This window comes from Sebastes umbrosus, chromosome 21, assembly GCF_015220745.1.
Source record: "Sebastes umbrosus isolate fSebUmb1 chromosome 21, fSebUmb1.pri, whole genome shotgun sequence".
Lineage (NCBI taxonomy): Eukaryota > Metazoa > Chordata > Actinopteri > Perciformes > Sebastidae > Sebastes > Sebastes umbrosus.
In genome coordinates, this window is record NC_051289.1 from 19039502 (window position 1) to 19183680 (window position 144179).

At 40.4% G+C, this 144179-nt stretch overlaps 2 protein-coding genes across 3 annotated transcripts; both read left to right on the forward strand.

Moving 5' to 3' along the window:
• The first annotated feature begins 213 nt into the window (after positions 1 to 213).
• Positions 214 to 63531, forward strand: si:dkey-225n22.4 (collagen alpha-1(XXI) chain). The gene is made up of 31 exons (XM_037756916.1): positions 214 to 321; positions 532 to 668; positions 922 to 1041; positions 2058 to 2174; positions 2458 to 2644; positions 2960 to 3125; positions 3242 to 3464; positions 6014 to 6187; positions 7392 to 7469; positions 7620 to 7631; positions 8788 to 8877; positions 10705 to 10758; positions 10877 to 10930; positions 11607 to 11660; positions 11752 to 11805; positions 13412 to 13465; positions 13799 to 13852; positions 28490 to 28534; positions 33941 to 33985; positions 34071 to 34124; positions 38648 to 38710; positions 42402 to 42455; positions 44563 to 44634; positions 45134 to 45169; positions 47879 to 47923; positions 53883 to 53915; positions 55324 to 55479; positions 55774 to 55828; positions 58362 to 58556; positions 60822 to 60899; positions 62698 to 63531. Exons 1-31 carry the CDS (start codon positions 246 to 248, stop codon positions 62883 to 62885), a joined length of 2823 nt encoding a protein of 940 aa, XP_037612844.1. The 5' UTR covers positions 214 to 245; the 3' UTR covers positions 62886 to 63531.
• A 17135-nt stretch (positions 63532 to 80666) lies between these two features.
• LOC119480541 (C-C chemokine receptor type 3-like) lies at positions 80667 to 87831 on the forward strand. 2 transcript variants are annotated; one of them, XM_037756914.1, is made up of 3 exons: positions 80667 to 80874; positions 80962 to 81155; positions 85242 to 87831. In XM_037756914.1, the coding sequence occupies exons 2-3, from the start codon at positions 80986 to 80988 to the stop codon at positions 86089 to 86091; spliced, it is 1020 nt and encodes a 339-aa protein (XP_037612842.1). In that variant the 5' UTR covers positions 80667 to 80874; positions 80962 to 80985; the 3' UTR covers positions 86092 to 87831. The 2 variants fall into 2 exon arrangements, with proteins under 2 accessions (XP_037612842.1, XP_037612841.1); XM_037756913.1 differs by having other exon boundaries at positions 80669 to 80820.
• The last annotated feature ends 56348 nt before the right edge of the window (positions 87832 to 144179 follow it).

The window sequence follows — 144179 nt, forward strand, 5'->3', positions numbered from 1 at the left end:
TAGGACCGTGATGACTGAAGGCACCGTGAGCTGATTTAAAATGTATTCAAGGAGAGAGGGGGACCTTTACTTGATGATCTAAGGGATCTGTCCGGTGTGTATTCAGTGAGCATGTCAACAACGTAGGACGGTTGGCCAGTTGGAAACGTTGGGGGCTAGACAAAAGGTCAAGAGGTCATTTTTTGAAATCCTTGTTGTTTTCATCACTAATTTAGCCAGGTTGGACTGGACCGAGGTAGACCGCCATGTTGCTGTGGTCATTATGGAGTGTATTGCTACTGACCCCCCTGGAGGCTGCAGAGGAGGACGATGTCCGAGCAGGTAGGGATGACTCCGTTATAGATAGAGCCCAACAGAGTAGCAACACTAACATACCTGTCTCAGTTGATTTGGGATGATAGATTTACACCATTTGAATTAGATCATTGTTAAATACTGACCTCATGAGTCTGAAATGTAGATTTGTGTTTCATTTGTAGGATATTTGTCTTTGATTACTGTGTGTGTGTGTGTGTGTATCTATGTGTGTAGGCTGCAGCACAGCTGTAAATGACCTGGTCTATATCGTTGATGGCTCATGGAGTGTTGGCTTCTCTGACTTTGAAACGGCCAAGCAGTGGCTTATCAACATCACCAGCCAATTTGACATCAGTTCCCACTACACACAGGTAATATAAACCACATTATAGGATTGTGCTGAGCATGAAATGACTTTCTGAGAGTGTGATTTCTATTCGCATTTAGAAGCAATTTTTCCATTAAACTTGTTAGAGTTTGTTCACGGCCAGTCTCATTACTATCATGCCTTCTGTATCAGTTGCCTGCTTTGAAAAACATATTATTCTTTAATTTTTGGCCCATTCCAAAGTGCCACAGAGCTTCAGTGAATGTGCACTTTTTTTATGTTTGTACCTGCTGTAGGTGGCTGTGATCCAGTACAGCGACACTCCTCGTCTGGAGATCTCTCTGGGGAAACACCAGGGTGGAACGGAGCTCATCCAGGCCATACAGAACATCGAATACCTGGGAGGAAACACACAGGCATGTTTTCTCTTTACAAGAGACAGATGTGACACACAATGCATCAATCAAAATAATAAAAAAATCACATTAAAAAACACACTGTGGAAATTAAAAAATAAGGAGAAAACACAATTTGGCAGTGTTCATGGGTTGGAAGCCAATCCAATGAAGGTTCATGACCATGGAATCTAAAGGGTTCAATATTAAATACATAAATAATTATAAAATAAATAATCACATGAATAAATTGTGTCAAATATATAAATGAAACAATAATCTGTGAAACTATTTAAGAAATGATCTTCAAATGATTTTCAAAAATCTGTTTTTATTTCATGATGGCATTTTCCCCAAGAAAAATGCTAGTAAGAAATAAAAACAGCCTTAAAATAAAAATAATATAAACATGATATTCCAATAAAATTGTATTAACATTAAATAACATTTCATAATAATGACTTGAGTTTTAATAATTTCTTCAATTACGCATTTTATTTCTATTAATATTTTACACAATCTTTTTTATATGATTATTTATATAATATTTTTGTATTTATTCAACACTTTGGGGTTCCATATGTGACCTGGTTGCGGCACTAGTGACTCTTACTGGTTGATCAGGGTACCTGCATGCAGAAGAATGAAACGGACCTAAATATCAAATCTTCACAACCTCTAGTACTCAATCCAAAAAAAAGAAACTAATAAAGTGGAGCAGGCCGGTTATGGAGAGGCAGACTACACTTATGCCGGCCCAAGGATGCCAACAGTTAGTCACCACAGGTGCATCTGCAGCAACATGACCACGCAGCAACACCACAAGCACAGACTTACACCATTTACTTTGCCCATGGTGATTTTAAAAAGCTTTTTTATGTGTTTAAATAGAATTTAATTTGTGCTCTGATGTGCTGCAGCTGTCAGTGGCTGCAATCTTGTGTATATACCAGTTCACACACACCATCTCTCACAGCATTGTGACGTGTTTTTGGTCAACTCCACCAGGTCATCACTGTTTTCTGACTGTCTTGCAGACTGGCAGGGCCATCAAGTTTGCTGTGGACCACGTTTTCGCCGCCTCCCAAAGAGCCAGCCATGTCAAGAACCGCATCGCTGTGGTGGTTACTGATGGCAAATCTCAGGATGACGTGGTAAATATCTCTATGTCGGGTGATCCTTAATCAGAGTCAGGGGGGGCTTCAGCTGTATCACAGAGTGAAACAAGAATGATAGGAGCTCCCCCATCCAACCTCAACAAGGAAACACTATCCGGAATGGGGTATCCACGCTATGGTGTTTATGTAAAAGCTGTTGGCTGTAATACTGTTTATTGTATTTTTGTAATACTGTTCTTCCATCATAAACTCAAGGATCTAAATGGAAAGCCTCTTAACCACGGGGGGCTCATTTTCACCACAGCCTATGTTTGTTTAGGTGGATGCCAGTGTGGAGGCACGAGCTCAGGGCATTACAGTATTTGCTGTTGGAGTCGGCAGTGAGATCACCACCTCGGAGCTGGTGTCCATCGCCAATAGACCATCGTCCGACTATGTCCTGTACGCCGAAGATTACACCACCATCGACCGGATCCGAGACTCCATGGAGCAAAAGCTCTGCGAAGGTGGGGATGACTAGTTTATCTATGTTCTTGGCATGTTTATCAGTTATTTTTCCTCAATCCTCCTGGCTGTGGAATAGAGTTGCAAAGTGGTTCCAGACAATGAAACACAAAGTTCCATTAGCGTTCCATTAGCTAATAACTAAAGTGGTTTCGTTGCCTGATCCTAAAGTGACGCCAAGGGGCGTGACAAAGCGGCTGATGAGTTGGGATATATTGTATTGTCGTATGCAGATCCAATGAATTCTGCTTACTTTTTTGCATATCTATTTAGAGGTTTAGCTTAACTGTCTGAATAAATGACCCTTTTCTTTCTAGAGTCTGTGTGTCCAACACGAATCCCGGTGGCATCTCGTGATGAGAAAGGCTTTGAGCTGATGGTGGGCATGAACATCCAGAAGAAGGCCAAGAAGATCCCCGGCTCTCTGACGTCTGAGGCTGCCTATACTCTGACTGCCTCCACAGACATTACTGAGAATACCAGGTAGGAGTGTTGTCTAAAGAATGTTTTAAAAATACATCACTTTTCACTTTTTTTTTTCCATTTCATTTGATCAACTTTTGTTTAAATTGAGTTATTTGACTTCGTCCTTGCACTAGGGATATTTTCCCAGAGGGCCTCCCTCCATCGTATGTGTTCGTAGCCACCCTGCGCCTAAAGGGCCCCTCTAGCAAGCTGACCTTTGACCTTTGGAGGGTGCTGTCTAAGGATAAGGAGATCCAGGCTGCAGTGACACTTAGTGGGAAGGACAAAACTGTCGTCTTCACCACCACCAGTAGGACAGAAAATGAGCAGAGACTCACCTTTAAAGCCGGCTTTCAGGTTGGTAGCCTATTAGGATTGAGTGTTCATGTCCATTCCAGATCAATATGGCTTTTGGCTGCATGGGCTTTGATTTCCAAGTAATGACTAATGCTCTTTTCCCTGTGAACACGCCTGATATCTCAGTTGGTCAGTCCAGTTTAGTTCAAGGAAAATGAGTCTACCTTTGCCTGTGGACACAGCTGCAAAGGCTTTATCTTATAAAAGCTATTACATCACTTTAGGTTCAGCTCTGTTGGTCAGCCTCGGTTCGCTGCCCAGATTCTCGAGTGACTCACAGTTCATTACAAATGATCGGTAAATCGGTTTATTTCAAACATGTGGAACAGGTTAAGAAAAAGGGTTAAATCAAACCATTACCAGTATAAATAAAATAGAAGTAAACTGAATGATATGGAATAAAGGAGAGGTAAGGCTAGTCTTACACAGCTGGATGTTTTTTCTACGGAGACCCAAAGTGATCAAAACTGAATAAATAAATAACACATAATGAAAATTAGTAACAAGAATAAATAGACAATAGGCCCGATACGTCGTCAGTTTTCTATTAAATGCTAAGATGATCAAAAATTTGAATGTGTTGAAGTTTTGTCTCAAACTCCTGCAAAAGAAGGCAAGTTGGACTTATTGAATTCATATTTATAATGTTTTCTCTGGTATTATACAGTCCATGTTTTGTTCAGTGATTTCCAAATTTTGTTGTAGACACAAAAGACTGAAAATCGGATTTTCAAAATTACTCAAATTAGTTGTGTTTACTTTGGGGCATGTTCTAGTCTTGTTTGAAAAAGATTCATTCTGGATCTAGCATATGTGAATTTGTAGCATCTTGTAAAGCTAGGTATCCTAACCAGGGCTGTCAAAGTTAATGTGATAATAACGTGTTAATGGAAATATGTGTTTAACGCCACTCAATTTTTAACGAATACAGTGAAGACTCTGTTATCATATGAAACTAGAAAAACCTAAAGAATCCATTGGTACCAACCATGTCATACTAGCTTGTTGTGAAGGAGGCTAAATAACGCTCCAAACTCGCGCTAAATGTTGGCTAGGAAAAACTGTCATGGCCATTTTTAAAGGGGTCCCTTGACCTCTGACCTCAAGATATGTGAATGAAAATGGGTTCTATGGGTACCCACGAGCCTCCCCTTTACAGACATGCCCACTTTATGATAATCACATGCAGTTTGGGGCAAGTCATAGTCAAGTCAGCACACTGACACACTGACAGCTGTTGTTGCCTGTTGGGCTGCAGTTTGCCATGTTATGATTTGGGCATATTGTTTTATGCTAAATGCAGTACCTGTGAGGGTTTCTGGACAATATCTGTCATTGTTCTGTGTTGGTAATTGATTTTCCAATAATAAATATATACATACATTTGCATAAAGCAGCATATTTGTTCACTCCCATGTTGTTGGATTAAATACTTGACAAATCTCCCTCTAAGGTACATTTTGAACTAAAAAAATTGCTATTAATCACGATTAACTATGGACAATCAAGCGATTTTTTCGCAATTAAATATTTTAATCGATTGACAGCCCTAATTCTAACATGTCAATAACATATATTATGTATCAGCTTAATGCAGTAATAATTTAACTTAGTTAATGGAGCTGTTTAAACTTGCAACGTTAATAATTTCTTCCCAATGGTAAGAAAGTAGATTCATAAAGTACATGAATATAAAAGTTTATATTGGTTAATATAAAGAGTGCACTGTGCTGCGTTATTTTCCTGCCCCTGAAAGAACATCTTGTGTTATTAAGAGTGTACTCTGTCACTTCCAATCTCCATGTTGGGTATCTGTGAATGAAACCTGACTGGGATGACTTGCAGAGAGCCAAACTAGCAGTTATTTAAACATCATCCCCTGTTCACTTCAATTCACAGCTGAACCAATGAGGATGTAATGTGATGGAAGCCAGGAGGCTCAAAGAAAACGTTTCCTACTCTAAACCACTGGATTTCCCCAGTGGAAACTAGCTGGTGGATGTGTAGTTCTTGGACACTCCGGGCTGTTTTTTTCCCAAAAGGCACACACCGCCCTACCTTATAACACACCTAGCGCAGAGCGTTGAACAGGGTTGTAATTATGTCTGCACATGTTTGATTTGATGTGGTTCGTTGTGGCACAAGGTAGCAGCCTGTGATTTGTCATTTGGAAATGACGGCTGTGGCTCGCTCCCAATGAAACAATAGCTGCTCTGTTTCTCTTGCTGCCTCTGGATGGTGAAGAAAAAAAGATTGTGATGGAAAAAGGAAGGAGTCTTAATACCTTGCTGGATATAACTATTTCTGGAGCCTTCAGGGAACACACATTTTTGGCCTTACTGACAAAATTAGATTAGATGAAACACATGCACACATAAGACTGCCAACAGAAATGGAAGGCTGAGTGAAAGAAGGTCTGACAAGTTAATAATTGTTTTCACATTCAACTTTGCTTGATATGTTTCAGTCTCATGAATGAACAGACTCTCTGTAAATGCATCTTTTATGTTTGACCTTGAACAACTAATCAAATTTGTGCCTTCTCTCAGACTCTGTATGATGGAAAGTGGCACCAGCTCAAAGTCCTGGTGAGACCACGCCAGGTCACCAGTTTCCTTGACGATGAACCGATCCAGGAAATAATGCTGGAACCGGGAGAGCCCATTTACATCAATGGGGAGACACAGGTGGCTAAGAGGCGAGGAACAGACATCACTGTGCCTGTGAGTAAAAACACCGCAACTGAGAGGAGAAGAGAAAATAAACTCTTTTAATGTATTTTGACGATGCATTCTCATTCCCAACTTGTCAAATACCGCCGCTTGGCCAGTGGTCCTACGCTTCAAACTATGAAGCTCTAGTGTGCAATTTGGACGTGTCAGGGACAGCATGTTTCTGCTCATTACATGCATAGTGTATTTTCAAACTAAACTTCCGTGTTCACAGGAAACGTACAGTTTTTGCTTGTTACATGCAGTGTCTTTTCAAAATAATCTTCCGTTTACACGGGAAACGTACAGTTTCCGCTCATTACATGCATAGTGTCTTTTCAAAATAAACTTCAATGTTCACTGGAAACATACAGTTTCTGCTCGTTACATTCATAGTGTCTTTTCAAAATAAACTTTTGTGCTCACAGGAAACGTACTGTTTCTGCTTGTTACATGCAGTGTCTTTTCAAAATAAACTTCCGTGTACACAACGTATAGTTTCCGCTTGTTACATGCATACAGCCTTTTCAAAATAAACTTCTGTTTTCACAAGAAACGTACAGTTTCCGCTAGTTAGATGCATACAGTCTTTTCAAAATAAACTTCTGTGTTCATAGGAAATGTATAGTTCCCGCTCGTTACATGCAGAGTCTTTTCAAAACACATTTATGTGTACACAGGAAACATACAGTTTCCGCTCGTTACATGCCTACAGTATCTTTTCAAAATAAACTTCCATGTTCACATAAAACGTAGTTTCCACTCATTATATGCAGTGTCTTTTCTAAATAAACTTCCATGTTCACAGGAAACATACAGTCTCTGCTCTTTACATGCTGTGTCTTTTCAAAATAAACTTCCGTGTATACAGGAAATGTACAGTTGCTCTGACCGTCTAATAATGATGCGAATGGGTTTACATTGGAGTTAGTTGAAAGCCATACAAACGCTAAAGGGTGCCTTGGAATAAATAAAATAAAAGTATAAAGCTTTTCTTATATTAATAAACAGTTTCAAAAATAATAGTAATGATATATTCCAGCATCTGTCCAAAACCTCATAATCTATCCTTCAGTAGCTTATCATTTTATTTTTTCAACTTTTTAATTTTCCTATTTTTTGGGGTCTTGGCACAATCTATTAGCCTACCTTTTACCCAAACAACATTTCCCATTTTCCTCACCACATTTCCATTTTTCATTGTCTTTTTATTCAGACGGAGATTCAGAAGCTGCGTCTGTACTGTGATCCTCATCAGAGTGAGAGAGAAACAGCTTGTGAGATTTACTCTGTGGTAAGATTACTGTCTGTCGCCTGTATCTACTGTAATCTCTACTGCATAGGTCACATTTTTTTTTACTTCTGTATAATGGCTGCATGTATGAGGCCACAGTAATGATAACCATTATTTTTTCTCTTGTCCTCTCTCTCTTATGCTACACAGGATGATGAAAGGGTAAGTGCCGTTTCTATTCTGTTATTTACACACTTAAAAAGTACTGCTTAAAAGTATTTACTGATGTAGTGCCAAAGGTACGATTGTATATTAAAGCCATTGTAGGTACAAAAAAACAAAAAACATGCCAGGTAGGGGGGTAATATTCCAAGAAAAATCTCAGAGTTTACGGGATTAAAGTCTTAAATTTACCAGAAAAACTCAGATATTCTCTGAGATTAAAATGATAAATTGACAAGAAATAACTCTTCTAATTTATAAAAAGAAATCTGAAATTTCCTGAGATTAAAGTCACAAATAAAAAAAAACTTGACTTTATAAGATATATACATCACTGTTTTCTTTCATGTTCTTGTGTTATTTTATGAACATAATGCTGACATTGGTATGCATTGTACTTTATCCTCATGTTAGACCGGTTGTACGTTTTATTTTGCCAGGGGGTTATCAGATAAATCCTAAATATTGTTGTTTCCGATGTTCTCTCTGACAGACGACCTCTGAGTGAGGCGAAGGTCCTGAAAGATACAGACACTGTACACATTTTCTTCCATGTTCTTTATGTGTTTTTTTATGAACACATAAATACTCATATAATATATTTTGCACAAGGCGGTTCATATTACAGAAGTGTTCGACAGTGGCGTCAAAGAAAAGTGAAGCAATGTGGTTCCTTGAGAAACTGTTTTTTGAGTTTTTTCTTTGTAAATTTGTGACTTTAATCTCCATCAAGCACAAATATCTGACTATTCAATATTCAAGTTTTTTTATCGTAAATTTACCATTTTAATCTCAGAGAATATCCAAGTTTTTTCTCTAAATATTATTCCCCTCCCCTAGCTCCGTAATCATTTATTTTTAACCTGTGGCCCTAATATGCCGTGGTAGCAAAGGTAATGATATCACACTTAATTAGATTTTGCATAGTGGAAATCATTGGAAACATTCAAAATAGTAGGGAATAAAATTTTACCTTTCGGAAAAAAAACTTTTTATTATACAGCAACAAAACCTTAATGTAAAAATTAAGTTTTTAAATTCCTAAACCTGACACTTGTTGGTATCCCCTATGTTAATGTGTTTTATCTACCTAATTAGGAATCCGCTTTGAGTGTGTTTTGTATTTCACACATTTCGTGTGTTTGTGTTTCCTCAGTGTCCTCTGAATCGAACAGCCACATCGGAGGAAGAAGACTGCAACTGTGTAGTCGGACCACAGGGGCAGCGTGGCCTGCCGGGACCCATGGTAACACACGCACACGTGCACACATTGCTTCCTCCTATAAGACTCAAAGGACATTTGATATATGACTTTTCTCTTGCCTCTCTAGTGGCTTTAGCACCAGGGCCGTTCAATCCACTGAACAGTTGGTGTACAGCACCCCGTTGCCCAACTATGATATAACGGACTGTACGGATGTGTCTGTGTGAGATCAATCGTAATACAACCCCAGCTATTATTACTTTGTAATTATACCCCCGCGACAACGTTGTCAGGGGTATATAACGTTCCGCGTGTCCGTCCTTCCGTCCGTCCGAAACTTCAAATTTGGTATGATGGTTGACAGTGTGGTGTAGTTGTGCCTGTTGGGGTGTTAAAAGTCCAGGGTACCCAAATTATTTGAAATTTCGGCCAAAAACTCTGATTTCTTTTACTTCAATTTCGTTTCCGGAGCAGAACTCGGGAACTATTTGACTTAGGAACTTCAAATTTGGTATAATGGTTGACAGTGTGGTCTAGTTGTGCCTTTTGGGGTTAGAAGTCTAGGGGGCCCAAAATTGCAAACATTTTGGCCACCCTGGACTTGAGGAAGGTTAACTAATAATAAGCTAGATTGTGCTCAATAGACTAATTCCATTAGTTCCAAAAGGGCAAAACCTTTGGCCCTACTTTAATACGGGTCAAGCGGTGAGCGGGGGTATGTGAGCCATGCTCACTTTTGCCTTGTTATTTAAGAAGTTCAAAAACAAACTTGGTATATGCTAGTGTATATGGAAAGGGTGGAGAGACCACACAACAGGCAAATTGGAAACTAGAAAACTAATTTGTGTGTATTTGATGTGGAATTGGCGCATTATACCAGAAATATACATTTCCAGACCTCAACTTCTGTCCTCTAATGACCTCTAATGACTTCTAGTTGCAGTGACTCACTTCTAATGAGTCACAGTAGTATTTGTTTACCCAGAGAGGTTTTGGGAATCTCCAAGTTTTCTTTTTGGACAGCTGATTAAATATGCTGTACTTAAAGGGGACATATCATGCTCATTTTCAGGTTCATACTTATATTTTGGGTTTACATGGTTTAATGTTGAAAAAGCATAATTTTTCTCACACAGTCTGTCTGAATATACCTGTATACTGCTTGCGAGACAAATACAGAAATAAAATAGTTCTCAAACCGTGGGAGGTATATTGTAATGAGCCTGAATGTAACATAGGATATGGAGGACCACAAGAGTTACGTAAAAAGTAATAAAGCATTTAATTGATTAATAACCAATTGTACAATAAAAATAGGCATTAATAAATGTGTTTACAAATTAATTTATTAATCTATGAATAAAGGGGAGACAAATCTGAATGGCTTGTTGAATCACGTGTTTTCTGATCTAGGCAGCCCACAAAAAACTGACTGGGTCGTCTTATTTCACAGTTTGCGGGTTGGTAGGAACTCCATATACCCAAATGTATGTGAACAGGCACTGAAAGATTTAGTCATGATATGTCCCCTTTAAGGGGGTAGACTTCTAATACTTAGTGGTATCTTCTACAGATTTGTTTGGCTTTGAATGAATAAGCCGACGTCCATCTGAATGTTTTAGCATATGCTATGTTGAGTGATAATCTACAGTGTAAGCAAGAGTCTAGGCACAGCAGTGCTTTGAGCTAAATGATGACATTAGCATGGTAACATGCTCATGATGACAATGCTGATTTTTAATAGGTTTACATGTTTACTGTGTTCACCATCTTAGTTTAGCATGCTAGCATTTGCTAATTAGCAGTAAACAGAAAGTGCAGCAGAGGCCGATCAAAATGGCATCATGATGGGGTGTTTTAATGCTACAGGGTTTCCGAGGGGAGAAAGGGAGGGAAGGACCACCAGGACCTGATGGTAAGCCTGTAAGTGCTAATCATTTTCTTTCATCACTTTCTTTCTGTTCACCACTACATATTGTTGTCACCAGTCTTTATGTTGTCTGCGCATGATAGAATCATCTTATGCTGTCTCTGTCACCAGGGTAAAGAAGGGAAACCTGGGGAAACTGGCGCTCTTGGATTACCAGGGTTGAAGGTAAAAAAAATCGGTTACATTATAACACCTTTGAATCGCCACAATGCAAGACACAATTTTTATTTTTTACTGCCCTCCATTACTGTGCTCCTCTGACCCTGTGGAGTTCCTTTGAACTGTCTTATTCTCCCTTTATATGCTTTCTTTAAGGCATATTATCCCTCAGTTTGGCTGTGTCTCTCACTATGCTGACGATACCCAGCTTTATGTTTTGGTGGAACCCGGGGGAACTTTTGAAACTGGCTTCTTTTACAAAATTGGAGAGAAGAGATGGATGTCTCATAGTTTCTTGCAGTGGATACACGACATAACTGAAGTTCTTGTCGGTTTCCAGAAACCTTGGAGTTATTAGATTCCTAGTTAAGCTTTAAAAATGTATATATGTATCAGTGGCTTGCTAATCTCATATATCTACTAACTAGGCCTCTCAGCTCATCAGAACAAGATCTCTAATTTGTACCCTTTTCAAAGTTCATGACTTGTACGTGGTCACCAAACTTTTGCCTACCTTTGGTTATAGAGAGGTCTCCCTCTTGGAGTTTGTTCAACAAATAAAAATGATCTATTTATGTTGTAATCAACTTTTAAAATGCGTGATACTATTCATTCATTTTATTGAATGAGTTTCAGACTTTGATTGCATGCTCTTACCTACTGTCATCCCTTGGCTGGGCAGGGTGAAGATGGTCCAGCAGGACTAAGAGGGGAGCCCGGTCTCCAAGGCATCAAGGTATGTCTTTAAAGAAGCAGTTATATCAGTGTTGTGGCTTTTTTCTAATCGGCTGCCAGTACTGATAGAACCTTCTGCTGATACTGTCCAGGGAGACAGAGGGGAACCAGGCTTACCAGGAGAACTAGGAACCCCAGGACCCAAGGTGAGACTCTCTTAATACAGCCATGGTTAAAACAGAAATTGAGCGAATTTTGAGCACTTTACTCTTTGTAAAACACAGCCAGTACTATCCAGACTAACACACTGACACTTTTCTCTGTAGCGTACTATTTTTTGGCAAGACACAGCTTTGGTTTGAGGGAGCAGATGTCTCAGGTTAGCCCCGGTTGGCCCTGCTACCAAGCAGAATCATAAAAACGTGTGCCAGCATAGTCATAGGCCTTGATTTGTTTTAATCCATCATGCCCAACTCAGTGGCTGCGAGTTGTCTCTTTTATTGGATCTGATGATGGTCTTGTCTTACTCATGAATTTTGGACCGCATTGTAAGTCTTCTGAGATAAAAAAAAAAGCCTATATATGTTTAGTATATCTTCATGTTTTTATTAATATATACTCATGTGAAGTATGTAAAAGTGGTAATAAACCGGTCCTGGCTACCACACCTAACCAGCCCCAATGTCAGGGGCATTACTCATATACACATAGGGACCAAACTTTTTTTAGTACCAGTATTTGTGGCTAGAACTAGTAGCCTAATCAGTAAGCTTATTTTACCACACAGCATTCACTATAATCATCTTGTTCCAATGATTTCTGATGATTTGTATTCCTGTTGGTACAACCCATTTACTCCCAAATCTTCATATATGGACACTTTGTCAGTGCCCCTCTGCATCTGATACCAATGCACCAAGGCACATTTAGAATCTGTATTAGGCAGACCAGGCTTTCAACTGACTCCAAAGAAAACCCATCTGCATCATTATTAGATGGTCAGAGCATGTGACGTAGTATTAAGAGTGAGAAAGTCTGCGTAGGGTAGGTAGGGTTGAGGTTGGACGGGTCAAACAAACACAGGGCTTTCTCCCAGGAGACAGCTGTTCATGTCCCGCATGAAACAAAGTCAATGTTAACTTGTTTTACGTTAGTTTTCTTACATAACTTACATATACAACTATGTAACAAACATTATTTAAATCCAACCCATGATCTTGTTTTAAGACTAACCAAGTACTTTTGTTGCCTCAACCTAACCTAGTAGTTTTATTGCGCAAGCAAACCTCAGTAAACCTACATTTGGCAGAAACAGTACATTTCCCGTGAACGTTGAAGTTTATTTGGAAAAGACACTATGCATGTAACGACCTTAAACTGACATGCCGTCCATGATACGACAAAAACTGACACTAGAGGGGTAACGAGAGCGTCATAGTTCGAAGCTTAGGGCAAATGACCAAGCATTGGTATTTGGCAAGTTGGGAGTGAGAATGTGTTGGTTGGTAATAAATCTGCCTATGGAGGATGAGACTTTTTTGGCATCACACCAGCCAACTGGACATTAGCGTGAGGAGTGGTCCTTCAAAAAGCATTTTCTATATGTTGCTCCAATAGAATTCCATATTGACGAATAGACCAGTATATGAGGCCAGAATTTCTCTTTTATTTAAAATTTGGTATAATGCAGTCATTATTTTCCATCTCATATGATCTAATTTGACTAACTACATTTTGATTTAAAGTTAAGCAATGCCACAGTGGATATATTATATGTCACGACAAAATATTAGCAGATTTCTTTGTATACAGGGCATTCCTGGTGAGAGAGGTGAGTTGGGAATGCCAGGTGAAGCTGGACCAATGGTAAGATCCAGTTCTAATAAACAGTATCTATTCATTAAGCCAGTGTGCATGTAACTGACATAAGCATGAAATCTAAGGTGTCAGTTCATGAAAATAAAATATTATGCCAGATGTAACAACATAACTACGTCAAGCCAGATGCATTAAATAATCCTACTATAAATATAAGTAAAGAGAACTTATTCTGGAAGTTTCTGTCTGCATGTGATTGGAATTTCCTCCTGTCACAGCAGTCTTACATGCCGTGTTTGAAGTGGGACAGATAATTACTATAATAGTGTTGAATTTGGCTGATCCAGTTTGCCTCTCAGAGTGTGCTTATTGTCCATCCAGGGGGAGCCAGGACTACCGGGGCCCAGTGGACTGGTTGGGATAACAGGACCAAAGGTCAGTGCAGACTGGAGCTACTGTAGCACCGCATGGCCCAAAAATATGTGGACATCCAGACATTACACTCCTTGGTTTTTGAACATTTCATTCCAAATCTGTAGAGATTAATACTGTATGCTGCTATAACAGCCGCCACTATTCTGGGAAAAACCTTCAACCAGATGTTGGAACCTGTCTGCAGGGATTCAGCCACAAGAGCATTAGTGAGGTCCCGCACTGATGTTGGGTGATAAGGCCTGGCTGACAAAGTTGTAAACATATTCATGTCTAAAGGTGTGTTCAGACAGACAGTGAAGTTAATTTCCGCCTCTCGGTACTTGCACAAATTTGACTACTGGACTGTTTATGAAGTTTATTCACCACTGACTGTGTGACCCGAGATAAGTGTGCATTTTTCACTCAACTTGAAACGTGTGGACACATGCCTTGTGCCTTGAGCAAATTTGCGTCTTATTACTTGCATCTTTCCATTGACTCTGTATGCAGTCACGCCACGTAAAGAATTTGCTTCATCTTCTGTCTGAGCACACCTTTAAACAGCATTGTATGTTTCGCCTTAATTTGAACCATGTACATGTCCACATACCTTTGGCCATATAATGTACTTTATTTTCCCCTCATCCCAGGATACCATTGATTTCTATTCATTTTGCCACAGTAAAAGACACAGTAGTAGAAAATATACTGTCTACCTCACTAAAATAACATAATTTAGATCAAATTTAAAGCAAATAAACATTCAAAGCAGACATGACTGTTACTTATTACTACTTTATAAAATAAAGTTTTGTTTTAGCAGCTAGAAATGAATTAATCTGTACAAAAATAGATACCAATGGCAGTTTGGAATGCACGTAAATCACAATTCTAAAATCTTACAAAGTAACTGGATTGTGGTCCACTATTTGATGATATCCGGCTTTTTCACGGCAGACGTTTTGACTTGTCACAGCAGGAAAAGAGAAAACAAATTGTGTTAAAAATGGCTCAGTTCTATCAAATGTCCCTGTAAGCCATGGCAATGAGCCAGCATGCACAATACCAGGACCCAGGACCTCACTAATGGAATGCTGTCGTTTTAGATGTTTTCAATTACACCGGTGCGTCTCCTGCTATGACGAGCCAGCTGTGAAAACTATCTATTGGCCTTTATAAATTAAGCTTTTTGTCATGTGCAAGAGTCTAAATTTGTGCACTCGAGACAATGAAACACCACTAATAAATCAAAATGAGAGAACAAGTTGTGGCCTTGATGCACAACAACCTCTCACTGCCTGACTGTACCGTATACTGTGGCTTTCAAACCTTTTCTGTAGCCACACTGAGGATTCTTAAAGCCATGATGATGCCAAGTACAAACTGTAGCACACTGAGATATCCAACTTGTTTTCTTTTTTTTTAACACTGGTACCCCAAAGGGAAAGTGCTTCCTTTGTGAAAGTGAAACAAACAATCTCTCAGTCACATTTTTCCCCATGTTGGGCTTAACAACAGAGAGATGATCACACAGACTTACATGCATCAATGAAAAGCCATAGTAAGTCTGAAATCACTCTCTGTCAGTAAAATATATTAACACCACTGCAGGGAGCTCATTGGTATCATACATGGGATGTTCCCTCGTGGAAAAGAACAAGTGGCTAAATGACAGAGCACATGCACACATCTGCGAGCATGTGAGCACGCCCACCAGCTACGAGTGTGCGATGCTATTTCGAGTCTTCTCTGAACTCCTTTGAGTGTTCTACCAGTTTGACTCGCAGCCACCCTGCTCAGTAATTTAGGACTCTTCCTGTTATCATAATAAACTACTTTCCCCCAAAGAATCTGGAAGTGCTCTGCACCAACCGGAGGGTGGTGGTACACAGGGAGCTGGAACAGCACACATCTGGGGGTGGGGTTGGGGGTGTGTGGTAAATGTGTTTAGGGAAGACAGTCAGCGGCTAACTGTTGAGTTACCTTTGAAGTACACAAACTCCATCCAGCTGCTAACAAGTGTGCTCTCTGTTTACCCATCCAACCAATCCTCCTTTGATAAATACATTTTAAGAAGTGGCGCCCACATTATTTTACATTTATTTTTTAAATCAGCATATCTACAAAACATTATATTTTGAACATATCTGCGGTTGTTACGTATAACGCTGTCTTCAAAGCCACCAGACTTCATTGACAAAAACAGTAATTTTTACCTCTCACAACACGGGAGTCGCTGGTCTACCGCTGCCTCGATCGGTTAGTTTGTGTTATTGTGTGACTTTCTGATTGTGGTGTCCACAGCAGTACATTGCTTAGCTTCCGTAATCTAAGTTACTGTAAGTACTATACACTGAATATATGGCTGTATATACACTATACACGTAGCGGTGTCATCATGCAGAAACCTACATCAGGTCCCGTGGGAAAATGTGAAGCATTTTGACCTTAAAACATCAAAATGTGAATGTTCGGATTTGATTATTTAGGAACACCACAGAATGATATAAAAACCTAAAAAAAAATAAAATAATGGACCCGCCCTTTAAAGGGTGGAGCTCTCCCTCCCAGCATATTGGAAAAAAATGCTGTTTGCATTGCTGTGGGAGGCGTGTGTGCATGTTGTGTGACATGTGGAAGAGACTGACTGACCACATGGACTGTGACGTATAGAGCTGGTAGTCAGAGCTAACCAGCCATGAGCAGCTACTGCCAGACTCTCTGCTGGAAAGACAGGGAGGCTGGTGGAGCTTTCGCAGCCACCAGAAGCACATTTATGCCGCCTCGAGAGAGTCGTTGTGTGGGCACATGTGTTGTAGCTCAGTTAGCGGCTCTACTATGGGTCTGTTGTTCATCTCCTGAGAAAAATATGTCTCTTTAGCTGCTAAATGCTCCACTATGTTCACCAGCTAGTCTCTAACTTTATCTCTTAGCTGCTGGGCAGGTATATCACTGAAAACAGCTGCCTGCTGCTGGGAACAGTAGACTAATGATGAGAGAGATAGTGAACCAAAACAGTGAAGTTGTGGGCGGTAAAAACCAAAACAACTAGCTGAAAGATGCTTCAACAATCTGTAGAGCTGTACTGTAGAGTTGGTGATAATTCTCTGTTGGTTTGTTTCTATATGACACACGGAATTTGACCCATTGTTGGTATAGAAATGTTGATTAGGCCAGCTTTAAACATTTACGTCATTTGTGACAAAGAAGAAGCCACCATGACACTGTCAAAGGAAATGTTTTTCTATTGGACCTTAAGGTATAGCGATCGTATTTACACCGTATATACTGTAGTATGGGCCCTCAGACTAGAAAAAGTCAACTAGAACAAATGTGTACAAGTACAAAAGGTTTGGTTCAGTGTTGATATCTTGTTCAGTATCGAGGCCGTTTGTTTACAGATCATAATAAACAGCTGCTATTGCATCTTCTTTAATGAATGCATTATGTTAACATTCATTACATTAGACTACATAAGCCTGCATGGCTAAACTGCCAGATGGTTATCTTATCTCAAATTCCTGGAACAAATCTGGTGTTGACCTGACCTCGGTTGCATCCCAGATGCTGCAAGACCAACAAACAGACAACAAATTTCTTCCTGCAACGTCAGGGAACACTGAACGTCCTAATGATTAACAGGAAAAACAGCCCGCCTTTGACAGAACATGGCGGCGTGTGCTGTAAGGAAGACTAATTGCTCGTTGAGTGTAATGTTGCGGTGAAAAGGTCACAGTTTAAATGCAGATTTTTGCCTGCATTGTCTTCAGACTGAAGGCTTTAAAGGGAGAGTTTGGATGTTTTGAAGTGAGGTTGTATGAGGTACTGTTAACTCCCTCCACCACTGACCCAAATAAACCACAGAAGGCGCCTTTAAAAACCCTCAAAATCTATGGGATTTATTAACAAAGACACGCGAACAAGACAACACAGAATCCTAGGCTGAGAGGCAGCTGGACCAGCAGTCTCCACACCAGAGGCCTCTCCCTTCTGCTGCTCGCACAGGAGCTTTTAAGCACTTCCTTCCCAGGCCAGGCTCACCCCGTTGAGCAGTGCAGCACACCTGGGGGGCTACTGGAGCCTTCAAAGGAATCTCGTTAGCTCGTGTTTACAACAAGGGAAGTCGTGTACACGATATGCTTGCCGTTCAAGTGTTTAAGTCGTGAGAACGACGCTGCTAAGCAACGACAATATTAACGTTGCCGTCGACGTCTAGAGGCCACAGAGGCTGACAGTTTAGCAAGGTAGCAAGTGGATAACATAATGCAGGAAATGCAAAGGCATAATGACAGAGGAAAAACATTAGCCCATTGGGAATATCGACATTTTCCTCAGACATATTATACAATTACGAAAAAAAAACAATATACGACTAAAATTACAATATATTAACTTATTATGCACCAAAAAATTAACTTCCAAGGCCTCCACCATTTCTGACAACGTCAACAAACACGTCACAACTCGTAAACTCTGAGCTTTCAGATATTTCCACTTTGAATACCACAAGAGGGGGGCGTTCATATGGACTCAACTCGAGAACACAATAGACACGACCCCATTTGAATGGGCAGAATGGAGAAATCCAGGATAACAGAAAAAAGCGAGGCTTGACCTAGTCTAGTGTGTGCATCCTGGTTTAATACGTTTCACGTATAAGGCAAAGCCAGGCTGAGGAGGTGCGACTAGGTTGAGCCAAGTTTAAGTAATTCGGATAGATGTGTGTTCACGGCTTTTGTTGTTGACATAAATTTAGTTTTAGATTCACAGGAGACACTTCATATTCTGTTGGATGAGACATTTTAATTAATAAGATATTTATTCTCATACGAATCTCCCTCATGCATTTCCTGTTATGACACAATGCAAATCATATTCCACTGTTTTGGCCAAACTTGCCAGTTGTGAATCACTGAAGCGAACATATAAAGTGTTTTGGCTGCTCTTATTTGAAGTATTTCCAGTGCTGGATGTTAGCTCTTCTCTAATATTTGTTGAGGACTGGCAAAGACATTTATTTTGGAGCATATAAATACACCACAGGTGGGCTGAGAGCGTCACAGGTTTAACAAGGTTTCAATTCAGCTCCAGCACAAGAAATCAGTTCAGCTGAGCGGTTACATCTCTCTGATGTGACAGTGAGGTACATTTTGGTGTATTTTAGGCTGATTTCACAGAGGCAGAGATGCATCATCACACGTCCCGATTAAAAGAGGAACATGTCAAACAATTAGCTGCGGTAAAAGACTTCCATTTCAGCTCATAACAGCAGTAGCAGTACAGTAATTAGGTCATTGGTTTCCTGTTTTTCTGAAGTTTAGAGGCACTCAAAGAAGCTTTTTCTTATGAATACAAATCCAAAACATCTAGATACTACTAGGCCCATTCTTTCATATTTATCAAACTGTTCAATTACATTTTCTATAAACTGTAAACACTATTTCTAAAGTGTGACAAATGGTCACATGCGCGAGCGCGCAAATGCGAGCGCGCATGGATCACCGACCCGGGTGATTTATACGTGTAAAAAGTTACAAACAGTCCCTTTAAGCCATTTGTAATTGTATACCAGGAATACCGCTAACATGACCTCAGTGTCTTCAGCCTACATTTTCTTCCCCATGAAGCCTATGATGACGACGTATGTAACCTGTGAGTAAGACCACAGTTACATTACCATCGAGGCCTATGAGGTCATGTCCTCAGTATTGTTTCTGGGAATTCAGGGATTTTAATGACCTGAGGAGGAGTTTACTTTCTACAGTTACCACATGGTGGACCTTTTTTCTTTAAGGCTGAGACTTTGAAACAGCATGTAGACCACCATGCAGGGAGGAAGATATATGGAGAATATAACTGGAACATTTTATGAATTAATTAGTCAGAGAAAAGTCAAACATTTAGGGAGGCTTTGGACTCCCTACAGCCTAGCTATTAGTGTGTTATTTTTAAAATCACAGATGTTTTGTAACAGTGTTGTGAATATTCAGAATAAAAATCTGAATATGGCCGATGAATACTGCTGTGTAAGCCCAGCATTGTGCCAGTCACCATACAGCTGCCAGGGAGAGAACACCCAATCATAGTAAAAAAAAAAAAAAAAATCCAGATGTTATCCGTGGAGAACCAAATTAGCTCACAGTGTGGTCACCGCCTGAGGAAACATCTTCCATCGACTGTAAATAATTCCTGTCCACCCATCCATGACAGCTCCATTGAATGTTAATGAGGCCTAAACTTAGATATACAGTGTAAGGCTTAAGGCTGTCAGCATGGCCTGTAATCACACTCTCCCACACACATAAAACTGCTCTCTTCCAGCAACATACTGTACATCAACGTTCAATTTGAATTTAGGATTTGATGTTTCACACTGAAGTCAAACAAATTCAAAATGATCAGCCCTGTGGTGGGTGTAGGTCTCTTATTATCAGGCACTAGAGTTTTCTACACCCAACTTTATGGATTTTCAGATCAGAGCTGTGTGAGGTTTCCACGTCACAGAGAGATAAGGATACTGTATATCACACATCCCTATAATTACTAGAAGTGTAACTGTTACCTGTAAGAGGACATTATGTTTTAGTGTGTAAAATGGGAATTTTATACAAATCAGAGGGAAGCCACTGGGTTTATTTTTAACCCCTGTGCTTGTAATTTAGTAGTAAGTTCAGAGACCTCCTAACTATATATGGAAGTTCCAGCCTTTCCAGCAAATCATCAGTTGTTCACCACAAGTATATGTACAGAGCCCCCCGGGGTCACACACAGGGTCGAAGAAAATATGCTGATGATTAATAAACTGAACGCTCACTTTGGCAATAGATAAGAAAATTGTGAGGGTAAAACATATTTATTTGGAAGCAAGGAGCTCTTAGTCAATATGTGTTTTTTTTTTTAAACTATAGGACTCTGTCTGTTTGACCACCAGAATTATTTAAAGGTGCAGAATCAAAACGTCCTTTTACAAACTCTCTTTACTCTCCTTTAATAGGCTACTCTATCTAAAAGTATGCACAACTACAAGCCAGGTATACCTTTCTGTAGGCAAGAACACTTAAATATACTTTTCTTAAGTATATCTCGATCAAAAGATTAAGTACAAGTAGCGTAGGCCTGAGCCAAATATACTTAGAATTTTCTGTATACTTGTCAGTATAAGGCAAATATACTTAGACTTTTCTGTATACTTGTCAGTATAAGGCAAATATACTTAGACTTTTCTGTATACTTGTCAGTATAAGACAAATATACTTAGACTTTTCTGTATACTTGTCAGTATAAGGCAAATATACTTAGAATTTTCTGTATACTTGTCAGTGTAAGCCAAGTATACGTACACTTTCCCGTTAACTTGTCAGTATAAGCCAAATATACTTTGACTTTTCTGTATCCGTGTCAGTATGAGCCAAATATACTTAGACTTTTCCGTATACTTGTCAGTATAAGCCAAATATACTTTGACTTTTCTTTATAGGCCTACTTGTCAGTATGAGCCAAGTATACTTAAGTATACTTTTGTTAAGTATATCTCTGATAAGTACATAAAAAGTAAACTGAAAGTATACTGTCTTATTTTAAGTTTAAAAGAAGTATACTAGTAGCACACTCGTATAAACTTCTTTTTGGTATGTGTGTGTAGGACGACATCTAGCGGTTAGGCTGCAGATTGCAACCACCTGAAACTTCTGGTGGTGGCCTTTCTTGCTTTTTATTCTACGTCATTAACTCTGACCATCGCATATTTATGCAGTCAGTACAGGTACGGACTACAGGGCGTACAAATGACACCTTCATACCCCTTTTCCAGCGAGCCTGTAGAAAGACACTATTTTGATACAGCCAATCAGATCTTGCATAAAGCAGTAACGTCGGTGTTCTATCATAGGCAGACAAATGATCACACTAAGCCAGACAGCAGCCTGCTACACAGGAGCCACAGACTTTGAACAACAACCAACATTAACTTTCTTGCTAAGCCTTCTTGTTATCTAACTTGCAAACATGAACTTACATTTTGTCCTGCACTATAGCTTGTTGAACGAGCGACCACAAACGTTCAACATGGGAAAGTGCACCGCTAACGGCTAACATTAGCCAATTAGCTGCTCAGCTGCGGCACATTAAACAGCATGTAAACATACCTGCACATGCCACTTGGGCCCAGTTAGATGCTGGTGTGGTCCTTACTCTACAATACCACTAACAACACGTTGTCTGATCCATGACATGTAGGCTACATCGCAAGTTTGTTTAATTCATTCCCCTGCTGGAGCTCAGCCTGCCAGCTGCTGTCAATTAAACATAGACCGGAACATGCCTTGTATTTATGATATCTCCCCAAAAGACCTTTTTTCTTTCTTTAAATAATAAAAGACTAATAACAATACATTAAACAAAAAGTAGACATTGTTTTTGACTACAAAACTAAATGTGATTTCAGTTGGACTTGCTCCAACTGTCAAGTCTAAGGTTGTCTATGCAGAAAATAAACAGGCCTTTTACTTTAAGAACCCCGGATGGCCAACACTAAATTTATTTCCAGAACAATAGATTATACTGAAGACATGTAATAGCTGGACCATCACTCATTAAGCTATTTAATGAGGTGATTCATTATGGATATTACGGAGGTGCTGTTTTACTCATGTAAATGCTCAGAGTGAGGCAAATGAGGCACATCCCTCAACAGATACTGACCCCCCTAAACACATGTAGGATATGCTATTTATAATGGCAGAGTGCACAGACCTGCTTTCTGGGGTAGTGACATAATTTGAGGTTAGAATTAATCAGCCTTGCTGTCAGTCTGCTTTTTTTCTTCTATTTTCCCTCCTTATGTATAGACGGGTTTCTTGTATACAAACATGACTGGGTGCGTGCGATTCAGGGGGGCAAAACCGCTGTGGCAGCCAGTCAGAAGATTATAGTCAACCGTTGTAATCAACGTAGATTTCGCATTGTTTGTACATTCTTTTTGACTATACTAGACCCCTGCAGAGTCCGACCACCAGATACGATTATCACATGATGTGATAGTATGAGATTTGTTTATTATATCATTATGAAATGGGTAATGTTAGATCAGACATAAGTGTGATTTGACTTGGGGCATCTGTGTGTCTTTGTTTGACCGGTAGACTACCAGACGTCTTCCCTTCAAAATGTAACGTTACGGCATACCGGAGTGAGCGTTCCTCCGCCGTGGTCGCGTAACGTTACAACAATTTAGAGCCGTAACAAAGTGTTGCATCACTTTTTAAGTTTTAAGGCATAGTCGCTAAATATATATACATATTTCCTTAGAGTGTGGGTCGATCCCCCTGTGATTGATCAGTTCATTTTTATCAATCTGTGGAGCATGACAGCTCGTCATGACCACCCGCTGCTTTGCTATCGCTGTGTGACTAGAATACTTTTGCCCATCAGGCCTGGATCCATAATCTCCTTCTGTTTTTAGCAAAAGGCATGTGATGCCCTCAGAATATTACACATTTTCAATCCATCTTTTCTGCGGTTGGTGCAGTTTACTGCACAACAACTCCTCGTCGTCTCTGCTTCAGAGCTTGGCTCTGCTAGACATGCCGGGCTTTCTGCCCCCTCGTTGGGCGCGCAACTCTGCGATGACGTTGCACAGAAACCCGTCTATGAAGAAAGGCCCATTTCTCAGAAACAACTCCCAAGCCACATCTTCCACCTCCTCCAGAGGGGATGTTTCCAGGTCAGATGGGATAAGTATGCTGAGCATGTTCTGGGTCTGCCCTGGGGTCTCCTTCTAGTTGGACGTGCATGGAAAACCTCCAAAGGAAGGTGTCTTGGAGGAATTCTTGTCAGATGCACGAACTACCTAAATTGGATCCTTTGTCTCTCTATCTCTTCTTGATTCCTTTCTGTCTCTACTATTTCTGCTATCGCTGCACCAATTTGCCTATCGATCTCGAACAAGCCCCTGGCATCCTTCACTTGGGGCAGCAGCTGAGCGGTAGACACTGTTTAGTTTGATCCTCTGTTATAAAAGGATCTGGTCAGACTCCGACTCTATTTCGTTATTGCATTGTCCTGCTATAGCTGTCTTTAACTTTTATTGATGTTTCTTTTAGATCCCCTACCAGAATTCATTTAAGTGTAGTTAGGCTCAGAGACGTCAGCAGTCACACTCTCTTCGGTCTTTAACAACGTGTGGCAGGATGAAGTCTGTTCACAGGTTGGACCGGCCTCTGTGCACTTGTCTATTTTCTCTTGTTCCAGGCATCCAGAAATTTATGTCATCTTGTCATTTATTGCGCCGTGGTGGGCGTCTCGGCCGTGTAATTATGAGCTCTGCTGCTCTTATGGGTTTATGTGCGTAGTGCGGCGAGACACTTCAAAAGAAAACAGACACAGCAGAGAGCTAATTCAGCTGTTTCCTCACTGCCCAGCTCTGCAATTCAAATACGTGTCGGTGGGATCTGGTGTCTGCAGAGAGCTCTAACAGAAAGAAAGTGCCATAAACCTCGTGGTGTCATTCTTGAAGCCCTGCAGAGCACTGAACCATGGACTATAGTTAGACCATAGATTAATCCAGGTTAAGAGGAAGACAGGGGTTCAAAAAGGGTGAACGCCAAATCAAGAGCTTGTCAACTTCAATTACCTCACTGGATTGTGCTTTAGATTAACCAATTAAAAGACATTTTAGGACCATACACACAGACACAGACGGGCCTTATAGTTAAGTTGCATACTAAAAATGCTGGGACATGATTATGTTTTATCCACAGTGAGAATTCACAGAGTCGCTTTTATTTAATCATGTAAAGTTATTTCAAGTGGGCCATGTGGAGAAAGCATGTCTGTCATAATGGTTAAGCAAATTAACATCTGGGGCTCAATTTTCTGAACCCAGCATAGAACCCAGCGGTCAAGTGCACCCTGCTTAATTTGTTTTGGTCATTTCGTGACCAGGCACACTTTGATACGGGGTGGGAACAGAGAGAATACATTATACATGGCCGTGCTAGAGGCTGTGACAATCATGTCCAATCACATTCACTACTTTCATCCCCTTTAAACAAAAAAGGGCTCTCTCTCCGTCATGACACTCAGACAGTTTAGGAATCCTGTGAAGAGTTTTCCCCAGAGGAAACTTATTGTTGTCTAGGACCTGCTGAGTTTCGCATATAAACGCATGCTGTATGAATATACAAAACTCTTTTAAAGTTGAATTCAAGTTGCTGGGCATGTTGAAGATCTGAAAGTCACCATGTTTTCTGTGTGTAATAATATTTCACTTCATCACAATCCACACAATGGGGTACAGGTACAGAGGTACAGCCACATTACACTAATCCTGACTGACCTTCACAGTTTGCCTCTGAGTTTTAGATTTGATTTTAAGATTTAAAGGTCCAGTGTGTAGGATCTGGCGGTATGCAGCCGTGCGGTGAGGAGATTACAACCAACTGAAGCCTCTCCCATGTGCCGAGTGTGTAGGAGAGCTACGGTGGCTGCTGCGAAAACGCAAATGGCCCTCTCTTGAGCCATTTTTTGTAAGAGTAGTGAAGGTCATTTGGAGCAGAGGCAGTGCTTAGAGAGTGTGTGAGTACGTGGGAAGTGAGTGGTGAAGCAAGAGAGAGACAGAGAGCGACGGCAACAGGAGCGAGTAACGTTATCGACTCCGGCACAAGCAGGAAAAGTTAACAGAGTTTGGTTTGTCCGTTCTGGGCTACTGTACATGGCGGTGCAACATGGTGGACTCCATGAAGAGGACTCGCTCCCTATGTAGATATAAACGGCTCATTTTAAGATAAGAAAAACTTGCACTGGGAGATACTGTACGTTCCTTCATTACCATGAACACACACACTGTAGTTTATCTTGACTCAGTCCCACATACACCGTCCTGCTGCAAGAAAAACTTACTAGAGCACAAAATGTGTATTAATCCGCCACTGAAAATAGTCTTCAACAAATGCACTATTTTTCGCCTGTTTGAGTAACGTTAACTAAAAACTAGTGTCCAACTGTTTTTTTTTGGAAATTATTGAGATGTGTATTTTTTATAAGTAAAAGTATATATTTGCGACCTATTTATGAAAAATGTATGCCTTCAGTAGGAACCAGTGTGACTTGGGGGGTTGAGAGCCACAGACAAAGTAGGGTAGTCGAAGATAATTGAGAGATTGGTAAACACATTGTCAGTTTTGTTTTTTTCATGGATTTACTGAAAAAATATAGTGTCCTTTAACCACTAGGCCACTGGACACCCCAAGATTTAACTTTTTAATGTTTGATTTATTTATGGATCTACAAAACACATTGAATCCAAAAGATGACATGTTAGAGTGAGAACACTTATTAAACATGAACCCAAGATGTTAAAAAGCACAAAACATGGGACATAATTGACGCAGTACAAAGATGAATATGTACAACAAAACAATTCAAAACTGCAACAAAAAAGCTAGGGTTTAAAGCTAGGGTAGGTAACGCATTTTAGAAACATATTTTGTTATATTTTTAGAAATTCTCATTGCATCCCGACAGTAATCGATAAATCAAATGCTCTGACAAAAAAAAACCAGCTGTCGCAGCACTGTAACACAAACACCGGTCTCTTAGGTGAAAGTCCTGTGTTTTTTGACCCACCCGTCCATCCCGACGTCCTCCCTATGTGGCGCTCGCTGCTCTTTGATTTTGTGCTGACAATCACAAAAAAAAGTGAAATTTTTGTCTATATACGCAAATCAAAACATACAATTTTGTGACTATTTCAAGAGCCGCTGTGTGACTGGGCTGGACTGTCAATGTTGCCGACTTGGCGACTTTCTCGCTATATGTAGCGACTTTTGGAGCTACTTTCATTGGAAAAGAGGTGGCAACACTGTGCTGGGTTTTTGGTTGTATAATTTGTAAATCCAGTTTACTCTTGCTGGTTTCTCCAATATTACCAACCCCAGCTTTAATTGATGACTCAGATATATCATTAAGTAAAGTTGGTGTTTATGGTCATTTCGATGTCACAACATCCAGAGAAAATGTGAAGTGGTGTGTATGTTGGGACACTACAACATCAACTTTGATATATGCATGTATCTTAACAAATGAAGGGCTTGCAGTACCAGAATATATTTTACAGCTTGTTTCACATGTTCATTGCCAGTGGCAGTGTGTTACCGCGGTACACACTGGAACACGTTCACATACCGCTTACGTCGTAATACATCCAACACACGCAGTTAAACGGTATAGAGAGGTCTGAGAGGGAAACCAAACAGTGGATTTTGATGTCTTGCGGGCGGTTAAAACTTTATTTGCATGTAGTGTTGTGGCTTGTGTAGTGTGTTTGTTTGCTGCTGTTCATTTTTGTTTTAACAAGCTCACGCCTCAATGCAAATTCTCTGACCACAGGACTCGTCTGGTGTTCGTGCGTCAGTATCACTACCTCAGATAAACTCACACGAGGCCATATCCAAACTATTCCCTTAGATGCAAGTAGCACAGATTAATGACTACGTCTTGTGTGTGACGTACACATAACACAAGAATACACTTTTACAGGGAAACGAGCAGAAGTAGCACACTAATGTGCATGAATCTAAACCACCGCAATCCACTACAGAGGTATATTTTATTGCAAATTGTACTCTTTTGTTAAAACCACTGCCTTTAACAATAGTAAGGAAAATGTTGCATTTTGCTTTAAATTGAAATGAGTCTATTTCTGTTGAACAATGCACACAATTAAAGACTGCAGACTCCACTTACTAGCTTAAAAAAAAAAGCTATTAAGTGCACCTTGAGTTCAGATGTTTTGTCATGCAGCCTATCCCAGGTTAAAAATGCCCCCCACATGATCTTTACTGACCCGGTGCCTGTAGACAATTGTTGTACATATTTCAATGTTGTTAATGCTAAATAATCAGATTAACAATTATGTTCTCTCATTGCAACTGGCTGACTTTTCTTCAGATTAGATATACTAGATATAAAGATAGATCTAAATAACTTACATTAAATGTAGCAAAAATAATATAAAAAATAAATGTTGCCATTAATGAATTGATAAAATGTGACATTCTATTAATTCCCTTATTTATACACGCTTTTTCTTTATTTTCCTTTTTATTTATTTATGTATTTATTTTCATTAATTTTTTATTTATTTTTTTTCAAATTCTGCATTTATTTTTTATTAATTCATTTTTTTGCATTTATTATTTATTCATTTATTTTTAAATGTATGTATTTACTTATGTATTTATGAACAATTCTTTTTACAATTTTGTATGCATTTCTGCCTCATTATGCATTTTATATACTGTATATATAAAATGCATAATATATATATTTATACAGTATATATACAGTATATATATATATATATATTTGAATTAATACATATGAGAGTGCAAGTATACACAATAATACACTGTATGAGTGCAAATAAGTAAATGTATGTGCAGTAAAAATGTATTCTTTCACACGCCAGAAAGGCTCAGAACATGCTGAATTATATAAGTACATGTACTGAAGGTTCACCATATTTTACATGTGTATTCTTCGTATCTTATCCTGTATTCAGTTCGGTCGTCTTACACAGGAATATGTGAATAAATGATCAGTCACTGTAAGACTAATGCTATCTTGTGAAAGGTACTGACATGTCTGTTGTGTCCTCAGGGAGTGAGGGGAGTCAGTGGTGCTGCTGGAGATCAAGGCGCCCCGGTGAGTTGACACTGATTATATATTGTATTATATATTGCAGAATGCTGCATGAAGTAATTTTACAATGTTAATATGTGATATCTGTCAATTGTTGAAGTGTTCAGTTATTTGATATTGAAGCTAAAACACGATTCTGTAATGAATTAGAGCATCATTCACAGAGTGCTCAGTGTAATAGCTGCTGATGAATGCGGAGACTGCTCACAACACATCATTCCCGTTAACTCAGCATTCTGTAGATGTAACGAGCAATACGTTTTTAAATGGTCCAATAAAGATTTGAAGGAAAGTGTAATCAGGACATAAATACAAGAGAGCTCGGATTCATTGCAGCTTTTACGCAGTGCTCTGCGCTAGTAAACTCACTGCCCACACACTACACTAGGACGCGTAGGATGGGCAAAGCTGCCCTTAGCCTTTGTGTCTGCACATGGGCAATGAGCAGTCAGGCTTGATTAAATCTGGAGTAGGTAGTTTATTTTTGGCGTGCCTTTTTGGTGAAAGCCTGATTCAACTGTGGAATATCCTGCAGGAAAAGTTGCTATTCCAGCATTGGCAATGAGCGCCTACACTGCAAAGACGCATCTGAATATCCTGTGATGTTTGTTTTAAAAAACACATTTATCATAACTGTTGAAGGCCACTGGAAACGCCATCATATTAAAGGGGCTGTACGACCATTTTAAATGTCAAAGTCAATTTAAAATGTCAACAACATAACTGTTGGATGTTATGCCATGTTTATGTGCTCTAAATGTTCACACTTTTACGTCCTGCATCTGTGAGAGTCAGCCTGGTTAACTCATCACTGTCGCACCCCCTAACCACACGCTCACACTTTATAGGAGGCAGTGTGGAAAGCAAAGCAGACACACAGATCTGCACAAACTTATATATACACACACAAACCTGGGGGCCTGTTTTTCTTGTCCTTTCTAATTACACAGCTGATATCCAGACACCCACTATGTCTGGACGTAGGTTGCACACGCTGTACAAAATACAGTGGACACCCATGTTTACATGTGGCACAGACCCTCATGGGTCCACAGTAGTAGGCGGGCGGCATTGCGTGCAGAGCAGCTCCCCACTGCGTCCCAAAACCAAACCCACCCTTCCTAATCAGGCTGATGTTTACATGGACCGCTGGGAAACAAAAGTGTTAATGCAGCATTTATGACTGTAAATAGTTTTACTTTACTGCGTTGTCCCACTTGTTATGGTCTTGTAACAGAGGCTGTATTAAACTGTCTCCATGTTCATTTCACTTCAGTTAATTTCAGTTCATTTGATTATCACACACACAGGCAAACAATGCTGCTTACATGTATGTAGTAGGGCTGTCAATCAATTAATGTCTTTAATCGTAATTAATCGCATGATTTGCCATAGTTAATCGTGATTAATTGCAAAATGAATCGCACATTTTTTCTCTGTTCAAAATGTACTTAAAGGGAGATGGGAGTGGGCAAATATGCTAAATGCAAATGTATGTATATATATATTATTAGAAATCAATTAACAACACAAAACAATGACAAATATTGTCCAGAAACTACTAAAAGGTACTGCATTTAGCATAAAAAAACATATGCTCAAATCATAACATGTCAGTGTGCTGACTTGACTATGACTTGCCCCAAACTGCATGTGATTATCATAAAGTACGGCCTGCATGCCTGTAAAGGGGAAACTCGTGGGTTCACCAATCTTGAGGTCAGAGGTCAAGGGACACCTTTGAAAATGGCCACGCCAGTTTTTCCTCACCAAAATTTAGCGCAGGTTTGGAGCGTTATTTTACCTCCTTCTCGACAAGCTACTATGACACGGTTGATACTGATGGATTCCTTAGGTTTTAATAGCATCTTCACTCTAGCTTTAAAACCGAGCCCGCTACAACCTCCGAAAGATCGAATTAATTGTGTGTTAAAGAAATTAGTGGCGTTAAAACAAAGGCCTGTAAAGGCCCGCTGTGGACGACATGCTCGACTCAGTCTGCAGAGACCTGAAGCAAATAGGTTTTTAGCACAGTGAAATGTTTTTGAAAGGCTAAACACCAACACATGCTGTATAGATTACATTATAGATTATAGATTGTATAGTTACAACACTCTGGCGTTACTGGAATGTTTGGATAACACGAGTCACAAATAAACCTACGCAGACACCACCGGAATTCTACAAATTATTATAATACTAATAATATTAGTGTAGCCTGATCTTTATCTGTGCAAAATACCAGGACTTTTCCTGTGCCACTTTATATAGTAAGCTTGTTTCCAGTTCAATAAATAACATGGTAGCAATCTTAGCCACATCTAACACTGGTGTGCTGAATTGATCTTTGCTAGAAACTGGAACTGAAGACACTTGTAAGCAGCAAAGGATGAGAAGCATGTACAGCTTGTTAGACTGACGTTACAACATATTGGACTAAATGCTAAATTGGGCTTGGTTGAGTTCTGTTGTGTGAATTCTTTTAAACTTCTACAGTGCCTCGATATCCGGGATCTGCTACAGACAGATCATATATCCTCATCAATCCACACACTTGCGGGTATGCTGATGAGAGATGGATTAGAGTAAGACGGATGTTGCGATGCAGGGCCCGCTTCACTCTAATGTGTTTGTGAATTATTTGTTATCACCCTGATCGGTGCTCACGTCTCCGTCAGAAATAAAAAAACAAAACGATGCATCTCATATTTCAAGTGTCACCTGGAGACACAGAATCAGTGTTGATAGTTTACTTTTAATCCCAGTGAATCCACACTGAAATCTGATATTAATTCCACATCACCTTCCTCCTCGATCTGACGGACCGTTTGGATTAAATTAGAGTTGGCTGTTCTGACATTGAAATGTGACATCTTTTACAAAACACACAGAGTACACAGGAAGTCTTCTTGATGTAAGAGAAAAAAGCCCTGATGTTGTTACTGAAGTAAAGCCACCATGTCAGACACCCACTGATATCCGGATCTATCAGACTCATTTAAACCCAGAGGATTACACTTAGTTTACTTTATCACACACACACACTACACGCTTATCTGTAGTGGAATCATCAGTGCAGGTTCACATAGTCTGAATCCAAAACACTTTGATCCTCCAGTATATGATCCGTTTGTATTTGCATGACAGGCAGGGAGTCTTCAACAGAGCCACTTTTCCAAAGCCTTTAACCATTCCTAGATCATAGTCTGACATCTGTTACAGGATGCATTACATGACAGGACATCGCTTAATGTGACCCCTATTCATATTTACTTAATGGACTTATATCAGTACCATCTCTTGTGTTTACAAGACAGTTTCCAAGTTGTGGGGATCTACTTGCCAAGACACAAAAATAGTACTTCTCTTATATTGCTGCATATAATTGGATATTTTCCATCAATCAGGATTTTGAATTTGAAAAGAAAGAAATTAATAGAAATATTAGAAATTTGGAAAAAAAAAACATTTTTATAGATATTGGAAAAGAAAAAAGGGGGATTTATCAGTAAAAATCTCATGCAATATAGGAGTGACAGACTCTTTTTTTTTAAATAAATGATAATATTGTGGAACTTGCTTTGCATCCATTGCATACCCTGCAGCAGAAAGCACAAAAACCAGTACTGCCATTCAACGCCACACTGTTTGGTTGCATGCAGACAGTGCCTTGTCTGTCTAGCAGCCTTGTTTTACAGCCCACTCAGTTACCTTCAGAAGTGTGTAACCTCTGAAAGCATGTCTTGAAATGGGGCATGTGCATATCACTCCTTTGGTTAGACAATGGCAACTGGAAGACAATGGACCTTAAACTGACATTAAGTGATTCTTTGGCCACGTGGGGACACGCAACAAGTTCTAAACTATAGACTGTAAGAAGTGGACGTAGTCACCGTGACGTCACCCATTGGTTTGTGGACTACTGTTTTGGAGCCTTGTGTTTGGCATTTGTCCGTCGCCGTCTTGTTTTTTTGCAACCAGAAGTGACACAAGAGGGCGGAGTACAACCGAACGCTAAATAAAACAACCGAAGTACAACCGAACGCTGAATAAGACATTTTTAGGCGACCAAAATGTTACAATTAACTTTGATGAACTGAAAACACACTGTGAAAGGGTTAAAGTTCTAATCCAAAAACACGGACAACTCTCAGACCGGACAACGCCGAGGTAGCGACCTATTAATCACAAGGTAGCCACGTCCTAAAGCATCCCCTGCTTTATGGTTTATTTGTCTCTAAATGGGACCAGAATTTACTAAATGAACATCACGCTGTATTGAAGAAGACTTGAAACTAGCGATTGAGACCATAAACTCATGTTTACAATGTTTACTGAGGTAATAAATCAAGTGAGAAGTAGGGTCATTTTCTCATAGACTTCTATACAATCACACTTCTTTTTGCAACCAGAGGAGTCGCCCCCTGCTGGCTGTTAGAAAGAATGCAGGTTTAAGGCATTTTTGCATTGGCTTCCCTTTTTGCCACCTGTTCTAAACGTTACATTAACGTTGATGTGCTGAATGTGTTAGCAAACAGTTGCTTATTCACACATCCAGCAGACACAGAGCACCATTAGCACTCATATGGAGTCATGTTTCTGGCCACCTGGCGTATATAATGGCCAACAAGTCCAATATTCACCCTCCTGTTTCTTGGTTTTGGGGTCCACCAGCTCCTGAAGGAAATATCTGTCTCTTTAGTGGCTAAATGCTCCATTATGTTCACCAGCTAGTCTCTAACTGTGTCTGTCTGCTGTTTGCTGCTGGACAGGTAGTGTACGGCAGCTTTATCAGGGATTTTTCACTGAAAACAGCTGCAGTGGGAAAAGACTATTCAGAGGATGACAGCTTATTCTTTACCTCAGTAACAACAGTTTACAAAGCAATCTCTATTCAAGGTCCATACTCGTTTGTTCTGGAGCTTTCAACCATATCGCACCATGTCGTAGCAGGTTAAGTGAACCTTGAGGTGAGATTGTTTTGTCAACTGCTGTTTCCTAGATAAAGAATTAGCTGCCAAGCTCAACTTTAAGGCCAAACTTTAAGACCAGAAAGAGCTCAGAATAATGGAAAGTCTGAACATCTACAGTTCACTTCCATGGCAACCGTGCAAACATGATCATGAAGGCTGTGTGCAGAACAATTGAGTAGGTGGACCTTGGGCGAGATGGAAATCATAGCTATATGAATGGCCTTGAACACACATGGTCACAGAGACAACTGGATGTTTACATATTGTATATGTATATCATGTTTGCATTTGAATGACAAATGTTGCATGTTGAAGCATTTTACAACATATTACAGTGCATTTAAAAGTTCAGATTAAAGATAATATACATCAACTTGGAAGAAAACTTGACTTGACATCATGTAATCTTGTCAAACCGTCACTGTGTCGTCCACAGGGTGATCCGGGGACTCCTGGCGAAGCGGGCCTAAGGGGACCTCAGGTAAAGTGTGGCCTAACTTGTCAGAATCGTTGGTGAATTAAAATCATTCCCATCAGCTGTATATTTTCTGTGTTCTGTGTTTTAGGGAGAAGGAGGCTCGCCTGGGCCACGAGGACCACCTGGACTCAACGGAACACTGGTTGGTATAACATCATCCCATTTTCAGTTGTCTTCAACACGCTGAAATGATTCAGAAATGATTAACAGTGTTGGTACCTCAGTTGTTTTAGGCAAACACAACTGCTGCAGAAATCACATCCCAAGTTGCTACAGTTTGTCGGGCAACACAATTCTCACTCCCCCAACAAATACTGACACTCGGTTAGTGGTCCTATGCTTCAAACTATGACGCTCTAGGTACCCCTCTAGTGTCAGTTTTGGATGTGTCAGGGTCAGCTTGTCAGTTTGCACTCGTTACATGCATACAGTCTCTTTTCAAAATAAACTTCCAAAGTAGGTTTACTTAGTTTTTAGGTTTACTTATGCAACAAAAGTACTAAGTTAGGCTTAGGAAAAGATCTTGGTTTGAACAAAAGTACTAAGTTAGGCTTAGGAAAAGATCTTGGTTTGGTTTGTTACGTAACTGGCGTTAATTAAGTAGGGAAGTTACGTAACAAATCTACGGTAAAATAAGTCACCTTTGATTTGGTTTCACGCGGTCTCCTGAATGAAAGTCCTGTGTTTGTTGGACCTGCACATGTCCACCCGCCCTACGCAGACTTGCTCTTTATACTACATCTGTTGCTCTGACCGTCTGAAACAGAATCTGATTCAGACAATCACGCCCATTTAACGCAGCAATTGGCTGCGTTAAATAGGCTGTCAATCAATTAAAATATTTAATTGGGATTAGTCACACATTTTTTTATCTGTTCAAAATGCACCTTAAAGGGAGATTTGTCAAGTATTTAATACTCTTATCAACATGGGAGTGGACAAATATGCTTGCTTTTAGCAAATGTATGTATATATTTATTATTGGAAATCAATAACCAACACAAAACAATGACAAATATTGTCCAGAAACCCTCACAGGTAGGTTAGGTTTTTCTAGTTTCATATGATACCAGTATCTTCAATCTAGCTTTCAAACTGAGAAGGCTACAACCTAAAAATTTCAAAATGCGTTAATGGCGTTAAAAAGAATTTGCGTTAACGTTAACTTTGACACCCCTTGTATAAACACGTTGCCGGTAGGCATGGGCAGACATCCTACGACCCAGTTTGTTGGAAGCATACCGAGGCCTATACTTTCTGCACTGTGAAGCTCTTTGCTGGAAGGTCGTTTCTCAGCACCCTCCCCAGCCAACAGTAGAGTTAGCAATGACATGGACTGCAGTACATGGGGAATTTGGCATTTGGCAAATTGGGTGTAGTCAGGAAAAAAGTCCCCTGCCCGAAAAAATATTGAACAATTAAAGGCTATTGACTATTGTCCCAATTGGCAGTGGAGGAAGGACATTTTGGCCCTTACAGACAGCCCACATGGCTTTGCCATGAGGGATTATGACACTGATCCTTCTTCCATTCCATACTTGGCCACATTTAATCTTTATGGGATACACACATTTTAAAGCATATTCCCCAATTGTAACCTACAAGTGAGGAGTAACAGGGTCCACCTGTTTCCCCATTTGTCTTTGAGCAATGCGCTCTTGTCTCCTAGACTACAATTCACATTACCGTCTCAGCAGTGGGCTCATAATGAGATCATTAATTCAGCCCATGCACCGTATGAGTCCATTTGATTTACTTAGCAATGCCATTAAGGCGCTGAGTGGCTGTTAATTTAGAGCCAAAGTCGGATGAGTGTGTGCGGGTTTACGGTCGTACACACAAGTCAGGGCACCCCCCTCTGGTAAACAAGATTACACACGGACAGATGCAATTACAGCAGAGCATTGTGAATACGCAGACCTCCATGGCGAGCATTGGGAAGCATGTCAGTAGCTCTGCCGCTCTCTTGTGGCCAAAGTGAGACTGTGCAGATGGATGAGTGAAGAGTTAGTACACTGAATGGAAAGGCATTAAATACACTTCAAGGGACATATTTGCATTGTGGAAACCTGTTTAGATGAATTGGTGGATGGTCATGGATTAACATATAAAACAGAAAATGATTCAGTATATTGTCTGTATCTGGATCCAACATCAATATGGAACTTAAATGGATTAAATAGAGATTCAATCAATTGAAATGTGTTTTTTCTTAGACTGCAATTGGCTCTCTGTGGCACATAAAGCCTTGGTTAAAAAAAGGTCCACAACCACAAGCTGCATCCCCCTCTTTCTATTCCTGTCAGTGGAACTGCTATGACGTTATGCCTGCAGTGGGTCTCTGACTTATCTGACACACACACACACACACACACACACACACACACACACACACACACACACACATATATAGAGTCAGAAGGAGGAAGAAGAAGAAGAATGAGCCACCCCTTGTATCTAGGCAACCACATAAAATAACTAAACATAGATGTCAAACTAATTGTCAGTTGACCCAGCCAACACCAATCAAATTTGGCATTTGGAATGAGCACAGTCCTGGTTTGGCTCCTTATTAATCAATACACATTAAATTGTTCTGTTTTTTTTAATGGCTTGAAGTGGTGTATTTCATTTTCCTTTATTGTACACGATCAGTGTGTTTCCGCAGCAAACCATCAAATCTACTATTGGATTGTGTTAACATCTGATACTTTGGCAAACTGAAAGGGCTTCAAATGTTCAGACGCAAATGTCAACACGAATCATTCAAACCCTTAAGCTTTGAAACCTTTCGTTTCTTTGTGAAACAGTGTCATAATCCGAACAATGTCAAGAAAATAGGCTCCCACACACTGAAGAAATGATTCCAAAATATGTAATCCTCAACATGAGACCAAGAAGGTCTATATACTGATACCTGATTCACACCAAGCTTTCAACTAACTCCAATGTAAACCCATCCACGTCATTATTAGACAGTCAGAGCAACTGATGTAGTATAAAGAGCGGGGAAATCCACTTAGGGAGGAGGTCATGGTGGATGGTTGGGTCAAACAAATATGTGAAACAAAGTCAATGTTGAATTTTTTTACCATAGTTTTGTTAACTTATGTAACATAGGTTTACTCGGTTAGGCTTCGGAAAAGATTGTGGTTTGGGTTAAATTAAATACGTTTGTTACTAGGGCTGTCAATCTATTAAAATATTTAATCGCAAATTAATCACAATTTCTTTTTGCTCTGTTCCAAATGTACCTTAAAGGGAGATTTGTCAAGTATTTAATACTCTTATCAACATGGGAGTGGGAAAATATGCTTGCTTTATGCAAATGTATGTATATATGTATTATTGGAAATCAATTACCAACACAAAACAATGACAAATATTGTCCAGAAACCCTCACAGGTACTGCATTTACGTTTGTAGTGTTATTTAGCCTCTTTAGCATCATACTAGTTTGACATGGTTGGTAACAATGGATTCCTCAGGTTTTCTTGTTTCATATGATGCCAGTATCTTCACTCTAGCTTTAAAACTGAACCCAAACTAAGAAATGAGTTAAAACTAATTTGTGTTAACATGCTATTATTGCGTTAACTTTGACAGCCCTATTCGTTCCCTATGTGGCGTTAGTCAAGTACGTAAGTTATGTAACAAAAGTACAGTAAAATAAGTCAACGTTGACTTTCCTAAACCTAACCGAGTAAACCTATATTGGAAGTTTATTTTGAAAAGACACTATGTTTAGCAACTCTGCATGTAACAAGCTGAAACCGTACGTTTCCTGTGAACACGGACGTTTATTTTGAAAAGACACTGTATGCATGTAACAAGCGGAATCTGTACATTTCCCGTGAACATGGAAGTTGTTTTTGAAAAGACACTATACATGTAACGAGCGGAGACTGACACATCCAAAACTGATGCTAGAGGAGTACCTAGAGTGTCATAAATTAAAGCATATACTGACCAAGCATCGGTATTTGATGAGTTGGGAGTAAAAATGTTGATATTGGGATGTGAATACGCTACTCCATGGCATTAGAGTAACCAATATTTTTGGATATTAAATTTAGATTGATTGGTATTCATATTAGGAGCATTCTAGGACCCAAATCAAGAAATATACCTATTGTGCAATAACATTACATTTATGATGAGTATCCATATTTTTTATGACTGGGCTCTTTATTGAAAAGAGGCTCATATTACCTGTTTGTCCCCTACAGTCAATCCGATTACTGGACAGTAGATTTATTTGTGTGTGTGTCTCTCTGATGACGGCATGTGGGGAGATAGAGCCGGGCTCTTGATACAGCAGAATGCTTTGTTGAACATGCAAACCGGCGTGTGTTTGCGCGCGCAAAGCGTGAAAGTGTGGACGTGCATGAGTTTGTAGTGAACGTGTGTGTGTGTGTGTGTGTGTGTGTATGTGTGTGTGGACCTGAGCCATCTCATTTCTCCCTCAGTACCTCCTGACTAAGCCGTCACGCACTCTGTCATATTCAGCCCAAAGCACTGCGCCTGTCTCTTTCATCTCATTCTCTCTCTCTCTCTCCCTCTCATTCCCTTCCTCTCTTGGCCCTCCCCTCCACTCCCCCCCCTCTCCTCTTCCTTCTCTCTCCCCCAATATCTCTCTCTCTCTCTCTATCTCTCTCCGTCCAGGGAACCCAGGGAATCCAGGGGCCCCCGGGGCCGCCCGGAGAGATCGGCCGAGATGGTCCCAAGGTCTGTGCGTTGAACGTTATAATTAGTTATTATGCTAATGGCCTGCTGCTCCCCAGCCGCTGGGCTATTCTCAGCCTCTTCTAATGCTGTACCCTCCCTCCCTGTTCTTCTTGATGTGCCCGGAGAGAAAAATGCATTTTGCTGAGAGGGAGGCAACTTGTTTTGCAATCAAATTGTAGGTGTTTCTGAATATGTGATAAACGCTGTTCTGCCAAGGACGGTTCATATTTGGACTGTCGGTGTGTGCTCACTTGCATTTCTCTCCTTCAGAGAAAAAGTTTTACTCCTTTATACATTTATGCAAAGTGAGCTTTTACCATATTTTTCTCAATTAGGGACCTAGTTACAGATTGAAGGGGGTATCAAAGAGTATAGAAGCAACGAGGTGAAACTCTTTTGCAGCTAGATGGCGCTGTGGTAGCGCTGCCACCATTTTGGACTGAAAACACCAATGATTCCATTCGAATGGATGTATAAAAAGACGTCTGTAAATCAGAGGATAATTTTTTTTTAGGTAAATCAACTTCCCAGTACGAACACTTAAATAGCCCTCATTTAAATTGTGTTATAAAATGAACTACTAGCTGAATCCAGAGTTATTTTTCTCGCCATAATGAACGTGCATCAGACCCACGGGACCGCACCGACCTGCACGCTCATGGGACATATCCGGTTCTGCCAGCTTCCTGCTAGCTGTATGCGACTGTAATAATGGATATATTGGCTGTAATGCATTACTTTAATTATCTTATAATACACCCAGGGGCTGTAAACTGTAAGCCTGTATCGTGGTGGATGTATTAACGTCTCTGCTCCCAAACAACCGGCTATCGGCCAGTAGCTAGTAGTGCTAGAAGCACAACATAAATAGAATTTAATGGAGTTGTAGGCTATTTACTAACACGCAGGGCAAAAGCACAGGACACAACCTCTTATACATCCATGGTCTGTGGTCTGTTGGACTCCATTTTGGATCTTTGACATGAAAAAGTTTGAGACAAATTATGACAACAGAATAGAAATCATTTTGTTTTACTTTTGTACGGCACTTTGTAGGCGGACGTTTTACCGGTGTCCGGTAGTTGCTTTCAGTCCAAAATGGCGGAAGCGTCGCTCTGCTGCTGGGCGCTGAAATTGCAATGGAACGATCAATTCGCTTTCACTTTTTTAGCAACATACGTTCTTTGGGGGAACTCCACTGATTTTTTTATTGCACTTTGGTAAAGTTGGGGGATTTGCGAGAGGCAACTGAGACTGTGATATCCTGACCTGCAGCCACAAAAAGCTGCAGAAATGACAAGTTAACTAACCTTTATCTGTGAAATCAGAAAGACTAGCACAAGGGGGCATTTTCATATTTCTCTGACCTTGAAATGCACATTTCCCGTCCCCTTTGGAATTTGTATACTCGGCACAGCGTGCAAGACACAAAGATGGAAGGAGAATGAGTGAATGATGCGTTTCCATGCATGTGAAGGTAAACATGTGCTGAGAAAGAGGACCAGCCAAATGGCACCTGATCATTTGGTGATTTAATCAGTCAGTCACATAAATAGATAAACACAACACATAAATAAACACTGCTAATTATACACACCCCTTACACCTGTATGGGAACTTCCCTGTCAGCTGATTAAATCCCCACAGAAGGCTGCGTTCCATCTGTAGCAGATAATTGCAGATGGAACACACACAACATATGAAGAGAACAGCACTATTACACACCGCGGTTACCTTGATTAAATCATGCATAACCAACATCAGGCTGCGGCAAAAATAACTACACAAACCACTGTAGTTGTGCACACAGTTGACTGGTAGTCTTTCTTAGACAGTGGACACATTGGTCACACAGTTCTGTTTAACTCCTACACACAAACACCACAGTACAGGGAGCAACATCTGCACTCCTCATGGCTTTCTTTCCAGCAAGTGTGGCAAGAGTTTAAATCTGTGATAAAAATCACGGAAATATTTATCTGTGACATGAAATAACGTAACACAAGTAAAGCCACAACACAAGCCTGTAACATTGATGTAACTTACCAGTACAAAAACGTTGGTAGAAAGTACTCAAGTGCTGTTGTTAAGTACAATCTCCAGGTACTTGTACTACCTTTTTATGCTACTTTATACTTCTACTGCAATGTACGGAAGCCATGAGAGGCAAAGTAAGAACAAAAAATTATGATGATCCATTTTCTAAGTCTGTTCTGAATTGTTTTCTCTCCTCATGACTTAAGAACAAGAGAAAAATAGAAAGATGATCCTGGGAAAACCTAAGTTTCTTTTTTTTTTTTTTCTTCCGTGAAAACAGGTGAAAAAATATTTTGGCAGGGGAAAATATGTGTGTGGGTTTCGCTCACCACAGGCTGAAGTGCACCACTACCCTATGTTCTAAGTAATTTATAATGTACCTCAAGTTACTGCGGGTTTATTTCACAACAATGACCCACTAGCTGTACATTATCCCGCTTATTACACAGCTACTTACTTAAAAAATCAATAATTTGACACAAAAATGGTCCTCCAGAGTCCGAGATCAGATCTGCGCCCGTAGCAACGGTCTGTTATACATAGCAACGGTCTGTTATAAAGAAATAACAAACCATAGAATGCTGTAATTGACCAATCAGAATCGAGTATTCAACAAAGCCGTGTAATAAATAGGACTAAAAGCATTCAAGTTTTCTTCCACGTGAGTTTGAATTTCTGCACTTTATATTGTGTGTTGGCAAGTTACGTAACATTACTGTTATGTCTTCTTTTTTTTTGACTAGAAAAGTATTTTAATCTGTAGTAATCTGCCGTTAGGGAAAACATGAATGTATTGTTATATTTAGAACATATAGGGTAGCTTCTTGTTGTCGTAATGACAACAACAAACACTTTTTTCCCCAACCTGTTTCAGAGATGAAAAAAAATTAAGGAACTTAGAAAGATTATCCTGGCAAAACCTTTTGCTCACCTGTTCTTGAATCATAAACACAGGAGAGAAAACAATTTAGATCCGATTTAGAAAATGGATCACCACAATCTTTTGTTTCTTACTTGCCTCTCAGGGCTTCCGTAGAGTGCTTACAAGTGTCAATGATAATATCCAACAATATGAATATAATAATATATTGCTCCGATTTTTCTCAGTTATTGTAATGGTTTCATTGTAACCTACTATAGACTCACTAACTGGACATCACAACGATTGTGTGCATAATTTAGTTAAAATGTACTCAGAAAACACGACACAACCAGACTCCACCAATGTAAATCCGGCTTTTGGCAGCACAGTATTTGTTCAGCTAGGAATTTGCATGTGACCCCTTCAGATCCTCTCCGTCTGAATCGACACAGCGGTGTAATTTTTGTACTTAGAAAAGCCGTCTCTCTTCTAAATCCATTGAGCCATTTCCATGACGCACCGCTGTCATACCTCGCGTGATTGGCACAGCTGTTTAACAGGGAATAGAGAAGTAGTGTGACTGGCTGAGAGTAGAGTGATTAATCACCACACACTGTGATTTATATGCCACGCAGACAACCCGTTTGTGAATGCTGTGCTGCTGGTCGTCGTGATGGTTAAAATACAACCCTACGCTTTGTTAAGGATGAGATTTAGTCATGAGTGTAATCAACAGAAGGCCCCCAGTATTGTCAGATAAATATGGTGTGTGTGTGTGTGTGTTTTTTTTAGGGGAAGTGTGGATATCCGGGGTTCACTGGTCCTCTTGGTCCACCAGGCCAGAAGGTGAGTGGAGCCGCGGATTATCTACCAGATTACATTGTTTCCTTTAACCTCTGTCTTCACTGCTTTCCAACACTGCATCCTCCTCTATTTTTTTTTTTTTTTTTGTCAATCTGTCTGCCTCCGTATTCTTTTTTCTGCAATGCCAATTTTATTTATTCTTACAATTAGATAATTACAGGCATTTACATCCTGCCAATTGCTAGATGATTGCTTTTAGACCCATGTGTCTGCTGCCATTTTGGACTGAAAACGCCAATGAGTCCATTGCCATGAATGTATAAAGAGATAAATCAACTTCCCAGTACGAACATCTAAATAGCCCTCATTTAAATCATTATGTCCTAAAAGTTGTAAAATTCACTAATAGCTCAATCCAGAGTTATTTTCCTCATCATAATGAACGTGCATCAGACCCACGGGACTGCATCGCCCTGCACGCTCATATGACATATCCGGTTCTGCCAGCTTCCTGCTAGCTGTATGCGGCTGTAATAATGGATATATTTGCTGTAATTCATCACTTTTATTATCTTATAATACACCCATGGGCTGTATGCTGTAAGCCTATACCTGCCGGTGGATGTATTAACGTCTCTGTTCACAAACAACCGGCTATCGGCCAGTAGCTAGTAGTGCTAGAAGCGCGACATAAACAGATTTTAATGTAGCTGTAGGCTATTTACTAACACGCGGGACAAAAGCACAAGACACAACCTATTCTACATCCATGGTCTGTGGTCTATTGGACTCTATTTTGGATCCTTGACATGAACAAGTTTGAGATTGCTCTCAAAATCTGTGTGCTGGATTTTTCTAACTACCATTTATGTCCATCGATTACTTAATGCTCCTCTGGGAAGCGGCCACGCAAAAAAGTTTAAATTAAAAAACAACGGCTGGTGTTGCAATGGAACGAACAATTGACTTTCACTTCTTATCAATATACGTTCTTTGATAACGTCATCCCAACCGATGGAGTCATTGCGGAAGCGTAGCACCCACCCTCCGGTTCCCTCCCCCCAGGTTAACACTGTTAGCTCTGTCAGCACTGTCGCACTGTTCGTGCCGTTAGCTCTGTTAGCTGCTAGCCGCCAGCTCAGCTGTCGCCATGTTGAGAGCCACGTAGAGGCAGTTCCTCAATCACATGCTCTGCATTTACAATTGAGCACCTTTAATGTGAAGGAAGCAGTTCAGGTTGTCTTTTCCTCTCTCTCTAAAGTAGCTGTCTCCCACACTGCTGTACAGATTGACTCTCCATACGTGTTCTCTGCTACGATTGTCTATCCCTTATCCTTCCCTTGACAAAAGCATGTACACTATTTGCACCTTCACGCCCCAGTCCCAGTTAGTCTATACTGACGGCCGCATAGAAGTGAGCGTTTGGAAATTCAACATGGCGGTCGGATTAGTGAGGACACTACTAAATCCTGAGGGATCAGGGTACGATCAGGGCAACAGCTTTTGCCTTTTCTCTTTTCTAAAACCAACCTCATTCTCCATCTGCCTCCTCTCATCCTCTCAGCCAGTTTCTTATTTCTCTTTTGGAGTGACAGCTACACTTTTTATGTTTGTTCAGTGACATGTTTTTGAGCAATTACGCCCATAAATGTCAACCATTGTGGTTTTAAATAAAGAATCTGAGTCAGCCTTTGTTGTTCTACTTAATTACAGGTAACCATGGTTATTCTGAAGGTGCCATCCTTCGACGCATATGTTATTTAAGCTTTTTGGAAGCGAGTAATGAGTCATGAGTAAAAGAGAGCTTGAAAAGTTTTCACTCAAACATCTTTATACCCCGTATTTAACCAGCCTTGATTACTGGCTAGGAACATTTTCTTTCACTGCAGCCGGATGGGAAGTTGTCACGAGGGATCGAATAGACAGTCACACAAACACAAACACACACACACCTGCTGCTCAAGTTTTAGATTTCCTTTTATCTGCTCCCTTGTTGGATTTCAAACAAAGACATAATGGTTACAACTGTTTTCCATCTAGTGTGAAATAAATGGCCAGTTTGAGGAAAATAGCTCAGAATTATGATCTTTGTCTTTTCTTGAATGCCAATCATTGATTTCCAAACATCAATAACCTCTCACCTCTCCAGGGCACCACAGGGGAATCTGGTTTTCCGGGGCTGCCGGGTGCCATGGGGATGCCGGGGTTCAAAGGTCACATGGTGAGTGTCAATTCATATAACAAACATATATGAACCAATTAAAATAAACGACCTGAATGTGTTTTGTTCTGACTTAATGAAGTCTACAAATATGCAACAGAGGCGACACTTTATGAATGATTTATAGTTCTGGCTGTCAGGAGTACATTTACATGTTGTACTGCAGATGTTGACAGCTTAACATGATACATGCTTGTTTATGTATTATTCATTTTGAGCTTAGATGACATGATTAATTTTAATGGTGCTAAAGGTTGTCCTTCACACTTCAAAAGCAGAACGCCCAGGCTCATAAATATAACCGTCCTAATCCGGATCAGTCGGTCTAACATGCTGCGTTTTGTTTTCTGTTCACTACGTATGTTGTCAACAGGACAGTGATGCTATTTTTCTTCAATAACTCGTCAAGCAGCGTGCTGTTATTGGGATGTCAGTGTCAAAACAAAAAAGCTGAAATGACTGTAGGTTGGACATGTTCTAATGATGCGTGTATTTTTAGGGGGAGAGAGGAGAGACCGGCTCTAAAGGATGCCAGGTACTGTACTTTTTCTTTACTTTCACTTCTACTAGAAAATTATATGCACAGTTAATAGTTCAGCCATACAATTCCTGTATTAAAACATTTATTTAAATTACTAAACTGCAATTATTTGTGGTGTCAACCCAATGTGGGTAAAGCCTTGGGAAAGCAGACTGACCAGCTGATGAGACCACAAGGAGTGATCTCAGAGAACAGAGTCAACAGGTGGAATCGGTCACTGGAATTAAAACCTTTTTTAGTGCTTAATGGTTGATTTTATAAGTTATAAATTAAATTAATCAAATTAATTAACCTCTGTTATTTTTATAAATTAACCTCTGTTTTTATTCTAAATAAAATTGATCAATTATAAATTAATCTCTATTATTATTATTATTCTAAATTAAATTGATCACTAATTATTCAACTTCTATTATTTTATAAATTAACCTCTATTATTATTCTAAATTAAATTGATCACTAATTAATGAACCTCTATTATTTTTATAAATTAACCTCTATTATTATTATAAATTAAATTGATCACTAATTAATAACCTCTGTTATTTTTATAAATTAACCTCTTTTATTATTATAAATTAAATTGATCACTAATTAATTAACCTCTATTATTTTTATAAATTAACCTCTGTTATTATTATTAATTAAATTGATCACTAACTAATTAACCTATATTATTTATATAAATAAACTTCTATTATTATTCTAAATTAAATTGATCAATTATAAATTGATCTCTATTATTATTATTCCAAATTAAATTGATCATTTATTATTCAACCTCTATTATTTTTATAAATAAACCTCTATTATTATTATTATAAATTAAATTGATCACTAATTAATAACCTCTGGTATTTTTGTTTTTTATAAATTAACCTATGTTAAATTGATAACTAATAAATTAACCTATATTATGTTTTATAACTTAACCTCTATTATTACTATGAATTAAAATGATCACTATTTAATTAACCTCTATTATCCTCTAATATCTATGTACACACTGAGTGTATAATTTATACCAAGTAATGTCTAATTTTATCAGGAGATTTCAAAGTAGGCACTTTGCTTATTTAAACAATTATTTTTGTGGTCCTGTTCCAGCTATATTGACTTGTGTGTTACATTACATTGCTCTCTGGTTGGACAGAGCTTCCGATGCAATCCAATTTCACCTCCAACTCTTCAAATACCGCTGTTTGGTCAGCCGATCGGGGCCTTTTTTTGGGGGTAAAAAGGCCCCAGAAAATGTCCCCGGAACTTCATTTAGACCCTGGTCCCTGCAGTCGAAACGCAATGAGTTCCTCAAAAAGTTCCTAGTTCGGGGGCAAAGTTCCTGTGGTGGAAACGGGACTATTGATAGGTACAGCCCAGCTCCAGATTACTAGTAGCTACATTCCTAGAGGGTGCACAGTACAAACCAATGCAGCTGGTTAGCCAGTGTTACTCTCTTCTAATGAGTTGGAAACAAACTGTCTCTAACTTTACAGCAACTTAAGATGTATGCAGCAAGTGCTGAAGTGATTCAGCAATAATGTTTTTTCATTTGCTAGCATATTTTAAGGGCCGATGTTGCACTGATTTACATCAGCCTCTAGGATACATGGGAATTAGGATTAGGATACAGTACATGGTGCAGTATGTTTAAGTAGACTCAAAGATCTTCTACTAGTGTGAGTGTAACAAGCCAATCCAAACTAATGTAATCATTGTTTTTTTGTTTGTTGTTGGTTGGGGCCAGGGCCTGCTTAAGGCAACGGCCATTTAAGCGGTCTCCTAGAGTGCCACCTTCTGGGGGGCGCTGGTCGATGGGTACATTGAGTTAACGAATTAACAAATAAAGAAAGAATGAAATACACTTTTCACCCCTGCAACGGCCGCACTTGAGCGTCACACTGTGGCTGTGCACTGGGGGCCCAGGGTGGGCGGCCCGAGTAAGATTGCTAGACAGACAGATGTCAAGAAATTCAGACATCTGGTATTTTCACATTCTTCATAATGAAAAGGTCCAAGCCTTCAGTTGCGCATGGAAGAAAAAAAACAGAGAAAAGAGTAGGAGGAAAAGAAAGCCAAATATAGAGGAATGATATTGGCCTCCGGCTGCAACCGGCTCCAAATCCGGATTTCGCCTAGGGCACCGAAAGCGGGCTAGAGCCGGTCCTGGCTGGGGCCTTTCCCAGCATGGACACCTGTAACATTGTAGATGCCGCCCTGTTGTACTTCTACCGTTGTGAAAGGAACATCAGCCCCAAATTGAACAATCAAAGCATGTGATGAACGCTCTGATTCAGTTGCTTCCCTTTACGTGCTCGAATGGAAAACCGAGTGAGAGCCCAGAGGAGCAGAGGAGGGAGAGCAGTGTGTTAACAGTGCTGCGGGATGCGCTTGGAAAGCCACACACGAGATAAAAAGTCCGGTTTGTTAAAGGTCACCGCTAGCCAATTCCTATCCCATCTCTCCCTGGGTTTCTCTTATTGGCTGCTAGTGGTAATCATGACCTTTTCTCCACTCACACACGGAATGAAGACACGGACCAGCACACTGTAATACACACACACACACCTAAATCGACACACCCGTTGTTGCACACATTCAATCTCTCCCTCGCACACACACACACACACCACATGAAGCCTTACCTGCACATATGTAAACACACTCACACAAACATCCAGTTAATCATGATGTATCTCTTTGCAGGGGGAGCGAGGCAGAGATGGAGAGCTTGGGACTCCTGGTGTACCTGTGAGTGTAGCATCCTACTGCTTCCACTGGGTGGCAGTGGAGCTTATGTTTCTATAGGTTTAGCAGGGATTGAAATGTGTGTGTTTGTGTGTATGTGACGTGTGTGAGTGCAGTAAATTACGAGGACCAAATGTCCCCACAAGGGCACGAGGATGAGGGAGAACATCTTGGCCAGTCCTCACTTACAAGGAGCTAATTTGTGATTAGAATATTTTTTTTTTGTAAAGTCTGTCCGTAGTTAATATCATAAATCCTCTGATACCATAAAGACTTTATCACAAAATAAATATGATAATAATAAACCCCACTAATGTAACACCTCTCGGAAAGTGGCTTTACAAGGTGCTTTACAAGATTAAAATCAGACAGCAAATAAAAACACATAAAAATGCAATAAAAGACCAAAACAGTGCATGCAAACAGCAGTACAGAGCAGGATACAAGACTAAATGGGAAGAGACAAAATACAAATGAGAGAATAAAACAGCACGGAAGCTCCAGACAGTAATATAAAATCATAAAATCAAATCAAATGTATTCTGAAAAAGTTAACTTTCAGCAGGGACACAGAGGGAGGTAAGTGACTAAGCCGAGCTAATCTGTTTAGGAGAGTTGTTCCAGTCTCAGGGCCCTCGTAGCAAAGCCACGGCCCCGCTTTGGTGTTTAGACTCAACCTCGGAACAAGAGTGAGGATCATGGTGTCACGGTTCAGATTCTTGGCAACGGGGAAAAGGACCCAGTGCAGACACTCAGGCAGGGCAGGCTGAATTACAGGCGTTATACTTAAAAATCAATAGTCAGTTTACAGACGTAAAGTTGGCAACTTCAAGGTATTCTGAACGGGCAACAAATGTGACAAGGTGAAGGCAGAAGGGCAGGTCAGAGACAAGCAGCAAGTCTCATGGTACGTGTCCACAGGTTCTGTCCATGCTTCCCATTCATTCAAGCAGCCGTGCGATTGAATAAAGTTGAGGTCTAGGCTACTTTATGCAAATCAGGGGCGTCCAACGCGACTTGCCGCCTCTGGAAACTCCCTAAAAATGTTTTAAACTATTCGTTGTCGATCTAAAATGAAGACAGATTCAGCAACTGCATGGCTAATTTCTCGCCTCAAATGTTTTCAGAAAAATGTAGGCAAACTATAATATACTAAGAAAGTTTAAAAATAAGTCGCTATGTTTGTTGGTCATGAGTGAAAGCGTTCGTCCAATCAGGTGCAGTCAGGAAGTGTTTGCGCGATTGTAAGAGGGTGTAGCCTGTATGTTTTCTTTGTTGGTTAGTAGTCATGGCGGCATCAGCGAAGCTGGTACCTCTGTAAGAACATCAGTGCAATGATGAAGATCCGCTTACTTCTTCTGTCCATGGCAGATGACATTGGGTCGTGTCAACAAGGCCAGATGAGATCTGCAAAAACTTACCAAAACTCTCGCTGTCCGACGCCCTATCCTAACCTTAACTATTCAAGGTCAATGCCTAACCGTAACCATTTGAAATCAATGCCAAACCTTAACCATTCGAGATCAATGCCTAACCTTAACTACTCAAGGTCAATGCCGAACCCTAACCATTCAAGGTCAATGCTTAACCTTAACTATTAGAGATCAATGCCAAATCCCAACCATTCAAGGTCAATGCGTCACCTTAACTATTAGAGATCAATGCCAAATCCCAACCATTCAAGGTCAATGCCTAACCTTAACTATTCGAGATCAATGCCTAACCTTAACTATTCGAGATCAATGCCTAACCTTAACTATTCGAGGTCAATGCTTAACCTTAACCAATCTCGCGAGAGTTTCACCGACTTGCGGGTTCCCTTGTAGACACTACCAGGACATCGGGCTATGCAAACGATCCTGTATTTATACACCACCCCTATCCCTCCAATGCTTGAAATAAAGCCGATTATTGATAACATGTTTTAGGGAAGTCGATCATCCATCATGACACCACTCAATGGAACGCCCATCAAGCATCCAATGTTGGCGGCGCGACCCCTCGTGTCCAAAAATGCTCCTAAGGACACGCACCATAACAGTTATTTGCCCAAAGAAAAGGCCAAGTTTCCTTTGTTAGTTTTCCTTGTTAATGATGGCTCTGTTCTATTTAAGTGTCCCACAAATAGAAGTTATGGAATGACAAACAGATATACAGGAGCTGGATCAGGTGAGTTGAAGGAGCGGTGACTTGTGGAAAGATGAGAAAGAAAACTTCCTCATAAATAATGTCACAAGGTGAAATAAGGCTTCATAAAGTGAGAGAAGCAGAATTGCACAATTGATTTAACATGTTTATCCACGCTGAGATTATCACCCTCATCAATAATTGGTAATGAGCAAACATAATGAGATAAATTGCTGTGTGATCTGCAATGTCCAGCCTTCAAGCCAAGCTGTGTAATTTATACGTTTTAATAGGAACGACACCAAATGAGTAGCATTTAGGAATTGATTGGTAAGTATCGATTACTGAGGCATCGATCTCCTCGTCCACAGATGGGGTTTAGACAATGAATCCAGTGTGTGTGTGTGTGTGTGTGTGGGTGTGTGTGTGTGTGTGTGCGCACTATATTGCATCATGTGGAGACAGAGTTGTGTAGCGTTGTCTGTGATAGATAAAACGAGTGCATTTCTCAGTATGCAGCTTAATGTTCACACTCTCTAAATCCACAGTGTTGAAAGCAGCCCAACCTCCATGTGACACACTCTCAAGGCTAAATGCATCAGCAGTGAATCACAAGAGTGTCACTGCTGAAATGAATATGACATATTTTTTTGTCTTCAGACAGACTTCCTAATACTTACAGAGTAAAATAAATAGCTGTGCTCTGCACCGCAGTTCAGGAGAGGGTGTGTTCTGTGTTCCTGGTTTTCCCTCCTCATTATGTACCACCTGTCTTCTACTGGGAAGTAATGCGGCGTTCAGATTGCAGCGCCGAACTCCGCAGACTACAATGTGAGCGTTGCTAGGAGATCAATACAGATTGAAACAGCATCTTTGTCACCAACTCGGCATCTGAGGGCTCATATCTCGAAGAGCAAATGTTTTGTTAGTTGGCAATACAATCTCATCAACAGGTTGAGTTTACTCAGTTGCAATGGAACCAAAGGTATTAATATTACAACTTTTTCTTATTTTGAGCATCTCTAGGATTTATCATCCATGTTGTCTTAAATGTGACAGAGAAGAAAATTCAGAATCACACCTTATCACGCTTTGATTTCGCACCTGATTCGACTTATCAGGCCATTAAATAGGCGTTATCAATCGATTTAAGCACCATAGATGTAGGTCAATATGGGCCTACTATGCCTACTACGTTGTGATACTTAAAAGTAACACATTCTATCATGCAAAACTGAATGAAACGTTACGTTTTTAACGCAAACAAAAAGGCTTCTTTAGGTTTAGGCAACAAAACTACAACTTCTTTAGGTTTAGGCGAAAAAAAACACTTGGTTAAGTTTAGGGAAAAACACTGTGCTTTTGGTTAAAATAACTACAACACGAAGACAACTACAGATTGTGTCCTCTACCCCATATGGAGTTTTATGCTGTCTATACATGTCCATATATTTGTCTTCTGCTCCTGTCATAATTACTACAGTCACTAGAGGTCACTGTCATCTTCTTTTATACCTTCCTTCGCTGATCTACCATTTGAATGGATGATAAAACCTACTAATAGGTGTAGTAGGCCCCTATTGACCCACATCTATGGTGCTTATAGCGACTGAAAACGTCTATTTAATAGCCTGAAAACAGCTAGATTTCAGCTGATCACATACATACGGACGATAGACTGTATATATAGATGGGCAACGCGTCTCCACTTCCTCCCACCGTACAGAAGTGAAGCCAAAATATCCTGGATACAGGAGCTGCCATCTTTAGATTTTTATGTCATTTGGAAACAGAGTGCGCAGTAATGATCGGGCAGTGTAGCCGTGGTATGGGGATCCCGCCCCACACCCGCCTGATCAATCAAGCCAAGCATGGTCGCAGCTTGTTAGCAAGAGGGAATCACAGCTGTCAATCATGACGTCTCACCCCTTTTTTTATAGCATCAAATAACTAATTAAAACCAAACTTATCAGCAAAATTAACACTTGAACATACATCAGAAACCATCTTTGGGAAAATCTTTGATGTTTTAGTTTGTCCCATGTCCCATCCGCTAACACAGAGAGGGCGATCTTTATGGTTTTGGCTTCACCTTTTGGGAGCTGTCATGTCGTCCATCTTTATATACAGTCTATGATACTGACCTGCATCCCGTGTAGACACAGAAAAGGGTTCCTGAGGGTGAAAGTTTTCTTGTAAATAATAAGGCAGAGCAACTAAAGGCAAGTGGGAATTGGGCCCACAAAGAGATATAAGGCCTCTGGGCACCCATGGGCCCCTAAACTGGCTACCACTGCTGCTGTTGGTGATCAGTATGGATATTGAACTTCACAGTGTGTTTACATGTGACCCAAAGAGGCAGGCGGCCTCATCTCTCATGAGCTTTTAGCTCGCGGCTGTGTTTAAGTTGAGCATGTTATTTAAATACTGAGTTCCAAAGGGCAAGTTTTTGTGTGAAGTTGCCACTATAGTGGTGCTTCCATGCATCGGTTTTGTCATTCAAGTCCTGGTATCTCATTAAAATTCTATCATAGAGAACTGGGTAGCTGCTGCCTCCAGGAAAATCAGCTTTTTATTTTTTTGTATTAGCTTTTTTCTTTTGGTTTGAAGTAGGGCTGTCAAAGTTAACTTATTAATTAAAGTTAAAGGTAATTTGTTTTTAAAGCCACTAATTTCTTTCATGCATTGACGCAACTTGCGATTTTAAGGTTGTAGCGGGCTCAGTTTTAAGAACCTAAGGAATCCATTGGTACCAACGAAAAACTGACATTTGCCATTATCAAAGGGGTCCCTTGAGCCCTTTGAAAATGGCAATGAAATGGCAATGGCAATGTAAATTTGTCATTGTTTTGTGTTGTAAATTGATTTCCAATAATAATCATAAACATACATTTGCATAAAGCCGCATATTTGTCCCATGTGGATAAGACTATTAAATACTTGACAAATCTCCCTTTAAGGTACATTTTGAACAGATAAAAAATGTGCGATTAATTTGCGATTAATCTCAATTAACTATGGACAATCATGCGATTAATCAAGATTAAATACTTTAATCAATTAACAGCCCCAGTTGGAAGTTATTTGAAGTAGTTGAATGAAGCAGAAAAAAAATGTGCTTCAGTTTCACGAGGGAATGAAAATGCCCGCGGTCAGTTCAGTTGTCTCCAGGTTGTTGCTCCTGTGCATCAGAGGACATTTGCATAAAGTTGAGCCATTCTCAACTTCTCTATGTTACTTCTTTTGAGTTTTTCTGAGTAGTGGTGGGTGGTGGCATCGTGTTTTCAATTCACAGTGAATGGCATCCTGTTGCATCTCTAGTGTTTTGAGTCTATTTGTGTGAATGGGGCCTTCAAGCATGCTAGCTGGGCAGAGCAGCATTTCTGAATGCTTTAAAAAAAGCACTCCTGATGATACTCATGTGTCTCCTTGGACAAAACTTCCTCGAAGCAGACTGAGGGAACGCTGGTTTATTTGTTTCCTGCAGCACTAGGATGGCTGAAATCACTTCCAAAGAAAGGAGAACGGCTGAATTGAAAAAAGAGGAAGCATTTTAAGGGAAGCAGAACATACCCACAGCCGTTTTTAGCAAATAATAAAAAAAAAGCTTGAGAGAATGCATTACAATAACCAATCTAAAATGTTTTGTCAGCCAGCGGTTTTGACAGAAAAGAGAGCGGTTCTGCATCAGCAATGCAGAACAGCGAGCATAGCTCCTCTGACATACTAACTCAGCCTTTGATATGTAAGATGAAGTTTCTAACTGTCTCTCTCTATTTCCCCCTCTTCTCTTTCCCTCCCTACCCTTCCCGCTCTCTTTTCTTTCTTCCGTCAGGGCGAAGTGGGACCCATGGGAAGGAAAGGAGAGGTTTGTCGAATTAGACTTTGCGGTATTAGATATAATCCATTCTGTCTTATTCTGCGCCGCAGTGAGAAGCCCTGTCAAGCCTGCACGGCTGCTATAGAAGACTTACAGAGCCAATACCTCCAGGCCTGGGGAAATCTGGCCCCCCGGGCAAAAATATACATCACAAAAGCCCTCTTTTCTAAAGGCGCACACATCTGAAATATCAAACACTTTGCTGTCTGCAGAATCACAATTTATGGAGATATAGTCTCCTTCAGTTGTGCAAGTGCTGTACTATTTGTAGGATATCATTTGATACAAGTCCATACTGTATTAGCATGCTTTTGATCACTAACAAAAAAAACTGTGAAAGAGTACAAAACTTTGGAATGATGTGCAGATTTAATTGGTATAATTGATTACCTGCTAATCCCAACCCCCTTAGTTACTGTTTTGTTACGTCTGTCAAGCTTTCCATTCTCGCACGTCATTTTTTTAAACAATGGGTGCTTGTTTTCAGATAGAGGTATAGAAAGGCAATTTCTCAGTTGTAGCTGGAGACCGAAGATTTTTGCCAGCTGTCGCTGGCAGATTTTACCAGCTGTATCAAGCTAATTAAGATAGCTTAGCTCCATGCTGTTGTCTTTTGTCATGTCTAGAAGGTAACCCACAATTTAAGGGAACTCTTGCAAGATGGGTAGCCTATGGTTAGGCATTGACCTCGAATGTGTAAGTTTAGGCATTGACCTCGAATGTGTAAGTTTAGGCATTGACCTCGAATGGTTAAGGTTAGGCATTGACCTCGAATGATTATGGTGAGACATTGACCCTGAATGATTAAGGTTAGGCACTGACCTTGAATGGTTAAGGTTAGGCATTGACCTCTAATGGTTATGGTTAGGCTTTGACCTAGAATGATTAAGGTTAGGCATTGACCTCGAATGGTTACGGTTAGGATAGGTCATCGGGCAGCAAGTCTGCAAGAGTTTTTGCACAATTTCACAATTTGTGGGTTACCTTCACAACCATTGTCTTTTAGAGTTTCCAGCTGACTCGTTTTAAAACGAGACCCCTGTAGAATGAGTCTTAAATATGCATTTAGCTACATACAGGTACTGTGCTAACAGACTGAGGCTAAGCCAATCTCACGTATTAGCTCAGTATCGTCACAAGGTCATGATTCATGTAAAAGTCCTATCATTTAAGTTTGATTAGGACAATGACGATTATTTTTTTTCTGGAGAGGACAGAGTCTCAAATATTATCTAACTCTGACAGGTTCCATACAGTGGGGAAATACTACGCAGTAGATGTGCTTGTCTTAAACAATGATTTTTTTTTAATATAACCTAATGTAATTTAATGTAAATAGGCCTCACCTTTTTTCTTTTGTAACCTACGTTTTCTGTCCTCACTCCTGCTTCTTCAGACAGGGGTGTCAGGTGACGTAGGCCACAGGGGGCCTGATGGAAAGAAAGGGGATATGGGCCACATGGGCCACATGGGTGCTGTTGGTCCCAGGGGATTTACCGGTCAGGACGGGTTGCCGGGCCAACCAGGACAACCAGGATATCCTGGGAAACCTGTGAGTGAACCTCCTCTTCATCTCCTCTTCATCTCCTCTGAGTGGATAGAGAAAAAAAAAAGAAAAGACTAATAGGCTGAAAGACACAGTCAGTGATTTCCTGCCTGGATTGGGGGAGTTATGTTTGGGAGTAATGGGAGCGTTGCTGTCAGTGTGTGTGGGCTAAGTGAAGACAGAGAATGGAGCGTTGGAGAAGATCCTGTAAATCTGCAAGCACACTCAATCACAGGTTGAGCCTGTTTTCCCAGTCCCACAGTGGATTCGGCTGAATCAAAGTGTAATTGTGTGTTGCAGGGCAAGCCTCCCTCAGATGAGCATCTTCTAAAGCTCTGCACTGATGTTCTGCGTAGTAAGTATCTGTTTGCTTTTATGTCACTTTGCCGAGAACCAGAAAGCCCGGGTCTGTAACTCCCTCCCAGCACACACCAAATGCTCCTAACAGCTGTCTCAGATGTAGAGTTGCACATTTCACAGAATTCCTTTGATCAATTTACACCAATTATAACAAACTAGGGTTAAATCTGGGTATCTAGTGCTGATATCTAACTATTTAAGTGATTTTTCTCTCTGTAAAGAGTGGCATAATGTTAAATAACCCAACATATAATGGCTATTTTCAGGTATTTACCTTTATTGACAAGAAGGTGAATGTAAATGATCAGTCATTAAGTGGGTACATTCCACAGTATTTGCAGTTTTTAGCCTCATCCCAAAGCAAATCAAGCAAAACTATGGGTGCTTTCCATTTTAACATGCTTTCTCGCATCCCTCACCTCTCCCTCTCCTCCCAACAATGATGCAAGAGGATGGAGGAATCACATCTAACTAGAAAGCAAAGAACCTCTGTATGTGTGTGTGTGTGTGTGGTGTGTGTGTGTGTGTGTGTGTGTGTCTTCAGCATATCTTGAGAACCGTTCATCCGATCTACTTCACACTTGGCGGGTGTATTGCTAGGGACCCAAGGACGTGCAGTGTTGAAGTTGGTGCAATTTGGACTCGCGACACATTCAATATTAATAAACTTTGAGAAGCGATAGCGCTCTGTGCACTAACTGGGGCAGGGCTTCAGGGTTCTGCGGACTGAGTCCAGCATGTCGTCTGCAGCGGTCCTTTACAGGCTGCGGCTCATTGACTGCAGTTCGCTGCTGGATGCTGAATATACCTTACAGGCAGCTAGGGGCGTGGCTTAGGTGTGTGTGATGACACAGAAAGCCGACTGTTTGTTCTGAACAACAATGGCGGCTCATGAAGATGTCAGCGTAGATGCTGCAATAGCATGGGTTCTATCAGAACTGGAGTGTCTTCATTGAAAGAAGAGCAAAGAACGGCACTGAAGGCTTTTCTCAATCGAAAAGATGTTTTCGCTCTTCTCCTGACTGGCTTCGGCAAGAGTTTGATTGACAGATGGCTCATCCAATCACCTGCCAAGTATTTTTTTAATGTGCTTGCCCTTTTCCAACAGTTTCCAATGACTGCTTCTCAGATGGTTCTCTCTAAATATACCATCTGGCATATCAGGTGAAGATATACTAATGTTACAACCAAAATCTTCTTTACTTCCCTGGAGTCAACATGCGATGAGCGGATCTCAACAATGCTGCAAACAGCAATACTGGGACCCAAAAGGGCATGCGCTCCGAACAGCCACGCCAAGAACGCGCACTGCACTAGTCTACCAAATGGGTCATTCTTGCTCACTCTATTGTTTTTTTTTCTTTCAGTCTAAAAAGTTACCACATATAAATAGATACAAATAACTAGTTGTATGTTTTAAACCTGCATTCACTGATTTGTTTTTTTTTTGTTTTGGCCACTTAGGTAGCAGTGGAACAAGCATTAACAATGACCTCACCTTATAAACTTGATATAGATATACAGTATATGCCTATGTATTCAGCTTCTACAGAGGAACATTAGCATTCATTTGGACTCATGTTTTTGGCCATCTAGTTCTGGTTTGGTCTCCACCAACTCCTGAGGGAGATTTCTGGCCCTTTAGCTGCTAAATGCTCCACCATGCTCACTAGTTGTTTGCTAACTTTGTTGAACTGTCACTACAAGCAACCTCTTTCATATTACACATAGTCATTTATTTCCATTAGTATTATAAATACAATATTTTGATAAATGCAAATTTAAAGAACCTACTTACATAGATTATGTCTGTTGCTCCAGAACTGATTAGATCTGTTGCCTGACTGTGACTGAATAACACTAATAGGCAATCACAATCTATAATTGCTTTGTGGATGTGGATGTATATTATAAGACTGATAATAGCTGAGACTATATGCTGCCGTGGATAGCAAATATTTGAACCCCCTCACTTTCATTAAACGAGCAGAGATGAACTCGATAAAGTAAAATAAAGTCCTTTGTCTGAAGAAGAAAAAAGCATGCAAAGTTGCAAAAATTAATTTTCGTTCTGATTATACACATTATACACATTTTACACGGATATGATGCCCAATTTGCAGTGGTGCTACGACTAGCGGTTCATATATATTGGCCAATTTATGGTCGTAGCTCTAATTGGAACATCCTCCGTGATGGTTGACCTTGTTCGATTTCAGGGTCATGGGCCTGAGGAGCGAGGATGGGAGGGAGCATAATTAGCTGACTGGAAAGCACCCAATATCTCTGCAGCAAACAGGCTCCTGATTGGCTACCGATTCCAATGTCATGGCACCCAACGGTCCTGAGAATCTTTACCCAACTGAGAATGTCAAGGATGACACATTTCTAGGATAACCTAGAACATATATGGTTTTCTATGTGGTTAGGCGTACAGTATAATGTGGTCAGACTATTAGGAAAGCAGTTTTGACATAATATTTAATATACTGATGGATAACTCAGCACCTTCTGGCTATGCCCTGCAGATCAACTCCCAGCGCTGCTCCAGTCCCTGGCCCCCCCAGCTAGGTGTGAACCCTGCGAGAGTGTGAAGGGATCCCGGGGCGAGCCAGGAGGCCCAGGACCCAAAGGCTCCATGGGAACTCCAGGTTACCCTGGCAGAAGTGGCGCTCCCGGTTACCCAGGACCTTCTGGGAGGCCGGGTCCTGCAGGCCTCAAAGGTGATATACTTTTTTAAAAGGGAATACTCAACAGGGTTATGTTATCTGTGTTCAACGCTCCAGTGGTGTCTGATCCGCTGTCTGTCTCTTTAAACAAGACGATAAACAACACAACTTCATGAACAAGAGCTGGGACAGAATTTACTGTTGCTTTCATCAACGATTAAAATCAAAACAGTGTCAACGACTAACAAATTGGATGTACTGATGTTCACTGTACCCCATAAAACAAGATCATTAAACAAGGGAACATCAGTGAAAGTCAGCAGAGCAAAAGACAACAAATACTGAATGCGAACCCATCTCAATGAGCTGTCTCTGATTTATCACCGCTTTAAGACGGGGGAGTGGCTAATCAGCTGTGAAAGATGCCAAACTGTACCACTCCACTGCTGCGGAGCATTTCCACTGGTTAAGTCAGCAGCTTTAGAGGTATCAGACTGAAAACACTGAGGGGAAAAAGACTGAAAGCTGGACATGGAGAAGTGAGTTTTATCAGAAAGCCTGCGTCTCAAATTGGAGGCATGGAGTATAAAAGAGGTAGACAATTTAGCTCCTCCTGACTTCCTCCATCCAGGTGGGGACTAATGAAAGGCACTATCTAGTTGGATTGTGGGAAGTGGAGGATCCAGCATTTTTCCAGCTTCTATAGAGTGCTGCAGGATTGAGTCCTAAAACCCAGAAATGAGTTCCTTTCTGGTTCCCTCGTCTGGAAGTCAATGTTTTTTTTTGCCTGAAATGAGGCCTGTGGTTAACACAAGCTGAAGAGATTTTAACGTTTTGTTCTACGACATAAAATACCTCATAGTAACAGTGTTACGTTGTTACGTCGTTAACGAAGCCTATGACGAAATATGAATGTCAACAACCTTTTTTGCCATGACTAAGACGAGACGATGACAAGACGGCACCGTCATTAAACACTAACTGTGACGATATCAAACATGCACATCACTGACGAAAAAAAGACGAGACTAAAATGAAGTTAAAAGAAAAAATACTTTGCCGAAAGTAAAGTAGCTCAGTCTGTCTCTGTCGTACTTGTCTCAGTCCTCAGTCCTGATAAATGTGCTACTATAATGCATAAAGTTTGCGGTTTGCAGGTCGGGTTCGGGAGGTCGATTAATGCATATTTTTACATGTTGGGCGGCGGATTGGCTCTCATAACGGACCGGTGGGTGTGACTGAACCGCGCATCATCAATGAGCGCAGTCAGGAGGACTCGAACTAACTGCAAAGCTGCATTCAAAGGGCGACAATTCATGTGTTAACACTACCGTTCACACTGTTACCACGTATAACGTTAGGATTAGGGTTGAGTAAATAGCCCACTCGGGAACTTTGAAGCTTTTACGTGTCTTTGAAAAGGCGTTTGCTAACAAGTGGCTTTGAATGAGACTATAGAGGTTGTTGGGGGCATTAAATGTCATCACGCTGGCTGTTTTTTACCTCTGGCGATTGCATTCTCACTTCAGAAATCATAAAAGTGGTGTTCATTTGTGGAGATTATCTTGCTGAACAAAACATGTATCATAAAAAGTTTGTATGCCACAGAGTTTATTTTCTGTAAAAATCCAAAACTCAATGGAACAATCCAATTTGCTTTTTGTCGAGGGAACCCGTGCTATGCTAACTTCCAGATTAGCCTACAAAAATACGCTGTGATGATCTATGATGCTAAATTAAGATGGTGAACATGGTAAACATTATACCTGCTAAACATCAACATATTAGCTTTGTCATATCTAGCTCAAAGCAGCGCTGTGCCCAGGTACAGCCTCTCAGGCCTGCTAATGTAGGCTAATGTAGCTTGGCTGTAGACTCTTGTGCCATCTGTGGTTTCACACTTGTTAAATCTTCAGCAAAGACTCCCAAAACCGAAGTTTCATGTAAATGATTTTGGATGACGACGTTAAACTAAACCTGTTAAAATCCTGTCTAATGGTTCGTGTTGTGCCATATGGACTCTGCACTGAAGCTGCTGTGTGTCCGTAATGGACGTAAATGTACCCAAAACTTCAAATAAGTGCTTTAGATAATTTGGTTCAATAAATCCAGGTTGTAAAAAAAAAGAAAGTCCAGAATTAGTGAGATAAATGGCTGTAGTGTTACCTTGTAATGAAAGCCTGTAGCCTCCACAGCACAGGACTGGACACAGCTGCTTTCGAGGGAACGTAGCCATTAAGTTCCTGCAGCTCTCAATCTGACAGCTCATTTATAGAAGCACTAATGCTATTTTTTAAAGCAGACATATTATGTCCCCAGGTGACGTGGGACTAAGAGGGCTCAAAGGCAGCAAAGGAGAAGGTTACAGTGGACCTCCAGGACCACCTGGACAGTCAGGTATGTAACAAACCCATCTACTGTACCCTATTTTCTGAAATGTCTTCACCCATTAAACTATTTCTGACATCTGGCCTTTCAGAAGGCTTTTTGTAGTGTTACATTTTTAATAAATATGTGGGTGGACTATGTTTGTGCTTAATTTTCAATGAGTACTTTTAGTGACAGCTCGGTAGGTGGGGTGAGGCAGACGCGAGGGCGAGTTACAGACAGTGAGCGGCGTATTTCTCTGGAAGCTATAATAGCTTATTAATTCATGAGTAGCTGTAATTTATGATCCAGCGTGTGCTATTTTTAGTTCAGCTGGAAGATGAGCAAATCTAATGGAACTTTCTTGCCATAAATGAGGCAGAAATACCAGGAACAGCTGTGTTTGACCTTATTTTCTGATTAGGGCCCAGAGCACGAAAGTGGCAGGGGGCTAACGGTGCCTGGCACTGAAAGTGCAAAGAACCTCCCATTTTTGACGGGTTGGGATGCTCGAAAACTCACAAAAATTGGCATACGCTTCAGAACTGGTGAAAATTGCAAAATTCTGCAATGATTAGGCTTGGGTGTGGCCAGCGAGCTCCATAGCACCCCCAAACGCACACCAGGTTGGGATAAAGTTCCTTCGATGTTCAGAAAATTTGGTGGGATCATTGCTGTCATGTTCAAGAACATGTAATATTTTTTTCAAATTCTTTCACCCGATAGGAAGTCAGTCATGATGGATTTCATGCGTTAATTTTCATTTTACGAACTCATGTTTGAGGACTTTAGGATGCACAAAAACTCATGAAACTTTGCACCCATATTCAGACTGTTGATTATTTTTGATTTGATGTCACAATTGGACTTGGGTGTGGCACGTCGGCTCTATAGCATCCCCTAATTACTTTTAGCCTTTGGAACGCATTTTTAACGCCCTTGGTATACTCGAAACACTCACAAAACTTGGCGCATACATCAAAACCTGTGAACATTGCGAGAATATACAGCCATTGAGGTCATGCATGTTTAGTGGGCTCCATAGCGCCCCCTAATGCGTGGAAGGCCTTAGTTAGGAAAAAAAGTTGCTCCGATATTCACAAAATTTGGTACCCACATTGCGCTAATCATTTCGGACATATTTCCCATTGGCTTTCATTAGTTCCACCGAAGCAGAAGTCGTCCATTTTGAATATCGTGCGTTTTTCATGTATTTTATGCAAACCTTTTCAAACTCCTCCTAGAGGTTTTATCGGATTTGTTTTAGAAGTGGTTGGTATAACCCTCTGGCTAATTAAATTGCAAAGGAATAGCTGATTCCTCGAATGATGATGTCATAGGTCATGTGACAATACGCCATTTTAGGCACTCTACAGGTATTGAACTTTTCGAAACTCCTGCTAGAGGATTTAACAGATCAATCTCAAATTTTGTCAGCAGAATCTCAAGACCTTCACATTGGTAAATTGCGAAGCTTTTGGGTTTACGTGGAAAGGCGTTGCCGTGGCCGTGCAGGCAATTTGCAGGAAGCTGGACTTTACATTGCCCAATCTGCCCCAAATTTCCAATGCTGGATAAGAGTCCAGGCCTGAAGACATTTACACGTCCATATTAAGTTATAGTCATAGTGCCACCTACTGACAACAGATAATCAGCCAGTGCCACGCACTCCACCTAGGAAATAACATCTAACTTATGTACGCAGTGCCCGACGGTCAAGAACATAAACAGTCAACCAGTGTCCCGCCAATACCCCCAACATGCACAAGGGCCGAGGTCCTGTCATCATTGCTTGCAATTTTTATGTTGTTTATCTTTATCACTGCAGGGATTCAGGGACCTCGTGGCTTCGATGGAATCGGCCATCCAGGAAACGAGGGAATTCCTGGAAAACCAGGACCACCAGGAGATCCTGGTAAACGGGGCAACCCAGGGCTTCCAGGGGTTTGCGATGCGTCCATGTGTTATCAGACCTACAACCTCAGGGAACATTACAGCAAAGGACCCAACGTCTGATGACACAGCAGCGTGGGAAAGGCTGCTATTGCAACACACCCACGTGTTTCGAGGAATTTACTGTATCACTGATTTACAGAAATGTGTGTGTGTGTGTGTGTGTGTGTGTGTGTGTGGGTGGCTGTTGGCTCCTCTATGACAAAGTGTGTGTGGAGAACAGCTGAACTGGAGGCAGAAATAACCTTGTTAGTTGAGTTAGAGTAAAACAGACAGAGCATGGATTAATGATTATGGAATTCATGATCAAAGATGGGCAGCAGGATAGCAATCTAGCTTATTGAGATACCAGACAAACATGGCTACTTTACACATTAAAGGGGACATATCAGAAAAAAAAAATAAAATTTTTTTTTAGTGCCTGTGTACATCCATTTGGGTATCTGGAGTACCTATCAACCCACAAACTGTGAAATAAGACAACCCAGTCAGGTATTTGTGGGCTGCCTAGATCAGAAAACATGTGATTCAACAAGCCGTTCAGATTTGGCTACCCTTTCTATATTAAAATGCAGGCTAGAATATCCCGCCCATAGATGTATAAAGAGTACTGGATACAGCGTTGGCAGCGGGCTTCCATTTATTCCTAGTAATCGGATCTTCCGGCGATCTTCCGCATCCATTGGGCCCATAGAGCAGGCGCAGTAGAGTTTCCTTTAACCCCGCCTCCCAGCCCTTGAACTGGGGTTCATTCACATGAATGGTGGAGGGGAAACTTGGCTATTAGTGCATTTTACAAGTTTTAGGACCTAATGATTTTAATAAGGGCTATTCAAGTGTTCTTACTGGGAAGTATTGGGTTGAGGCAGATGGAGGAGCCTGGTTCTTCCCAAGTTTCTATCCGTTATAGGGTTACCACTGTCGCACCAAGTGCTCATGGGGGATCTTATGTGGGTCTCTAATTTATACAGTATGGTCTGGATCTGCTCTATATGAATGAATATATTTAATGAAGTGTTAAATAAGAGATAATTGTTAATTGCTAATTTTATTTTAATTTGAATTGAAGTTTATTTACCTAAGAAAAAAAATATCCACTGATTTACAGACGTCTCTTTCCCAATGTAAGTCTATGTGGAAAAGTCTTTTTGGGCCCAATGGCATCACGTGACGGACCCGGAAATTGTAATTCCACCTTTTTGGCCACTACGAAAATTTGCGTCAAAGCCCGGCGATCTTCCTGGGAGCTTGATACCGCCCACGGCTTGAGAACTACCTTTGCGAAGGTGCACCTTCTTTTTTTTTTTCCACAAACCAATCGGAGCAGACTGGGCTTTTTCAGGAGTGGGTGTTAAAGAGACAGGAGCTAAAACAGAGCGTTTGAGACAGAGAGTGAAAATAGGTATATTCAGATAGACGGTATGAGAAAAATAATGTGTTTTTGGAACATAAAAGCATGTAAACATGTTCTAGTAGAAACCCAAAATACAGATATGAACCTGACAATGAGCATGATATGTCCCCTTTAAACTTGTAAAGTTTCAGTAGCAGGTTTAGATAGTGAGGTTGAGCACCAATGGTTGTAACTGTAAATAGCGAGAAAACTAGGATTTGAAATAGCATTAATAATAGCTACCTCCTCTTTTACCTGAGTTACTCTTTGTGTTTAAGTCAATGTTACTGAAGGCTTTGCTAACAAGACAGGATGCTTACAGGCTAACATCACCCACAGTCCCATCACATTTAAACGCAACACGCATACACAGAAAAACAGACAAATCTCCTCAACAAAATGTATCAAATATAAATGAACAAAATCAAAAGAAGAGGTTTTTATGCATTTTAAAAAACCCAATACGGCCTTCGGCTTTCCTGTGTGAGCTAATGTGGCAAAAAAAGATATGAGATCTCCAACTGAGAGCAAAACTCAAGCAGACCAAGTCTTCTTTAATTAATAATTAATTTATTCCAGACTACGAGTCCATCTTAAAAACTGCATATTATTAACAGAAGTGGATAAGAATTTGCACTCATGCTGCGTTTGAAAGCTACGGCTCCCTCGGCTTCACCAAAATGAGCTTCATATCAACCAGTGAGATTATTCCTGCCTTCAGTGCAGATCTGCCTGAGAGAAATGATTAGGTCTACAAATGATGTGAAAAGCACAGTCCGCTCCTTGACAATGAACGGGGATATGCCACAATGAAAGAACAGGACACACCATTTTCCACACATGATTGTCTATTGAAATGTAACTAAATGGTTAGGTTAGCCAGTTTGGTCAAAGATAAGAACCAAAAAAAAAAAAAAAGTGAGAAAAACTTGAGTCGAAATCACTCCAACCACAACAATGTTAGTCTGCAGTGCATTATTTCACTGTCAGCCTGCTTCCAGTGCATCCCACATGTAATCCCTTCTGGTGGAAAAACATATTCTATTGTGTACGGCGCACCAGGAGGTTGTGCTAATCCATCACTGTGGCACACCGGGTTGTAAGAATCCTGTCACTGTCTGTCTATTTTTAACCGATCATATTTTGTTTTCTTGTTCGCAAATATTATATAGACTTATTTTGCATTGCTGTTTTGTGTGTGTGGATTACGGTGAATTCTCAAAAGAGTGGTCTTTATTCACCTCAGCTGCAGACTTATGCAGACATTATTGACAGGGCTTTATTTAGAATTTCCTCCTACGTTTATCTTACATTGACGTAGATAAAGTCAATTATTAATACGCTTCCATTTCAACAGTCACGGGTGTTCCTGCTTTGGCCTCCAGTGACTGTAACTGACTGTTTCAAATGTAAAGTAGTAATTAGTACGAGCAGTGCAAACAAAATGTAAAAACGCCAGTAGATGGCATCTGTGATATTGCATTACACAAAGCATTGGGCATGCGCAAAATGAGGGAGTGGACGTCATTGTTTCCCGAAAGAACAAGCTTTCGTTTTACACGTCCGCACTGATACAAAGTAATCAGAGTTTTTAAAAGTCTGCACCTTAGAAGGCAGTTTTCAAAAATATCTATTTTTGTGACCCAAAACTCAGTTTTTCTGCCAAAACGTAGAGATAAATATCCGTTAATGTGTAGACGGGGCCTTAGTGAACAAGGGAGTGATTTGGGACACAGCCCTTACAGTACGTCACCCGATAACAACCCCTATTGAAGACTTGTCTTAGGCCTGTGCTCTGTTGCTGTAGATCTGTGCAGTGTGCCAGCATATGATTGGCTGCCTGGATGGCTGTACAGTTCCACGTTCCAAAAAGTTTCTTAGCTCAGCTGCTTTCCCTCATTGTTTCAGTGTGCTTTTTTTTTTTGTCGGACCAACTGTTTGTCTGACTATGTTTATTGCTGGGAAGTTATACAGAAGTAGGCCCACAAGGTGACTAGATGGTTTCATTTTTGCAATTATCCGTCAATGCTTTTAAATGACTCAACTCCTGCAGAGCACGCGTCAGCATTATTATGTTAACATTTCCAAGCTAGTGGGATAATTGCAACTATGGTCCACTTAAAGTCAAATTACTCTGCAAAAGGAATTCAGATAAGCGGTGTGTTCAGCCACATCAGAGAGAACAGGTCTATGGAGCCAAACATCTATATTTAACAACAATTCAGCATTCAGCTACAGGAATAAGCAGGGAAACTATGTGTTTGCAAGGAGCAAAACAAAATATGAATAGATACTTTTTTTTATCTGCAGTACATTCAGCAGACTGTTTTTCATCACCATTTACAAAAAGCAGCACATTGGTTGTTTTATGGGAAATTGCTCTTGTCCCAATTTCCCAAGAAGAGAGTCTTAACATCCCATGTATGGTTAGGACCGATAAGACAGACATGGCAAATACTTGGAACCCTTCCAAATGCCTTGTAGAGTAACAAGCAGGTTAGCACCCTCTCTCTGGGGTTCGACTCCACAATGTTTCTCCAGGCTGTTTGTTGCTCTCAAACTGTAAATTTGGACTTGTCAAATTAAGCTTGGCAGGTTTTCAAAGTATCACTGCTGTTAAGAGTAGCGAGCCGTGGTGTATGGAGTCATTGGAGTCCTAAAAAACTAGAAAGAATTCAGGTGTGCACCAATCCAACAGTCCTGCTGGAAGAGTTATGATTTTAGTGTGTGCTGTTTATTACTATTGCTTATTTTTGCAGTGCTTTTTTTTGTTTTCAATTTTGTTTTGATGAAAATATGATTTTACTGTATGAAGATATCACAAAACTTTGATGTTGTCAAATTATGCCTTTCGCTTGCAGCCATTATGTTATTTGAATTTGTGAAAAAGTGTTTTCACGAAAAAATAAAAGTCTACAGTTATAGAGTGCAACAGGAATGAAACCTAAAACTAGTTAGCATTTTCGGTTCCCTCGTCTGGAAGTCAGTTGAGTTTTTTAAATGGTTTTTAAAGTATCCAGGAGGCAAAAAGGATCGGATGAAAGACGCTGTTTTAGATGTACTATTAGATGCATTATGGGAAATGTAGGATCCAGCATTTTTGGAGATTGACCCATACTAGAAGACTAAAAGTAAGGATAGATCAGATACCTGCTGTTTCAATTTTGACCATTCTACTTTAAATCTGCCTGTTGGGAGTTCTCCAACTTTATGGAATTACAATACAAAATCACTTGAGAGCCCCTTTAACCAAGTGATTTACTAGCCTAAAGCCACATGCTGACTGGTAAGGTTGGGTAAACCCTGACTGTTGGTAGGAGATGGGACTAAAGCATCAAAGTCACACGTTTTACACCCAACCACCCACGCCCTCCCTCCTACCTAAGACTATTTGCAGCACTATGTCAATGTCACGCTACTTCCGCTTCTGCTGCTGAGAAATTTCCAGTTTTTCTGCTGAGTAGTCTCACATTGAATGCTGTGACTGAGGCTGAAAGGTACAGCACCGTATCACCGGTATCTCATCATATCTATGATCTGTCATTTCTGAGTACTGACACCTACCAGGAAAGGTGTCATCAGTAATCATCTTCACTGCAGAAGCGGCCCACGCTGTGGGAATGGCTGATTTTGCAGATGGTGACATGATTGGTCGCCTTTAGCATTTCGACTTGAGTAATGTTATTCATTTTATTATTTAAGATTATGGAGGTTAAGAACACTTCATGAAAACACGCTTGTTTGCATTATAGTGTCTATCTTTATTTGTAATATATTCCAACATCAATTCATAATCTTAAAAAAAAAAAAAAAAGTTAACATTATTTCTAATATCCGTAACTGCTGGAAAAATGCAAAGTTTACAATGGTATTTTGTATATATAGTTTGTACAATTTGCAAATACATTGCATTATAAGTTTGGTTGTAAAATTATTTTGTATTAAAATAAACCTTTATTATGTAACACCGACTCTCCACTGACTTCTTGATTGCAGTTTTCATGAATAATATTTCTGTCAGTACAGGTTTGGGATACAGATTTATTCAAAAAGAGCTGTCATACAGATCTACTCTCTGTTTAATTATTGAGCTGAAATAAGTAGTTAGACAAACACACTGACTTTGCTAAGTCTTTTTTTGATCCTGTCAGCATATTAGACACCATAAAGGCTTTGAGCTCTCAAACATAAAAGGTGAGATCTGTGCTGATTGAATTGGCTTTCACGCCTTAATACTAACTCTGCTGCGTTTGCCCATTTGGGCTGGTGTGAAAGTTGTCAATCAAATACCCTTGCGGACCAAACAACCGGGCCGAGACATTCCCAGCAGACACTGGGGAGGTTTATTTGTGTTCTCAAAGAAAAAACGGACCAACCAACGAACCAACCACTGGATTTCATTATAGTGAATAAAGTGATTTTAGCATGAATTCAAAAAACTAACCTACTATTAAATCCATCTGATGGTTGTGAACTGTTCAGGAGGCGATCTCATAATCGATAAACATAAGCGATGTGGATATTTACACATATCATTGGGCAACCATGGTAACACATATGCTTGCCAGCATTTTGAGTGCTGAGATTGTGGCTAATCAGAACAAAAGCAGATAAAACTGTGATCTGTTGTGCTTGAATCCCACATTGTGCATGTCATCGTGTGTCCTGGGATCTAACAGGATGTCATTATTTCTGTGAATTCCTATGAATTTGTAGGCTGCTGGAAACTGTCTGGCTGCGGTCCAAAAGTTAAAAATATAAAGGGAAAATGTCATGAGGTCAAGGAAAGATGTGAAGGAGAAATTCAGAAGAACTTAGGAAAAGACAATAAGCTCACTATAAGCTCCGTAATTATGATGCGACGGCGGCGGATGTTATTGACGTTACTCTGCCGTGGTAAAACTACAATGTTCCGAAGATGGACTACAAAAGGCTCTACTTCCTCTCATGCGTTTTTAAATATATCTTTCAGTGACAGACTGCTTCACCTGTGGTGTGTGAAAGAGAGATACCGCAGGTCCTTCTGTTGCTACATTTTACATATAATAAAGGATTATCTGACCTAACGTGGACAACCGGTGAAAAATATCACTTCATGATCAGGGTTGGAATTTATATGAAAAATGAATAACCTACAGGCTACCACGAAGTTTATATGATTAATAGAGTTATTTTTTTAATTTATAGTGAAGCAGTAGAACCATTAAATGTATATTTCTTCCTACTCCTTTTCAGACGTAATATTTATTCATGTTGATTGTTTGTTAATTGACAGTTTAGTATAGGTTTACTGTTAATTTTTATTTGTTATCATTTTGTTTTTCAGTTAATAAAATAAATAAATAGAAATAAAGTGAAACGAAATGATTGTCACTGTCCACTCATATTTATCAACATGAATCCCAATTAGTATATGACTGTATGGAAATATTATGCAAGATAAGCATATTGTGTGTTTTCATGAACGGCAGAAGGGTGCATCACTTTAAAAGTTGCGGCCGCAAAGAATTGTGGGATGTTGTTATCTCCTTTAAGTCCATATGACTTCATGTTTACTCCTCTTGGTTTGAAAAAGTCAGTGCGTCACGAAAACATCACAAACTGGACCAGAATTAAAATGCAACAATGAATCTTTTTCCCCCTCTTGTAGTTCAGGAGCTGAACTAAAGGTATGAAAGCGCCCTTTGTTAGCAATCCTTTCATTTTTAGTTATTGTATTTGCACAAAATACACTTTCAGTGACAACATAAAGCAAAAAAAGTAAGTAAAAAATAAGACTGAAGTTTATTATTGAATAAAAATGAGTTCCCATGTGCTTTGCATCTTTGTAAACATGGCCACCCAGTGAGAGTGTTTACACGATCTGATAGAGCACTGGAATTCAGGACATATACTGCACGCAGACACACATCAATCCACTTTGGAAAAAGGATTATATCATCTTATTTTAAATTATAAGTTTATTTTGCCATTTTTTTTCCAGGGGTACATTATCTTTAGGCGGGTGCAGATTTCAGGGTAAAGGTTTACAGGATCAGATGTCTTAAAAAGCACCAGTATGACGCAACAAAGCAAGACAAACTAGCGACTGACTGGGGAAAAGGGGCTGGTTTATGTACTGAAGAGCTGATGAGGGAAAAAAACAGGTGAGCAGGTGGGCGGGGAAGGTCTGGTGATGGAGGTGAGCAGGTGACTCATGTGAGCCTCCACTCAATGGGTTCATCTCATTTTAATTAAAGGAGCTGATGTTTTCCACCAATCAGGGTCTGCTATAGTACACACACTAATGTGGACAAGGCCCTGTGCATTCACACCAGTGTTCCCACTTATTCTGGCTGATTACACCTCTGCTCAGGTTAAAATTGGGTTGAAATATGCTGGAATTACATGAGGTCACCAAACGTCACTTCTTAGAGATATGTCAATCCCGCACAGTCTTTACATGCCCATATGCTCCAGAGACAGGGAGTCTAATTAGTTAAAATCAGTGTAGGGACGTTTTGACCTTCCATTCACAATAATGCTTACTTACCACACACTAGAAGACTTTGAAAAGACTTTTAAAAGACTGAAGTCTGACACCCTCTCACATCTAAAGACAATGCATCTTAAAGGTCCACTATTGCAAAAAGTGAGATTGTCATGTCTTTTGTATTATAAAGCAGGTTTAGGTGATGTGTAAATACTGGGAAAGTATCAAAACACTCAATCCATGGAGAAATACACACAGCCAGTATTCCGAAACTGTGCGTTTGAAAAAAGCCGTTAGGATTTCTGTCCATTTGTGATGTCACAAATCTACAATTTAGACCATTTCACAGTTTTAAACGTAAACATACTAGATGTGTCCCAGTTTATGTCCTGTTGCAGTGTATGTGAATGACATCAGCCGACAGGATGTAAACACGGACCCAAGCTGTTTCCTAGCAACGCAATTCCATTACCATTCTGTTGAAATGCACTGAAACGGAGCGTTTCAGACAGAGCGTGAATACAGGTATATTCAGACTGACAGCATGAGAAAAATAATGTGTTTTTTGAACATTAAAGCATGTAAATATGTTCTAGTAGAAACCCCATATACAAACGTGAACCTGAAAATGAGCATTATATGTCCCCTTTAAGTCAGCGTTTTTAGCCACAGACTAAAACGTTTCTTGCAGGGTCACTATTTATAAGACTAGCCTACTTCTAGATTCATTTTGAGATCATACCCATCCTGTTCCTGATGAAAATTTACAAGAAGAAAAACTCTTGAGAAGAAAGTGGACAGAAATTGCTGCTACAATTAACTTTGATGAACTGAAAACACACTGTGAAAGTGATGAAAACACGGACAGCTCCCAGACAACGCCGTGGTAGCGACCTGTCAATCACAAGGTAGCCACGCCCTAAAGCATCCCCTGCTTTATGGTCTATTTGACTCTAAATGGGACCATAATTTACTAAATGGACATCATGCTGATTGAAGAAGACTTGAAACTAGCGATTGAGATCATAAACTCATGTTTACAATGTTTACTGAGGTAATAAATCAAGTGAGAAGTAGGATCATTTTCTCACAGACTTCTATGCAATATTCTTTTTTTAACCAGAGGAGTCGCCCCCTGCTGGCTGTTAGAAAGAATGCAAGACACTTCTGCATTGGCTTCACTTCTCAGGTAGCCCCCTGGTTGCAATAGTCAGGCCTAGACATTATAAAAGCATCCATTAGTTTTTCTGCGTCAGCCTGAGAGAGAAATGGTCTAACCTTAGCGATGTTTCTAAGATGATAAAATGACACTTTCTAATGTAGGCTTCAAAGCTGAGGTCAGACTAACACATTGATTTTGGTCTTTTTATGGGATTTCTTGACAATATGAACAATATAGACTAACACCAGGCTTCTCCTGTAAGTTTCTCATCCTCTGCTGCTCTCAGCCTCTGTCATTTGCAGTAGTCAGTAGCAGCAAAGTTTGAACACGCACTTCTTTGAGTAATTCCATCATGTGCGAGCTAATGTTCATCCTGAGCTGGGGTGTTGAATGGAGGAGGGGGGGTTGTTTGTCCAAATCCCCTGACAGAGATCTGAGTGGGGTTTAGTGAGTGAGCATTGATCTCCTTTCTCCCTCGTTTAAGACGTTAACGTCCCTTTAGAACGACATTTAATGTGCAAATCCCCCATCAGCTCAGTTCATGCATCTGAACTCACTGAACCTGCTGCACACGCTCAAACACACCAGGGCGACCACTGGCTACTGATATCAGTGTGTTCTAACGGAACCTGGAATGTGACTAATACTCATTGGGGAGGCGTTTGGATTTAATCTTCTTTACTTCTAAACATGATTGTTCCCTCTGTGGGGACAAATCATCATCATGCTGCTGTTTTGACAAAAAAAAATCATTGGCTCTGTATGCATAATAAACACTCACTACATTTTCCTCACATCATTTTGCTGAGGTAAAAGCAGAAGCTATATGACATAGTTCACCTGAAAGTAAGATATCTACTTTTGCAGAAATTGCATTAACTATTGTTTCCCCAAGGTGACCCCATTAGCTGCTGGTTGATGCCTGAGGACGGTTCTTCTTATCTCTTGAGAGACGGAGGGTCAAAATGCATTTATGATTTCTTTATGAAAAAAAACTGTTGCCAAAAATCCCCTGAGGTGTTCTTGACAAAGCAACAGGACACAAAATTGTATTTTGACAAATCTTTATATACTATATGAGATATATTATGCAATAACTGTTAAAAAAAATACAGCTTATTCAGACTTTTCTCCAAGAAGACGATGGTAGCTGCATGTCTGTTATATGCAAAATTGGTGAGGCCATGGACACAACCATGACCGACAGTGGTGAGAGGAAGAGATAAATCCTACAGACTTGAGGCCTTTACACACCGGGTATGTGACGAATAAACGACACAAAAATGCAAAATACTCACCTGCGAATATTATATGTCTAGGGCTTTTATTGTGAAAGGTAAGAATGGAAGGAGTGGATCTGGTCTGCGCTGCCTTTGCCAAGGTTGAAAGGAGTAATACAATTTGCCGTCTCGGTTTAGTCTACAGCAGGGGTGGGCAATTAATTTTTACAAGGGGCCACATGAGAAACCTGAGTTGTGTTGGAGGGCCGAACCAACAATAACTTGAACTTAATTCTGCTCAGTATTAATTTTCCCCATTGTAAAAAGCATTAAATTATATATTTGTGATTAGTTGCTACTGGTAATCAGAAGAATAAGGATATTCTGTAAATATTTATATAAATATATGAAATTGTGGTGTAGGTCATATAGGAAAATACTCATATAGAAGTAATAAACAGTAAAAACAATAATTGCATCAGTGTTTCATTTTATTTTTAACATGTTAATCTTCCCAAATACTGAATAGGTGTTTTACAGTATGTTAAAGATAGGCAATTGTCAACTTGATGCAAAAAGCAATAAATGCTTTTAATGTTTTACAGTTAATTTTACTTGTTCAGTGGGAAAAATCCAGCCTGCTCTGGGCTTGAACAAGTGCATTGAAATCTGGCTGAATGTCTGAGGTGGATATGCGAAGGACAGCTGAGAGGTGGTCATCAGTGATAGAGGATCTGTATCTGGATTTGTTGAACTTCATCACTGAGAATGTCTGTTCACATACGTAGGTAGATCCAAAGAGGACTAGAATCTTCTGAGCATGCCTCCTCATGTGTGGAAAGTTCTCCTCTTTGAGGGAAGAGTAGAAGTCCAGTAGTGAGACTGACCTAAAGTGCTCTGCCAGAAGTGTGTCAGACTGCAGGTCAATCAGTTCCATCTGAACATCACTGGGTGCATTCTCCACACTGCAGGTGAAGGGAGAAGAAACCATGTGCATCTCACTCTCAACTGTTTTAAAGTCTTGAAATCGCCTTGAAAACTCACCATGCAGTGCTTCTAACATGGATGAGTACTTGTCGAGGTGATCAGCTGATTTTGTGGCTTCCTTCAGTGTTGGCAAGTGGGTGAGAATGTTGTCCTTCATTTGGCTTGAGAGAAGCTGCAACTTTCTCATGAAAGCCTTCACTGCGCTGTACATTTCATGTACAAAAAGGCCTCTGCACTGCAGTTTGACATTTAGTTCATTCATTAGTGCCGTCACATCTACAGCAAAACCAAGGTCAGCAATCCAGTCTGCATCTGTAAGCTGTGGAATGTCCTTTCCTTTCTTCACACAGAACTCGTGAATCTCTTTTCTCAGGTCCCAGAAACTTTTCAGTACTTTGCCTGACAGCTGTGTGGTAGCCTATGTCACAATGTTCAGTCTCGCTTTCCTCCAAAAGTGAAACAAACTCTCTGTGATTCAATGCTCTTGCCCTGATGAAGTTAACTGTTTTAGTTACAACATCAACAACATGGTTCATTTTTAACACTGACTTACACAACACTTCCTGATGTATAATACAATGCAAAAATGTCAATTTCTGCTCAGGGTTCATTTCTTTCACTTTATCCTGCATTCTCTTCAAAAGTCCAACATTTTTCCCCGTCAGATTTGGACAACCATCCGTTGTCACACCTGCCAGCTTGTCCCATATTAGTTCCAACTTGTCCAAACATGCATTTACCTCCGTGAATAAATCACTCCCGGTTGTTGTCCCTTTCATTGACTGCATGGCTGCCAGCTCCTCCGTGATTTTAAAGTCCGTAGATATCCCACATATGAGAATGAGTAGCTGGTCAGTGTCACGTACATCGCAGCTCTCATCCAAAGCCAGGGAAAAATAGTCGAAGCTGACCGCTCTGTTCTTCAGCTGAAGTTCCAGATTCCCCGCGATGTCCTCAACCCTCCTCGTTACAGTCCGTCGCGAGAGGGGCACGTTCTCAAAAGCTCCCTTTTTCTCCGGGCATATTAGGGCAGCAGAGTCCAGCAAACACTCCTTAATAAACTCCCCGTCAGAAAACGGTTTACTTTTTCTAGCGATTTTGTGGGATATGACATAACTTGTCTTGACAGCTGCATCTCTGGATGTGCAACGTTTAGTAAAAAGTCCTTGTTGGTTTTGCAGCTTAGCTAGCAAAGCATCCGACTCCCTTGCGCGCTCTTGTTCAGACAAGTTCTTGTATTTCTCCTCGTGTTTGGTCACGTAGTGGCGATTCAAATTGTAATCCTTGAACACGGCGACCTGTACACCACAAACTAAGCACACGGCTTTACCTTTGACTTCTGTAAATAGATATTTAGCAGTCCATGTCTTGTTGAAAACGCGACATTCGGTATCGATTTTTCTTTTGTTGCCGTGGGCTGACATGTTGAGGGCTAGCTTAGCTTACCAGCATCACATGTAGCTGTTTACCTACGCATGTGCGTGACTACGTAAATAAAAAAACCTTTTCAAAATAAAAGCACACAGCCGTATTGCGTGCACAGCATAAATAGGCCTATTTTTTTATTTATGTTCTAATTTACTTGACCTCACGCGGGCCAGGCAGGGACAGCCAATGTGGCCCGCGGGCCGTAAAATGCCCAGGTCTGGTCTACAGCCTTGTTGTTTTTTCATAAATATAGGCGCAACTCAACCCATTCCGCACAATGTGATTGGTTGATGCCTTTATTCGCGGTACAAAAGCTCAGCAAATCAACCTTGTTCCGAAATAAAAGTACATCACTTTTTCGACACATAATATTTGCGTTCTGTATGAAAATTTGACGTGCAAATTAATCCCATGAAAAAAAAACGCTGCCGGTGTGTAAATTCCTTTAAACTACATGTCTGAGCGAGGTACAAACCACGCCGACTATACAGGAGAGCGGCCTTGTCATGTTCAACGCAACAAAAAGCTATAGAAGATAACATTTTTGTGCTGTATGCCAAAGGACTAACTAAGAGATGAACCTGACTTCCCCCCCTGAATAGAGACAGATAACACTTGCTATCTAACACCACTGTGTGTAGGAAGTGCTGATGACTCAGCACGTGTTGAAATAACATGAGCAAGAAGATAGAATCAGTGTTAACTGGGGAGTGTAATGGTACACAGAAGTCCCAGTTCGAGCTAGTTGAGCGAGTGTCAAAGACAGGCACATTCCTCCTGATGGGGACTGAGTAACCCACTGGTAACTTTGGTAAACTATTGTCATTATAAAAATACGGAAAATTTCAAACATTTCTGTATTACACTATGACTGGACAAACACTTTCCCAAAAGGCAACAGGTCACAATACGTTATACAACTGAAAAAAACCATCTGTTATGCAGTGAAATTGACACAATACGGGTTGCTTTTTCCTCATCCCGGTGACCCCAAGCCCCCATGAGGAGCGCCAGGCTTTGAAGCAAATTTTCGTAGTGGCCAAACTGTGGTACTACAACTTCCGTGTCCATCACCTGATGTCATTGGGCCCAAAACATTTTTTCCATTAAATCAACTTCCCAGTACGAACACTTGAATAGCCCTTATTTAAATCAGGAGGTCTTAAAGGTTGACTAATGCACTAATAGCTGAATCCAGAGTTATTTCCCTTCCTCCGTTCATGTGAATGAGACCCAGACCGAGGCTGGAGCGAGGGCTGGGAGGCGGGGTTAAAGGAAACGCTGTACTGCACCTGCGCTATGGACCCAATGGATGCGGGAGATCGCCAGATGAACCGGGTACTTTATCACTTGGCTGTCGAGCCATTTTGGCTTCATGCACCACTGAGCAACTCTCATAAGAATGAACAGGCGCCCGCCTACAACGCTGCATCCGGTTCTCTTTATACATCCATGGGTGACCCGCATCTGGGTGATGCCGTTAAATGTGTCATAGTATGTTCAATGCATTTCCATTCGCATCCCCTACAACAGTGGAGCAACACTGACACACCGTCCTCATCTCATACAAAACTCTCTCTCCGTTGCTGTTAGAACTGATGAGGCCTTTTTCACGAAAAACATTTTGACATGTCACAGTAGAAAAAGCACAGGTGTAAATAATGAAATGAATGATGACTGAATTCCATTTAGCTGCTTTGATTTCAAGTTCAAGGAATCGTGCATGCTGGCTCTCACTGGAACATTTGAATACCACAGAGCCATTAGAGCCGTTAGAGTTATCAGTAACACCTGTGTTTTCTTACTATGGCAAGTCAAAATGTCTGCTGTGAGAAAGGCCTCTCGCACACCAATCACCTTGTTGTGCTAACCTCAGCAAATGTTGCTAACGGCGTACGGCTAACAGTTTACGGACGGAACTTGCGCTTGTGAAATTTGGTTCCACATTCCGTGCATCAACCTACATACCGTGTATTTTGCGTGCATCGGACCACTACCCCCCTACAGTGACGGTTCGGTACAAATACACAAACCATTACAGCCCAAGTGCTAACATTAGAAGGCTAGTGGAAGCTAGTGAGTAGAAGCCTTGCTTACTAGCTTCCACTTTCCCAGTGAAATACAAACTTAAAGTGTCAGTAGGCAGTATATTGTTGGCATCATTGGGCAAAAAATCCATAATAACCTTTCAGCATATTGTTATTCAAGTGTTCTGAGAGAAAACTAGATTTCTGCACCTCCTCATGGCTCTGTTTTCAGGCTTTAGAAAATCTAGCCAGTGACTGGAGACTTTGACCAATCACAGGTCATTTCATTGAGAGAGCGTTCCTATTGGCTTTGCTCCGGTCATGTGACCGGAACTTGGCGTTCCTTTACCAGATTTCACAATGGTGGCACAAACTTCCTCATTTTACAGCCAAACCGTGCACTACAAGATGATTCTGAAAACATTTGAGGCAAGAAATAGGCATTAATGTAACATGATATTGATTCATATTTGATCAGCGCTGCCTAGTTTGACCGTTTAGTCGGAGTTCGCGAGTGATTGACAGCCGGCTCTCATTGACGGCAGCTGGACAGCAGACCTTAGATCAGTTCTTCCTGCTTGTTTTCCTCCGGTCTGTGAAATCTTGCAGATGCCGTTAGGAGCACCGCAGGACACATAGGAACATGATTTTTTTCAGGTTACCTGTTTCATGTACTACTGTCACGATATTGCGACTGTTTTACAAAAATAACTTTTTTTAATCATATTTGCTCCAATCTCGCCTACTTTAGCTTTAACAGCATGTTGGGTCATCCCACATGTTGAATGTTGTAAACGGACATATGTCTTAAATTGTATGCTAGCTACACAAGCAACACTAATTCTAACGCCTGTTGTCAAGCGTCAGTCAGCCGTTGCCATGGGAAACACCTACCTAGAGGCCTGAAGCATGGACACTATTTTCACAAATATATCAAAAGATGTTTTTGTCTTTTCCCTTATAGAAAAATGATACTCAATAGCTGTGGTTTCATTAGTTTTCCTTACACAAAAGTGAATTCAAATTTCAGTTTGACTTTAAATACTGTACAGTAGAATGAATGAGTGATAGTGTGATCAGTGATCAACCGCTCATATGTATCAAAAAGCTTGGGACAGAATCATTCCTATACAAATGCTGCAACTTACAGTGTTCATTTGGGTTATTTTCATAAGCTACATGACAGTATATGGGTAAAAAAAAATTATTAAAACAACGGTAATTCTATTTTTTTTTTCCCTTTCTTTACTCCCATGATACTTTGCCTCGTGGTAATGCATCTGCCTCCAACTGGCTACCTGAGGCTGGTTGAAATCATGACAGGAAAAAGAAAGTAATTTTCTCTCAATGAAAATCATGGTCTGCTAGAAGCTTAAGACAAACTAGTCTACTAGTAGTGTACTCAAACAATGAGAAACAGTCATGGCTGCTAGTGATGGAGACAGAAAACAAATGTGGGAAAGCACCTGTAGTTGAAACTGCCCTTGAAACAGATGAAGCCATGATTAAAACAGCTGTTCTGTATTTTGAAACAGTCAATAAAAGTCAAGTTAATAGTGAAGCTGTGAGTTTCATTACTTTAAATGCATGTAATAAAATACAAATGACAATTATAGAAGGTAATCTGCATGAGAAATATAGGAAAAGAAAAAAAAAATGTTGATAATCATCTACCTATGTGATCAATTTGACCTGGACAGACATGATCACCTTAAGAAGTTTTCATTGTATATCAAATATAATTCTGTCTTGGATTGTCCATTTTACTTAATGTTTTATTGTGTTTTGCTGTCACTATGGCTTCCACCAAATTTCACCGAGTGAGTCAGTATCCTTTGAATCCAGGAAACGCACATTGATTCCGATTAATTTCACATAGCAGTGTTTGTCTATTTTTAGAAAGTTACTTCTGTAGAAACAGAGTGATCTCCTTTAGAGAGTTGCAGGGAAATTGCTTAATTTCCAACTGCAACTGCTATAGCAAACTGCAATGTGAAAAATAAAAAAGGGCAAACCCTCGATGTGAAGCTAAAATATATAATTTACCATCATACACAAGTTGTCTACTGAAAAATACAACACAGGTGTGGACATGATATAACGTGTTTACGCAAATTTGTTTTAACGCCACTAATTTCTTTAACGCATTAATGCAACTTGCGATTTTTAGGTTGTAGAGGGCTCAGTTTTAAAGCTAGAGTTAAAATACTGGTATCATATGAAACTAGACAAACCTAAGGAATCCATGATGCTCCAAAGAAAAAACTAGCATGGTGAATTTCAAAGGGGTTCCTTGACCTCTGACCTCAAGATATGTGAATTCTATGGGTACCGTTTGGGTACAGTTTCTTGCATGCAGTACAAATGTGTTATTTTCGCCTATACTAAAATGGTATATTTGAATATTTCTGCATATTGGGGTCCCTAAACAGGCTTTTTTTTTTTTTTTTTTTAAAGATTATTTTTTGGGCTTTTATAGCTTTATTGATAGAGACCTAGATAGTTATGAAAGGGGAGAGAGAGAGAGGATGACGTGCAGCAAAGGGCCACAAATCAGATTTGAATGTGGGCCGCTGCAGTCACGACTCTATCCGCTCTACCCGCTGAGCTACCGCAGCGCTCCAAACAGTCTTGATTTACATAAACTGGGTATGACTGTAAAGCTGAGACTCTTGTGGATCCAATTAGCCCAACTGCGTGATGATGTTAGTCCTCATAGTAGCCATTTCATTGTGGTGAGACAATTTTTTGAAACTTGACCTCACTGTACAAAATGACCTGTTGTGACCTCTAGAGTGGTACCTAGACCGTTACAATTTGAAGCGTATAGGGGCGTTATTTGACTAGTTGGGAGTGAGATCATGTTCACGGAGTTCCCAAGGTCACAACCTTATCTGGGACCCACTTGTCTTGTTTTATCAAACATGTTTGATACGTGCTCTTCTGCAGTAGTTTGCTGCTTCTTGACGTCGACTCTTCTAACTCTCAGCACTATTCCAACATCAAGATGGTCATCAGTTGGTTTGACTGTCATATTAACATGTGCACGCATACACTTGGCCTGTCTGTGTGAACACAGCTGTAGAGTCTCAACAGAACAGTCCAGGACGGGACTGTCGAAGGGTGTGTTGATACAGTATGCTGTGCTTTCAGCCAATCCCTCCCCCTTATACACACTCGCACACACACACTTCTGTGGAACATCCTTCCCCAAGCTGAATGACTTATCATGGAGTGACTTGAACTCACTGTGAGTCAGACAGCTGGCCTTCAGAGTCAGACAACAAGCCGATCTCTGCTGGCCAGGCGGTAAGTCAGCTCAGCTTATCATGATCTGCATTTCCTGTGCTCTTTGCCGTTAAGGTATCGTTTCCTAGCTCTGCTTATTTTCATGCCTAACAGGAGCTCTCATGCAGCATTTAATAGCTCTGCATTTTGTGTTTCTGACAGATTTTCCCGCTATTTGAGAAGAAGATGGAAACTACAACATATGATTATGAATACAGTAGTGACTCGTTCACAGCGGCTGAACCATGTGAGGTGGAGCGCGTCAACTATCTGGGAGCTCAGCTATCCACCCTCTACTACTTTATGTTTCTCTTCAGTCTCTTTAGCAACGGGCTGGTCCTGATCATCATCCATCGGTGAGTGGACCAACAATAACTTTAAGCCTAAATGAAAACACTGAGAACACACTGCAGAAGTCATTTAAAAAGAGTATGCCACAAACAAATGGTGTTTTGGTTTTGCAGTTTAAAGCAGTCAGAGGTAGCAAGTGTATGCATGGGCCTCAACACTTCTTACAATGGGTCAATTTTAAACTGTTTAGTGATTTACCTTCTAGAATACACACATTTACTATAACCTGGGAATTACATTATTTATATATATATATATATATATTTATATATATATATATATATATATGTATATACTGTGTATATATATATTTACTACGTACTTATTAAAGTTGTAATCCTTTCACAAACATTTCAGTCCTGGTCATAAACTGTATATAAAGATGGACGACATGACGGCTCTCCAAAAGTGAAGCCAAAACATCTTGATCGGCCCCTGGTGGCTGTCATAAAGCGCCCCTTCCATGTTAGCGGATGGGACACGGGCCAAACTAAAAAGTCAAAGTACATGTCAATTACACTTTTCCCAAAGATGATTTCTGTCATTTTAGGTAGTTCTTATCACGCTGATGTATGTTCAAGTGTTGATTTTTTTTCGGAGAAGTTTGGTTTTAATTAGGTATTTGATGCTATAAAAAGGGGGTGAGACCTCCCGATTGGCAGCTGTGATTGACAGCTGTGATTGACAGCTGCCAATGAGCTTTTTTTCAGAGAAAAATTACTTTCTTTTTCCCGTCATGATTTCAATGTGCACGCAGCCTCAGGTATCCAGCCGGAAAGCAGACTGTCTGTGAGGCAAAGTATCAAGGGAGTAAAGTAAAAAATAAAAACACAAATACAACTAACGTTAGTCTAATGTAGTTTTAAAATGTTTTTCCAAATGTTGTTACTATAAGCAAATTGCTTAATCAGAGTATAGGAATGATTCTGTCCCAAGCTTCTTGATCCATATAAGCAGTTGCTGTTATTTTTCTCATTTTGACAATCTAACCGTTGACAACACATTAGTTAAGGTTGTAAGGACTATGGCTGGTTGTCTGTTTTATTTAAATACGCCAAATTGTTATTTTGTGGGTTATTGTTGTTCAGATGATTAAGCTAAGACAGCTAATATGTGCCAGCGTCAGTTGTCACTTGTTGCCACAGTAAATATTCACTTATTCTGCAACCTGATGGAGACACCTGTGTCAAACTCTGACATTTATCAATTTTTTTCCACGCTAATTGGCATCTTGATCGCCGACGACACAGAGATACCATGTGATACCAACGTCAGCGTTATATGATCGGCTCACAAGCCTTGTTAGGATATATATCTTCCACAGATACAAACAAAACATTCAATTATGACCCGTCAACATTTTTAAAATGATTAATTTACAGTCATATTTTTTTTGTGAGGAAAAGCCAGGATTTTCTTCGGCACCTTTCTAAAAGCTCCATGGGTATATTATTTTTTTTAAATGATTCGTCTACATAAAAATGTTATCAATATGACCTTTAAAGAAATTATTCCGCTTGCCTTATTGGAGTCTGAAATTTGGGAGCCAGAATGGACAGAGTAGGTTTAGGACAGGCTTCAGTTCTAGACCATTCTGTGCATCGGTGGATACGACTGGGCATGTCATCAGGTTGTCAGAAAACAAACACACTGGGAGAGTATAATAAGATGAAGTCATACTCTAGCTTCTTATTCATGTATCCACAGAGAGAGGAATACAGTAGCTATCCAGCAGGTAAAGTTCCTCTCTCTAAGCCCCCTGAGTTACCTCCACTCTGTCACTGTCTGCCAACTCTCTTTTCTCCACCAATGCCCTCTACCTTTGTGAGCAAACAAATATTTCTGGTGGTCATGGAAACACAAATGACAATGTCAGAGATGAGCTCAGCAAAGTCTCCCTGGGCCTCGGACTGAAAGAGTGTTTATAATGCAGTATACTATAGAGGGTTGAGGAGATGCTATGTCAGCTGCATGCTGACGGGGAGATTTTTATGGAACCATTCATAGCTCAGAAAATACAACCGAAAACTAGCCTCCTTTTCTTTTTTTTCACATATAAAAGGCCAGTTAAAAAGGAAACAAAATTGCAAGGCAAGACTGAAATTATATCCAATCAATATCAGTATTGTTCCTTGATGCATTAACCTCTGAGAATAAGGGTTATGATTCACTAAAGCTGGGAATGTTTGGCTTCTGTTTGTTGGCTTTCATTTCAGATCTTAAATTTGCAGTATGAATTATGTATGACTATGTTCCTTAAGACTAAACACTATGGAGTCAAACATTCCACAATAACAAAAAATTCAATGATGATCCACACTTTGAGTGTGTAGGATTTAAACCTTTGGGGACTCCTAGTGGAAGTATAAAAAAGACATTGTTCCAGCCAGCACAATACACCACTACCCCTCTAGCAACCCCCCAATAGATCTGACCCAGGGGAAAGCTGAATTAGTTAAAAGCAAGATGTAGACTAAGAAAGTTTTATCAGGATTATTGCCATTATCACTATCTTTTTCTCTACAAACAAAGATAATAATGCTTCATTCAATACATATCTCGATACATGGTCTGCGATAGGATACAAGAACGATACAGTTAACCATGTAACGATTCGATACTGTTTGATATAGCACTACTTCGATATGATCTGATTCAGCTTCAATTCAATTCAGTTTTACTAAATTTATAATATTCTCATGACGTGTCAGATATTTCCTTTCCCAATATGGCTCGATGCAGGTTATTTGCCATGGTTGCAATTTAATGATATAACCTTTAATTTCAACTGTCGTTTTTTTTGTATCCTAAATATACTTGAAATACTTGATGCACAGACAAGTGCTATTTCACTGCACTGACATTGGCCAAAAGCCAAACAATGTAGACACCATAGACTGTGTTGACGCCATCTGTACCCAGCTAGATGCTATATTAGTGTAGCAGTGGGACACTAGGACCCAGAGGAGATTTTAGCAGTGGAACACTAGGCAGTCTAAGCAAGCAATGTAAGTTTATGGTCGATATGGTCAATTTCAAAAAATTAAAAAAACTCTTGCGAGACTCGCTGCCCGACGACCTATCCTAATCTTAACCATTCAAGGTCAATACCTAACTTTAACTATTCAAAGTCAATACCTAACTTTAACTATTCAAGGTCAATGCCTAACATTAACCATTCGAGGTCAATGCCTAACATTAACCATTCAAGGTCAATGCCTGACCTTAACCATTCAAGGTCAATGCCTGACCTTAACCATTGGAGGTCAATGCCTAACCTTAGCCATTCGAGGTCAATGCCTAACCTTAGCCATTCAAGGTCAATGCCTAACTTTAACTATTCAAGGTCAATGCCTGACCTTAACCATTCAAGGTCAATGCCTAACCTTAGCCATTCAAGGTCAATGCCTAACTTTAACTATTCAAGGTCAATGCCTGACCTTAACCATTCAAGGTTAATGCCTAACCTTAGCCATTCAAGGTCAATGCCTAACTTTAACTATTCAAGGTCGATGCCTGGCCTCAACCATTGGAGGTCAATGCCTTACATTAACCATTCGAGGTCAATGCCTAACCTTAACTATTCGAGGTCAATGCCTGACCTTAACCATTCGAGGTCAATGCCTAACATTAACCATTCAAGGTCAATGCCTAGCCTTAACCATTTGAGGTCAATGCCTAACCTTAACTATTCAAGATCGATGCCTAACCATAACCATTCAAGGTCAATGCCTGACTTCAATCATTCAAGGTCTACAGACACCTCACTCATACACCTCTTTCTACATCAAGTCATACACACAGATAACATGTAAAAAGTGGCTCAAGAGGGGCTATTTTGGACTATATCGGTTTTTGACTGATGTATTGATTTTTGACCGATTCCCCTCAAAATTGGAATCAGATCCAGAGTTTTGTATCAATGTAACAGCATCTAAGACTCTTGTATTGATTTTCCGACACATATCGGTTAATCTCACACCTAGAAACCATCTCAATCAGTGCGAAACATTGGGTGTCAAAAATGTTTGTGTGACCCATAAGCATTTAGTCGTTCTCTCAAACTAACTGTTGAAATGTCCCCCTCCTAGGTTTGAGAAGCTGAACACTGTGACCAACATCTTGCTGCTGAACCTGGTGTTGTCCTCCCTGATCTTCATGAGCAGCCTTCCCTTCATAGGAGTCTACACCCAGGTCTCCAACTGGGTGTTCGGCAAGGTCATGTGCAAGATTGTTGGCACCGTCTACTATCTGGGCTTCTACAGCTCTGTCCTCTTTCTAACTCTTTTGACCTTCGACCGACACCTTGCAGTTGTTTACTCCTTGGGCGTGTCGCGATTAAGGAGTCGAAGGTATGCGGTAGCCTCCTGCGCTGTGGTGTGGCTGGTCAGCGGCCTGGCGTGCATCAGGCCGATGATTCTCCACACCAGTTTTAAATATTTAGATAACACAACGTACTGTCAGGAGTATCCTGGTGACATACCTTCTATTAATGTGGAACAGCTGAGAACAGCTGGATTTTACCTTCAGCTCATCCTTTTCTTAATCTTTCCGCTGGTTGTTATTATCTACTGCTATGCAAGGATTACTATCACTGTCATGTCATCCAAGATTGTTACCAAGTTCAAGACAGTCAGGTTAATATTTGTCATTGTCCTGATGTTTTTTATGTGCTGGACCCCATTCAACATTGTAATGCTGATGGAAGACGAAGCCACTACCTGTGAGGGAAAGGAGAGAATGGCTTATGCTCGTGAAGTCACTCGTGTCATGGCCTACACTTACTTTTGCATCAGCCCCCTCTTCTACACATTTGTTGGGAAAAAGTTCCAGAACTATTTCAGACAAATGCTGGTGAAACGTTTCCCGGGGTTAGAGAAGCATGTTTCTGTCCGTCAACACAGCAAAACCAATTTGTCCACAAAAAGTACAAGAAATTAGGTTTAGGAATGGGAAGCCCTTTGTTTCCCAGGACTGCCTTGTGTTCAACAAACCACTGGCTAAAAACATACTGGTACCGATCAATATCTACTCTTTGGTTAGCTATGTTACGGATTTCACCCTTCTCATGCCGATGACCTTTTATGAATGTCGATTGTCCAAGTCCAGTCCAAATTGAAGCTCCTGTCACCTCTTTATTTGCCATCATGGCACAAATAATTATTGTTAAATGTAGACTAGAGAGGTAGGCTAAGTTTAGCTGAGCTAACAGAAAAGATGATTCCCCACAGAAAAAAACATGTCTCATCCCTACTCGTCACATACCGCCCCATGGCGTCAGCTCCATGGCCCCCTTTTTTTCACTCTTTAAAGTACGTCACCACACTCCGGGCACACTTTATCAGAGCGTTTACTGTTGCCATGGATGGGTTTACATTGTAGTTAATGAAACGCCCAGTGCGTTTCACATCAGCGCTTAGGGGTGCCTTGTGTGGCAGTACCGAACAACAATGGCCATGACGAAGCCTGACGCTCTGGGAATGAGAACTCCAGCTCTGTATATACAAATCTTTGTGCCTTTTGAAGACTTAGGGAAATGTTTCCCTTCCTAAACTGTTCAAGCATCATTGCTCCAGTGATTTGCAAGGCTTGATCTTGTTTGGCTTTTCCATTGCAGTAGTTCATTTACAAACTGGTTTTAGTGTTTTTCGTCCCTCTAGTAGCCAGAAGTTGATTAATGGAGCTCAAAATTCAACGAGCGTTTTCCTACGAATGTCCAGCAACACAAGCGATCCATGCGCCATAGCAAGCCCATGCGCCATTTAGGCAACAAAACTACTTGGTTAGGTTTAGGAACAGATTGTGGTTTGGGTTAAAATAACTACGGAAGTTACGTGATAAATAAGTCAAGGTTGACTTCTGGGTTTCACTTGGGACATGAACAGTGGTCTCCACCTGAACCTCCTCCCTACGCCGACTCGGTATGCTACGTCACCTGTCCTGGCTCACAATTACTTGCATTACATATGAACGTGGGTTATATACAAAATGTAGTGCATTACTTTTCGTAGGCATAGCTACGAACAGTGTATGATAACAGCCTGCTAAATTGAATGTATGTGTGGAGCTGTAAGAACATTGATAGGGGGGATCTGTAAACCCGTGGGTTACGCTCAGTGGCAACATTTCTACAACATCTGCGCATGGCAGCTATGATGTAGATAAGGTCAAGAAAATATTGTGGTTATGGCAAATAACCTAAAAGTAAGGTATGGTTGAGTTTAGGCTTAAACACTTTGTTGATTGCTGGAATATTTCGGGACATGCACTCCTGATGCTATTCACGCCGATTCACCACCACAAAAGGGCGCACTCACTTCTTCTTGCGCTGGCCCTGAATGTTTGCACTTGCACAGACGATTCGCTGCAGATTTGTTCAGCATGAATGTAATTATTAAGGGTTATTGGCCCTACAACTGTATCAAAAGTTAAATTGGATTTATAGATCTGCCATAGCTACGAGTCTCCATAGAGTGCTGCAGGAATGAGTCCTAAAACCCAGAAATGAGTTAGATACCTGAAATAAGGTTTATGGTTAACACAAGGTGAAGAGAATTAAACGTTTTGTTCTACGACATAAAATACACCAATAAATACCTAACTCGTGAATTTTGAAGACTTTGTGTTGTAAAAAATGCTAACAAGTGACTAAATGAAATTACTAAATGTCATCACACCAACTCGTCCACCGCTACAGCCTCATTGTGTATACTCATGCGACCGTAGTGTAGTTTGTTTATAGCCGAAGATCATAAAAGGGGTGTTCATTTGTGGAGATTATCTTGCTGAACAAAACGTGTAAGCATCATAAACGTGTGTTTGCCACAAAGCTTACTTTCTGCAATAATCCAAAACCTAATGGAAAAATCCCTTTGGCTTTTTGTCGAGGGAACCAGCGCGATGCTAACTTCCTGGTTGGCTTACAAAAATACGTCATCCCTGGAGCACTCTATTGCCAGTAGAGATTATTAATAGTAAAGACAACATTGAGGAAGATGAACAAAGAATGAGTAAGAGAACCATGAATTAAGTGACAAACTCATTGTCCAGTCATTTTCCACCTGACTGCTTGTGTTTTGATTTTGTCCATATTTTATTTTATGATGTTCCTTATGTCACTTTTTAGAGGGTTTTTTTATTAAATATGTTTATAGTGAATCATGTGCTTTGTAAATCTGCTTTCAAATGATGAAAAAAGACATTGATTATGATGTAATGTGATTTGTTTATTGTCCATTCAAGTTTTATATGAAGCACATTTCACATGGAAAAGAAAACGGTGAGGAAGCTGCATACACTTCACAGTTGGTTGGTTTCTGTTTGAGTTGCATTTGCCTGTGTAAATCTAAGCTGTTTAATTAAATCAAATCTTTGAATCAGCAGACCACATGTTTCTGTTTTTTCACATCCCCTTAACTTGTTTTCTGAGAACCCTCATTTTAGACTGACCTCATTGGGTGAAGGCTGGATTGGAAGGCCAAATACATGTTTTTCATATTCATGTTTAGAAGAGGACCTCCTGGTTGCATTGCTGATCTGAACAGTTTACTACCACATAACCAAGAATTGAGGTAAAGAGCAAAAAATTATATCATGAAGAAAATCAGCCTGATCTTACAAAATATGAAATGACAACATGTTTTCATCACTACTCAATACATACTGATGCTTTGCCAGAATCATCTGCGTCACTTTTTCTTCGCAGTAAACACATGCTCAATGTTATGAATTAAACAAAAATACTTGTTTAGGATTAGGCAACAAAACCACTATAGTTAGGTATAGATGTGACTTGACGCTGTGAACGTCGGACATGAACGAATAGCTGACTGTAAAGTGAAAGTTAAACGTAACGTCCAGGATGCGAACAGCGGTCTCCTGGATGAAAGCCCTGTGTTACGCTAAAACGTGCCTTGTGCAGCAATATTGAACACCGGAGGCCGTGACAAAGCGTCGGTATTTGACGCCCTGGGAATCAGAATGGGCTGGAAATGACCACGACCTCTTAACAGCGCATAACATGATGGTGGCTCGGAATGTGTTAAAATTAACAATGCTGGAGGAAATTCACGTGGGTTCCTTTGTCATGGCAGAAATACGTTTTAATCAAAGTCCACATAGGGAGGAAGTTAGGGTGACAGGACTTTCACCCTGGAACACAGTCAACACAGTCTCATGGCAGTTTGTGAAATAGTCACAGATTTAATCTATTTTATTTCTGTACATAAAAACGGATTTCCCTTATTTTTTCCGTAATGCTCTTCACAACTTTCAACAATAAAAACAAATATCTAGCAACACGTGACGCAAGTGTCAATTTCTGCTCCAGTCTATTCAAAATAAAACTACTTATGAAAAGATCAACTTGGTTAGGCTTAGACAACAAACTACTTAGTTACCTTTCGGAAAAGATTCAGATTCAGTTTGGGTTAAAACAACACTGGAAGTTGCGTAACTTAGGTACGGAAGTTAGGTGACAAAAACTACTTAGTTATCTTTAGGAAAAGATCACAGTTTGGGTTAAAATAACTCTGGAAGTGCTGTATTTTGAGTACGGAAGTTACATGACAAATAAATCAACTCTGACTTGTGATTTCACATGGGACATGAACACCGGCCTCCTGGGCGCAAGTCCTTTGTTTTTTGGCTATATAATTTATTTTAACTCAAACCATGATCTATTATTTCCTAAACCTAAACAAGGAACTTTTTTTACATTACATGCCACCACCACATACTATGCTGTTAAGAGGTCATTGTCATTTCACATATTTCTATGAGATCATGTTGAAGAAAATTGGCCTAAGGCTTTAGTCAAAACTAGCTTAATTTATTTTCCCACAAAAAACCTGCCTCCCAAATTCCCCCCTGGGGATCAATAACTTGCTCCCGTTTCTGAACAATGTTTTCCAGTTTAAGTTTAAAGTCTTGCACATTTCAAAACAGATATGGAGCAGTATTTTGCAGATAGTTTTGGTTGTATTAGCCCAAAATTTGGGATATCTGTCACTGATATTTTTTGCCTCCACCTCAAGAAAACAGTTTACGTATCAGTTTTTAGAATTCAATTTGATAGTAGTACTACTGACATTCCCATCAGCCTCAGCTGTACTTTGTGTTTAGTGCTAATCAGCAAATTCTTCCTATTTCATGGTGGCCTTTGTCACCTTTAACGTATTGGGGTGGTGGCAGAAATCTTTGAGACTTAACAACATCTGGACAAAGAAACTGAAAAATTAGATACCGCTCCAAGAAAGTAAGAAAGTACCTGTTTTGTCTAAATTGCCCAACATTTTCTGTCTATTGGATCTGCTCTTTATTTCAAGATTAGATAGGTGAAAATAGAAATTCTAATAGAAAATATATTCTTTAAGTTTGATCCCAGCATGGTTCCTGCTTTAAAGCTCTGGCACATCACCTGTCAGACTGCCTCAGCGCCTAATTGTTCCTCCTCTGGCACGGCTGAATTTCACCCTGTACGCTGCTCTTTGATAAATTGTAAGCCAGGCTTAAATTTTTGCCATTCTTTCCACTGGAGGAGAGAGGGAGGAAAACAAAATCAAGCTGTCAAGGATGAATAGAAGCTTCAGCAGAAACTAATGCTTTCAGATAAGAGGATCTTTCAATCCATTTTTCTCTGGTATGTCGTGAGTAAAGTCAAGGCCAGAGGAAAGTTAAAAGACATTATCGCACTGAAGATTATCAGATCAAACATGTTTTGCAACAAAAGGGAAGAGGAAGTGAAATCTTGTGCAACAGAAACTCAGCAGAAGCCGGAGGAGGTGAGCCATGAAGAGTGTCACAGTTGTGACACAAGCACACCCATTCGCACTAGTATGAGTTATCGTAAATAACAGGTCAGCTACTGAGTGTGACCTGCATGTTAACAACAAGCTACCGGCTCACTGTTACAGCAGCTTCTCACCAGCTGCTAGGGAGGTGACAGATATAATTAATGATATAAAACCCACACACACACACACACACACACACTCATCCAGGAGGGTCAGTGTGTTAGCTGCAAGCTGCAGTGTTCATACATTATACAAAAAGAGGGACATGTTGTAAGTAAAAGTGCAAAAGTATTATCAGGAAAATGTACCTAAAGTATCTCAATGCAGAGGGAATGTTATACTGTTATATATTATTCGATTAGATTATTATTACGGTTGTATTGATAGTTCAGACACATTTAACTCTCCTTATTGGTTAAGGTGGAGCAAGGTTTTAACTATTTTATACAGAGTTGCAACTACTGATTATTTTCATTATGGTTTAAAGCCATTTCACACCAAGCACAGACTTTTCTGAAAAAAAAAAATCGCACCGAAATTAATAAAAACTGATATTGTGGGTTTTTATGAATGCAAACACACCCCTGCGGAACGTTCGTGCGGGTGAAAAAATATCCGAACGGACCTAAATTTAAGCGGATTTAAGCCTGCTGAGATATACAGTATGTTTGACCAATGAAATCCTCTGATTATCATCATTCTGCATAATAAGTAGCCATGTGTTGGGTTTGAAAACTACAAGCTTGAAAATGAAAAAAATCTGGAGGTGTGGAGTTAGAAAGTAGCGGGTTTGCCCTGCTCCTCATCTCAGGATAGATGTTCCAGGCTACATTAGTTGCTACTGGCATAACACACCCGAATTTCCAACTGAATTGTTGGTAGACAAGTTGCATTGTGGGTAATGAATGCAACTTGTCTTGGCATTTCTTTTTTAAAGACTGTCCAATGTTACAGGAGAGCAATGCTAAATCGGTGCAATTCTCTTTTAATTTTAGGTTTTGTTTGTTTATTCATTGTTTTTCATTAATTACCTCTGCCAAGGCCAAAGGCCAAAGGCCTAGGAAGGAGGTTATGTTTTCACCGGCGTTGGTTTGTTTGTCCGTTTGGACGATTACTCCAGAAGTTCGTGATGGATTTGAATTACATTTTTTGGAGGGCTGGGGTGTGGCAAATTTATGTGGCGATCATGACGTGCATGAAACCTGCCTTGGCAGAGGTCTTCGCTCTCCGAGTGCACTTCTAGTTGCTATTGTAACTGATATTTTATGAAATATACTGCAATGTTGCAAAAGTGTGGCCTTGGGCAATATGCACAATTACACCCATTCTTACTTCCACTTTTACTTTGATCAGAGGAAGATTCCACAAAGAGACCCACACAAAATAAATATGGCCACTGTGTCTGCAAGGCAGTGACTGTCACAAGCATTCTTGACCCTCTAATAGAGTGCAAGGCAACACCATCTAACATGAGGCGTTACAGCTGACCAGCACAATAGGCAGCCACACCGTTGCCTTCACTGCCACTCAGTCAGCCGGCAGCCAACTCCCCCCCAGCATGCAGTCAGTTATCCAGTCAGCTCCACCAGTGGCCCGCTGGAAGCTTGTCAGACAGCAGTCAGCCAGTTCCTCCAGCAGAATGTCAGCTCACCAAGCAGCAAACCAGCCAGTCAGACGCTGGTGGTACACCAGTCCTCCTCCTCCACTCAGGAAATCCCTCATGATGAGGATAACCTCGTTGCCTCCCAAGAATTGCAGGTTCAAAACAAAATATGAAAGCTCTATGATCAGGCTGATGAGGGAGCTAAAGAGTAGTTTTTGTTCGTAATTGTTCTTTTTTATTTTTTTATAGACACTATATCTGCACAGATATATGGTTCATAACATAAGATAAAAAAAAAAAAAATGTATCCCATGGGGAAATTGTTGTGTAAGGTTGAGTGTGTTATTTACACGTCCTGACCAGGCCATAGACATAAAACAGTAGATGTGACATGTTTCAATGACTTACCTTTCTAAGATAGAACCATATTAATACACCTTGTATTTTTCTACCAATACACCAATACTGCTTTTTATTCTAAGTAATAGTGATTAAGACAACTGTGTCTGTCTAAAATTAACCAAAAAAAACATAGGTTTTGGTAGAAATATGATTATTATAGCTCCAAGAAAACAAATCATGCTTTCAATCATGAAGATAAACTCATAATTGTGCATTTATATTGCAGACAATCATCATATTTTTTAATATGTAAGGACTGTCATTGGTATTCTGAATGTCTAATATACTACATATATCTTTTATGTAGAAATCCTAAATAGATTCAGTATTGTGGTTATTACAGGCAGGCAATTACAATCAGTCACTTCCTGTTTTGCCACTAACTTCAATTCACTAACTTTTTGTAGTTTCAGTTGACCAATAAGTAGAAAATAATCTCTCATCTACTCTATACTGACTTGTGGAAGGTGATGCCAGCCTCCCTGGTCTCTTTGGTCCTTTTGGTAAAGCAGTGAGGTGCTGAACAGCTGACAACCAGTAAGTGGTGATTGTAAACAATACCCAGGTAAGATGGCGGACGATTGTCCAATTAGTTATGATGTAATGTCGCATCCACTGTTTTATATCTATGGACCAAGCAACAACCTCCGGGTCGGAAAAGTGAAGCCAATGCTGAAGTGCCTTAAACCTGCATTCTTTTCTAACAGCCAGCAGGGGGCGACTCCTCTCGTTGCAAAAACGAAGTCTGATTGTATAGAAGTCTATGAGAAAATGAGCCTACTTCTCACTTGATTTATTACCTCAGTAAACATTGTAAACATGAGTTTACGGTCTCAATCGCTAGTTTCAAGTCTTCTTCAATACAGCATGATGTTCACTTAGTAAATTATGGTCCCATTTAAGCCTAATTTCTGTTAGTTAGTTAATAAACACATATACAAATGAATCTCTTTACAGATATTTAACAATGTTTTATATCTATGCAGTAACTTCTCTCCCATATCTGCGGTGGTGTTTCTATCGATGAATTACTGTCTGTTTTTCGCCGTCCAGTCTAACGTTTACATTTAAAATGTAACATTTTCACTACGTCCACTTCTTATATACAGCCTATGGTCCTGATCAAAACTTGAACTTGAAGTGAGGTTTAGTTATTTATCTGATTTCTGGATTCAATCTGAGAACTGCCGTTTGAGGAAGCTTGAAACATGTTGACTTGGTGCATATTTCAACCACTCATTTTGCCATGTGCTCTGTACGTGTTTCCTGAACATCAGTGTCCGTGCAGTAATTGTTCCATTAACCAACGACAAGCACAAATAAAAAAAACAGGATTGCACTTTCTTTGCGTTATTCTCCTGGTACCGTATTGAATGTTTTATGACCAACAGCTCACCCTCTAACTCTCTTCCCACCCGAGAAGAGGAAGAAAGAAAAGAAGAAAGAAAATTTTAACTATTTGCCAAAAAATGTTGTAGAACTTAGTTCTCCGAGGAGATGGGCAGAAGAAAGAGATCTCTCTTGCTTCACCTTCATGCTGTGTTTCATTTTTACTTTTTAATAGAAGTGTCAAGAAGCTCTCAGGGGTCCTCCACTTGTGGGGAATGAGAATTAATTGGAGGATTAGAGCTACATGCACCCTCTACCCTGTCTTGACTTATAACATGGCTTCAGGGTCTGCAGTACTGCTTCTCCTGACTGCTGACTGTGTGTGTGTGTGAGAGAGAGAGAGAGACAGAGAGAGAGAGAGAGAGAGAGAGAGAGAGAGAGTTTGAGAGAAAAAAAGCAAGCATTCATTAGTCCCTGCATATTTGTCAGATTGATTATGTATCACATTACTGTAATATTTCTTTTGCAGTTGCGTATCGTATGTCTTTGTGTGTATATTCCAGTGGTGGCTGTGTCTCATTTAAACTGCTACTTTTAAGATATTTTGATAGGCACTGGCCAGGGGGGAAAGAAACAAATGACATTTACTCTCATTACTGTCACAAAGTTATTTTTGGGTACTAAATTTTACTTCCCCTCCACTCAAACATGTGTTTTTCTTTTGTTTATGTCCCCTAAAATGTCTGATCTTGACTATACTGGCTTGTATCTGTGCAAAGTTTTGTCACTAGAAAAGTGATTCCATATTCCTCATAAAAAATCAAAAACCTTTTATTAAAAAGCCTGTTAAATATGACATCAAGACTGATGACGCCAACTCGCTCACAATTGCTGGTTGTCATAGTAATGCAACACTCATTCAGGCATGTGAGTTCTCCAGGTTCACAGCAGTCAGTAGCCTAATGACTGTGAGTGCACAGATAGAAAGATGTGTCACTATGAATGGAGCTTTGCAGAAAAAGGCTGATACAGTTCAGCCAAAGACGAGTGAAATGTGACGGGAAGGAAAAAAAAACAACCTGTTCTCACTCCCGTCTCGTCAAATACCGCCGTTTGGTAAGTGCCCCTCGGCATCGGAATGTATACTATGAATTTAAACCCACTTGCGGTGTTATTCGACGGTCGGAGCAAGTGACGTAGTATTAATAGCACGAGAGTCAGGGCGGGCAGGTCAAACAAACACAAGACTTTCAACCAGCAGTCCGGTATTCGTGTCCCGTGTGAAACTAATAGTAACGTTGACTTATATTGTTACATCATTACGTCTTTAGTCACACGAGTCGTTAGTCAGTCAAGTTAACGTCAACCATGACTGTTTCCTAACGCCAAGTGGTTGTGTTGCCTAAACCTAACTTCCTGTGAAAACAGAAGTTTATTTCGAAAGGACACTATGTATATAACGAGTGTATATGGACACACGCGTCGGCCTCTGATGCCGAGGGGCACTGACTAAACGGTGGTATTTGACGAGTTGGGAGTGAGAATGTGTTGACAAAACTGACACACATGCTCGCTGGTGACTTGATACACAATCCTGCCATTGGTTTCACACTATACCACTGATCAACAAGTAAACGTGGATGTAAACAATGCTGGTTACAAGAAAAATTGGCTTTGCAAATGTTGTATGAGGAAGGAATGTGTTCAACACATTGCACTCGAGCGTTTCTCAAGCTGTTGCCCGACAAACGCTGCTTTGTTTCATGTACGTATCATAATAATGGCTTGTATGTCTGCAGTCCTCGGTGTTCCGGTTTCCCTTTTTGAATGACAAATACAGACTACCGCCGCCTGTTGGTGTGGGCGAGTTATTTCCTCTCACGCAGGGCAGAACGTACGTGCTAACTGGCCGTCGGCTGTAGTCTTTGCGGCGTGTTCAAATGCAGCTTGTCGGCCAAGACAAAGGCGAAGTGAGGCGACGCAACAGTCGGCCTTCATCGCCGCTAGTTCTTTGATGTCAGGTTGGTGTGTCTGGGCCTTAAGAAAACCCTGACCAAGGATCAGCCCTGAGCTCTCTAATTTAGTTTCATGTAGAAACCAGTTAATTGATAACTTATTTTGATTTGTACACGTTTTTGAGTCTATTATTGTGTTTGATATGTTTCAGTTCCATGTCGCTGATTAAAGTTAATGCAATTCCAATTGATTTTATATTCATCTCTGTGGACATTTCAGCTGTGAAGACTTAATTTCAGTTCTCCGCAGTGACGTTCACCACCATTTTGCCATTGATAAGCACTTAGCCTCAGATAGTAATCTGTGCACATCAGTGAGATATTCATGGCATGTGATTTGATGGTATCTGCTTTGGAATGCCTGCAATAAATAGCCAAGATTTGTTTATGTGTGCTGCATCTCATCTCTTTGTGAACATGTTGAAAGATAAACGATCACTCCCACTGCTGTGCTGTGTCCCATTTTGTGGGCCACCTCCCTTGAAGTCTGCGTTTCAAGACCTTATAAATCAGAACGAGTCGACAAGGCTGTTTCATTCCAAAGGCTGCGTCGCATTCACCAAGAAATGCAGAATTGTTTTGCCTAAACTAGAAGGACGCATATGGCATATGTTTTTTCTGGCATTTCTTCTCAGGCTGTTTTTCAGCTCAAATTGTAAAATGTGCACCAAAGCAGGTGGATGGAAACGGACTTGGTGACACTGACTCTTTGAACTGGTTGAATTTCCAAACTGATTTGTAATTTCCACCTCTAAAGACAACAGCACTTATATCTGTTTCATGGTCACAAACGTCCAAAAGAGGGATAAGGGAAGAAAAAAGGAAAATTAAGTATATGCTAGGGTCATGTGAGGGGCTCCATCCTCTCCCAGCATGCATTGCATGGTGACCTCAGGCTTCGATTAGAATCTTATTGATTTGTCAGCTGACCAAGTTAACTTTCACATGGGACATGACCAGCGGCCTCCTTTGTCGCTCTTTATACTACATCACCTGACTTCATGCTCCTGTCATAATTACTAGGGCCACTAGAGGTCGGTGTCCTGTGTCCGTATCGGTGAACCACCATATGAATGGATGAAAACAGCCTTCTAAACCTCCTAGTAGATGTAGCAGGCCCATTCTAACCCATATAGATGAAACTGATAACCACTTAAAACTCCCACCGATAACATTTGAAGCAGAGGAATAACAGCACCAAAGGCAGCTCTATGCTTATTCATAAAATTAAAAATATTACGTGTGTCTGAATCATGAATGAACAAAACAGTTTCACGGCAGTTCGTGAAATAGTCACTTTTCCTTTTTTTGGGGTTCTTAGCACAACTTTCAACAACCTATTTTTCATGCTTTTTCATGTTCAGCAACACATGACGCACATGTCAATTTCCACACCAGTCTTCAAAATAGAACTTCTTCGTTAGGTTTAGGAATAGATCGACTTGGTTAGACTTAAGCAACAATTCTACTTAGGTTTTGGAAAAGGTCGTGTTTTGGGTTAAAATAACTCTGGAAGTGCTGTAACTTAAGAACAGAAATTACAAACAAATCAACTTTTACTCCTGGTTTCATGCGGGACATGAAGTCCTGTGTTTTTTTGACCCACCCATTGACCGCGACCTCCTCCATACGCTGCGTTCACCGCTCTTTATACTTCCTGGTTCACGAATCAATACATTACATTTCGTGACTATGGGCTGGGGTTGGAATGAATCATGGAAACAATCTTGTAACTTTATTTATTTTCTCTTCATAAAAAAAGGCTTTGCTTTTCTTCCTCTTTTCAAATTTTTCTTTAAAAGTTAATTCGAGAAAATAAACAGCTACAATCCTATAAAGCCACACTGTTGACGTTATTATTATTATTACTCCTATAATGTCAGCTTAAGCCTGAAAAGGATGTCGGACTAACTGTGTCTTCCATTTTGTATTATGCATTCTATTCTAACTTATATTCTATTCTATGTATTATATTCTAATTCTATTCTTCTTTTTCTATTTTTATTTTCCATCTTAAAGGTCCCATATTGTGCTCATTTTCAGGTTCATACTTGTATTTTGTGTTTCTACTAGAACATGTTTACATGCTGTAATGTTAAAAAAAACCTTTATTTTCCTCATACTGTCAGCCTGAATATGCCTGTATTTACCCTCTGTCTGAAACGCTCCGTTTTAGCGCATTTTGACGGAATTGCAACAGAATTGCGTTGCTAGGCAACAGCTTGGGTCCATGTGTACTTCCTGTCAGCTGATGACATTCACATACACTGCAACCAGGAATAAACTGGGACACATTTAGAATGTTTATGTTTAAAATTGTGTAAAGGGTCTAAATATTTTATATTCATGACATCACGAATGCGCAGAAATCCTGACGGCTTGTTTCAAATGCAGAATTTCTGAATACGGTCTGTGTGTATTTCCCTGTGGATTGAGTGTTTCGATACTTTCACAGTATTTATATAGGACTTAAGCCTGCTTTATAATAAAAAACATGAAAATCTCACTTTTTTATAATATGGGACCTTTAATATTTTTAATAACTTTTTTAGATTTTCAGGGCCATGATCTACGACGGAATCAGGGAGTAGGGGGGTAAGATTCCGAGAAAAAACTATCTTAGATTAAAGTAATTAATTTACGAGAATAAAACTTGGATATTATCTTATATTAAAGAGGCAAATTAACAACTTTATAAACTTTGTGATTTTTTTTCACGTAAATGTGCCACTTTAATCGAAGAGAACATCCGAGTTTTTTTTTCTCATAAATTTACGACGTTAATCTTGGAAATTCTGAGTTTTTTCTCTTAATATTACCCCCCTCACGCTGCTCCTGGAACTATTATTTTTTTCTTCTTACAATGGACCGACGTAAAAATCTCTGCTTTGGTCACAATGATTGAGGTCTTCAGTCCCAGCTCAATGGGGCTCATAGAGCATTTTATGCCCTTGTAGCTGCACACCCTGTGATAAAGAGGCGCAGCGAGTCTAGAGTGTGGACATTTAGACTTCTCATCTGGCCTACGGGTTTCTTTAGTAAGCTATTGACGCCAGTCCATCACAGGGGGAACTCAGAAAAACACACATTGTTGGTTTAGAGCCTGCTGTAAACTATTCTTATCTACTTTGTATCTACTGAAGATCCAAAAAAAATACTTCCATGATACATAGAGTGAGTAAATAATGACCCTGTCACCTTCTGTCCAGACGTGGTTGTATAACGTCGGTCTGTCTGTGTTTGCATGCCTGTTTCTTTGTCTCTGGTGTATCACCCCTGCAGAAGGAAAGATTTGTCTTCTTCTGAAATGAGTTTCTGTTGACTTACTCCTCTACTTCTCCTCTACTACTCTCGCTGCATCAACTGCAGGCATTCTGCCGTTTGTGTTCCCTGAAAATGAAATGGAAAACACTTTATGTTCATTCTGAATTTATTTCAGGCCTTGCCAGTTCTTTCTGTTGACTGGTCGAAGTAAATAGTCGCATTTTCTCACTTCTCTATTTTATAGAAGTTACCTTGAAATCCTGTTCTTTCTAATGAGTGATTTCATAGAATATGGAGGGTGTATGTTAAACACTTGACTGGAACCTGCATAGAACTGTAAAGCACTTGCCTTTATACAGCATCATAAAAGTCAAGACACCAAAACAATTCATTCTGTGTTTGCCACAGCTACTGTTTGCTCCAGGAGGAAATACTGAGTCTTTTCATGTGTATCTACATATTCAATAGGAAGAATCTTTTTAAGTTTTGTTTAATTATCAGTCACACTAAAGTAAGCCTATTTGACTGATGGAGATATTAAATTGGGATTAATCGCAAATTATTTTGCCTTAAAGGGAGATTTGTCAAGTATTTATATAAAATATTATGTAAATATGATGCTTTATGCAAATGTATGTATATATTTATTATTGGAAATCATTTAACGACACAAAACAATGTGTCTTTCCAACACATTCTCACTCCCAACTCGTCAAATACCGCCTATGAGTATGACGCTCTAGGGTCAGTTTTGCACGCGTCAATTTCCGCCAGTTACATGCATACACTGTGTTTTCAAAATAAACTTCCGTGGACACAACTTAATTAGGTTTAGGAAAAGATTTCGGTTTGGGTTAAAATAAGTATGTTTGTTACTTAGTCAAGTAGGTAGGCTACATTTCGTATGTGATTTGGTAACGTTACATATGCAACGTAGTGATGTTACGTAAGTGACAAAGTAATGTTATGTAACTTAAAATTAGTCAATGTTGACTTATTTCGCACTGCGGTCTCTTGTGTCAAAGTCCTGTACTTTTGGACCCATCTGGCGGACTTTATTGCTCTTTATACTACATAACCTCACTTCCTCCTTTACACACTCACTCCCGATTTGTCAAATACCGCCACTTGGTTAGTGCCCCTCAGCATTGGAGACTGACGCGCGGAGTACCCCCTCTTGCTTTACTTTCGGAGGATGGCGTGTCAATATACGCTCATTACATGCATAGTGTCCTTTCAAAATAAACTTCCATTTTCACAGGAAGTTAGGTTTAGGCAACACAACCACTTAGGTAGGGTTAGGAAACAGTCGTGGTCGACGTTAACTTCACTGACTACTCACGTGACTAGCGAGTCACGGGACTGACGATACCGACGAGTCACGTGACTAAAGACAGACGTGACAAAATAAGTCAACGTAACTTTTAGTTTCACGCGGGACACAAACAGCGGTCTCCTGGTAGAAAGTATTGTGTTTGTTTGACCCATCCACCACCCATTTCCGCCCACCCTTAGCTTACTCTCACGCTATTAATATGACGTCACATGCTCCGACAATCGAAAAGCGCCACGGGTGGGTTTACATTGGAATTAGTTGTTCGTCACATACCGTTGATGAAGGGTGCCTCCATGTGTTGGTTTCCGGGAGTGAGAACAGGTTTTCCCGTCATAACTACGTCCACGAAGATTGTCATAGTTTGATGCGTAGGGCCACTGACCAAGCTGCCGTATTTTACGAGTTGGGGGTGAGAATGGGCTGAACTTTCTCCAGGTTTTCAAACTTTATTAAAAAAAACTTCCCAGACTGGAAAGTGACACTATATGAATTCTTGAGGTGTGTCACCTCTGTGTTGAATATTTCATGAGGCTTTCACAACAGTGATGGTCTTAAGAGGACCACATGAGGTCACACTGAAAACCAATATCTGAAGCATAAACCTCATTGGACACGTTAACATTGGCTTTTTGGAAACCAAAACCAACAACACAACCCAAATAACCATTTCCTTTTTTGCAACTTCAAGTAAGCTATACCTCAACACCATGATGTGTATGGCAAGCTTATTTTTCTATCATGAGGTCAGAACAGCTCATTGAAATGCATTATGCCTATGCTTTAATTGAGCCATTGTCCATTTGGATTACTGACTCATTGGAAATAAGCCAATAATAAATATTATACAGCTGTACCAGGTTATTGGATTGTCAATTTACAACATAACAAGCAAAAATAGCTTGGCTATGCATAATCACATTATAGCTCAACATGTCACGTTAGAACAAAACAGGAGTGTCAGACTGAAAGGGATTATCATTATTGTTAGGATTGATGGATTTTTATAGTTTGTATTTTTTCCAATGCAAATACATGTCCACTAATTCATATGTTAATTATCTTCTCAAATACAGCGAATAATTCAACATGGATTATCAAATTTACATTCACTCTCAATTCCATAATTAATTGTCATTGTGTGTACACATGGCCATTTAGTTATGGAGCTGTAGGGATGTTAATTTCAGCAAGATGTCCATTGAACACTAGAACCCATCCACTAGTAGTAATACACCTGCTTGTCTTGTTTTCCTGATTCCATTTCATATGCTTTAATCTGAATGTCCAAGATCATTTATATTTAATAGTTATTAAAGCAGCAGTGGTTAGAAATGGAGCAAATATTATTAAAAAAATATATTTTTATAAAACGGTCACTATGTTCTGACAGTAGTGTATGAGACAGGTAATCATGTTCCTCTGTGTCCTCTGGTGCTCCTAATGGCATCTGCAAGATTTCACAGACCGGAGGAAAACAACCAATCAGAGCTGAGCTGGAGCCTGCCGTCTCTGAGCAGCTGTCAATCATTCGCAAACTCCGATCAAACGGTCAAACTAGGCAGAGCTGATCAAATATGAATCAATATTCTGGTACTGTAATGCCTATTTCTATCTATCTTGTCGTGTACTGTTTAGCTGTAAAATGAGAAAGTTTGTGACCTGGCAGCCATGTTGAGATCAGTTGAGGAAATACCATGCACCGCCCACCAGCTGGAGCACAGCCAATAGGAACACTCTTGCTCTGAAATGACCTGTGATTGGTGAAAGTAGATTTTTTAAAGCCCGAAAACAGAGCCATGAGGAGGTGCAGAAGTCTAATTTTCTCTCAGAACACTTGAATTACAATGTGCAGAAAAGTTATCATGGAATATTTGCCCAATAATGCCAACAACTTTCTGTCTACTGAAGCTTTAACAACATTTGACACTAATGGTCAGGTTTCCCCCTGGGTTTATAGAGGGCTTATGGGTGCTGTGCAGCAGTTGGGGTAAGCAAATTTGAAGGTTTTTGACTCAAAACTATGCAATTTGACATCATTTTGGACCATTAGTATTACAATTGATAAAACCCAAAAAGCTTAAAGACAAAGCTATCTATAGTTGAATAATTATTCTACTATTTACACATATCACAGTTCTTGGTTATCATATATTATTTCAAGGGCTGTAAATATTAACAGGTTAAATAATCCCTAACAGCTGGCCCTCACTGTAACAATGTAGGCCATTTCACTCTGAGAATGAAACCATGTTTATATCAGTGTCTTTTCTCTTAACAACAGAAGCAGCTTGTCTCTGTGGGCTTTCCTGTTGCGGCAACAATACCAGTGAAGAAACACCCTTTAATGTAATGTGGATTAATTGCGGAACAAATTCCATGAAGCTCTTTTGAAATCAGATGTTGCGTTGCTCAGGAAAGAAGAGACAACTTCAATAAAACACGACAGGATGGATGAGATCAGATAAAGGGCTGTGCTTTGGCAGTGATCGCAGTCCTTAAAGTAAGTGGTTGAGGTTTAGGGCCACTTTGTGAACCATTATGTTACTGACCTGTGAAACTTTTATAGCCATACTGTGTTATCATTCATTGGATCTTGATTTATGAGTCACTTTGTTTAAACTTTATTCATTACACCGTTATATCTAGTCACATTTTCCGTGTCAAAATCAAATATAAAATACACATTTTTTACATTCAGAAAGGAGAGAACTATCAATTTTATTCAGGAAACATTATATGTTAACAAGGAAATTCACTGTCTTTACTTTGGAATATGACAGGAGATGATCCTCGACTGCAACGCAACATATACCAGTGATTAAAGCTTTCAATACTGCATGTTTATGTCAGATGAAAATCTCAAATATGAGTAGTGCACTTGGAAATGTATACAACCATTGAACAACAAACATTATATATTATATTATGATTTTATATAATACAATCATAAATCACACAGAATATTTTCCCCCTCAGGTAAACACTGTTAGCTTCGTCAGTATTGTTAGCTGGAGCCGCTAGCTCAGCTGACGCCATGTTGAGAGCCGTGCGGAGGCAGTGGAAATGCTCCCAATCTTACGTTTTAGCACATAGACTGTATATAAGAAGTGGACGTAGTCAACGTGACATCACACATTGGTTTGCGGACTGCCGTTTTGAAGCCTCGAGTTTGGCATTTTGGCCGTCGCCATCTCAGAAGTGACACGGGAGGGTGGAGCTAAGTACAACCGAATGCTGAATAAGACATTTTCAGGCGACCAAAAAGGTTAGAATTAACTTTGATGAAATGAAAACACACTGTGAAATGGATAGAGTTATAAGACGAAAACAGACAACTCCCAGACCGGATAACGCCGTGGTAGCGACCTGTCAGTCACAAGGTGGGCATGCCCTTAAGCATCTCCTGCAAATCGGTATTTGGCCGTCGCCATCTTGGTTTTTGGCCGTAGCCATCTTGTTTTTTTGCAAGCACAGAGAACTCCCAGACCAGACAACGATGCGTTAGTAACCTTTCAAATGTAAGGTAGCCACGCCCTAAAGCATCCCCTGCTTTATGGTCTATTTGACTCTAATGGGACCATCATTTACTAAATGAACATCATGCTGTATTGAAGACTTGAAACTAGAGATTGAGACCATAAACTCATGTTTACTGAGGTAATAAATCAAGTGAGAAGTAGGCTCATTTTCTCATAGACTTCTATACAATCAGACTTCTTTTTGCCCACTAATATAGCTATTAGATAGAATGCAAGTTTAAGGCACTTCCGCTATTTGAGGGAGGCAAATTCCAATTACAGGCCTACATTAGCATGCAGGAAACTACTGGCAGACATATGGGGGAAGCGATTCCATCGAATTTCAATTTACTATGAACTTTTACTTTTACCCCGTCACAACACTACCATGAAATGTAAACGCATGTTGTTGTTTTTTTAATGAAATGCAATGGCTTAGATTGGGCCACATTCTGTTTGAGCCAGTAGAGAGCACTCTTCAGATTTGACATTGAATATTCTGTTTAGTGTGTCGATCTCAGTGGATGGCACAGTTCACAATGGAAGTAAGTGGATTTATGACAGCAACAGTGTAAGAAGAGGATCCATTGACTCAAGCTCAGCAGGAGGTCATGTCTCAGGGTTAAAGAGGCTTCCCCTGCTAAGACTAGAAAACTAAACTGAACACAGTTTGTTGGGCAGGATGTGTGGAAGCTGTCAGGGCATTACTGTACAGCAACAGCTCTGGCTCTGATGCTGGATGGACTGTATGAAGCGCTCTTAGGCTTTGGGTCTCTTTTCTTTTCTTTTGCATTGAGTCAGTCTCTGAGCCAGTTGAGAACCTCAGCTCTATCTTGCAAAGCCCCGAGCTATCACGTAGTCAGGTGAAGGCAGCACATCCAGGACAATGTGGATATTTAATATGCTGCGCACAGACTGAAGTTCTGCTGCCCTTTGGCAAGAACTCTGACAGACGCAGGAGCACTTTTAAGTACAATTAAAAAAGATACAGCTGCAACACAGCATATGGATTTGAGATGGCTAGATATTTTTTTCCAGACAAATCTATTTTGAGATAAATGTTGTTGCACACATTGATATAAGATTTAATAAAAAGACATTTGAGCTGTATGAGTTCACAGAGAACCTACTTCTGTCTGCTGCAAAACCAGGAAACTGCTTTCAGCATTATTAAGAGTTCCACAGCTCACTTTGACACTTTCAACTTCTGTATCATAGGCTGTATATAAGAAGTTGACGTAGTCACCGTGACATCACCAATTGGTTTTTGGATTACGGTTTTGAAGCCTCGAGTTTGGCATGTTGGTCATCGCTATCTTGGTATTTGTCCATCGCCATCTTGGTATGTGACCATCGCCATCTTTGTTTTTGGCCTTCCCCATCTTGGTATTTGTCAGTCGCCATCTTGGTAATTGGCCGTCCCCATCTTTGTTTTTGGCCGTTGCCATCTTGGTATTTGGCCGTTGCCATTTTGTTTTTTGTCCGTTTTTTTGCAACCAGTAGTGACATAAAAGGGTAGAGCTAAGTACAACCAAACGTTGAATAAGACATTTTGAGGCGACCAAAATGTTACAATTAACTTTCATGAACTGAAAACACACTGTGAAAGGATTAAAGTTCTAAGACGAAAACACAGACAACTCCCCGACTGGACAACGCCGCGGTAGCAACCTGTCAAACGTAAGTTAGCCTTGCCTTAAAGCATCCCCTGCTTTATTGTCTATGTGACTCTAAATGGGACCATAATTTACTAATTGAACATCATGCTGTATTGAAGAAGACTTGAAACCAGCGATTGAGACCATAAACTCATGTTTACAATGTTTACTGAGGTAATAAATCAAGTGAGAAGTAGGCTCATTCTCTCATAGACTTCTATACAATCTGACTTCCTTTTGCAACCAAAGGAGTCGCCCTCTGCTGGCTATTAGAAAGAAAGCAAGTTTAAGGCACATCAGCATTGCCTGCTCTCTCATATACAGCTATTTAAATCTGGATTTAAGTAGTGGACCAACTAACCGACAGATGGCCAGACAGAACATCTGTTGCCACTAAAAACCACGTCACCCTGTGCTTGGGGTGACATGGGGTGAAAGGAGTGCTTTTCCTCACACACATGTGAAATAAATAAATGTGTGCCCGCAGAATCCTTCCAAGCTGATTTAAAACCATATATTAAATTTTCTAAGCTCCAGGAGAAGCTTGTTTGGGCTCTACACATACATTACATGCATTTGACATCACATGCATCAGTGTAATTTAGTTCTTTTCATGTACGAAAACTTTTTTTTGTGTCATCTTCTACTGCAGACATATTTATCCCTCAGAGAGGGGATTAGGGTTTGAGGGGACTAAGCTCTTCACATATTATCCAGCCATGATCCAGCGCTGTGCTCCTGAGGTGTCGCTACTGGTTTCACATTTCAACCTTTGCAGTCATGTCTTTACAAACTATAAGCTTTGATTTCCAACCATGTTTCTTTTCCATCATTAGGACTGCAACAGAATTGTGTACCAATGAACACTGGCTCACAGTTACTGAATGTCGCTGTCCATTCCCTTTCCAAGCATACGGCATCTTCTGAGGTTGCAACTTCATCAGGGACTACAGTAACACAATATTTAAATCTACTTTTTAAGTCTTTATGCAGTCAGTATTCAAACTATAAGTAACCCAATCTCCTATGTAGTTATGTTAATGATGGATTTATTTGTATAGTGGTTTTGTTGTAGTGCCAGGTTATACAGCTCAGCTCACTGCAACAGTCTCCTCTGCAGAGTAAAGAGTTGATATGTGTATGATGCCTATGGCATATTCTACAGCTTGTGTATAAATAGAGCAGAGCTTCCCAAACTTTGGAGGCTTTAGGCCCCTTAAAAAGGCAGTAAAACCTCTGAGGCCCACCACACATCTCATTTTGTCATGGATGTATACATACATACATAATAAACACTGGCAGGTAGATGGCTCATTGCACAAAACAGTAGCAGCAAAGGTTCCAATGAAACTATGGACACTACAATGAATATTTACTAATTAGATTATAAGCTATTTTCGGTTTACAAATAAATTGTCCCCAAATAATATTACATGCTTGGAAATATGTGACATCTAAATCCACTGTACACAAATATATTGCATCAAAATGCAGAACTTTATGTTGAACCCAACCCAGTCAGAAGGAAAAAATGTTGGCATTTTACGTTTCCACAGATACGTTGTATGTGGTCGTTTTTGCATTCGGACAGAGGAAGTGACATGGTATATGCAGTGACTGGAAAAAGTTACGTGGTGTCATAACAAGTAAAAAGAAGAAGAAAATCCACCAATGGCGGATGAGAGTGGTGGTGGTTGGGTCAAACAAACACAGGACTTTCAACCAGGAGACGGCTGTTCATGTCCCGTGTGAAACCTTCTCAGAAGTAGTCCTACATCTGTAACTTTAACGCTATACGATAATGTGCAAGGCATTTAGCGTGCAATAAGAATGCCTTCTTGTCATTTGTATCCTGTATTGACTGCAATGTAAACGCATCTGCATATAAATGCTACGGTAAGTTAGTGATGTGGTATAAAAAGCGTGAAAGGATGGCGGCGGGGAGATGGATGGGTCCAACAAACACCAGACTTTTAACCAGGAGACCCGTGTTCGAGACAGTTGTTGACCGGTGTTTTGTTTTGTAAGTTACGTCTACGATTGTCACGTGTTTTTTATTGACGTTTGAGATGGGGTTTTACGTCAACCTGGTCTCACAGGAAGGCAAATGAATACCACGTCATTACACATACATGTCATGTGTCATGAGTACGCATTTTAGGCTTTTCGAGTGTCATTTGTACGCCAGGTAAATGTCTGCAGTTAGGTTTAGGCAAGACAAGTTCTTAGTTACATTGTTTACGTACTTATTTTCAGCCCAACCATAATGCATAATGTTTTTCCTAAACCTAACTAATTGTTTTTGTACCCTGAACCTAACTGTGGACATTTGCGTGGCGTAAAATGACACGTGAAAAAAACACTAAAATGCATACTGATGACATGCGGAATGTCCGTGTAATGTCAATCTATTTATACGCCTTCCCGTGAGACCGGGTTACGCAGCAATTGCTGCAGTGTCAGAAAGTGACTCTTTAACTAGCTAATTAGTTTTGATTTATGTAAAATGATTATTTATTTATTTTTTTTAATTTTTTTTACGTTACGTGGAAGAATGTTTTATAGCCCAGGCTGCGACCCACCTGCAATACCTGGCACTGAAATAGAGAATGTAGCGCTGTCAAAGCCTTACATTGTATGGTCAATTAGTACTGTAAAATAAACTTACCATGAATATATCTAGTTGCCTTCTGTCTGCTCCCCAGGTTTGCTAGCTTTCCTGACTGGAGTTATGCGACCCGACGGGTCCCGACAAAGGTTTTGGTGTGGATTGGTGAGTCTTGATGCGTAAAGCATCTGGCTCAGGTCGTGTTTGGGGTTTAGATATTTGTCAATGTAGTGGGGTAAAAGGAAAGAGACGGAGTAGCTAATTTGGCCTTCTGAGTTAATTATTAGTAATAGATGAGGTTTTGGGGTCTTCGGTCAAGTTCGGCAGTGCCAGTGTGGTTCATCTGTGTCTGGTCTTCAAGTTCAGGGGCCTCATTTATCAAAGCATGAATGGACTAAGTTCTAAATGTGTGTGTCAGAACTATCCATACCAGCAAGAAAAAGTAGTCCCTTTATATAACATTTTGCACATATGCAGTAGTACTCCCCGGTGCCTGTTAATAGATGCTGAGGTGTAAAATTGGAGTTCCCCTTCAATGTTTTTAACTTTAGTAATGTTTAGTGGTTCTCTACAAGAATTCACAATGGAAATGGATGACAGGAATTCTATCATATACCACCATTTACATCAAGTCCACACCCCAAGGAATTACAGACAATTTTCACCCACCACCCAAGAGTAATAAAAGCTCCATAAAACCCTCCCAAACTCTAAGTAGTTCTTACTGACAAAATGTGTCCAAACACTAGAAATGTGCTGTGTCTTTCCCCCTCTCACCTGTACTCTACCCTTCATGCCTCCATTTTCCCTTGTTTTCCTCAGTATTTTCATCACTAACTTTCTCCCTCTATCAGTCCCTCACATCTCCCTGTACCACAGGCCTGTAGGCAGTCAGAACTGTGGTGGAGCGCCACTGGGGGCTGCAGACACATCACCTCCTCAGGCAAAGTAATTATTTGGCTCTTTTATTGTTGAATGCGCTGCTGACGGTCGGCCTGAGGGGAGTCAAATATCTTTTTTGCCGTGAAGTTTCTTGGAGGAGACTCAACAGCTGCTAGCTGCTCAGAACACCGGTTTCCAAATTACCCGAGGTGCCGGAGAGAAGGACAGAGGCATTCAGAGAATGTCAAACTCAAAGTTAGCTGCAAGTTTAAATAGGTTTTGATGCGTTTATTTGCAATATGCACCAAAGAAAGAGAGAGAGCTTGAAATCACCACACAACAGTTGGTTGTTGTGTGCAGGAGAAGAGAGAAGACATCAGGAGACATTTCGTTTAAAATTGACAAAACTCATCATAACTTTGCCCTCACACCAGCTACAACTTTGTTGCTGTAATATGACCAGAATCTTCAGCATGTCACCCCAGTAATGCCCAGTGCTTGAAGTGGAAAAGAAGAATTGGCAGTACTCCCCTTGCTCACATGTTGCCGTGTGTATCGGCTGGTATCAGCAATCATCAGTGAAAAAAAAATACTAGGAGATATTTGGTTTGGGGGTCCTCCCAAAAGAAAATGTGAAGGTTTTTGACCAAAAGTTATGCCATTTAAAATTGTTTTTCACCATTATTGTTATTGATACTGTAGCCTAGATAACACCCAAGTTTGAATGAAGTGATTTACGATGTTCTGCCGCTGGAACAGCTGATGTCAACACAAACAAATACACGTGGACAATGACACAAGTGTAGTCTACAACTTTACGAATGTGAAAGCTGAGCGTAGAAAAGGGGGTAATCGTACTCGGGCACGGTACGGATCAATCTTACCTAATATGAAAACGCCCTGAGGCACTTTTTATCTGATTGTGGTTGTGATTCTCCTCCCTTTTTTCTGATTATCCACATATCTAAGAAATCTACAATATTACAATAAAATTCAACACTAAGAGGAGTTTTTGATCTTTTGAAGGGTCTGAGTTCAATCTCAGAAGTCATTGAGTGTACAAGAAAAGTTCAATCAGTGAAGCAAAACAGCAGACGATCTGATCTAAGAAAGAGTTCTCAGATGGATAGATTAACATCCTTTTAATCAAAATAGAAAATAACAGCCAGCACGTCTCCAAATCTTGAGCAGTATCGGGTGCCAGGTAGTGGTAAGAGCAGAAGAAACAAATCAAGCCGTCATCAGCTTATAGCTGAAACGTGTTTGTTTACGTTTGATTGCCCAGAATAAACCAAATAAGACTCTTTATCTATGAGTGCCCATGATGTTTCTTCTATCCTTTTAAACAAACCCACATGCAAACTGATATAGTTGGATGGAAATAATGTAGAGCTCACAAGCCCTTTTATAGATATCTCACTGAAATACAAGATCCTCGAGAACAAACCCAGCAAACTTGTACTCATTTTTAAAGGTCTTGTTCCTCAGACCATCAGATAAAAGTCATATCTGATACCTTACCATATATATATTTAAAGCATGTAGGTCCATGGGAACATAAAAGCACTATATGGCGAAATGACCTCGACTTCAGTATCCTGTTGCAGTACGCTAGTTCAATACCAGATATGACATTTTGCTCACTTGTTTGAGTATCAACCCCCGAGTGTATCTAGATACACGGTCCAACGATTTGACACAAAAGCCATCCAGATTAGGGCTGTCAATCAATTAAAATATTCCATAGTTAATCATGATTAATCGCATGTTTTTTATCTGTTCAAAATATACCTTAAAAGTAAATATTTAATACTCTTCTCAACATGGAAGTGGGTAAATATGCTGCTTTATGCAAATGTATGTATATATTTAATAATGGAAATCAATTAACAACACAAAACAATGACAAATATTGTCCATAAACCCTCACAGGTACTGCATTTAGCATACAAAATATGCTCAAATCATAACATGGCAAACTGCAGCCCAACAGGCAACAACAGCTGTCAGTGTGTCAGTGTGCTGACTTGACTATGACTTGCCCCATACTGCATGTGATTATCATAAACTGTGCATGTCTGTAAAGGGGAGACTCGTGGGTACCCATAGAACCCATTTTCATTCACATATCTTGAGGTCAGAGGTCAAAGGGACCCCTTAGAAAATGGCAATGCCAGTATTTCCTCGCCAACATTTAGCGGACAAGGTTGACATGGTTGGTACCAATGGATTCTTTAGGTTTTCTAGTTTAATAATAATACTGGTATCTTTGGCTTCTAGCTTTAAAACTGATTGCTGGTCCAACACCACTGGATAAATCACTCTTTTCTGAACGTGCTGGAGTTGACAACCTCCAACCCACATACACTCACAAACATCTCAACCCAAAGCCAAACTTTCTATTGTTGAAGTACCTATCAAAATTTAATTGAGAAATGTGCAACGAGACACAATTCACCCGAACCTATAAAGACAAATGGTGAACAACAGGAAAATACAGCATGACAAACGGATTGTATTTTCTCCCACATACTGCTGAATCAATATGTCATCAAGCATCCCTTGAAGGGGAATAGAGAACACATGTTTTCTGTTTTTTCTTCAGCTCGGCAGCTTGTACTGTATGGATTTTTTTCTCAACATGTTTATACAAGTATTTCAAACAAAAACTAATAAGGTAAGGTCTGGAACTTTGGGATAAGGATCGGCTCTAAGGGCTAACGCAGCTATAACTCGAGGTGCGACTGAAATAGCAGTCACCGAGTCCCTCTTCTCTCTCCTGCTGGGTGTACGGCACGGAGAACACAACAGGGCATCAGGGGCACAAAGTCAAAGCTGGACTACCAGGGGTACAAAGTGTGACACCAGGGGTACAAGGTCCTTGGGTTTTTGGGTTGAGTCAAAATCCCAGGAAGTGCGCTGGGTCTTGAAGCAAATTTTCGTAGTGAACATAAGACGTTGGTAATATAGGACCCTGGTAGCATATGACCATGGGAACATAGGACCCTGGGAACATAGGATGTTGGTAACATTGGACTGTGGAAACATAGGATGTTGGTAACATAGGACCCTGGGAACAAGACCCTGGGAACATAGGACCCTGGGAACATAGGACCCTGGGAACACAGGATGTTGGGAACACAGGACGTTAGGAACATAGGACCCTGGGAACATAGGACCTTGGGAACATAGGACCTTGGGAACATAGGACATATGTAACATAGGACCTTGGGAACATAGGACGTTGGTAACATTGGGCCATGGGAACATAGGATGTTGGTAACATAGGACCCTGGGAACAAGACCCTGGGAACATAGGACCTTGGGAACATAGGACCCTGGGAACATAGGACCCTGGGAACATAGGACCCTGGGAACATAGGACCCTGGGAACATAGGACCCTGGGAACATAGGACCCTGGGAACATAGGCCATATGTAACATTGGACCCTGGTAACATAGGACCTTGGGAACATAGGACCTTGGGAACATAGGACATTGGGAACAAAGGACATTGGGAACATAGGACCCTTGGAACATAAGACCCTGAGAACATAGGACCCCGGGAACATAGGACCCTTGGACAGCACATATGTGGATCTGGGGAACATAGAAGCCTTTGTCATGTTCATATTATGTGCCATATAAATCTGGGGAACATAGAAATTACCCTGCAGCTCTCGACTTCAGACTGGTGGAAGTGAAGGAAACACACTATCTGTTGCCCACCTCATTATATCACTGTTCTTTACAGGAAACATTCTGATCTGGCTACAGGCCTCACGCCCCGGGCCTTTTACATATATTTTTTAAGTTTCTTGACAACAGACGAGTAATTTTTAATCCTTTCTGAGTGCCTATATATGAATTTCCATTTATTATGCAAACCAAGGCGGCTTCTAAAATAAATAATGCATTTTTTTCCCTTTGTGTTAGGAATTTACAATCGACTCCAGTCGGATGAACATCCACAACACGTCTCTCCAAGCAGCTCAGCGAAATCTAATGCATACCTTCTCTAAATGAGAGAATGAAGAAGGAAAGGAGATTCCTTTTCAGCCGAATTAGTTTATTGCAATCGAGTTTTACAACTGACTGCATTTCACCGGCCTGATCAGGCCACTGAAAACCAACAGCAATCAACAGAATAAATCACACAAGGAGAGGTTTTAAGGAGGCTGCCGTTGGTTCATAACACATTTAAAATGAAATGCACAAACACACAGATGCATGAATGTGGTGGAGGAACAAATGAGTTTGCACACACAATGCAGAAATGCACACGTACACACTCTCTCTCTCTCACTTCTTATGAGTCCAGGCAGTGGAGCCGAAGCATCTTGGCATGGTGATTTATTCATTTGCTTCTAGCAATAACTGAGGATATTGTTAGCGCCCCACCCATAAATCTGTGTTATTTTCCCCAACATAGAGATTTGGAGAGCAGAGGCTGCCAGGGGAAATTGAGATGATGAAGCACGATCTTGACTTTTCTATGAGGAACCTGCACAACAGTGAGCAAGAGAGGGTGTTAATGTGCAAGTGTGTGATTTTATCCCATTTGTGTGATGGCCAGACTAGAGAGTCCATTTCCTCATATGGAGCCAACTGGAAATCTAAGTCACACAGCACCACACACACACACACACACACACACACAAAGTGCAGTCAGTGTAATACAGTATATGAGACAATGAGGGATGTACTGTAAATGTCACTTCTCCACAAGCTCAGCATAAAGGTTACAGCCGAAGCTCCATTCTTTTAAGTGAAACTCATGCTGCCTTCAATATGGACTCCTGACTCGGATCCTGAAAATACTCCTGTGTTTACATCACAGAATTTCTGGTATAATATTGTTGCCGTTCAGATGACACTGTTGCTTAGTATCTGATCACAATAATGTATAGAGCCTCTTCATAATCAGGTGAATGATTGTATTTTAATGCCATACAGAGTAACAACTCTATTGTGCAGGTGTACTCATACCTGGACAATCAAGCTGATTCTGATCCAACAAGACAAAACATAAACAGTATAGCAAAGCATAGCCTGGCACGGCAGTCACATACAGTATTCACACACACAGTTTAATCAAGCGTATGGATAGATCACCTGCATCAACGTTAAAAAATACAATTTAACATAGCCTGGCACGGCGGCCACATATTCACACACACAGCTGGAAGCAACATCAGCATAAAATCCAATTTGTACACCGAACATAAACCAAACCCAATAAACAATAATAATGAAATAGGCCATTAGTCCATAATTGTAAATGAGCTTACTTTTGATGATTCCAGCAGGAGACGGCTTCTAGGTGTTGAACACTGAAATGACTTCATAGTCCCTTTCAAAGGTGAGCAGGGACAAAGAGTTCAATCTGATGTGATGCCCTGATGCCAGAGTCTTTCACCAGTAGGCCTTGTTATGAGTGGGGTGACGAGGGGCCTGTTATGCTCCCATCTAGGGGGGTAGGAGCGCAAAATAAAAGTGTAAAGGACGTTCCCTCCCCCGGTCCCCAAACTGCAGTCGCAGGACTACATTTTAAGTTTAGTAAAAAAGATTTTGTTACTAAAAATCAAGTTAACAAACAATAAAATGAAACAATATAACTCAGGGTGAACAAAGACCAAAACAACAAACAATAATTTATCTGACTAAGCCTAAACTAAATGACAGTTCTTAAATCTGGCTCCCTAGGATACAGCAGAAACAGGAGAAAAGATTGCGGTTCAGCCGGTCCACTGAAGTGCTATCTTTAGCAACAAAGAAAACTTTCAACAAGTTACACCATTACGAAGCCAACTAGGGCACTAAGGCTACTAATTCAACTGTAGATCACAGCTTTAACACAAAGGTTTGGAGGCCGAGGAGAGACCAAGGCTGCTGTCGGACTACTGGGCACCTGAGCATTTTAAACTGCAGAGATGAGCGATGGACCAATCAGCTGACACACCCCAGACCAAACCCACACCTCAAGCCAATCAGAGAGAGAGCACCTAGATGGGGAAACAAAGATCCTCACCAGACAAAGACACTCACTCTCACACAAAACACAGCCACAGACAGATCCTCACAAGACGGACAGACACTCACTCTCACACAAACACATTTCAATATACGGTTGAGAATGATGGCCGAACTTCTTCCTCCTGCTCCTCAGGCTTCTGTTCCTCGGTGTACAGGTGTTTCCGTTTAACAACTGACAGTGTTATCTGATGACATTCAGCCAAATGTATCCGCATACCCGTAGTAACTTTTATGTAACTGGTTGACGTAGATAATAAACACAGAGGAGTATTTATTTAAAATGGATAAAGTAAAACTCTAGGCTTTCTGTTTGTGTTTTCGACAGCTGCCGTCACCACGAGCAATCACAAGGCCGAGAGACACCGGCTGTACACTGAGTGAAAGAGGAGGGGCTGCTCGCAGATAATCAGATAATTGAAACAGCGCTGACTTCTATTCACTGGTTGATCCAGCAAAAAAAAACAACCTTCTGATTGAGTGGGCCTGAGTGCTAAGTGGGTGGACCCAGGCCCACTTAAGCCCACCCACAGCTCACAGCTGCCATATTCATAACATTACACCCCTAGTTACTATATTCATAATATAATACACAACATCACAAATTTACGACAAAAAAAGTTGTATATTCTCTGAGATTAAAGAAGTAAATTTACAAGAAAAAAAACTTGAATATTATCTGAGATTAAAGTAGAAAATTGAGGAGAAAAACCCTCACAAATTTGCGTGAAAAAGCTAAAATAGAGGTTGAAGTGGTAAATTTACGAGAGTGTTTGTTTGTTTTTTGTCAAGGAATCACACCACTTCACTTTGTAAGGTTGGATCAACCTTATCACACCATTAAACACAGGTTGGCTCATAGTTTGGCCACTTTATTTGGTGAAGGCGCACCCATCTAAACCTCTCTGAAATCACATAAACTCCTTTATTCATGTTTATGTTTTATGTTTTGTTTATCTTTCCACTTTTATTCTACATTCAGTTTGTCATTATTCTCACCAGCTCTGACAGTCAGTAGGTATCTATTCCATCTCTAACTGGAGTGATGATGCACAGATACAATTAGGCACTTCATGAAGGTAACTAGAAAACCTAGGTTTGCCAGTCAAGCTTGTACCTGGTTAACCCATCCTGCTCCGTTTGTCTCAGTTTTCTCGACCCACCCTCACTTTCCCTCCCACTCGTCCACTTTCGCCCGACCCCCTGCTCATCCCTATTCGTGTCCATCCATCCTCGCTTTCCTCCTTTCATCCCCTCTTATTAAATCCCATCTCTCCTTCTCCAGGTCCTGTCTGGGGCCTAGCTGGCTCTGGTGTCTCCACTCCAGAAGTTGATGCCCTACACCGAGTCTCCTTCTCCCTGGTCCTCCTCATACATCCGTCCCAGACCGGCCCTAAACGGACAAATTCCTCCCCCCAAAGTTCATCCTCCTTCCTCTTTTCCCTTCATCCATCCACAACATCCTATACTCCTCATTTCATTAAACCTTTATAAATCAGACTGTTTTGGTGGCGTGGTCCTTGCTAGTGAAAGATCTGCTGGTTACATTTTGCATCAAACTTGTCATTGTGATGAATTGTTCTACAGGTTCTACTGCAGATCAACAGGCATGTTGGAGACAGATGCATTCACAGTCTCATTAAAATATCATAGATCAATTAAAAACTTCTCTCGGAGCTAATAACTCCCTCAGGGCTGTCCGTTCCTGCCAATCCTCCCTCTCTGTCTCCATCAAAAAACGTTTGGTAACCGGGGCAACGACCGTGCACGCCATCTTCTTTTTAACAAATCTGGCTAAAGTGTGGCCTGGAGCTCTGCATTTTTAATTACTTTAATTAACTTTATTAATTGTGGCTGTGATGAACAACATGATGTGATGGAGATTGTTTGGGGTTCAATTTTTTAGCGGTGTTCTCAGAAACCCCCCAAAAAATCCCCCAAATCCTTTGCGATATGAAGATTAAGCAGGCAACTGTTTCTTTCTCACATCGGAAGCAGTTATTTTTGCATATTAAAATGTAACTGAATGAAACCTTGCAGATGGTTAATGTATGGATCATTGTGATAACCAATAAAATTGTGCACTATTACACACAGGAAACATGGTGTCTGTCGGATCTTCAACATGTCCAGAAAAGTGAGTTCAAATTAAAAAGAGTCATCATGGGCGCCCCAGCAGCTCACCTGGTAGAGCAGGTACCCCATGTTCCAAAAGTCCTTACCGCAGCGGCCGGGCTTAGAGTCCGACCGACAGCCTTTTACTGCATATCATCCCCTCTCTCTCCCCCTTTCCTAACTAACACCATCTAATAAAGGCCAAAAAGCCCAAAGAAATAATCTTAAAAAAAAAAAAGTCCTCTGCTGTTTGACAGTATATTTGAGTTACTGTACTTGTGTGTGAAACTCTGCAGGTCCCAGACATCGATAAGTTTCCTGCTGATGAAAGTAGTGAATGTGCAGGAGTGGGCAATTATTTTTCCTGGGGTGCCACCTGAGAAACCCAGATTGTTGCCGGGGGCGTAACCTCTATTTTATCATGATATTAAATTATAGAAAACATACTGTGCACTTATTTTTCAGCATTTCTTATACTGAAAACAGCATACCATTAAGAAAAGTATATTGTATGCAAGGGTCTTTGAACTTCCATTCACAAGACTTTACATTTAACTTGACATTACATTTCCTTCTTTCGTTGCATGCAGCTTTGTAAAAAAATGCTTGCTGCTTTTGTAGCTTAGCTAGCAATCTCTCGGCTGTCCTCACCTTCTCATTTACAGATACATTTCTGTATTTTTCCGCATGTTTTGTCTCAAAGTGACGGCTCAAGTTGTAGTCCTTGAATACAGCCGCAAACTAAGCACACAGCTTTACCATGACTTATTATAGATGTGCCGCCTCAGCAGGTGATGCTACTTCAAACATCAATTTACGTCAATTTCAAGTGTGACAGGAAGAAGCGCACTAACGATACACGAGCGTTTCAAAATAAAAGCTATTTTCTTTACTATTTTTTAGCTTCATTAGTTAAATTGTGTGGTTTGTCTGAGACCTCCCTAGGCCCGGCATGCCCAGGTCTGCTCTAATGTCTTGTTCACACTACACCACTTTGGCCCTGATTTTGCGCTCCCCGACAGTTTTTGGAGCTCCCAGACAAAAGCCCCAGATCAGAGAAAAATTGGCGTTGGCCAAAATACAAATGGGTGTAGGAGAGAAACTGATCCCTTTTTTTGTATCGATCCTATTGACGCCAGAATCGATCTTCTAAACGACATGTAGGTATTTGTAGTATCGATATTTTCAGAACGATCCGCCCACCCCTAGTTGGCACGACGCTCGCACGTCGGCGTTTGAGCGTCATGTGTGAACTGCTCAAAGGCGCGAGCCGATGCCTTGCAGACACATTGTTGTTGTTGCACCGAGAGGACTAAATAGTAAAAAAGAATTTGGAAACCGGTGGAAGGAGGCTATTTTGTAAACGCAGCAACATCAGCGAAATGTCTCGCCTATGGTATCACGTCATTTACTGTGTGCTTTCGTGACATAACGTAGTTTAGAGACCTCATCGGGGATTCCTCCTGGTGAAAGATCTTGTAGTGTTTGACCTCCTGACATCGGTCATGTAGTGTGAAAACCACGACTTCAACACTCTCGATTACAAGACGGCAAGTTGTGTAGTGAGAACAGTACAGGGATCTGATGAATTTGAAAGTCATGTAGTGTGAATTTGGCTTAACACGGCCACCTATACACTGCCTATATGCCACACATTGTGCTTGGAACCGGTACAAAAATGCTTGCAGCTCTAAAAGGAGCAATGTGTGAGATGTGGCCAAATTTTATTTTAAAACTTTCAAAAAAATATCATTATCACCAGAATGTGAAGAGGTTACAGTGTTGATGCTATGTCAAAGACGTCTATGTATAATATTGCAGAGATATCTACTGAAATGAGGATGTTAACCAGTTAGCCCTGGCCAGTGAGTCACTGTAACGTCCAGTCTGCCCTCAGTCCAACATGAGAGGATGAAGAGGTAGCGCTGCCCCGAGGGCTCGTCAATAATACATCCATGGTCCGTGTACGGCAGTGGCAGAAGTGAGGATGGAGTTGCACTGCTTCCTTATTTCATTTGGGCTCGACGTGGCATTGTACAGTTCCAAGACTCAACCCAGAAGAGCATCCCCAAAGGTGCGCTACTGAGAACTGTGCCGGCCTCTGAAGTCCTGTAAACTAAAGTGCTTTATGAAGCATTCAGAAATTCAATTCCTTTTCAGAACCAACAGGTGGTTTGGTGAGCAGCAAAACGCTGCCTGTGTGTAACCAGCAACTGAAAACAGTGGGTACATATACCAGTTTCAGCCTTTCACTGTGCGTCTCTTCATACTGAGAATAACGAATGAAGTGCACTTTGTGATTGGTAATTCATTCATCATCAATGCTTTCAGAAAAGTTTTGAATGTCTATGGTGGTCTCGTCCATCAGTCAAAAAACTCAATAGAGGTGAATTTTAATCTTTTTTCTAATTTAAAAACTCACGTTGTAGGAGAGATGCTGGCATTTTAAAAATAAAACGCTTCTCCTAGTCAGGATGTTTTTTGATACATTATCTTTGTTAATGGGAATGTGAGAGTGAGGCTGTGACAGCTCCAATATATCAACACAGTCGAGTGGTAGTTTGTGAAATAGTCACGAAATGTAATCTATTTGATTTGCGTACATAGACACAAATTTCCCCTTTTTTTCGTGACGCTCAGCACGACTTTCAACAATGTATTTTTTGTGCGTTTTCCAACGAATGTCCAGCAGCACGTGACAAACGTGTACATTTCTGTTCAGGTCTGCTCAAAAGAAAACTAATTAGTTAGTTTTAGGAAAATATCAACTTGGCTAGGATTAGGCAATGAACTACTTAGTTTGGTTCAAGAAAAGATCAACTTGGTTAGGCTTAGGCAACAAAACTACTCAGATAGGTTTAGGAAAAGGTCGACTTGGTTAAGATTAGGCAACAAACTACTTAGTTAGGTTTAGGAAAAGATGGTGGTTTGGGTTTAAATAACAACAGAAGTGGTGTAACTTAAGTACGGAAGTTACGTGACGAAAAAAAATTAGTTAGGTTGAGGAAAAGATTGCGGTTTGGGTTCAAATACATACGGAAGTGCCCTGACTTAAATACGGAAGTTCCGTGACAAAGAAATCAACGTTGACTTCTGGTTTCACACGGGACACAAACAGTGGTCTCCTGGGCAAAAGTCCTGTGTTTTTTGACCCACCCATCCACCACCCCGACCTCCTTTCTACACGATGTTCGCCGCTCTCTCTGTGGATTACATACTAATTTTTTTTTGCTGTCCATCACGAAAAAAACAACCTGTGAAATTCGGGTCTATGTGACTATTTCACAAACTGCTGCGCGACTGGGCATATCACAGATTGTCACCCTCAAAAATGCTTGAGGTCAGCATCACACGTTTCTGCGTCTGCCTCTGGAGAAAAGAATTCTTCTCTGTGTGTCTGTGAACAACTTAAAAAACACAAGCATGAGTGCACAGGGGCTTTTCACAGGAAATGCAAATCACTTCATCGGTCAATGGAGCATGAATTCACAACAGTGGTTCACAGAAAGGCTCGGCCACCCGGAACACTTCATCATGATTTAGCTATTGCCATTATTCATTGTTATTATAACAGCAAGGTTACTATTCATTTGAATGTTGTTCACAGTGGAACCTTCTTTTAATTGATTGGCAGTCATTTTTAGTTGATGCACTATTTAAGTGCTAATTTATAGGTTTATTTCAGGTGAAAAATAGTTGAATTTATCAGTAAAGCCTTGTTTCTATGTTGCTATGTCTTTCAAAGCAGTTCTCCCAAGACTGAGACTTTGAAGTATAAAACATTGCTTACAGCCATGTTGGTGGCTCATTAACCACTAAACGTGCTGATGTTTATCAGGTAATGTTTACTGTTCACTAAACACAAAGTACAGCTGAGGCTGATGGGAACTGTTCTGTAGGTATTTGGTCATAAACCAAAGTATCGCACACATTAAAAGTACAGTGTATAGGATTTGGCACCATCTAGTGGGTAGTGGGTTGAGTACCCCTCCACTCACTGCTCCCTTCCCAAGACTGTGGTAATGTGAGCCGCCAAGTGCCAAACGCCGTTCGCCTCGCTCACAGGCCATCCATACCATAATATATAATATATAATAACACTACTTTAGGAGCAATGGAAGTCAGACGGCGGCTGGCGGTACCACAGTTTAGCACTCTGCGGCTCACGTTACTGCAGTTTCACAAGCGTGTCGGAGAACTACGGTGGCCTTCAGGTAACGTAAAAACGCGAAAGTCTCTCTCTGGAGCCAGTGTTTGGTTTGTCCGTTCTGGGCTACTGTAGAAACATGGTGGAGCAACATGGCAGACTCCGTGAGGAGAACCCGCTCCCTATGCAGATATGAAGGACTCACAAAACACAACAATTCTTATTTTCAGGTGATTATACACTAATGAAAACATAGTTATGAATATTATATTCCATTTCTACTAATAGATCCCCTGAAATGTTACACACTGTTCCAATTATGACCTGATGATGGTGCTGGACAAAATTGCATGGTAATCTGTTCAATAATTGTCATGAAACATACAGTTATAGGTTAAAACCTACACAAATTTGGTTATTTTGAAACATAGTTATAGGTTTTAACCTACAACTGTATGTTTCTGTAGATTTCTGTAGGAATAGGTTTTAAAATATTGTATGTTAAAACCTATTCCTACTGCAATCTGTTGTATGTGTGCCACCTCTAACTAACTAATAGGCTGTGTTATTCTTTAAAAGTAAAACTAGATGCTCCAAAAGGCCTGTCTTAGTTTTTTGTTTTTTTTAACTTTAATGACACTTTAATTGAATGTATAGTTCTTTCTGTCCTTTAGCTGGTACCCATGTTTTAACTTCATTGCCACTGATATTTTAGTAATTGTCCTCCCTGCTTTCTGACTCTTCAATGGAGCACGGTAGTGAATGCGGGAGTATTGAGAAATACTGAGTATTGGAATTTATGGCTGATCAAAGCTACAAACAGGCTTTATGGTAGCTGGGGAGATAATTTGTGGAAACACTAGCGTTAACAACGTCATATACTGGGAGACAGAGACTACCAATCTTATCCACTGTGGTGCCAATTGCGCAGTAAATGTTCCAAGATAGCACTATAATTTGACAGTGATATAGGGATGTTTAAAAATGATACACACTTCACCTTTAAAACACTATAGCCTTCATTGTACACACACACACACACACACACACACATTGAAGGTATGTGCTAGTGCCATGGCTCTACAGATGGCCATGTCAGTCGGTGTGTCGGTCGGTCCACGTCTTTGATGGTTCCCAGTGGATGAAGCTTAACGACTTTGATTATCCCTGACTTTTCTTCCAGCGCCTCTAGCATGTTGACATTTTTTGTTTTTTAATGAAATATCTCAACATCTATGGACTAGATTGCCATGAAATGTGGTCCTACTCAGCATACATTTGTATGACTTTGGTTATACATAGTTAGCATTTTAGCACTTCCGGTTCCCTCGTCTGGAAGTCAATGGGTTTTTTGGATGGGTTTTTAGTTAGATGCCGAAAATAAGGTCTGTGGACAACACAAGCTGAAAAGATTTTTGTTCTAAGACATAAAATAGAGGAATAAATGCCCCACTGGTGAATTTTGAAGCTTTTATGTGTCTTAAAAAAGGCGGTTGCTAACAAGTGGCTAAAAGAGACGACTAAACGTCATCAAGCCGACTCGTCCGCCGTTACAGCCTTGTTGTGTATACTCATGCTCATACTCATGTGACTGTGGTGTTGTTTGCTTGTAGCCTAACGTTAGCTAGTTTGTTTGTAGCCTAACGTTAGCTTTTTAGTTCTGGCGATTGTATTTACACTTCAAAAATCATAAATTGGTGTTCATTTGTTTGTCTGCTTCGACTTGTACAGTTGGTTTCCCTAATAGTTTTTTTTTGCATTACAAGTTTTAAACAATTTTAATTACGGCTATTGTAGCAGGCTCAGATTTAGCTAGAGCTTTAGTAGTTTTTTTTCCTTTTGCTAGAGTGAAGACACTGTTACGATATGAAACTATAAAGCTGAAGGAATCCTCTGGTACTAACCATGTCGTACTAGCTTGTTGCGAAGGAAGCTAAATTACGATCCAAACTTTCGCTAAATTTTGGCAAATGGGACATTTTTTTGGGGGAAAAAACTCATGGGCATCTTCAAAGGGGTCCCTTGACCTCTGACCTCAAGATATGTGAATGAAAATGGGTTCTATGGGTACCCACGAGTCTCCCCTTTACAGACATGCCCACTTTATGATTATCACAGCTGTTGTTGCCTGTTGTGTTTTTATGCTAAATGCAGTACCTGTGAGGGTTTCTGGACAATATGTGTCATTGTTTTGTGTTGTTTATTGATTTCCAATAATAAATATATACATACATTTGCATAAAGCAAACATATTTGCCCACTCCCATGTTGATAAGAGTATTAAATACTTAACAAATCTCCCTTTAAGGTACATTTTGAACAGATTAATGTCTGATTAATCACGATTAACTATAGACAATCATGCAATTAATCGCGATTAAATATTTTAATCGATTTTAGTGCAACAATGGACCAACAGGACTCTACTATGCCCGTAGGTGTGAATGTGAGTGTGAATGGTTGTCTGTCTCTATGTGTCAGCCCTGTGATAGTCTGTCGACGTGTCCAGGGTGTATCCCGCCTTTGCTCAATGTCAGCTGGGATCGACTCCAGGCCCCCCCCCGCGACCCTGAGTATGATAAGTGGTCACAGATAATGGATGGATGGATGGACCAACAGTCCAAAACCCAAAGATATCCCATTTACAAAGATATAAAAGCAGCAAATCCTCACATGTGAGAAACTGGAAGCTGCTAGACTGAAATTATTTGGAATTGTGTTATGATTCCAAACCACATTAAGCTCCCATATTGAATCGCCTCTTTTCTCTCTCTGTCTGTCCTGGCATTCATGTACACAGAGGAGTCTCTGGAGCTTCTACCTGGATCCCATCCAACAACTCAGAGCAACATCCTTTTAAAGTGCCCAATCAATGATTTGGATAAAACTGTGACTGTTAGTGTTCAAGGTGCAGGGAAAATGAATCCCCACAAATAACTGTAATTTCGACGAGTGAGGAAGCTCAAGAGAGATGAAGAGAGAAATTGAACTGTAATAGTGATTGAAGCAACATGCTTTTATGTAAGGACCAGATGCACTCTGGATCCTCTCTCGGACAGCTGGTGGTTTTATGTTGTTTTATTTCGTTTTTTTCCAAACGTCTGATAACCGTGCAATGATGAGCTTCAGAGCACAATTTACAGGCACAAAGCACAATCCATCTATAAACTCGAGCCTATAAAAATGGATTTTTCTTCTGCCACTCAGTATGTCTTGAAAGCTTTCTCTTTCTCCCGATTTTTATCATTTTTTCCCACTAGCCAGAAATCTGCAATTACCAGCTGAAATGAGCTGTTTTGAAGAGGTTCCTTTCTCTTATTTATGCTCCTGGGACGGCAGCTAGACTCGGTCGCCGCTGCCTCTGCTCGTTCTAAATAGTGAGTCAAAGCTCACTTTGGTAGAATATCGCACAACTTTTAAAACACATAATGTCTCCTCAAGAGGGCTCTTGTTCAGGATATAACACGTTTACTGAGCTTTGGTGTCCAGTGGTAATATAATTTCACCGTCTTTTGCTTCATGCTTTTAGCCCGTAAAGACATGAAAGTGGGGTGAAGATGTTAATGTGATCCGTCACTTTTATAGAAGACTGTTTTCAATCAAGAGCTTTTGGCATGAAACCCACATTCCATGTTGATCAACGATCTGAAGACCAATAAAGTGAAGTCGTGGAGACGCAGCAGTAAAACATAGATCAGTCCTTATACGTGCTTTCCTGGGAGCGTTTTTATGAGATTGCCATCACAATATAACATGTTCACAATGAACAGGATGCACATGCAGCTTGGATTTTGTGTTTGGGAGTGTATTCACTGCGGCAACACAGCTTCAACATTAAATTTGATGTTATAGTGTTAGCCACTCATCAAAGAATCTGAGAGAAGTTAAATGTTTTTTGAATATGTCCTAATTGAAACGAGTCAGCAGTCGAATGTTCATCCAGCCGAAGCCAATAAGCATCGATTTCATAATTTGCAGAAGAACTGAGCTAAACTTGGCTTAAGAAAGTTTTTTAAATGTCTAGGTCACTTTGTTGTTTCAACAGCAATTTCCATGACTATATTTTAGGGTTGTCAAAGTTAACGCAAACCAACTTGCGATTTTTTAGGTTGTAGCGGGCTCAGTTTTAAAGCTAGAGTGAAGATACTGGTATCATATGAAAGCTAAAAACGAGCTTGTCACGAAGGAGGTTAAATAACGCTCCAAACTTGCGCTAAATTTTGGCGAGGAAAAACTGGCATGGCCATTTTCAAAGGGGTCCCTTGACCTCTGACCTCAAGATATGTGAATGAAAATGGGTTCTATGGGTAACCATGAGTTTTACAGACATGCCCACTTTATGATAATCACATGCAGTTTGGGGCAAGTCATAGTCAAGTGAGCTCACTGACACACTGACAGCTGTTGTTAAATAAAGCAAGCATATTTGTCCGCTCCCATGTTTATAAGAAAATACTTGACAAATCTTCGTGATTATTATGGACAATCATGTGATTAATTGCAATTTAATATTTTAATCGATTGGCAGCCCTGCTATATTTCAAAGTGTAGTGTATATCTTGGTGCAGTTTACATGTGTAGTATACCATAGTATAGTACAACAATAGAACATAATATATGTTTTAAGTATAGTACCTTTATTGATCCCCATGTGATAAATCCATATGGCACAGCAGCACAGAATGGAAATGGTTAACATCACAAAAAGAGATTCTTATTGCATCTATATAACAATAATATAAAAATAATTGAATAATTGAAGTAGTTTTATTTCAACTGTGTTCCCTGCATTGTGTTTATCATTGCATTGTAAGTGATTCAGTATCTTCCTTCATTCAAATGCACCGCAGGAGGTCGAGGAAAATATATTCCAGGCAAGGCAGAAGCTTTGTGTCAAGAAGCTGGAGGGAGCTGAGGGCCACAAACCCCAGCATTCATACGCTGTCACAGCTGGATCTGAAGGTCTGTGGTGATTCATAATGGTGTTTTTCCTATTCTGTAGGTTCTGCGCTAGTCACTGATTAGGGCCCCAGCATGGGGACTGCCTATTGATCCGAAAGCAAATAGGAAAACAGGAAAACAAATATTGCACCGGAAGGTTATGTCATTTTGCACACTAATTAGCCGTGTGCTTCTGTTCTAATGGATTGCTCCATTCCAGTGGACAGCACTTGCATAGCTACTGGAAAACGAAAGAAGTCCGAAAGGTCTGACACAGTTTCACTGTCCTTGAAGTGTTTATTGTTAACATAAAATTGATTCAGAAAGGGACGGCATGTTTATTTATATTGTAAATGTTGTTGAAAATCTATACTCTATTGAAATCACCACTGACAGGCAGTTGCTGTTTACCGTGATGACGATGCCACTTTGTGGTTTCCTGGCGAGCCCTCACAATATGCGCGAATATGAGCAAGTTGCGGTATTTTTTCCATCTTGTTATATAGCCTCCAGAATAGCAATGTTTAAAAAAAAAGTGTCCCATGCAATACAAATATTTGCTTCTTGACAAAATGTAAGGTTAAGTGATTTCAGTGCCATTTTGAGAGTTTAAAGCATATTTTGATCATCATCGTGATAATATCGTTAATCACTATTATTTTGGCCATGTTAATCGTGACGTGAAATTTTCATATCGGCCTAGTTGATATGGAGGATGGAACCTGCCAAAATAACAAAAAATAAATGAATACATAAATGACTTGATAAATGAATAAATATGTCATTAAATGTAGCAAAAATGATAACAAAAATAAAAGTAGCCTTTAATTAATTGATATAATGTGTATAGTCATGCAGCCTGACCCCATGATGACACACATTGAGTGACAGCCCTCTCATTTGCATAATGAGGAATAAATACATAAAGAAATGTAAAAAGAAATGTTTAAAGAAATGTATAAAGAAAAGAATACAGAAAAAAATACGTTTGGGGAAATAAATAAAGGGTGACATGCAAAAGGAAATTGTGCAGAAATAAATAAATAAATGCATAAAAATATAAGTAAATATATGCATTTAATAATAACTAAAAAATAAATGCAAAAATAAATAAATACATTTAAAAAGGAATAATAATAAATACATGAATACATTAAAGGGAAAAATTAAACAGAAGAGTAAATAAAGGAATTAATACAAAGATAAATAAATAAAGAATTAAATTAAAACAGAAATACCAATTTAAGTCACATTTAATCAATTAATTAATGGCTACTTTTATTTTTAATATTATCTTTGCTACATTTAACAACATATTTATTCATTTATTGAGTTTGGCAGGTTCCGTCCTCCATAAGTTGACGTGGTAGGCGCTGTTAGGTATGAAATGATCTCGAGGGCCGGATCTGGCACCTAAGGTCCTCTGATGGTACTCCAGCTTTGACTAGCTGCCACATGGATTCATGCTAACTTTACACAACTCTTTAAACTACATATTAAACCACAAGGAATAGATTGTCAATATAAAGCAAACTCCCAACAGTAATAATTCCTTTTCTCTCTTTCCTGTGCACTGATGCACTTTGCCAGTCTCCGGTCTTGTATTCCGCGATGAAACAGTGCCGGCTTCTCTCCGGAGTGACTGCTGAGGCCCTGTAATTATAGCTCCATCAGCAGCAGATAATGCTCTCAATTTGAAAAGCGTCAGCTAAAGTAAATAGCAGCGAGGAGAGCCTCCGACAGGCCTGATATGGAGAAAAAAGAGAGTATTCTCTTCCCTCGGGTCTGTAGACTCTCACTGCCGGGAGGAGGGCTTGTTCATGGGCTGTGTGTGTGTGCACGAGAGGGTGCCTGCACGCTCACCAGGAGGGATGGACTCACTCAGCCTCATTAGCATGGATACAAATAGCTTCTTTACTCCCGGTGTCTCTTTGTAGAGACATTTGGGAGAGAAGAGTCTCTGATGAAGCCCTGTACGTCACAGTCTGGCCAATGAGGCGAGGCTTATGGAGAGAAGTGACGGTGGAGATAGGAGGTGCAAGAAAATGTCAGGGATGAAACAGGAGTAAACATTTAATCTCATGAATGACACAGTGCCCCCTCTAGACCAACATGGCACAAGCCGGTTCTCATGGGAAATTTGTCCTCATCCAAAAGCAACTCTATTGGACACGGATTATATGGGATGGTTAAGGGTGATGGAAAAAAAAACGTGTTTATAGTTAATAAAAGGGTAAATGTTAATTTCAGGCTTGTAACTGTGCTCTCCTGCATGAAAGTTAAGGCTGGCCCATATTAAAATACTTTTCAAAACTTAACAGATGTGGAAAATGTGAGAGAGCCCACACATAACGACAAGTTATGTTCAATTTAACAGTTGTGTTCCTTTAGTGGCCAAAACAGCACACCACACACTAACAGATTCATTCATGAAAAACGAGATTCCCGACTAAAAAAACCCAGAAATCTCGCAAAATTTCTCGCGATCAAACGTGACGTTAGTGTAAACAAATATGGCGGACGACGGACAGGAAGTATTAGCAATGTTGCCACAAATCAACAAGTTGGTCCTCCATTTGTGAGCTCCATCTTACTACTACTTTATGCTTGGCATTTTGCATTAGCTCATGCATTAACCGCAGCTGCCATGACGGCGGTGGTTGTCCTTCCTTCTTCAGTCAGCTTGGTTCTCAATTGGCTATCGTTCTTTCCCACGTGACTGTGTCATCGGCTGTCCTCGGGGTTCCCCATACACAACAGGATATCCCATCGTAACTACTGAACATGTTTAATATTTACAATTTGAGATCGGTGCGGCCAGGATGGACTTCCGAGCTGATCAGGGGATGTAAAAAACACTCTTAACATACATCACAAAAATGCCAAACTTGAGGCTTCAAAAGAGTAGTCCACAAACCAATGGCTGACGTCACAGTGACTACGTCCACTTCTTATATGCAGACTATGATTGGGACTTTGGTGCTACTTGTGTGGCTCCCAGCGTCACTAGTAAGGCTTCTGTTGGAACTCGGACAAAACTGCCACTAGTTGCCGAAAAAGAGCGGCTAGCACAAGTTTTTATTCAACTAATAGAGACAAAATGCTGGAACTTGTGCACACAAATGTCCAACTCGTGCTGACAAAGACCAAACTAGTGGAGGAAACTGACATCTGTTATCAAGGTTGTGGAATAAATGCTCAAACAGCTTTCCATATTAGGGCTGCTTTCTAACTGCTGTCAAGAGACTCGGCTACCGTTAGCTGTCACTTCAGAAGACAGTGCAGGAGTGTCATTCATTAGCTGTGGATCATTGAAAAGGATTAAAACACCGCACTGTGACATCAGAGGACACATGTTGGCTTTGATTAATCATCACTTTCTGTAACTTCCCCTCACTGCCACAAAAACAAAGACTGTTTTCTCCCAAACTAAAAGAACAGAGAGACTGAAGAGACACTCAATTAGAATCCATCTCCAACTGTGAGGTGCAACTGTGTTTTTGACGGATAAGGGATTTTTTTAAAGTTAAAAGCGATGCTGATATTTCTGGACTGAAGATGCTGAAAGACAATATTTTGTGCTGATATTCATCTTTATATTTTACTGTTTCCACACCAGAAATTCCCCAAAGTTTTGGGGTGGCATATTCTCTCAAACAGCATTCAGACCACGGGACACTGAAACTCCTTCATAATATCTTAATGAGTTGAGCTTAAGGTCAAAACCACAGATAACCTTTGAAGTATTCATTAATTTTAGCATGAGTAAAATCGTTCAAGGCAGAGACAGACAACACTTGCTGGTTGATTTTCAATTTTAAACTACAGCCTGACATCAGCCTCAGTAAATTGGAAAAAACAGTGTCAGTCACAACACATGTCACCAGCAAAGTGCATGTATGACTAGATACTGTCAATCGCTTAAAATATTGAATAGTGATTAACTGCAAATTAATCACACATTTTTTATCTGTTCAAAATGTACCTTAAAGGGAGATTTGTCAAGTATTTAATACTCTTATCAACATGATAGTGGGCAGACATGCTGCTTTATGCAAATGTATATACAGTATATATACACTCACTGGCCACTTTATTAGGCACACCTGTTCAATTGATTGTTAACACAAATAGCTAATCAGCCAATCACATGGCAGTAACTCAATGCATTTAGGCATCTAGAGGTGGTGAAGACGACTTGCTGAAGTTCAAACCGAGCATCAGAATGGGGAAGAAAGGGGATTTAAGTGACTTTGAGCGTGGCATGGTTGTTGGTGCCAGACGGGCTGGTCTGAGTATTTAAAAAAACTGCTGATCTACTGGGATTTTCACGCACAGCCATCTCTAGGGTTTACAGAGAATGGTCCGAACAAGAGAAAAAATATCCAGTGAGCGGCAGTTGTGTGGACGGAAATGCCTTGTTGATGTCAGAGGTCAGAGGAGAATGGGCAGAAGTGGTTCGAGATGATAGAAAGGCAACAGTAACTCAAATAAGCACTCGTTAACACCAAGGTATGCAGAATAGCATCTCTGAACGCACAACACGTCCAACCTTGAAGCAGATGGGCTACAGCAGCAGAAGACCACCCGGTACTACACTTTATTAGGTACACCTTGTACCTAATAAAGTGGCCGGTGAGTGTATATTTATTATTGGAAATCAATTAACAACACAAAACAATGACAGATATTTCTCCAGAAACCCTCACAGGTACTTCATTTAGCATAAAAAATGTGCTCAAATCATAATATGACAAACTGCAGCCCAACAGTCAACAACAGCTGTCAGTGTGTCAGTGTGCTGACTTGACTATGACTTGCCTCAAACTGCATGTGATTATCATAAAGTGGGCATGTCTGTAAAGGGGAGAATCCTGGATACCCATAGAACCCATTTTCATTCACATATCTTGAGGTCAGAGGTCAAGTGACCCCTTTGAAAATGGCCATGACAGTTTTTCCTCGCCAAACTTTAGCGCAAGTTTGGAGCGTTATTTAGCCTCCTTCTCGACAAGCTAGTATTACCAATGAATTCCTTCTTTTTCCCTAGTTTCAAATGATACCAGTAATTCCACTCTAGCTTTAAAACTGAGCCCCCTACAACCTAAACATCGCAAATTCCGTTGATGTGTTAAAGAAATTAGTGGCGTTAAAACAAATTTGCTCTTACGCGTTATCATGTTAATTTTGACAGCCCTAATACATAGTATATAGTCAGACACAAAGATAGGCTAACGTTATGGGTTTCATTTTGTAAGATACCGGTGGATTTATGATCAAGTATTATACCAACTTTTTGTTCCGTTAGCATAACAATAGCTAGCTTATCTTTGTCCAGATGATTTTGTAGTGGTTATTTGGCTTGTAGATCTTAATGTCATATACCTATCCGTTTGTAAACTGGACATTGGCCTCCAAAGTTTTACTTATTTTGAACTGCTGACCGGTGTTCGCTAACTCCAAAACACATCAGTGACCGTAATGTGTCCTAATTCGCGTAGATCGATATCATTAACTAACTTCAAATTCGTAATATATTGCCCCTTTGGTTCTGTCAGCTTCTCCTTATAGCCTTTGGGCGTTTGGCATTTCTGAAGATGAACGATTGACAGATGACAGAAGAAAAGACCGATGATAAGGACAGTCCGTAGCTCCGTACGCTACCCTCCAAAAATGGCGTCGCGCCCCAGAATGCTCTGCGATCTCCGTTCCTCTATAAAAATGCACAGAGCGTCTCCAGCAGCAGCAGCATGGGGAGGTCCTCTGAACAGCAGATAACACTGAGTAATAAAGCCTTCTGCAGGAGGTCATGAACGCTGCTGCTCCATGATTGTTTCCTGAGCTGCAGGGCAACAATCAATCCACTCTCTCCTCCTCTCACACTTTCCTCTCACCTTATTTATATCCCCCCTCTCCTCCCCACCTCTACCTGCTGCTACCGCCGCCTTTTTATTTATCTCCCTTGCCTTGCTCCGTCTCACCTCTTTGTTGTTCTGCTCTTTAGACATTCCTCTCACTGTAATAGATCGCCTCTCGCATTTGTAGTTTTAGTGTATATGTAGTTTCTGAAAGGAGATCAGCACTTCTGTGGTAAAGTGAGACTCCTGATGGCTGTGTTAATTACAGAGGAAGCGTGAGCCTTACTTGTGTCAAATCAACTGTGAAATCTCGTAACAGTTATCTGCCGCTGTGATAATTTGAGTGGAACCCTCCTGGTGTTCACGAATCTGGATGTGAGATAAAGGTTGCTGCTAAGGTTGTCGTACTGTTGCAGTGAAACTGTACACCTCTCCTCTCTCCCTCAGTCCATTGAACAATCAACAGATTTTCTCCTCTCTGTTTCTGCACCTTCTCCCCTCAGTATTTTTGCTATTTTCTTCCTTGACCTTGTGTTTCACATGCTTTCTCTTTGGATTTCCCTTCCTCTGTTTTTCCTACAGTGTCTTCTCTTAATTTAAATCAGGAGAAACGCATGCTTAGAAACTGAATTAGAGCATCACATATGTCATATGCAGTCAAAAGCTCCCGCTCTGTAAACGTTTCTGTCATATGGTTTTAAATCTGGCTGGACTGAGGCTCAGTTAGCGGTAACAGTATTGGATCCTAAAGCCCAACACACTACAAGATCAAATGCTCTGTTTTTCTGTCACAGCTAAGGGGCGTTGTTCGGCCCAACGAGAAGTGGACGGACTCGCCGTACGCAGACTTTCTCACTCTTGATACTCTGTCAGTTGCTCATAGAGACGTTAAAGGATGCCTCAATGCGTCGCTATCAACTGACCAAGCATTGATATTTAACGAGATGGGAGTGAGAACGGGTCGCTTTAGCTGCTGAATGCTCCACTATGTTCACTAACAAGCTAATTTTGTCGGCCAGCTGTTTGGTGCCCAGTCTGAAACCATGGTTGATGAGTTTGCAGGCCAAAAAACAAAAAGAAAACTATGAAGTTAAATCAAAGAAATGTTGAAAAGGTGGAAGGAACCGCAGAGGTGGCTGATCATTTCCTGAGTTTGTCACTCAAAACAGCACCTTTCTCATTATAAATAATCAGGATCAATTGTTGACAAAAAAATATAGATCAGTGCAGCTTTAAAGGTGCTCTATAAGATATTCAGAGCATTAATATAGCAATAAACAACGATTGTCTACCTGAGCAGAGAATGAAGTCTCTCTCTGTGTGTGTTGTAATCAGAGCTTCTCTGTGTTTTGTTGACATATCCGGCCAGATGCGCGTACCTTTTAGTGCATGTTAGTCTGCACTGCTCTCATGGCGGTTACAGCTGATAAAGTAGTCGTGGAAGCATAGCGCCCATCCTCTGGTTCCCCCTCAGGTTAACACCGTTATCTCTGTCAGCACTGTTGCCGTTGCTAGCACCGTTAGCCATGTTGACAACCGTGTGGAGCAAGCAAGTAAGTGGGCAAAGGGGCTACTACCTTAGTTCCCTGTCCCACTTTATTTTTTACGTCATGAATCACTGTATCCCCGCAAATGCCCTTATATTGCAACACGGTAAAAGAAAAAAAAAAAAAACATCCTTCCCGTCCACACCTTGCATGAAATGTTTTTACTCTACAGTTGCGCCCTCATTTTAATCTATGCAGCAGCTGTCTGCACGGCTCCGACTCTCCGAGTCTCACATAACTGCAACCTGAACTGGAGCCTTTATTTACGCTTCGAGTCTATTTTTTTTTAACAATATGTGTGTAAATGCGGATTTGATGCCCAATAAAAAAGCACTGAATAATATATTTATCCACATTTGGAGCAGAGTGTGCTGTGGATCTTTATCCAATCATAATGAACCACTGTGTAGCCTAATTCAAATGAAATCAAAGTGATCTGACATCCAGCCTGCCACTAGTGGATTTGCCCTCGCCGGGCTCATCGTCCGGTGCACCGTGACCGAGGTCTGATCGGAAAGGCCCGACCGTGAGTTTTGCAACACCCCTCGCCCGGACCTCGCGGTTGCCCCGACGCCGTGGAGTTCTCGCTGCGCGGTGCGCCCTCTCTCCCTGTGGGGAGGTACGGGATTCTCGGCACTACTGGGACGGACTGTCTTCAGTGCGAGGGGTCTGCGGCGATGTCGGCACCCCGTCTCGTTTACCATGCTTGTGCTGTGTGACCTTCTGCCGTCAGCATTCATAACAACCTTTATGATGAAATTGTTTACTAGACAACCAAGTCCTTCATAGATCAAGCCTTTTAATTCTGCTCTCAAAGTGCTCCAGATTGATTCATTTGTTCAAAATTTTCTTCCTGGGGAGCACCACACCACAGGCTCTCAAAATCCTGTGTGCGTCATCCAAAGCTGCCCCCCCCACCACACTTCAAAACTCATCTCCTCACAGGTTGCATTACAAGTGTTTGTCCCAAGATGCCAGCATTTTGTGTAACTTGGCTACTAAGTGAAGAACAGGACAGTAATAGAGACGTTCAAACAGTTAATGAAAACAATGTAGCTCATAATGCAACACATTTACTGTTGTCATATTGAATTTGTTAATTTACTGTTGCAAAGTAAATAAAATGTTTCTGGCTCTGCTCACATTGGGACTTTCTTTGATTCAGTTTCAATATTTCTCTCTCCACAGTAGTCCAACTGACAAGTTTTTGTTAAAGGCACTCTTTGCTTTAAAGTGATTCTCTTCCAATTTTCTCAAAGATCAATACCAACACATGTCTCAGGCACGGACACACGCATTGTGAATCTCCATCCCCCTGTATGTCATCCAGAGGTACACAGGCATTTCAGATGTATTCAAAGAGGGAGTGGGCTGTTTGATAATGCACCGGAGAGCAGCGTGAGGCAAATGAAATGAAAACAGTGGAAGGCATTGCGTTCATTTCCCTGTGTTGTTTGCAGTGGGCCGAGGTGTATGCGACATATTGAGACACCTGCCGAGTCGGTGCTGCAGGGTGGGGGGTCATACATTATGGAATGAGACCTTGAAACACAGTGTGATACATTTGAAAGCGCTACACCTGACGGCAGAGTGTGAGGCGGGGGGGCGTGCATACTGATGACACCGACGCTGCGTCGATGAACAAGCTGATGATGCCTTTGACTCGCTCCAACAACACATCCCAAAGCTACTAAAATACATTTGGCAAAAGAATGTATTACATTCATTTATTTCCCCTTACAGATTTAGTTATAGAAATGTCATGTGCCATTATGAGAATACAGTCGGTCCATTGGAAAACACCCCTGAGCTGCTAAACACTACTACTGTATGATGTTCATCAGAGGGCCTTCGTCCCTGAGACGTCCAAAACTGACGCGAGAGGGGTACCTAGAGCGTCATAGTTTGAAGCAAAGAGCCACTGACCAAGTTGGGAGTGACAGTGTGTTGGCATTTTTTTAAACTTGACCTCACTGTATGAAATTACCTGTGATGACCTCTGGGATAATCACAGCCTCATGAAACTTTACAGCCACAAACAAGAGACCTAGAGCATTCAGAGGATGGATGGCTTTCCTAGCTAGATTGACAATAAGGGGGTTTCTGAGCAGTTTCCACAACAGAAGTGCTCGCCATCCAATCGCCGAAAAAATTCAATTCTTGCAGAAATCTCCAAATGTCAAAAGTTTTTAAAACCAAGATCACAGCATGGCTTTTTCTATAGTGTTCCTCAAGGTTTTGGTGTCTTAATGTGGTATTTTGGAGGGATTATTGATCATTTTTATTAATTCTCAAGTGGTAAAAAATGCTTGAATTTAGCACCAAATCTGTTTAACAAATAGTATCAACCCAAAAATTGCTGCAACAATTTGTGAAACATAGTAGAGCATGGGGATGACCATCATATATTTCTATCATAATGTACACTTTCACAGTTTATTTTAATTAATTAATTAATTCATGTTTATTTCTGATTCATGACTAGAACAACTTGACACACAGTGCCGAGCTACATCTCAAATGAATCTTCAGGTTCCCGGCTTTCAGATGATCTACACCACTTCCGCTAGACCCCCTGAACCCCCCTAAATGAGACAAAAAACTGGTCTATGATGGGTCTCAGAGGGTTAACCTGAAGATTAACACAAAAGACAACACTAGAGCATGGCGTTCTCCGAATAATTAAACATCACGACAGTGTTTCATAGAGACACTAGCGAGGCCAAAATATCACATTATGAGAATGTTGATATTATCTTTACATTCCTTTCATTCTGTGTAACATGACTTGAAAGTCTAGAGTGAGTGCACATAATCTACAAACATGACTTTGCTAATTGGATTACTACAGTATTACCATGGCTGAAACGGTTGAGATGATGAGTTTCATGTGTTTGATATACTTGTTAAATTCCCTGTAAGAAGTGAGCAAAGCCAGCGCGGGGAAGATAACTCCTTTATGTTAGATCAAATAGGCACTGATTTTAGAGGGTAAAAAGTTCTGCATCAATAAACCTCCATATTTGATGGGCTTAATTTATTTCAAAGACATTAAAATAGACCCGGAATATCTTACCTTTGTTCTGCCACACAAAAAAAATCAGTTCAAACCTACTTTTCAAGCAATTTGGGCATCCTGAAATTAGGCTGTTTTTATTCCTGGAGAAGTGCTTTAAATCACAAATGAGTCCTGATGAGTAGGTGATGCATTAAATTTTGATCTTTATAGCTGTATTATTTAATGCGAGGAGTGCGCTCACCTTCAGTGCATCACACTCCTTTGATGTCTTGCCTTTCAATATCCCAGAGGAAGAAAGCTGTTTATTTCAAGGTATTTTCATAAGAATGTGGTGCAGTAAAAATTAATTGCATCATAACACTGACAGCTTTGAACACCTAAGAATGAGGTGGTGACTGAAAATTTAACCACATGGCATTTGACTCAGATGGGACTAGTGTTCACTTCTTCAATGAAAGCTATGACTAAATATGTTTGTCAATTTTTTTTGCCATGACTGAGACGATGACGAGACGGCATCAAAGTCAATTTTGGACTACACCGGCAGCGTTTATTGATTTCCAATGTACTCAAATTCATCCAGTACAAACCCCAGCACCAGGGGTCAAAGCGGTGTCACTCTAGTCCATTTTGCTGGGGCAGTCCGAAGCCTTAAATTCACTTCAAACTACCCTTAACAATAAAACAAGACTCGGCCAAATCGAGGATATGTCTGGACCGTGTACGGTCAGTCTGTGAATTTGTGGCTAAATAGTTATACAAATAGTCAGTGGTCATGTCTATAATGTTAAATCCAGCGGTACATGTCCACCAGGTCTGGCAAGGACACGGGCAAAAAACGTATACTGCCAAGAAGTGAAAGTAAATTGTTCGTTCCATTGCAGCGCCCAGCAGCAAAGCTACGCTTCCGCCATTATGGACTGAAAACGACTACCGGACGCCAGTACATCGTCCGCCTACAAAGTGCCGTACAAAAGTAAAACAATTATTTCTATTCTATTGTCATATTTTCGACCAAAACGGCCTGTGTTAAACAATAAAATATTATAAATATAATAAGCATTTTCAGTCCAAAATGATGATTCGTCTCTTTGCTGCGCTGCTCCACTCAACTGGCTGTTCAAAGGGTGACGTATCCAATCATGGAACGATCCTGGTTGGTCCCCTGAAAACATCTGAGGTGAAAAATAGCCTACGCCACTGCTGAATCTCCTTTCATTTTAGAACTAGATCGCCTAGTTTCACAGCTTGGTCCAAGTTTCGTGCGCTGGACGGGCTCATTTGCATAAAGGACTGTTCCCGCCTTTTCATTTTGAAAGAGGAGACATGAGGAAACTTCAACACTTGGCCGACCAATCGTGTTACTTCATCACTCGGTCACTCAGTGACTGACTTTTGCGGGAATTCAACGGAGCACATCCAGTGGACATTAGGGCGGAAGATGCCGAACTGGAAGGATTGAAAAGAAACAAAAAACATTGCGGCTGTACAATTTGAGCAAAATCCAGGCAGTAATTATATTTCCTGGAAACCATATTTTGGGAATCAAAATTTTTATTTTGTAGAAGGCTACCTCCGGGGTCTGAGAAGTGAAGCCAATGCGGAAGTGCCTTAAACTTGCATTCTTTCTAACAGCCAGCAGAGGGCGACTCCTCTGGTTGCAAAAATAAGTCTGATTGTATAGAAGTCTATGAGAAAATGAGCCTACTTCTCACTTGATTTATTACCTCAGTAAACATTGTAAACATGAGTTTATGGACTCAATCGCTAGTTTCAAGTCTTCTTCAATACAGCATGATGTTCATTCAGTAAATTATGGTTCCATTTAGAGTCAAATAGACCATAAAGCAGGGGATGCTTTAGGGCGTTTCTACTACGGCGTTGTCCGGTTTGGTCACGTAAAAATGTCTTATTCAGTCACTTTTAAAAAAAACAAGATGAAGACAGCCAAAATGCTAAACTCAAGGCTTCAAAACCGCAATTCACAAACCATCCATTTCTTATATACAGTCTATGAGATGTAATATAGATATTTTTGTTGCTGTGTGTGTTTCCTTTTTAAGCTTTGCAATACAATAAAACTAAGGAATCTGAGTGGAAATGAACACTGGGGTACACACATAAATTAAGAGCTCTTGCGTGAAGCTTACATTATAGGCCATGTTAATTTTTAGCATTAATTTTGTTTTGCTTTTCAAAGTACCTACATGTATTGATTTTTACGAACTCCTCTCAAGATATGAACACACTGTTGTTCAATCGGAAGTGTGGAAAAGAGCAAAGTGCCTCAAGTCAAAGGTCAACTCAGAACACGCTTTAGCTTCTATTTGAAGGAATTCCATTTTTCATAGAATTTGCCGCTTCAGTGGCGGCATTTCATTTCCCAGAATCAGCATTGGGATGTTTGAGCATGCAGAGAGAAAGAATACATTTTAGCTGGAGTTTCCATTATGAACACAGACTGTGAGCTGGAAGTAGAACAGGACAAGAGGGAAAACTCGTGGACCAACACTGCCAGGTTCAAACCGGCTGATTTATCCCCTCTCCTGAAGGGAGAAATCAAATGGGATTGTGGTGTGTTTGTGGCACTAGCAGGGAGAGACACAGAGTGTGTATGGTGTGTGCGTGCCGCCAAACACATAGCTGATGATGTTGCCTGTATCAGAAGCTCCCACAGTGGGGTCCAGGATTTCCAGGGGTCCTTGCAGATTTGAATTTTTTTAAGTTGTTTACAAGTGTGCTGAGAGAGTGGAGGGTACAGTCCGTACTTTTTTTTGAATATATTTCAAATCATATTCAACAGCCCATCCTGTCCTCAAGCCTCCAAACCATGTAGGTTTATTTTGCGAAGGTTAATTAGCAGGTTGTTGAAGAGGCAGACATTGTGATAGTTTTGATTTTGTTCACAATTACTTATGGGCTATAGAGTGCTTCAGGAATGAGTCCAAAAACCCAGAAATGAGTCAGAATTTTAGCACTTACGGTTCCCTTGTCTGGAAATCAATGGGTTTTTAGTTAGATGCTTGAAATAAGGTCTGTGGTTAACACAAGCTGAAGAGATTTTAACGTTTTGTTCTACGACATTGTAAGGGATTTACAAATGGAACAGGTTTGGTTATTAGCTAATTTAATAAATAATATTCATAGAATTATTATTATTAGTAAGAATTATCAATAAACATTAATAATGAACGGGGCACCACCCTGGAATCAGGGACCAATAACCAAAACGTTAATCCAGTCTCATAAGGGGATTGTTCACTCCAAATGCCAGTATTTAAACACTACTTTACATTTAGGATATGAACGGTGAAGGGTGAATCCGAGCACTGACTCTCATAACCAGCCGTTATTACAATATGAATGCACAATAAACACAGACAACTGCTATTTAAAATAAGACCATTTATTTAAATATAGTGATCTCAATCAACAATAAACACTCTAACAACATTAATCTAAATCAACAGTTGTTACAGCAGTAATTACTAATTAACAACACTTAATAAACAAATGGATGTTCTACAACGCAGCTCTAAGCACTAAACTAGAATTAAACAAAACACAAAAGCAAAAGAAAATGTGTGTGCGGGAGAGAGATGTGTGTGTAAGAGAGAGAGATGTGTGTGTGAATGCAAATGTGTATGTGTTTAGGTGTGAAGGAGGAGTGTCTATGTGTGTGTGTGGTGTGGGAGGAGCAAAGGACGCCCTAAGTGGACGTCACCACGTAAGTGGTTACGTCACGTAAGGGGGGGGGGGGGGGGGGGGGGGTTTGCTCGAACGTTACAGATCACGCCCAAACGGGATGTGAAAATCCCGCGTGATCAGTAAGGTGGGAACGTGAGGAGGCGTATCTACGTGTGTGCGTGTGTGGGAGGAGCAAGGGAAAGTTCAAGGTGGCGTCACCACGTAAGTGGTTACGTCACGAGGGAGGAGTTACTCTGGTGGCGGAGGCGCCACGGAAATCACCGACTGCGTACGAACGGGAGGTTTAAGTCCCACGCGGTCGATGAAAGAGAAAGAGAAAGAGAAAGAGACGCTCTGGTGCAGCACAAAGAGTTTCTCAAGGAAAACCCACGGCGGGGAGCACACAGTGGTCAACAATCAACACAGTAAAACAGTAAACAGTAAACACCGCAACAGCAGGAATCCTAACTGCCGCGCGAGAGATGTACTAGCTGGGTTATTATTACTCAGATGCTCGGCAGGCAAACTCACGTTTGTCAGCCGTGCACTGGTCTTTTAATAATAAACTACAGCTACAGATCTTCACGTTTGGCAGGAGCTAACACAAGGAGCACACAGTAATCAGACAGTCAGCAACAGTAAACAAAGCAACATAAACAAAACAAACAGACGGACTCGGCAGTCCGTACGTTTAGTATAAATCAACAATAGTTATTAACTTATTGGAATATACAATTTCACTAGTCTCTGCCCAGACACAAGCCTCTTACTTGAATCGCTTCTTCGGAGCGATAGTGGAGTATATCGTCGTTAATTGGTCCGGCGGCGTCGCAGGCTCGGACAATAACGGGCCGTTATGGAGCTCGTCAGCTGATGAACGGCAGGCTGGACCTCCGTGTGGCAGCGGAGGGGAAAGCAGCCAGAAATGAAGGAAAAGGCGGTGCGCTCGTTTCCTTTGATGAAGAACGGTTGTCCTCGGCTTCCTTGGTGAAGCCGGGCTGTATTCTTCCTTCTGCAGGGATGTGGATCTCAAAGTCTGATGGACACAACAGAAGCTTAAACTCGTCCAGCGAGGTCAGAAACTGTGGCTCGAGTCTTAGGTGAACGCCGCAGCGTTGGGTACCTCCTGTAGCAACGTGAGTCGCAGTGGAAAAGGGAATGAGATTCAGGTGAGCGTGCCTATATCTCCTGTGAGAATAGTGGGCGTTTCACCAGAAAGACCACACATTTCCTGTTAGCCTCATCCAATGGGAGCCCTTGTTTGGGTTCAAAATGAAATTTCGCATGTAGATGCGAAGTTTCAAGAGCTGGGCAGTTAGGTCCCCTGCTGTGATCAGGTCTCTGGTTTCCCATGTAGGCCAAGGCTCTTTGTCTCGTGAGGTCTCTACAACATTAAATACATCAATAAATACCCCACTCATGAATTTTGAAGTATTTATGTGTCTTCAAAAAGACGGTTGCTAACAAGTGGCTAAAAAAGACTACTAAACGTCATTACGCCGACTCGTCCACTTTTACAGCCTCGTTCGTTTATACTCGCGCTCATTCGACCGTGGTTTAGTTAGTTTGTAGCCTAACGTTAACCTTTTTACTTCTGCCGATTGCATTTAAACTTTGCGGGGATTATCTTGGTGAACAAAAAGTGTAAGTATGGTTTAACCTGTGTAGGCCACAGATCTTATTTTCTGCAGCTAGAATGGCACTCGGAGAGCGCAGACCTCCGCCCGCCTCTCCGTTCATCCACGTGTATTTTTGTTTATGATGAGATCAGCTGTATGTAGCGGAGCATCGCAAAAAACTTAATTCAAACTGAAGAGAAACAAAATAAAACTCACCTAAACCGTAGTCGTTACTCTTTCCAACAATCACCAAGTGTGCTTTGGTCGAACTCAACAGTAATTTCATCGAGTTTAATGTGAAAAATCTGCAGAATCTACAGTTGTTGAAATCAGAGTGGAAATGATTTCATTGGTTTGTTTTCTATTTAGTCTGGTTCAGCGTCACAGTGCACAAATTAAAGCGGACCAAATAAAAAAAAGAAGTTGCTGAGGGGCGCGTAAGAAGGAGCAAATATATTCTTTTTCTTCTCGAGAGCTGCCACTTCTACGCAGGGAATCACAGACTTTGATATATGGCACTGATACACGAATCCTTTCTCCTCCAGTTCTTCTCCACTTTTATGACTTTATCTTTATATACGTCCCTATTTTTGTGGACTTTATTTAGCATATTTTGTGTGTTCTTTTCGGCCCAGATATCAAGTAATCATCGGACTTCTGTAGAAGTCCGGGTCGGTCCTCTCCCCACTCATGTTAACCTGTCGTTTACCTGTGTCCATCTCGGCAAATGCCCACACAGGCAGAAACGGTCCAGGACCATCCTTCGCAAGCCTTGGTCTCGGACCAGTTGTTATGGTCCGCACCATAGTACGATTACTGCATTCACAGTTGCCCTAACGATCCCACCACAGGTTGAATGTTGGCTTGTGAAAGTGCCCTGAGACACAATAACATGGGAAAATAGGGTCCAGGTTGAAAAATGCAGTAGTTACCCTTTAAGGACGTCTTTCAGCAGATTTGGAAGGCCCACATTTCATTAACTGAGGCGACACTCCTGTTAAAGATGTCATAACAGCTTCTTTCTTGTGACAAAATCAAAGAGAATGTTTTTGCCATTCCTTTCAATGTTTCAGTGGGATTCATACTCCTTTCATTTTGAATTAGAAACCTCAACAGCAGTCACTTCACACACAGGCTGTGATAGGGCCTGTGCCCTGTGGGCCCATTTAAAATCAGAAACGACATGGCTTTTACCATTGACATTTTTGCTAAGTCAGTGGTTCCAGTCCTCAGAGAGCATCAGAGTCAGGGTCTGAAATTAGCAGCCGCCACCCGCCAAATGCAGGTAAATTGTTGGCAGTGGCACAAAAAATCATCAGGCCAAACGGCGCTTTGGCAGGCAGGGAAAACGCTAAGGAAATCCTGTTGTCCCGGGGCTGAAAAAAATATGATCGGGGAGGATGAAAATTAATGTTGGGACGAGAGTTGAAAGAAAAATACCTGTTACATTAGAATGAACGGTGATGAAAATGACTCCGTGAATACATAAACACACACACATACATACTGTATGCACCCGATCTGGAATTATTCCCAAGTCAATGACGCAAACTTTCTAGTATTAACGTAACAAATAAGCTGACGTTAGACTGTTCGATGTTAACGGTAACATTACAGTTAACGCTCGCTAACGAGTCAGCAGCCGACGTTTGCA

Coding starts and splice junctions, on each gene's coding strand:
- LOC119480541 (XM_037756914.1), top strand. CDS start 80,986: ATGGAAACTACAACATATGATTATGAATACAGTAGTGACTCGTTCACA. Junction 81,156..85,241: donor GTCCTGATCATCATCCATCG/GTGAGTGGACCA, acceptor TCCCCCTCCTAG/GTTTGAGAAGCTGAACACTG.
- si:dkey-225n22.4 (XM_037756916.1), top strand. CDS start 246: ATGTTGCTGTGGTCATTATGGAGTGTATTGCTACTGACCCCCCTGGAG. Junction 322..531: donor GGAGGACGATGTCCGAGCAG/GTAGGGATGACT, acceptor CTATGTGTGTAG/GCTGCAGCACAGCTGTAAAT. Junction 38,711..42,401: donor TCGGCCGAGATGGTCCCAAG/GTCTGTGCGTTG, acceptor TGTTTTTTTTAG/GGGAAGTGTGGATATCCGGG.